General features: G+C 45.6%; 1 protein-coding gene across 1 annotated transcript; it reads right to left on the bottom strand.

Annotated features, from left to right (window-relative positions):
- Positions 1–56,259: 56,259 nt before the first annotated feature.
- FOSL2 (FOS like 2, AP-1 transcription factor subunit) lies at positions 56,260–102,876 on the bottom strand. The gene is made up of 5 exons (XM_086926123.1): positions 102,466–102,876; positions 70,334–70,588; positions 68,165–68,272; positions 60,201–63,994; positions 56,260–59,502 (listed from the first exon to the last, which is right to left on the bottom strand). Exons 1-4 carry the CDS (start codon positions 102,580–102,582, stop codon positions 63,479–63,481), a joined length of 996 nt encoding a protein of 331 aa, XP_086782249.1. The 5' UTR covers positions 102,583–102,876; the 3' UTR covers positions 56,260–59,502; positions 60,201–63,478.
- Between the last annotated feature and the right edge of the window lie 41,303 nt (positions 102,877–144,179).

Genomic DNA, 144,179 nt, shown 5'->3' with positions numbered 1-144,179 from the left:
GGACAGCACCTGGTGGCCCTCTGTCCTCGGGAGCCCATCCACCCAGACACACCACGCTCAGAACCTTGGCATAATCCTCGACTCCTCCCATTTCTGTGACCCGCCAAATCAACGCCGTCGCGTCCACCAGTTTCAACTGCCTCCGCATCCTCCGTAAGACCTTCAAATGGATCCCCCCCTCCCCCGACTGCAAAAAAAACATCACCCACGCACTCATAACTAGCAGACTAGACTATCGCAACGCCCTCTATGTTGGAATCAACAAAACCCTTCAACACAAACTCCAAACCATCCAGAACGCTGCAGCCAGGCTCGTCCTAGGGACACTGCACCAAGAGCACATGACCCAACACCTATGAAGCCTCCACTGGCTCCCCGTCGAGAAGAGGGTCACCTTCAAACTCCTCACCCACGCCTACAAATCCCTCAACAACATTGTACCCAAATACCTCAATGACCGAGTATGTTTCCACGTACCCAAGAGGAACCTCCGCTCCGCCGACCATGCCCTGGCAGGGGTCCCCTGCATCCGCAGAAACAGAACCCGCAGGAGAGCTTTCTCCTACTTCGCAGTCAAGACCTGGAACGAGCTCCCGGTCAATATCAGATGCTCCCCAACCCTTCACATGTTCAGGAAGGACCTCAAGACCTGGCTCTTTGACTGACCAGGATCTGCTCCCCCCCAGCGCCTTGAGACCCTCACGGGTGAGTAGCGCGCTCTATAAACCACTGATTGATTGTCACAATAGACCTCATGTACTCTACAATAGACCTCATGTACTCTACATGATCCCAGTGATCTTCAAATCTGAAAATGCTGATCAGTAATGCCCATCTACGTTTGGTCATGAGGAAGGTGGATGGATAATTTGAATTTGTCCACCGTAACGTGCTTCAGAGTTTTTGCTGTACATGGTGGCCCAGCTTTGCAGGAGGAATGTTTGGATACACTTCCTCCTGTTTTTGTAAAGGCCATGGTTCTGCCACAAGGACCTTGATTTTAGTGAATTTACTACTTGGGTGATTTTCTTTGTGGGGCTATTTTTAACTATTAGACAAATTTGATAATGGTAATTTTTTTTATTATCAATTTTATATTAAAGAGTATATTTTTGATATATCTTCCAAGTTGACTACATTAACATGTTTATATCTATTTATTGATACATCAAATGTTTAGGTATCTACGATAATTAAAATAATTTGACGTTTTGTTTTTTAGAACAAAATTACTAGGATGAACACACTGACCAATCTACTTCAAATGGTTTTTCGTGGTGCCCTCCATGATGGATGCACTGGGGACTATATAGCATCTCCAGATGAAGTTATCAGAGACCTATATGTTGTATGAACAGGAGGGATGTTCATTTAGTATGCAGCTCCTAACCATTAAGAAGTATAAGACCCGCCATAAGAAATTGCAATGGAGCCTGCAATGTGATATTTTAGTTATGTCTTAACTGTGCTCTCTGAGAGGCACAAGTACATTTGAGGTCAGAAAGGTCAATCTCAATTCTTTAAGAAGTGTTGAAATGTCTGAGAACCAGTACTTGAGCGTCATTTTATGGTATGTAGGTTCTGGCTGGCTATTAAAACCTCATCCACATAAATGGAATCAATTCACTCAAAACATACCTCCTTCCCTTTGAGTTCACCATTCCAGGAAATTCTGCCTCCCGCTTGAGGGAGTGCGATTCAGTGAGGAGTTGTTAGCCATTTTAGACGAGCCAGAAAGCGAAACAACACATTTTCCATCATTCCTCTGTCATGGGCATTTATACTTCTGTGAATGAGTCGAAAAGTGATCTAGTAGGCAGGCGCTTCTAAGGTTGGACCTCTGGCTTCTAACTCAAGATAAGTTGTGGCATGGGAATAGATGGAGCTATATCCTACATTTATTCACCCATATTGTGAGTTCTCTCTTCCTCTACTTTTAATTTCTGAACATTATTCCATTGAAGACTAAACAACAAACTCCTTTAATATGTCAAATACAGTGTGACTATATATCTAAACTTCAAATCAACTCTAAATATTGAATAATATTTGAAATCCAATATTTCGCAGCCTTGCACTACCTACTAGTTGGAGATTTAGTATCTTCCCACTTAAATTGAGGAAGAAATGGGCCGGGATTATGTTACTGGAGAGAAAAACATATTTTGTACTTGTGTCTTTGAGATACTGATGCAATGATCACTTTCAAAAAGCTGACATTGAAAGTCAGAAGGTAAGCTTTAAGGTAAAAATTGTTACTACCATATAATAAAACTACTGACGCTGTTGCAAATTATTTAATATTTGTGTTCAGTTTGTATGATCTTAAGTTCTACACTGTCTTATTTGAGAGTATGAGTTGCAAACAAAACACAACTCAATGGGTAGAATAGCTTAGTTGGATGCCAACACAACTGAAACAGGACTAGTGTTAGTTGTCACAGACATGGGCTACATCAGTGCCAACACAACTAAACTCAAGCTATTGTTGGTTTTTACAAACAAGCATATGTATATTATTGTTAGCCAAAGCTTGACCTCTACAAATTGACGCACCATATGATAAGTAGTATTTATGGATGAAATGTAGTTATGGTTGGCATAATGCATAAGCTACTTCAATATACTTATTAGCACTCTTTTAATTTCTTATTACAAGCACATTCTGACATTAAAATTTGCTTATAATAAGACAAACCACCTGTAATAACTTGTGACTGTTGTGATGACAATGCTCACCCCTGAGAAGTGCAGGTCTGACTCACAGTTGTGCCCTGATTAGTCTCTCACTAACTGTGAGATGACACAAAAGCACTTTGATATGGAATAAATGTAGATAGAAATTAAGCTAACACTCAAAGACTGCTCTGAATTGGCTCTCTTGTGCTTTCACCGTCAAAAAAACCCACATTTGTCAGATGCCCTGTTTTTCTCATTCAAAAAAATATTTGGTGAGTAAAGGTGCCAGTATAAAACAACAGGGCATACCTAATTTCAAAGGCCAAGACAAATGTTTACTAGCTGAAAACTTTACCATTTGAATATTTTGATAGTTAGAAGCACATTTGGCAAATTTTTCGAATGAATATTTTTACATTTCCAATAATTTTATATGTAGAACTGAAGAAATTAATTTTAATTTTTTTGTTAAGCTTATCATTTCACTTAAACTCTGAGCAAATTTGAGGAACTTCTCAGATTGCATTAAACAGTCGGACACATGAAGGGTTTGGTTATTTAATTTTTATATAACTTTATCTCTACAATATAAGTGAACATGTATTAGTAGGGGAAAAAAAGGCCCTCAAACTAAACATAATTAATCTTTTGCAAGCCACGTCAGAGGCATTCTGCATGCTGTGGCACTCCTCAGTGACATACAAGACCCTGATTAGGTACACAAGGGGGGGTGTATTTGTGTGTGTGTGTGTATATATAAATTCACTGAAAAAACCACAGGTTTTACAGACGTTATTGTTAGGAATTAGCATTTAAAAAACCTTAGAAATTCACACACAAAAACATAGGTTTCAGGGACGTTATAGTTAGTTGAACATTTGACTCATATAAAACCAGAGAAATTCGCATGTTGTAGTTAGTTGAGCTAACTAACTCGTGCGCCCGCAATGCACTGTTGATGATGTCACATATTGCATCACTCATGACATGGTCAGTGACATCACTGATGACATCTCAAATGACATCACTCATGACATCACTCATGACATCGTACGGTGAATGTGTGTTTCTGTAAAGTTTAAATATGTTTTATATATATATATATATATATATATATATATATATATATGCCAAGGTGTATTGAAGAATGAATGCATTTACAAGTGCCTAAAGGGATTATTTTGTAGGTATGTGACTGACTGTATAAATGAGTGATTGAACGTGTCTTACTGAATGGATGGGTTAGTGACTAAACCGTGTGAAAGTCTGTAATTATCTTTCTGTTGGTGTGCAAGCAACTGCATGGGTTGGTGAATAGCTACATGAGTGTCTATATAGGTTATTGATTTTTTGTCTGAGTATCTGTATGGGTCCCTGAGTGTCTGTGTGGGTGGGTGCGTGGGCGAGTGTATGAGTCTGTGCATTGATGTCTGAGTGGGTGATTCAGTGGATGTATGGATTAAAAATTGCATCTGAGAAAGACTGTAAGGGTGAGTTAGTGTGGGTATGGGTGTGTTGGTGAGTGAATGAATGTCTCAGTGGTATATCTGTGACTAACTACATATGTTTTAAGGCACTATATATGAGTGTTGGAGTATATAAATGAGTATATGGGAGACTAAGTTATTTGAAGATTGTGTGCATAAATAAGTGTCTGCTTTTATCAGTAATTGTATAAGACAGTAAATATGTGTTAGTATCTGTACAAATAAGTGATGTGGTATGTCTAAAAACAACGAAGTTGGTGTGTATAACTCTATATATGAGTAAATGGGTATGTGATTGATTCTTTGCTTTACTGACTAGGTGTGTGATTAACTCTATGGATGAGTGGCAGAGTGTGGCTGCATGTATAGATGTATGAGTGCATATTACAGTTAAGCATGGGCTGACGCTCACGGAATTTGCGGATATTCCGCGATTTCGCGATCCGCGAATCTCGTGAAATCGCGGTAAAATCCGCGAATCAGCGGGGACACATTTTCAGCCAAGCACTTACAGGGTTACAGCAGCAGGTGCAAAAGTTGAAGTAAATTTTTTGTAACCTTTTACAAAAGGGTTACAGAGAAATTAACTTCAACTTGGGCCCCTGCTGCTGTAAACCTGTAAGTGCCTCCTGGCGCCTCGTTGCCTACTTGCAACTATTCTCTGACCCTGCTCTGACCCTTGAAGCAGGGTCAGAGAATAGTTACAAGTAGGCAATGAGGCGCCTGTCACGAAAATTAAACCTCAACAGGAAGCACTGACAGATATAAAAACAAGTATTTGCAATGCAATAGGTCTCGCATTAGGAAAGTTTGAGCTATTGGTCTTGTAAATGACAATTTCTTTTTATTTATGTGTTGGTTTTGAAAATAGCTAAATTAATAGCTTTGTCATTTACAATGCCAATAGTTATAACTTTCGCAAATGTGACACCTATAGCATTTGTAATGCAACATGTTTTGTATTTATGTGACTTAGATGTATTGATATTACAAATTACAATGGCTTTTAATTTTAAAAAAAAATTATACTTAAATAAAAGTGATTTTAATTTATAATGGCAATAGCTTAAACTTTTGTAAATAACTTTTGTGAAGATTATGGTCAGTGTATTTTATTGTGACGAAAATCCAAGAGCAGAAGTGAAATATTAACATCTTTTTGTGACATTTGTAATAAAGCTTGAAACATTGAGAGAACATATTTGAACCAGTTGTTGTTGAATGGTTGCGCAGATTGATGCTGAAGTGGCGCTGAGTGGTGCTGTGGTGGTGTTGAGTGGTGCTGTGGTGATGCTGAGTGGTGCTGTGGTGGTGCTGAGTGATACTGGGATGGTGCTGAGTGATGCTGGGGTGGTGCTGAGTCTTGCTGTGGTGGTGCTGAGTGATGCTGTGGTGGTGCTGAGTGAGGCTGTGGTGGTGCTGAGTGGTGCTGTGGTGGTGCTGAGTGTAAATGTGGTGGCGCTGAGTGATGATGAGTGATGCTGTGGTGGTGCTGAGTGGTGCTGTGGTAGTGCTGAGTTATAATGTGGTGGCGCTGAGTGATGCTGTGGTGGCGTTAAGTGATGCTGTGGTGGCTCTGAGTGGTGCTGTGGTGGTGCTGAGTGGTGCTGTGGTGGTGCTGAGTGATGCTGTGGTGGTGCTGAGTGGTGCTGGTGTGGTGCTGAGTGATACTGTGGTGGTGCTGAGTGATACTGTGGTGGTGCTGAGTGATGCTGTGGTGGTGCTGAGGGATGCTGTGGTGGTGCTGAGTGATAAGGTGGTGGTGCTGAGTGATAATGTGGTGGTGCTGAGTGATGCTGTGGTGGTGCTGAGTGATAATGTGGTGGTGCTGAGTGATAATGTGGTGGTGCTGAGTGATGCTGGGGTAGCGCTGAGTGATGATGTGGTGATGTAGAGGGCAGAAAGGCACAAAAAACAGTCTAACAAAGGGCAGAAGGGCAGAAAAACCAGGGAAAAACGAGTCTAACAGAGGGCAGAAGGGCACAAAAAAACAGTCTAAAAGAGGACAGAAGGGCAGAAAAACAAGGGAAAAACGAGTCTAACAGAGGGCAGAAGGGCACAAAAAATGAGTCTAACAGAGGGCAGAAGGGCAGAAAAACAAGGGAATAACAGAGGGCAGAAGGGCACAAAAAACGAGTCTAACAGAGGGCAGAAGGGCAGAAAAACAAGGGAAATATGAGTCTAACAGAGGGCAGAAGGGCACAAAAATCTATTCTAACAGGGAGCAGAAGGGCAGAAAAACAAGGGAAAAACAAGTCTAACAGAGGTCAGAAGGGCACAAAAACGAGTCTAACAGGGGGCAGAAAGGCAGAAAAACTAGTCTATCAGAGGGCAGAAGGGCACAAAGAACGAGTTTAACAGAGGGCAGAAGGGCAGAAAAACAAGGGAATAACAGAGGGCAGAAGGGCACAAAAAAAGAGTCTAACAGAGGGCAGAAGGGCAGAAAAATAAGGGAAAAATGAGTCTAACAGAGGGCAGAAGGGCACAAAAAACGAGTCTAACAGGGGGCAGAAAGGCAGAAAAACAAGGAAAAAACAAGTCTAGCAGAGGGCAGAAGGGCAGAAAAACAAGGGAAAAACGAGTCTAACAGAGGGCAGAAGGGCGCAAAAATCGAGTCTAACAGGGGGCAGAATGAATCCCGCCCTGCGTGTTTGTCCACGAAGAGGCCACCATTTTGTGCAATAAATCTACTCAACTGGAGTACTTTCTACTGTCTAATCAGTAAGTGCTCCCTCGTTGGCTAAATGTATAGGGGCAGATTTACAATAACTGGCGCATCCCCAGGGATGCGCCAGTTATTGTGCGCCGCAGCTCCGCCACCCATGGTCCGCAGCATTGACAATGTGGCGCACCATGTGGCAAAAACGGCACATATGCGACAGGCATCTGTGCCGTAAAAGCAGCGCATTGCTTGCGTCGCAGCTCCAGGGGGGCCCTATATCCCCAATGCTGCGTCAAGCCTTGCGCCTGCTTCAAGCAGGCGCAGGGTTTTGACACGGCATTGGCCTAAAAGTGACTGAGTGAAATCTTGTAGATTTCACTCAGCCACTTTTAGGAGGCGTTCCTGCGCAGGAACGCCCTCCCCTGCGCCGGAACGCCTCCTGATGGCGTAGGGCTTTACAACATGACGCATCTCTCAGATGCGTCACGTTGTTAATACCCAGCACCATGTCGCATCTTTTGTGCTGCCGCTGCATCACAAAAGTGACGCAACTGCGGCGCAAAAGAGGTGCAAGCGGCTTGTAAATCTGCCCCATAGTGCTTTTACTACACTGTACTGCGTAAAGGGCCAGAAGATGTGTCTCCAGTGTTACAGGCGCACATGGTCACTGAGGACACATCTTCTGGCCCTTTACACAGCTGCAGTGTAGTAAAAGCACTATACATTTACCCAATGAGGGAGCACTTACTGGATTAGCCAGTAGAAAGTACTCCAGGGCAATTCGCAGATTTTTTTGCGAAGTTTCAGGGAAATCCGCGAGGTCGCAGAACGCGAATACGCAAATTTCACCCATGCTTAATTACAGTCCTGTAATGAAGACTAACTACAAGTATAAATGACTGGATGTGTGTGTAGACCTAGGAAATAGTGAGTGGTTTGTAGTATATGGCATTCCTGTGTGTATGGTTTCAAAAATAGTAGTCTGCATTTAAGAATGGGTGTATCAAAGTTTATATTAGAGCATCAATATGTGCATCAGATTATCACATGGATGATGTCTAGAGTGATGTCATGAGTGATGTCATTTGAGATGTCATGAGTGATGTCATCACTGACCATGTTTTTTTTAGTGAATTTCTAAGGTTTTTTAAATGCTAATTCCTAACTATAACGTCTGTAAAGCGTATGGTTTTTTCAGTGAATTTCAAAGGTTTTTTAAATTTATATTTCATATTTTAATGTTTATAATGTCTATTCTTTTTTAATACTTTGGGAGTCTATTATACTTCTTTTTTTTTACTTTAAAAATTATGTAATGGTGTATATCTTCCCCCAAAAATATGTATATATATATAACAATCCCTGCTGTGTCCTTGGATCACTGAGTACTGGGTGGTCTTTTCATCATTAATTCTGCATGCAGCCAGAAGAACGCGGTACTAGGACCCGCCCCTCCAAAGTGCCCTGGGAGCTGTCTGGCACCAAACTCTGCTTCATCAAGGTATTGAATACCCAGGACCTCCATGAGACCGGGACAATCAGGGTGTTTCTGCCGGGTGCGGACCGTGAACTACACGGGGGAGAAGACTGAACACAGACCTCTCCATGGCACGACGTGTCCTGCAATCGTGGATGGGGCGTGTGGGGACTTGAGGGAACCCGGACATTGTAATTTTGGAAAGCTGCCTGCCGCTCTTTGGCCCCCCTTGACACTGTATTCACAGCGCACATTGTGGAACCCTGCTTCTGTAATCGTCAGGATACTGCATTCTGGGAGCTGTGGTCTCGGACCTGACTACAGCTGTATCCAATCAAGCAGGGTCAGCTGTGCTTCCTACATAGGGAGCACCGTAGAACTTTCAAGTAGGTAGAAGGCACCTTACCTGTTGTGAGCGGCGTCTGAGGAAGGCGGAAACGCCGAAATGCATCATGCTGCGCAACCTTCAGTGAATAAAAGGCTCCCTCAACAATCCCTGCTGTGTCCTTGGATCACTGAGTACTGGGTGGTCTTTTCGTCATATATATATATATATATATATATATATATATATATATATATATATATATATATATATATATATATATATACATATATATATATATATATATATATATATATTTCAATGAAAATCCTCTGACTTCCACACCAACGGCGCAGCGAAAGAAGGAGACAGACCCCAAGGCTTCAGGCAAGATGTTGCTTTTATTTGAGACCTTCCTGGCGACGCGTTTCGAGTAGCTAGTACTCTTGATCACACAACATTAAATGAGTCAGCCTGTCATTTTTGAATGCTTGTTTTCCCTGACCCCTCCTATGGGCCACACCTCCTAAAGTGCATCACATGGTTTGTTAAAACATAGGCATAGCAAGGGTACATATATCAAAATGGAGTAAAAAACAGACTGTTATGGACTTTTCCTTTTAGTGAAAAAAGTAAATTTTGCCTGAAACAATACCGTATAACAAATTAATTCTGTTTATACATGTTAAATTATTTTGCATGATTTTATAATGCTAAAATATCGCATATAAAAACCTTTATTGCTTCCATTAGTAATTATTGCACATTTCCCATGGCTGTGTATAACCGTTTATCATAACTGCATGAATGCAGAAGCGCCTCGCGGCTGATAAAGTGACTGGTGCTGTATCCTTGCTGCGTGAATGCAAAATAACCAGTGACGGATAATATTTGAACAACCATCGGATTCGTGAATATTGATTCCGCCTACAGTTGAAACACTCATGTGATATTGAAATCTAAGTGAATTGGAACTAAACCATGAAACCCCCAGCTCATGTAATGAATATTTATTAAACATTCAAAATACTTGAATTTATCATAAATATTGATACTATATACACTGTACATACTCAAAAAAAATTCTTTTAAAGTAACAGTGCTATTTATCTACATGTGCTTGATTGTGAACGAGGAAAAAACTGTGAGAAAAACCCTGAAATTAACCAAAAATAACAAAAAATGGAATGCTGATATGAAAATATAATACAGCCTAAGTACAAAGTATACACGAAGAGAGATAAAAATTGTTTTGACACCAAACTGTCAAAGTCTAGTGTGTTAAATTCATGATAAACACTTAGAAAGTATTTGTGTCTAGCCGAACTCCTTACCACAGATGTGGAAATAACCTTGAAGGGCCTCAAATGGACAGAAAAGGGGGAAAGCCGGAATTTACAGAAAGTTGTGAAGATCTTCTGTAGCGTTAAGCCTTCCTTGTAGTGGCACTGCATCTATGATATAGTAGCTCAAACACGACAGATCCCTGTCATGTACTGAATTAAAATGTCGTGCCACCGGGTAGGCTGGGTCATGGTTTACAATTGCCCGGAGATGCTGCAATATTCTGACGTGCACTTGCGACCTCGTACTTCCCACATAGCACAAGCCGCAAGTGCACGCCAGAACATACACAGCAAACTCCGTGCGGCAATTGAAATTGCCTCTAATTGAGATCTTGGCGCCGGAGAAAGGATTGACATAGTGGGTCATATTTTGTCCAAACTTGCACGCACGGCAAGAACTACATTTGTAGAAGCCCTTTCTGTTACACCAGTCACTGCCTGCGGCTAGTTCTGGACTTGGCTTCACTAGTCTGCAGTGCATGCTGTAAGCTCTTTTGAAAGTGATGATGGGTTTGTCAGGGACTCGAGCATAATGCACCGTCAGTTTTAAGAATTGACCAGTGCTTGTTGATGATGGTTTTTATCTGTTTGTGTTGCTGACTATAGGTGATAATTAGTCTGGGGGGCTGGTCCTGACTGTCAACCTTAGCAGGCCTGGGCATCAATAATGATTCCTGTGATCTTTCTTTGGTTTTGAGCAGCGCCTTAGACAGCGTTGACTCACTGTACCCTCTGGCTCTCAAGCGGTTCATCATCAAACTGGCTTCCTGATCAAATTTTTCAGTATTGCTGCAGATTCTTTGTAACCGCAAAAGTTCCCCCAAAGGTATACTTTCAAATACGTGACGGGGATGTCCACTGCTGGCATGTAATATACTATTGCCAGCAGTGATGTTATGATATTGGTTCCTTCAATATCAATCTGGACATCCAGAAATTGGGCCGATTGTTTGCTAACACTGGACGTGAAGAATAAATTGCTGCTGTTGTTGTTGAGGGTTTGGACAAACTGATGTGCGCTTGAAATATCGCCTATATATTTTTTTTTTAACTGCACTCCCATACCAGTAGCGTACCAAGCTCCATCACCATGCAAATCCGATCCACCATATCGCTAATCTCGTAAATGATGCACATTTCGTACCCAAAGAGTTTGTGGTACCGCATCCCGCATAACATCATATAAGCATGAAGTCACCCCAGCTGCTACTTTGGTATCCGACGGGTACACAGTACCAAGCCACGCGTTACGTCATGTATGTATGGGGTCACACCCACTGCGCGTTGCATATGCGACGAGTACACGCTGCCAGGCCCTGTTTTACTTGACACACATATAGTGTTGCGCGGGTACGCCATTCCCTCATTTTTTTTGGTCTCAAAAGTATATTTCAATAACTTTAAACAGTATATGAGAGCAAGCGATCATCTAAAATATTTTAAACATTTATATATTTCTAACCGTAATAAACTTATATTATGATAAATATATGTTGTCAAAATCGCGTCGGGTGCGGCCTCCTTGCGCGCTCGGTGCGCGATTGCCTTGTGACCTTAAAAAAAACATTTGATTGCTTTATAACATTTCCCATTGTAACAGTTGGAGGGCCCCACCCATTTTAGTCATTCTCTCGACAGAGTTTGATGAGAGACTCCTCTTCTGCCTAGAGAGCTTTTTTGAAAACTTTTTTCCTGCATACACATATCTTATACTACACACAACATGCAACAATCATTTTGATCAATATTCATTGTCTGTACATTAGCCTTCCACGTGTGATGGCCATGCATCTCAAACGTTACATCAAAAAACAAATGTGTGTTACACGATGCCCCTGGTGTGTGTGTGCACATTATTGTGCTCCCTTTCGGCCTGGGTATTGCTGGCTCTAAGAACTATCAGAAACCACGGGCAGAGTGCACATCCTAGATCACATGTGACAAAAGGTAAACAGCAATGTGTAGATTTCCTTTACTATACGCTCTGTTGTCAGGCTTTACCAGTATAGTAGTGTGTCATATATGAGACTTTCAGATTCACGTTTGGCATGCATTGCTTGACCGTAATGAGCGTTATCACTATGTATGACGTAGCCTCACTGCTTATCCTCCCTCCATCCGAGAACATTCACATGTGTACGCTTCGCGATACCAACACTTTCAATAATACCACACACCATTGATATGCATGTCTGCACATATCCACAAACTTGACAATGACATGTGATGTTCACCATTCAATCTTTTCGAACAGCATCTCATTAGCAATAGTTGCCGCCTTCCCGATACATGCTACATTAATGTAAATTGCGCATTCTGCGACGTCAAAACTACAAAAGAAACACACATAAGTACACTTCCTGGCCAAGCAGGAACTGAACAATGCCCAGCTCCCTGGAATAATTATTCACACCCCTACGCTGGCCTGGCGTACGCAAGCCCAGCCCACTTTGCGTACGTATAAATAGGATAACGATGACGCCACATGTCCCAGTTCTTCCACACTGCCTCAGGTGATATGGTCGCATCCACCTCGCATATCACAATGTGCAATAAAAAAAAGGGATCCATGACGTGTACACCATCCTGCAATCAACACTCCTTCTGAAGTGTGAGCACTGCTGACCGTAGTGTTTGCACACACAACAATGACAGCAGGTGAGCAGTGGGGCCGGTGTGCGGGAGGGGTGGAGTGCATCAGCCTGGCTGCGCAGGTGCGAACAAGCGATTTTCTATGCGTAATGATATGATCTCTGACCTGATTCAGTCTCATCTCTGTCTCATTTTAAAGACTTGCTGCACCGTACTGTAAGCCTGAGCCAACGGGCAGCGCTGCCCTACAGAAACGTGTTGAGCGCGGTGCTGCAGGAGGGGTGGGTGCATCAGCCTGCGTGCACACGTGCGAATAAGCGATGTTCCTGTGCGTAATGATGTGAGTTCTGACCTCATTCAGTCACATCTCTGTCTCATTTTAAGGACCTGCTGGACCGTACTGTAGGCCTGAGCCAGCAGACAGTGCTGCCCTACAGACACGTGTTGAGCGCAGTGCTGCGAAAGGGGTGGGGTGGGATGCATCAGCCTGGGTCCGCAGGAGCGAACAAGTGATGTTGCCGTGCGTAATGATGTGATCTCTGACCTCATTCTGTGACATCTCTGTTTCATTTTAAGAACTTGCTGGACCGTACTGTAGGCCAGAGGCAGCAGGCAGCGCTGCCCTACAGACACGTGTTGAGCGCAGTGCTGCGAGAGGGGTGGGGTGCATCAGCCTGGGTGCGCAGGTGCGAACAACCGATGTTGCCGTGCGTAATGATGTGATCTCTGACCACATTCAGTCTCATCTCTGCCTCATTTTAAAGACCTGCTGGACCGTACTGTAGGCCAGAGCCAGCGGGCACTGTTGCCCTACAGACATGTGACGTTGGCTTTTAGGGCACCATAGAGAGCTCATTACTGAGTGTACATGCACACAGCCTTCCGCCACTGCATTACAGGCGAACATTATGCTTCTACCATGCGCTCTGTTCCTTTCTATGTGAACCTTCGTATAGCATATTATCATTTAACCTTGTGTATTCTCGTGCACTCCAACTCCTCTTTGAACCACGATTACTACTAACAGTTGGTAGATAGTACTTCAAAAACAAAGGATGCACTCAACTGCTGTTTTCTATGAAGCTTGAAATAAACCTTCATTTACCTCCAGACGTTTCAACCATTAAAATATTTCTCCCTTTTCAGACACTGAATTGATGGACCCAAAATGGGAGGAGCTGGAGCTCAACCCGCGATGATGCCCTGGGCATTCTGACGCCTTCCATTGTGGTATCAAGACACCGTCCCCGACCGGAGACCTGCTCTCCTACCCTACAATCGTACCCCGGACTCGGAGCTTGCACCAAGAAGTCGTTGGACACACCGATGGTGGCAGGTGAGCAGTGAAGCCTCGGTGAGCAGGACCTACAATTGAGCACAGTGCAGGGGAAGGGGCTGGGGTGCACAGGTGCAGGCAAGCGATTTTCCCATAGCTAATAAAGTAATCTCTGGCCTCATTCATATGTTTCATTTTAAGGACTTGCTGGACCACACTCTTTCCCGCGGACCCCAGCATCCTAGACAAACGGGTGACAGGAGGGTAAACACTGAGGGCTTTGTACAGGAGGCAAACGCTCTGTCTCCTCCTCCCTCTGTTCTTTTGACTCTCCCTCCCCTTGTCCCTTCCACCCACTCCCTCTCCCTCCCATTCTCACTATCGTCCTTTCATTCGGACTACCTTTCTTTACCTCTTCCACATGGCACACATACTTATGTTTAATTTTTGTCTTGCAGGTTTTGAACGTTGCTTCCACAGGAGTCCAACCCAAGTATTTTATTTTACAGTGTTGTTTCTTCTAATAAACTTACGTTCCCATTTTTTTGTGTTTTAATAATGGTTATTTTAGTATATAGGTCTTCTTTTTCTGACAACACTTGTCTATAGTTTACTGTGAAAAGCGTCTTTTTATAGATTATGAGGGAAAACATTTGTAATTTAGCGGTGCACCTACCAAACATAATCCAACTGACTATCACACAAATGAAGCCTGAGTTATTCTATAACTGCAAGGGTTCTATGAGTGTATACCTTCATAACACCATGAGTACTGCCCGTGTGATTACAGAACTAATAAGGCACTGCCTAGGACCACCGAGGCTTCAGGGACTGCAGAGGCCCACCCTGCATATTTAAATAAAGTCCCGGAGGGTGGCGATCCCCGGACTTCAGTTGGCCAGGAACTCCCCCAAACAACTAGTAAACAATGCCCGAGAAGGTGACGGTCCGATAGGCTGCCAAACGTCTGCCCTCCTGTGCCTAATTTACAAGTAACATTAAGATCACCAGTCCTACAGAGAGCCCGCAATATAATAATAGGATTGGCCACAAAACATTACCCACCAGGGGCCTAATTTAAATGAACGGGTGAGACTCCGCTTTTTTTTCCTCTTCTCTCCCATTTTTACCATCCAGATCAGCTCTATTAAAGCGATACAAGGTTTTCCTCCTCTCGCTTCAACTAGTCAAACAAGGATTTGCTGTCACAGGGTGGTAGCCATGCACCCGCCCTCTAATAGCAAACACACATGTCCCGCGGATGCACACCCCGAGACATTGGGTAGAATATAAAACAACAAATATGAACATTGCCAGCGCCATCTTGCTTAGTGAGGGCCTTTACGTGCGCGTAAGCAGCAACCATTTTAGACATCGCGGCCATTTCATACTCTGCTGGTCACCTGTGAATCACCCCGACCTCGCCATCATCCCCCGCGCTCTGACCAAGCCTGAACACATGTACCAGGGTCATAAAACCTTGTCAGCATGACAATGTCCCGGAGTCACTTCCCTGCACCTGGCCACTAAATCCGGTTCCAGGCACTAACCAACCCCTGTGGACATAGTTTATTACCCGCACACGGCAGGGCTTGTTTCAACAACAAAGGGGCCTGATCTAATCAAAGACACAAACCCTTAGATCTGACCGATCCCACTTACTTTTAGATCCTGTCAGAATGTCCAGCTGCAAGATAGCGATCATCTGTTAGATCTGGGTGGAGGGACGATTGCTGGTGGGTTTGTGTGGGAACTAGCTTGAGGCGGGGATTCCAAGGATGTTTGACTATGCAATAAACTGATGCCAGGAATGTTTGACCATGTAATAAACTGACAAAAAAGCATATAAAAGGCCATGTCACAGAGATGCAGATAGAGCACCTCCTGACGATAGCCCCGGTGTCTGATGCGATGTACTCTCCTCTAGAGAAATAAATCTGTTCTTCGCCTTTCAGTTTCCAGCGCCTGCCTCGTTATTTTGATCACTAAATCTTAAGGTGAATTAGAGGTGGTTTGCACCAAGCGGCATCGAAAGTCTTGGGAGTCAAGCTGCTTTTCATCAATTGGCGCACCAACGTCGGGCCCATCAGCTACATGTGGGTCCGGTGAGAGAGGTCCTAACGATGGAGTGAACTTTACAGGAACGCCGCAATTTTTGGAGTGAGAGGACAAACGGGCGCTGGAAGGGGACGACGAAGAAACTGCCCATAACGGTCCGGGTAAGGACGTGATATACGACAAAACTGATTGTCTGATTGTATTGAAATTGTTTGCTCGAATACTAGTATTCCACTCTTTGAAGTTATTGGTAGTAATTGAGATATTCCCTGCTTGCAAACAACGTAGAATAGGAATATTCCCACTTTGCAGGCAGCGAAGGACAGGTAGTGCGGACCTTTGTCCACGACCTATTGAGATATTTATATTGACCGCTTGTACGTCATGCCTGTCTTCTCAAAATTGTTTGATTGTTTTGGACCGGACCGTTTGTTAGAGGTCAGTCATCCAGCACCGCCGGAAGGCACCCCTAACAAGGACATGTATGTTAAATACGGAGTAGCCATCTTTGCTTATAGCAAACTATGGCACAAATACACTGGAAAGGACCGGGTAAATCAGTAGCCACTGACGGGATCTTTTGATCTCGCTAAAATAAAAAATCTTAGAAATAGCGCTCCACAAAAAGAAAGCTACGCCAGCCATGCTTGACAACTTTGGTCTGTGGCAGAAAGAAGCAACCCAACGAAAGAGAAGAAACAAAGCTAGACTATATAAAGAGATGTGAAAAGCAGCTCACCAAGCTTGTAAAAAGTTAGAGGAAGATATAAAAGAAAGAGAGACTGATAGAAATGAACAAGAATCGAAAACATCAGGCCAGTGCCCTGTTAGAACGCCTTCATCTCTTTACCCTGAGTTACTGGCTAAACAGAGAATAAATGATGACCTCTTGTTGGGTCCCCCAATCATCTAAATGCCACCTCCTTATGCACCTACTCATCCCGTAGTACAGCACCAAGAACAGCAAGGTACCAACGGAGATGCCACAGCCGTTTCCGCTCCAGTCGAGCCACTTGCACCAAGTGCCTCATCAACGAACGCATTCGTAGAAATAGGATCAATAGAAAAAGGGTTGCACAGGGTTTCACGATTAAGTACGCACGAGCGGGCAAACATTGACAAGATAGTCAAAACCCTCATGAAGAGAAGAGAAACGGAAGAGTATGTGACTGACATATGCAATTCTTTTGTCGAGAGCCACAAACGATTCTTCATTGTGCGCTTCTGCCACTACACACTTACTGCCTATGAAGAGAAATAACAGGATGTAGGACTCGGGAGGCTAATGGCTCTTTATAGAAAAGTCGACATAGGAGACGAAAAAAACAACGATGTAGCAGAACTCTTTTTGTCCACGTTACAAGTATTCCGCCACCTCGTAGAACAGAGCATCGAAGCCAGTAACACCCCCAATAGAGAAGCTAGACAACATGATGCCGATAAAGGAAGCCGCTCCGTATTGGGTCCCCCCTAGGGGACAAGGGACTCATGATGACATCAACCATCAGGACGCTAAAGGAAGGGTGGTCTACAAATGGGTGTATCAACCATGGGACAGACAGGACATCCTGACGTTCCGTAAATCTCTTCCAGATTTGCAAAAGAATCCCACCGCCTTTTACACAGAACTAGGTACTGGTCTGGGGTCCACAATAATGACACTGGCCGACATTGACTTGTTCTTTGGGTTATGTTTGCCAGCTGATGTGTGGAAGCAGATTAGGAGGATAGACCACACGGTATAGCTATTTTGGACCTCCCTGATAAAATAGTGCAGAAGGTAAAAACACTGATACCGGAGAAAAAGATAGATTGGTCCATAGTAACAGCGTGCCGCCAGAAACCACAAGAGGATGTCTCTGAGTATTTCTCGAGATTCGAAACTGTGTTCTCTGATTACAGTGGACAGGACATGTCCACTGCGACCGGACACCACTTATTCATGCAAAATTACGTCAAAGGACTGCTGCCGGAGGTATCACAGAAATTACAAACTAGCGAAAGTAGCTGGGCAGCCTCTAAGCCAGCGGCTATTCTCCAAATGGCCCAGTATTATGAACATCAGAAAAACGAGAATGACAGAGCCACAGAAAAGAAAAAGAAGGACTTGAAGGAAAGAGTAATGATAGCCCAACTCCATGGGGTGAATACAGGACGGGAACAATATAAAGGAGGATACCAACAGAATGTCCCTAGAGAACAGCCTCCTAGAAATGACTCATTGACACCATATTTACGACGCCAGGACTTAGGACAGGATCAATGCCCATTTTGCAAGGAATACGGACACTGGAAATCCCAATGCCCAGCTTCATCCTGATGTGGTAGGGGCAGAGGGATAAGGGAAATAACAAATGAGCATGGAGGAAGAGGACGTGGGTCAGGGTACGCAAGTGAAGCTAGCGAAGGAAGGCCAGGAAGAGTGAACACATTTGACCGCCCTAGACAGAACCAGTGTCAACAGACAGATTACAACAACATGTATGACTTTGCATAGGACAGCAGGGGCAAGGGAGGGATCCAGTCAAGCTCTATGTTGACCAACAAGGCCCTTATGTTACCGCAAAAGTCCTGGGCACAGAGTCGCCATTTTTGGTGGACACAGGAGCAACACGTAGTGCGCTATCCGAATGACTGATTCCAAGGGCACCCTTGTCTGGCTCACATATAACCTCAATAGGATTTGACGGTACGCCCTCCACCAACCCTTTGTTCAGACCGATCCCCTTCAAACTTGAAAACAATGTTATCAACACGACGTTCCTTCTCTCCTCCAACACTCCAGACGCCATTATGGGTCTCGATCTACTGAAGCATTTCCTGGCGACTATCAGCTGTTCGCCAGACGGAGTACGAGTCATCTTATATGACAATCACCAACACCCGAGAGATAATCAATCCCAACACATGTATCTCATTTCTGAGATAGACACATCCCTACTAGACACTTTACCCTCGCATCTATGGGCTAGGGCTGATTCAGAGGTAGGACGAATGATGATTGACCCAGTACACGTGACAATATGACAAGACGCAACCTTACCGAAAATACCCCAGTACAAGATATCGCCAGAGGACGAGAAAGTCTTGACCGAGATCATACAGTCACTAGAAGAGGCAGGAGTGGTAGAAGAGGTAGTGAGCAATGTTTGCAATAGTCCTATTTTACCGATCATAAAGAGACAGGGAAAGGGAGATGGAAAAGCCTACCGCTTCATCATCGACCTGCGGGAGATAAACATAATAGTAGTACCACAGTACCCAGTAGTTTCTGACATCACCACCATCCTGACCCTAATTCCGTCAACTGCTACCACTTTCACCGTTATCGATCTCAAGAATGCTTCTTCTCCATACCCATTCACCAAGACAGTTGCTATCTTTTCGGATTCACTCTAAGATCCCGCTCATATAGCTTTTGTCGAGCATCCCAGGGGTACACCGAGAGCCCGAGCATCTATAGCCAGGCGCTCAAAAGACAGTTAGATGCCGTTCAATTACCACACGGGGTGATGTTGATACAGTATGTAGACGATATCCTTCTAGCAGCAGACACCACTCCACTAGCATTCACAGCCACCATCCAACTCCTACACTTCCTTGCAGAAAATGGCCACAAAGTTTCTCGAAAGAAATTGCAGTTCTGCAAACCACAGGTAACATATTTAGGTCACCTCTTATCGAAATAAGGGAGGAAACTCACACCAGACAGAATCCAGGCAATTCTAGACACTCCCGTTCCAAAGAATCAGAAGCAAGTTCGCTCTCTGATAGGCCACACCTCATTCTGCCGACAGTGGTTACCGAACTTTAGCCTCATTGTCAAACCCCTTCTATCCCTCCTAGCCAAAGACACCCCCTCACCTTTCCCCTGGACACCCGAATGCCAGTCAGCATTCAAAGAATTGTGAGATGCCCTTTGTTCGGCACCTGTTCTAGGAACCCCAGACTACTCCAAACCATTCTTCCTCTACACACATGAAAGGGAGGGATGTGCATTGTCCGTCTTAGCACAATCAATTGGTCACAAACATCCCCCTTGTGCATATTTCTCTGCCACCCTCGACCCAGTAGCCAGAGCGTTGCCAGCGTGTTTGCGCGCTATGGCAGCTGCAGCAATATCCATACGCCAGAGCGAAGGAATAGTGCTCTCCAATCCAATCACTGTGTTAGTACCCCATGTAGTCGACACGCTACTGAATCAGACCAAAACCCAACACTTGACCTGCGCACGACTGACAGGTTACGAGTTGACCCTGCTAGCACCACACATCACCCTGAAGCGATGCACCACTCTCAATCCAGCCACATTGTTGCCTCTACCCGAAACTGACCCTGGTGTGACTCCCCTGCATGACTGTGTGACCCTCACTGACGAACAAAAAAAGAGTAGAGTGGATCTCAGAGACACTGCCTTTTCAGAACCAGATGGGGAACTTTGGGTAGACAGCTCGTGCATCAAACTCCCCGATGGCACCACCACAGCCGCATATGCTGTCACCACAGCCCGAACCATCCTAGAGACAGCTCGCATTGCCCAATGATCCGCCCAAGCAGCAGAGCTCATTGCCCTCACACAAGCATGTATTTTAGCATCTGGTACGACAGTAAACATATATACTGATAGCTAGTACGCCTTTGCGGTGGTTCACCATTTTGGGCTCCTGTGGAGAGAAAGAGGGTTCCTGACTTCGCACGGCACACCCATCCAACATGGAGATCTAGTCTCTGCATTGACAGAAGCAGTCCTCCTCCCCTAGCAGCTAGCAGTGATTCAATGCCAGGCACATAAGAAAGTGACCAAACTCATTGGACAGGGAAACGCATTAGCCGACATTACTGCCCGAACCACAGCCCATGACAGAACCACAACACGAATGTATGTGACTAGGTCACAAGCAGAACAATAGACTGACGCTAGAACAACTGTAAGGGACATACAAATGACAGGCACACAGGACGAACTGACTGAATGGGCTCAGGTGGGACTGAAAGACGAGGAAGGCTGCTGGAGGACAAAAGACGGAAACAAATGGCTGCTACCTAATGCCAATCTGATCCCCATATTGACCATGGCACATTTACCAGCACACATAGGATCTGCCCCCATGACCGAACTGATCACCAGAGTATGGCATTACAGCAAGATAGCAGAATCAGCAAAACGCCTAGTACAGCAATGCATAGTATGCCTGCAACCAGTACAACCCGGGGAAAGGGACCGTAGTACCACGGGGAGGGTTTGGAGTCCCTGATCACCCCTTCCAAGTCCTCCAGATGGATTACATCCAGCTAGAGAGGTGCCATGGTCTAAAATACGTGCTAGTAATCGTGTGCGCCTTTTGCAAATGGGTGGAGGCATACCCCACCCGTGACAACACCGCCTTAGCTACTGCGAAGGTATTACTGAAAGAGTTCTTCCCCCTATATGGCCTTTGTAGAATTTTATGGAGCGGCAATGGCCCCCACTTCGTAGCAGAAGTTATACAAAACATACTGAAAGGGTTGGGGGTAAAGCAAAAGTTCCATACCGTTTTCCACCCCCAATCAGCGGGCCTGGTAGAGAGACCCAACGCCACGCTAAAACTGAAGCTAGCAAAAATAGTCGCCACAACTGGGTTGAAATGGCCCGACGCCCTCCCACTGGCACTCCACCCCAACCAAACACCGACTGACCCCTTACGAAGTAGTCTTCGGCAGGCCTATGAACATTTGGGTGGCACCAAAGCCAACCTCCATTAATGATGTCCCGGACATACTAATGTCCGACTATTTGTACAAATTAACAAACGAACTAACACTTATCCACCAACAGGTGCAGCAAGCCATACCAGACGTGTCCAGGGGCCCAGGACACAATATCAAGCCTGGGGACTTCGTGCTGACGCAAATTTTCAGAGGTCGAAGAGTCTGGAACCCAGTTGGATGGGCCCCTGGCAAGTCTTGATCACCACCCGAGCTGCCCTGCGAGAGAAAGGAAAAAGAAAATGGCTTCATGCGCACCACTGTAAGAAGATATCTCCAACACTGACGGTCCCAGGAGAAGTGAACAGCTAAGAAGAGCTCCTGACAAAAGACCGACCAGCCCTGAATTGCTACCCACAGACAGAGACACTTGAACTGGCAGAGTTTTCCGACCCCACGGTACCATCCAAGAAAGGGTATAATATTAGATCGACGAAAGGAGAGTGCTCCGACAAGCAGGCCACTAACTGAGTCAAAAGTCTCAGAATGGTAGCTAACACTACAAATGCTACCAGGAGACACGCTAGATAAAAGTATGTGGTCCTGCCAGTCGTCGAGCCTCTTGAAGGTGATGGAAGAACCCGGACGACCGAAGAACCACCGCGACGACTCCAAACTTGCCAAATTGCACAGTACAAAGACAATTACCCTTGTGGCAGCATCTCTCACCAGCCTCTTGCTGATGGTCACAGTCTGGATCATTGAAGAGAGTGCTCCCGCTTACAGAACAATGTTACCCACCATGCAACCCACCACCAAGAAAGAACACTATCTGGTGTCACTGTCACCACGCCTCCGAGAACAACGCAAAGAATTCTGGAATAATTCTTTCGTACAATTATTGTACCAGCACAATCTTGCCGCAAATGCAACAAACTGTTGGATCTGTGGGTTGCTACCTCATGCCACTGAACATTCCATTCCGTTCATCCCTTCACCCTTTTCTGTTCATGGATCTTGCCTCACCTGGTTAATGCTCCTGCAAGAGAGCTACAAAGACAATGCCACATCTGATGGGACAAGCAAACAATTTTACAACAAGTTCTGGCTGAACAAAACGGGTAGAACATCCGCTCCCTTCTGCCCTCTGACTTCGAATGCAACCTTTCCAATGAACATTCCCGCCAAAGAACAAGTTGAAATGCAAGTGTACAACAACCCAGCCAGACCTACCTTTTCCTATCTAAAGAAACAAACTGCTGCAACTCTGACAGTGGCCCTCTCTGTGGTGAACGTCTCAGGCCTTGTCTGCATCGAAGGCCATGGGACTAAGATCGTGGGTCACAGCTCTTGCCAAATAACGAAGACTCTGAACACTGCTGACCCCCCTTCATTTGTTGCATCACCCAACATGTACTTCATCTGTGGCACCAAAGCCTACACCTGGCTCCCAAATGGCTGGGCGGGAACGTGCTACATCGCTTTTGTTCTGCCTCCAACCTACACAGCACCTGCAGACCATCACAGAGAAAGGCGTTCCAAAGACACAGAACAAGCAGACTCTGCCACATCACAGTTCCTCGACGCGGCAAAGGGACTCGTCCCGCTATGGGGTCCGATGGCAAACAGCCAAGCCATCCGACACCTAACTCAAGCAGTTGAAACAGCCTTGAACGTCACTGCTGGCATCCTCACCAACAACACAGCTGAGCTTCAGGCAGTCCGCCTGGTGGCTTTACAGAACTGCATTGTTCTAGATGTGGTACTAGTGGATCGTGGAGGAGCATGCCACATCATCGGAGCCAGTTGCTGTACTTACGTCCCTGACAACTCACCCTCTGTTTTCAAGGCAATTGAACACCTCCACAGGCTGGCATCAGAAATCCCTCAGGAGTCAGAAACTTGGACACTTGGAAGCTGGTTTTAGGGCATTTTGAAAGAATGGGGCTGGAAAATAATGATTATCCTCTTGGTTCCAATATTAATAATATGTGGTTGTTGTTTGGGGATACATTGTATACCACTTTTGTGTTCTATTTGCCTGAACTCCTTGCACCCTAAGACTATGGACACTGAGCTCACGAAGATGAGAGTAATAAACGATAGAGAGATACAGGACATTATGGACATTGAGATAGACTAGCAAGCTGGCTGGACTATGTTCAAAGGGAGGACTGTAGAAAATAAAACGACAAATATGAACATTGCCTGCGCCATCTTGCTTAGTGAGGGCCTTTACGTGCGCGTAAGCAGAAACCATTTTAGACATCGCGTCCATTTCATACTCTGCTGGTCACCTGTGAATCACCCCGACCTCGCTATCATGCCCCCGCGCGCTGACCAAGCCTGAACACATGTATCACGGTCGTAAAACCTTGTCAGCATGACAATGGCCCAGAGTCACTTCCCTGCACCAGGCCACTCAATCCAGTCCCAGGCACTAACCAACCCCTGTGGAAATAGTTTATTACCCGCGCAGGGCTTGTTTCACCAACAAAGGGGCCTGATCTAATCAAAGACACAAACCCTTAGATCTGACCGATCCCACATACTTTTAGATCCTGTCGGAATGTCCAGCTGCAAGATAGCGATCATCTGTTAGATCTGGGTGGAGGGATGATTGCTGCTGGGTTTGTGTGGGAACTAGCTTGAGGCAGGGATTCCAAGGATGTTTGACTATGCAATAAACCGATGCCAGGAATGTTTGACCATGTAATAAACTGACGTAAAAAGCATATAAAAGGCAATGCCACAGAGATGCAGTTAGAGCACCTCCTGACAATAGCCCCGTTGTCTGATGTGATGTACTCTCCTCTAGAGAAATAAACCTGTTCTTCGCCTTCCAGTTTCCGGCGCCTGCCTCATTATTTCGATCACTAAATCTTAAGGTGAATTGGAGGTGGTTTGCACCAAGCGGCATCGAAAGTCTTGGGAGTCACGCTGCTTTTCATCAATTGTATAAGCTGCGCCTGGGAAGTCGCGCTCCCTAGGACCATGATGCATTGGTTAGTATAAATGCATACTAACACTACTTATACACGTAGAGTACAGCGACCAGAGTGTAGTGAAGAGGCAGAGGAAGCGCAAAATCTAAAAATATAAATCCTACCAGAGATCGGATGACATAGTTCAATGAGCCGACGACCCTCAGCTGAGTAGAAACAGCTACACGAAGAAAACACGTCTTCAGCACAAGGCAAGTAATTTTGAAATATTTGTGAGAGCTGCCTTCTTTATACCTTCTACCGCTCGTCGGCAAATTCATGTAGTGAAGAGGCAGACAGCAGTGTATCCGATAAGTAGATTTATTACAGGAAAACAAGACACCTTAAACAGCCACCAACAGGAGCAGACAGCAAGGCAACCGTCTTCTCCAGCACCGTGTACAAACTCCCCAATGTTCCCCTCATGACATCCCTACATTCTAACATTACATACTTACATTCTAGTAGAATTACATACTAACATTTTACTATGACTTACATTGCAATACACAGAGCACATGACTTTACAGCAATGAGCTCATGGTTTCATCCACGACTCTTGAGACCGGTAGGGGTGAGTAGTTTGCTTTCCCCTCCCTGTATTGTATAAACGCAAACTAACACTACTTCCACAGGTATGCTACAGCCCCCAGAGCACGTCACTTTACACCAATGAGTTCACGATTTAGGCTTAAGGTTTAATCCCTGAGTCTTCAGACCAGTAGGGGTGACTACTTCGCTTCCCATTCCCTATGTACTATAAACGCATACTAACACTACTTACACAGTTATACTAGAGTGGCTAGTATCCTACAGCGCCCAGAGCCCACCACTTTACAAAAATCAGCTCAGTTTCATCCCCGACTCTTCACACTGGTAGGCGCGAGTAATTCACTTCCCGCTTCCGGTATACTATAAACACACGGTAGCGGTCAGTAGTTCGCTTCTCACTCCCTGTATGGTATAAATGCCTACTAACACTACTTGCACACATATATTACAGCGCCCAGAGTCCATCCCCTTTACAGCAATCACCTCAGTTTCATCCCCAAGTCTTCACACTGGTAGGCGTGAGTACTTCGCTTCCCACTTCCGGTATAGTATAAACACACAAAAGCGGTCAGTAGTTCGCATCCCACTCCCTGTATGGTATGAACACCTACTAACGCTACCACATCCCTTTACAGCAATGAGCTCACAGTTTAGGCTCTCGGCTTCATACCCGAGTGTAGCACCATATCATATCAGCACCATGTCACTCTGAGCAACACTGCACTTTCAGACCGGTAGGAGTGACTACTTCGCTTTGCACTCCCCCACAGAGATCACAGTGGTCCTATCCACCGTTCCTACTTTTTTTGCTCTTTTTTCCCCCTACTCCCTTCAACGGAATCACAAAATGGCGGCCAACACTACCCAGTTGCAACCGCTCGCAGTGCACGCAACCAATAAGCAGCAAGCTCATGCTCGTAATGCCTCAGCCAATCAGATGCCAAACAGAACACAGTGGCTAGCCTGGAAGTTTTGATTTCAACTTGGGGCTCACACAGCCCTTAAGTACTGTGTGACAACGCATAATAGGCACGGGCCCTGCAACATCACAGTGTGCTGTCTTCAGCACACGTTACCATGTCACCTCAGTGTTGGCAGTGTCCCTGGACATGTAGCTATGCATGCTAAGCAAATGGCGTTGTCACACAGTACTTAAGGGCTGCGTGAGCCCCAAGTTGAAATCAAAACTTCCAGGCTAGCCACTGTGTTCTGTTTGGCAATTGTTGAGGTCCAGGCTGGCCTGTTTGGTTGGACCCAAAGCCTCTTTGTATACACGTCAGCCAATCAGATGGCAGAATTCCCAAATTTCGATATCTGTAAATTTCGATATTTCTCCAAAACTACTGAACGGATTTACACCAAATAAACAAAAGTGTGCTTTCTAGATCAAGACCCTTCTCCCTGCCAAATTTGGGGTATTTCCGTTCACCCGTTCAACCTGTAGCTTTGTCTAAAGTTTACTATGGAAATAAACATGGACGAATTACCCCCAAACTTTCAACATAGGTGCTGATATGAACAGAGAATTTGTTTTGAAAAGATTCATCAAACGGTGCCAAACTTATAAGCAAAACAAAAAATGTTTTTCCTATGGGAACTAGGTCCTAAATATAACTAATATAAAATATATACTGGCGACCGTCAGTAGGTAATAAAAAAATTAAATGTAAAAATAGTTTAAGGTTTATAAAAAAAGAAAGTTTGACAAAAAAATATTATTAATATTTTTGGTTGTTTTCCTAACTGCTGTTCTTATTACTGTTATTTGCTGGTATCCACCATGGTGTTAAATTTTTTAGCACTTATCCTGGGAAACTGGTGATCTCTGCAGTTTGCACCTACTTCTGAATACTGTGTTAGATGTATCTCAACTTTACTTGCATTAAAGTACTGAAATGCAGAGGAGCTGCGCCCGTGCAAAAAGACACAAGGTTCACCTTTGCGATTTATTCTAAATACTAATCTCCTATATTGAATTCCACTGAGGTAGTGGCTGCACTTACCGTGTACACACAAAATCAATGAAGAAATCTCATTGTATTTATATTGATTAGGAATAGTGCGTCAGGTGCTGAATCTTGACGGGATACACTGCCCAGTTCGTATATTGTTCTAAACACGAAAAAATGACATCACAACTGCAATGTGAAATTAATTCCGCCAATAACCCACGTTACCACCAGGAATTTTACACCTGCTTTCTGCTGGTGTTAAACAGGATGACTACTTGCACCATGAAAGGAAACACAGCCAAGAGCCACACCAGAACACCCACAGGTGCCATAGAGTCAATGACCACGATACAGGGATACCTATGAGGGCCACAACACTCATCTCAACAACCCCAGGACCACCAATGCCCCCCAAACTCGCATCTGAGTAAGTGTGTCCGTGTGGTCATTCTGTTAGCATAATAGGCACGGGCCCTGCAACATCACAGTGTGCTGTCTTCAGCACACGTTACCATGTCACCTCAGTGTTGGCAGTGACCCTGGACATGTAGCTATGCATGCACCCTCCTGCAAGCACAACACACGTGTACTGGTCCGGCGTACACAGGTCAGCGCAGGGGTGTGCCTATCCGGCAAGGGAAACGGGGTGTCTCGGACATGTCCGTGTGCAGGAAGTGCGGTAAGTGTGTCTCTGTGTTCTGGTGTGGCCTGCCACAAGGGAGACGATGTTGTAAAGTGGCATACACCACCACAAAACGGCACTCTCATGGTGTACTTCAAATGCCGCAGGACATGGCGGAATAGGCATTACAATGCTATGCCGTATGAGTGCATGGGATACAACAGTGCATCGTACAAAAGTGTGGGGACTCGTGGAAGGGAGGAGCAATTGTTTGGCAATGTAACACACAGTGAACCCGCCCATATGCCACGTGCTGGGCATCTCATCCATGATGACCACGGTCCCACACAGCCACGGCCCATGAAGGGAGTTGCTGTGGGGCAGAAAGGCGGGGCGGGGGAGGGCCAGGGTGGGGGGTGCCAAAAACTGGAATATGGATAATTGGAGGTAAGTAAACAATTTAATTAACAAAACAAATTTCGTAGCATGGGCTGCATCGCATTTTGCAAATTCTTTTTAGAGCCACTCTATAACTTACAACTTAGGCCTGCTATTTTAGGGCCAGGTAACAGCAACTCCCGAACCCTCGCCAAAATGTATTCTCCACACAGCTGTGGCGCAGCGGCCACACCATCTCACTTTGCAGCACAGACCTCTTGCTTTGATCACCGACTCTACTCACCCATAGGGGTGAGTAGTTTGCGCTTTACAAATACTGTATCGATTTACCTTCGTACTCCCTATACAACACCACCTAAGCACCATATACAAGTTGGACAGGTGTGGCACAGCGCCCAGAGTCCCGCAGCAGCTCAATTTAGCAGCACTCTAGGCAATACCTCACTTAATTTCCGTACCCAGCACTTTCAGACCGGTAGGGGTTAGTAGTTCAGCGACTTTACTCCAAGTCCGTCAGCAGTTCAACTTATGCCCCCAGCGCCATCAGACCCATAGGAGTGAGTAGTTTGCACTTCACTAATACCGACTTGATTTGATGTGCGGAAATTTTATCTTCACACTCCTTGTATAACACCCCCTAAGCACCATACACAAGTTACAATATTCGAAACAAAAGTTCCTTCGAGTAGGTAAACTACATGCTCACACTACTTCAACAGATGTGGCACAGCGGCCAGTGCACATGACTACACAGCAAATGACACACAGTTTGGGCTCACGCTTTCATCCTCGAGTCCGCCAGCAGCTCAGCTTAGCACCATGAGACTAGACAGTACCTCACATATTTTCCGTACCCCAGGACTTTCTGACCAGTACGGGTCAGTAGTTCACCCTAATAGGTATAAACACATGCTGAGACATTACTTCCACAGGTGTAGTGCAGCGGCCACGGCACATGACTTCACAGCATAAGACACACAATTTGGGCTCACGCTTTAATCTCCGAGTCCCGCACCAGCTCACCTTAGCAGCATCAGACTCTAGGCAATACCTCACTTAATTTATGAAACAAAGCACTTTCAGACCGGTATGTATGAGTAGTTCGCTTTGCACCCCCAGTATAACACACCCTAAACACCCCACAGAGGTGCTCCTACCCTCCTCTTTCCCACTTTTTTCGCCCTTTTTTCCCCTTACTCGCAGTCAACAGAATCACAAAATGGCGGCCAATACTTCCTAGTTGCAACCGCTCGCAGCCAATCAGCAGCAAGCTCGTGCTCGTAAAGCCTCAGCCAATCAGATCGCAGAATTCCCAAATATCAATATCTGTAAATTTCGATATTTCTCAAAAACTACTGAACGGATTTTCACCATATAAATAAAAGCATGCTTTCTAGACCAAAACCCTTCCTCCTGCCAAATTTGGGGTAATTCCGTTCGACCTGTAGTCTTGTCTAAAGTTTCCTATGGGAATTAACATGGAGAAAACACTTTTTGGGAGCCCCCTTTTTTCTCGGCCCCCCTTGACGAATCACCCACAACTTTCAACATAGGAGCTGATCAAACAACGCCAAAGTTATAAGCAAAACAAAAAATACTCTTCCTATGGAAACTAGGTCCTAACTATAACTACCTACTGGCGACCGCCAGTAGGTAATATATTTTTGGGTCATGTGAACAAGGCTCCTTGGAGCCGAAACGTCATGCGATGTGCTTGCACTAATTAAATAAATTGCACGAACTTGGACCGTGTCTGCGTCATTCTATGGAGTGTGGGGGACGCCTTACCCTATGGAGTCGGAACGCTGATTCTTGGATATATATATATAGATAGATGTTCCTGCGCCGACCTGACCCCTGGTCTGACTCGGAAGTGGTGTGTGGAGTTTTGTGCATAGATAGATATATATATATATACACACACACACACACACACACACATTTTAAATGTACGATTTATTGTAATAAGATTTATGAGGCCTGTATTCAAATAAACATTGAATGATTTTGTTATATCGGTACTGTTTGTCTAGTTCCCTCATCACCCCTGTGGATGCTTTAGGGTTATAGCGGTCACCCTTCATTATTCAGACCAACACACTACACCTGCTGCCTGCTTGGACTTCCAATTCATAGCAGTTGAATGGATTACAAGTTGTGTCCCACATTTTATTGCATTACTCACACCGTATATCTGAGTACCGCTAAAAAGTCCTTGCACTTCTACACATGGAGCGTGCAAAGGGGCTCGCGAGCTCCTCTTCTAAATTCAGGAGCTTGAGGTACCAATTTTCCTTCATTGAGGGAGGGCATGCAAAAACGATAAATAACCCCAAAGTGTTTATTTAAAGAGAAAAAGCGCACACAAAAAAAAGGATCGATTGGGGACCGGACATGATCGCGGCAGATCCGCGAGCTCGGCCGTTGTGGTGCCCTCTTTTACTTCCTGCCACTTATTACTGTCTGTGCCACTTTACAGGGAAATTCTTCAGTTTCTGGATATCCTGCTCGCCCTAAAATGCTTATATGTTTGGGTGGAGCACCCCCTGGTAATTTCCAAGACAGATTTTAATCTTTTGGAAAGGCTGATTTTTTCAGGGCGAGGCTGTCATTTTGTGCATCCTTCTTTGCTCAAATAAGTTTTCTAAAAACGTTTTCACTATACCATACTCTGTGGAGTGATATAGTTATAGAACAATATAGGGACTTTTTCCTCATTAGGTTACCCCATTTTCTTTCCTTTAGATATAATATTTGGCAATTGTATTTTATCCACATAATGTCTACTTCTGAGACAGGTGTGCTTTACCTCCTCTCAGAAGATAAGGGTCTTACGTAAGACATGGTAATGTAGTGATGGCTCATCTTTTATGACATTTAATATTTCCTGGCAAGCTCTTGTTTTTGCTCATCTAATGCCTAATCAGAAGCAACAATATTTTTCTGCTTTTGCATTTGTTTGTTGTTTAGGCAGAGCAAAATCTCATTTGCGTGCATCTGGCAATAAAAGTGCAACTAAGACAGTGGCTGATGATATGGTTATTGGTTCTGAAGCGATTTCCTCAGGTGTGACACCCAAAAGAACCAAAATCATCCTCCACATATAGCTTCTTCTACAAACCCAATTTTGGATACAATTTTAAATGCAGTAGAAGCCATTGCGACCAACCTTTTATGAACACTACCAATGAAAAGCTCTAACAAACTGAGAATTGATGGATCATAATGAAAATGGGTTTCTTGGCATGAGGCAATGCATAAGCATGGTCGAAGATCTTACTGTGAAAATGTGTATAATTGTACTGGAAATCTCGAAACTAAAACTCTATACAGCAGATTTGGAAACACAAATTCTAAAGATAATCCATATTTTTATGGATTACGAGAAGATGTTGAAGGGCCTAATCTTTGTGGCATGTTGAAGGAATTCTTTCTGGAGCTCCTAAACATTCCCAACTCACCTCATATTACCTTACAACATGCCCACTGCCTGGGAAACCATAATTCCCCATGTTTGTAGATGAAAAATAGCTCATGAGCGCGCCACTAAATCTTTTGATGATCTTGTTAAATTAAGAGTACTGTTTGAGAGTATTTCCCCTCTTAGGGCAGAGACTGGTTCATCTAAAATGTGACAATCTTTTATGGTTATATTAATATTTTATAAAGTAGCTTTATCATTATGTTTTGTGTGTTTTTTAGCTCTTCTGCCTAGCTTGTCATGGCATTGACAAGCTATATCTATTTTCTATATATCTTTTCAGATCTGGGTTCAATCCCTTAATCTTCCATTTTTCTTATCTTTATGTATGTTGATTAATTCCTTCTTTCTTTCCTTCACTTATCTCTTTTGAGTTTAGATTAGATATATGGTACTTTGTCTTCCTAATATTTCTTCTTTCTATAGCATAGGTATTGGTGTTATTGTATATTTTTTCCCCAATCTTATAAAGATTGTTACCTTTAATACTGCATTTGTTTCCACCTACGCCAATTACATCTATCTTTGTTTTGTGGAATGTTCATGGATTTTGACATCCTGTAAAACAACAACAAGTTCTTATTTATCTGGATGTGATATAAAATTGTCTTCTTAAAAGTGACTCAATGTGGTGAATCTGTATCCATAAAATTGAAACGACAATGGGTGAACCATGTTTTATTTTCCTCTTGCAAATGATTGTAGGGGTGGGGTAGCTATGTTATGACATTAGTCTTCAAAGTTCCATCATCAGAATGTAAAATTATTGGCAGAGGGGAATTTGTGAATGTTATTCTTGAAAATAAGCATATTACTGTATTTAATGTTTATTGTCCTGCTAAATCAGACCTTGAGCTCTGAATGCTATCAAAACTAAACTAGCTATTATTCCTATTACAGTGTTACTAAGGCTGACAATTTCAATCAGGTTTAGATCCTTTTTAGATGGAAAACCCAATAATAAATTTAAATCTAATAAGTCTTTTAATTGTGTAATTTTCACTGGAAATTTATCTGACATATGGAGAACTTTTTTCTCTAATGTACATATTACACGTTAAATGATTGATTATATTTTGGTTACTAAATCATTACCATGCCTATAATCTGCAGAGACAGGTTCTATTTTTCTATTTGACCATGCTCTTACTTTTGATTCTTTGGATATCACCACAAATTATTTAAAATCTGGAGATTTAATAACTATCTCTAATCAGACAATATTTTTGTTTTGGAAGCCACAACTTTTATCAAGGACTTTTTTCATTTTAACAATCCATTAGACACATCTATTATCAATAACTAGAACACCTTTCAATGATTTGTTCAGAGCTTTCACTACTTCCATTGCAGCTAGAAAGTCTAAATGGTCAATATGAACTACTTTCTAAAAAATAAACACACTTGAACATAATTATGTTCTATCTAGATTGTCTCATGGTACGTGATTTGATCAAAAAAACCAGATTGGAACTAACTAACATTGCTACTGTTGATGCTTGTAATGCTTTGTTGATGGTGAAATCTAAATTTTATGGTGGTCAAAACAAAGCAGGAAAGATGCTTACAAATTACTCTAAATCAAAACAGAGCACAAAGTAATTGGCTTTATCACCACTGAAATAGTTAACACTACTTCAGTTGGTAAGGCTGAAATTTTAAAGTCATTGCAAATGTTTTATAAATATTTAAATTCTACACATCCATCTGAAATATGGCACTGATAAATTGTTTATGGCATTTGCGAGAAAATGAAGAAATATTAACGCCCATTAAACCTTTGAAGAAAGACAACGACCAAGGTCCTGATGGCTTTTCATTTAACTTCTCAATATTTTCTTGTTGCATCTAAATTGTTAGAACTGTATAATAGCTGTATGTGTAACAGCAACATCAGTTGCACCTTTTTTGATGCTTGATTTATTCTTAATCCCAAATATTACAAAGACCTTGATATTGCAATAATGATAGCACAATATCTATTTAATTATGATAATTAAATATAAGCATATATCCTAGCATCCCCATTATAGTCTTCTGTACCTTTCATGTTAAATCTGACCAGACTGGGTAGCCAGCAACATGGCCGGTTAGGACGTGCTCCGAGCGAGCTCCTGACGAGCTGCCCTTGATCCGCCGTAATACAGGTGCTCTGCAGCCCCGTTCGGGGGTGAAACAGTACCGTGACAGACCCAGCATTTTGGGGGTCCGAACCTGTAAGTCACCAGTTCCGAGTGCACGGCGGAGCCGACACGGAAGGAGAGCCGCACCCGAAGGCCTAACAAAAGATAGCGGCCGGGCCCTGAATGACGGACCTGGGCCCAGAAGGGAATCTGCGGAGGCGCCCAACACACGCAGGACAGAGGAGGCGGTAGAGTTCCGGGACCCAGAGCTGCGGCGGTGAGGAGCTCTCTTGATCGGGGGACAACCACGGGCCTGCCCCGCGGTAGACGCTAACCCGCTGACTCCCGGGGGGCGTGCCGCGGAGCGAAAGGCAGTGGGAGCCCGATCTAGCCTGGCACTGAGGAAGCTTCGGAGATGCCCCGGAGCTGTGACTGCAGAGTGGGGCGCGAGATAAGTGGCGGCATCGGGTGTGGCACTCGGGGCTCCCACAGCGGGACACCGTCGGGTGTGAGGTCGGGACGCCTGACCAGATCTCCCCCTCAACCCCGCAAGGACATGGTTAGCGGAGGTGGCGGCGGGAAGGCCCGGGCCGATACCAGCTGGGCGGACCGGGGGGCAGACGCAGGGCACGGGGACACCGCCCTGGGAACTGCCTCAGAGACGCCCTAGAGGCCTGCAGGAAGAGTGGGGCGGAGACCGGAGACGGAGCCCGGAGCTCTGGTAGGAGCCCGCGCAGAGAGGCACCGGTGAGTGAGCGAACGGGGCGGGCGCTCCAGCCCCCCCCCTGAGAGGACACAGATTGGTGAGGGCACAGATAAGCGAGCCCTGGCATGTAACCTGCAGCAGAGAACTGGCAAAAAACTACGCTGGGGTGGCTCAGCTCAGGGGACCTGCTTGCCTGATCCACACGGGTGGGCCCTAGGGTGGCCCTCCCCACTGCCACCGGTGGGCGGCCTGAGACTGGATGGCTGCTCTGAAGATCCGGGGTTTTGCTGCCAGAGGGGCTGAAGGTGCGAACCGGAGCCCGGAACCGTGAGGCCGAAGGAGGTCGCGTCCGGCCACTGAGTCCTATAAGTGCAGTGAGTTGGGGGATCTACACGTGCAACTCCGCATTCTGGGGACTACTGACCGTGGCCCTACGGGCCACGAGGGGAGAAGAAGACAGCTGGATCCCATTGAGAGCCCTGGAAGGCGCGGTGGACTGCTCTGAGCCGGGGGGCTAGGCCTCAGAGCCCGTTGAGTAAGAGACCTACAGTGGTTGGCAGCGGTCCGCAGCTGGGCACGGGCAGAAGGGCCAAGTACTGTCCTGACTAGACCGGGACTAGAGCCCCCTGACTGGCGTTGATAGAACGGTGCGCCAAGAAGCTATTCGACTGCGGCCGCACAGGGACGAGATGGCTTTGCTAGCTGAGCAGTTGTCTGGAGACCCGGAAAGGTCCGGAAAGAACAGAGGGAGGCTCACTACGGAGACCAGCTGAAAGGCCGACCGACTACACGAGTGGCCCCCCAGTGGCAGCCGCGATGGGGAAGAGGGACGCGACCGCCAGGACACCTAGGCAGGAGACCATGGACCGATACGCCACAGCTCCACCTCAGACGGACGCTGGGGCCTCCGGCTCCCGCTCAGACACAGATTTGCTGATGGGGGCGATCCAAGCGTCCCGGGCAGCGCTGGAAGGTGGGCTCGGAGGGGACGCTCCTGCGGTAGGATTTCCGTAACTTGACGGAGAGGGTGACCACAGCAGAGACAAGGATCAGCGAAGCGGAAGACTCACTCACTACACTCTGGAAGGATATGGCAGACCTCCAGGCCTCTCACTGCCAACTGCTGTGGAAAGTCGATGATGCGGAAAACAGGGCCCGACGCAACAACCTCCGCTTTGTGGGCTTTAGGGAAGGTATTGAAGGGGCCGACATGGTGACTTTCCTGTCCAACTGGCTGAAGGAGACCTTCCCAAGGGCTCGGTTCTCCAACTGTTTTGTGATCGAGCGCGCACACAGGGCGCTGTTGGTGAAACCGCAAGAAGGGGCAAGACCGAGGCCAGTCATAGCCTGGTTCCGTAATTTTGCGGACTGAGATCTGATCTTGCGAGAGGCTAGAAAGCTGGGAGAGATCCAACTAGAAAATACGCATATCATGATTTTGTCCTGACTTCACCCAGAAAATGCAGAAGCAGCGGCGCTCCTTTGATATGGTGAAGGGGAAAATGAGGGACCTCCATATCCAGTATATGCTGCTTTTCCCAGCAAAACTAAGAGTGATATATAAGGACCAGACACATGGTTCTTTACCCATCCAGACGATTTGTGGCAATGGTTAGAAGAACGGCTCCCAACTGGATGTCCAGATCCCGGGAACACCGAGGTGGCCGCTCGGAAGGCGGCGACCGGAACTCAATGGGGCTGGCCGAGGTCCCGGAGATCGAGGAGACCACGGAGCAGGAGACGGGTGCAGACGACGCCATATCCAGGCCCCTCCGCAGCGAGCTGCCGGAGAGGGCGCTCGGCGTCACCGGACGGAGGGGATGCTGCGGGGTCCAGGTTTCACTGTTTCAGAAGGAATGCCCGCTCGGAAGGGGAAGGAGATACTGGGGGCCGCTCATCCGGAGGGAAGGGAGATGAGGCACGATCTGTGCATCCCCTGGTGGCAGCCATCCGGGAAATGGAACATGATGCATCCGGCCTAGCGGAGGATCCAAGAACTTATACCCAGGACTCTCACTCATGAATGGTGGCTGACCTGGACATTTGAACTTCCAGCTCAACGCCATGGGGCACGCAAGTTAATCCACCCCCCTTATACCTATTGTGTATTGTTTTTCTTGTTAAGTATTACAGTGTTGATTTGTTGAGCTGTTTTGGCAGGGAGGTGTTGCATGTTCCCTGCGTAGATTGAGAGCCTAGGTTGAGGGGGGTTTTACTGGAGGGAGACAGACCTTCTCTGCAGAAGGTCCTATTTCAGTGGCGGATGGGACCAGAGGGAGGGAGAGGTGGGGAGGGGTGCGAGGAGGGCGTTGCGACTGTTCTGTTTTGGGATGTAGATGGGGTGGGGGTAGGGATGAGAGAGGGTGGTAGTTGGGGGGAGGAGGGGATGGGACATGTCATGGGGGTCACTTGCACCGCACTACAGAACACTCCACATACGAAGCGCCAGTCCACACATATTGACAGTCCATGGCGGGATGTCGGACAGACGAGTAACTACACATCAGGGCCTAGAGAACTTCTCCATACTAACATGGAACGTGAATGGTCTGGGCAGTAAGCTTAAACGGGGTCTAGTGAATGCCCACATGAAAAGATTGGGCCCCGACATCATTCTGTTACAAGAAACGCACCTCATGGGCACCAACTGTGGCTTTCTGGCGAGGGGAAGGTACAAAGTGTTAGCGCATGCAGGCTTAACAAAGGGCTCGAGAGGGGTTGACATCCTAATACAAAAGAACCAACCATTTAAGGTATCCCGTACCTGGACAGACCCACAGGGGACCTATGTGGGGGTGAGAGGCACTTGGAGGAGGAAGGAGTATACAATAATACCGGTATATGCCCCTCCTAAGTTGCAGGCGAACACACTGAAAGGGGTCACGGAGGTCCTACTCGATACCTCTGATACTATACAGGTATTGGGCGGAGATTTTAATGACGTAATGGCCCCGTCCCTGGATAGAACAGGAGACAGACCTAGAGACCAGGCCCAACCTCTTTGGCTACTACGATAAATGCTATAGGGTTGACGGATGTCTGGCGGTGGCTCCACCCGGATGACAGGACATATTCCTTCTTCTCTGGAGCACACAAGGTTTACTCCAGGCTGGACTATATATTTCTAACCCGTCACGTAGTGTCGAGGAGCGATACAGCGGAATACACAGCTAGAGGGATATCGGACCACTCTCCGCTTCTGGTTAAGGTGAAGGGGCAGAGGCTACAGAGAGGGATCGTGGAGTTTGGCGGCTAGGGACCTACAGAACCCGGCCATACTGAAGGGCCTCAGAGCCGATGTTAAAGTCTACTTGGCCGAGAACGTGGGTTCTATTTCCTCCAAAGTGGTTCTATGGGAGGCTTTTAAGACCGTAATGAGGGATAGAGCACAGAATAGGTTGGCAGAAAGGAACCGAGAGGCCCGGAGAGAGCTTGAAACGCTGGAAGCACAGATACTGGAGCTAGAAAGGAAATACCAGGGTAACAAGGACTTACAGACTCTCCGTAAATTGACGGATATTCAGAGTCAGTATAGAGACTTGGTGACGGGAGAGGCTAAAACACAGGCGCTGGCGACACTACATTGTCTGTACGACGTAGGTGACAAATCAGGCAAACTGCTGGTGTGGTTGAGTAGGAAAGAGAGAGATGCCCGATGGGTAGAACAAGTCAGGGACATAAAAGGGAACCTTGCAGTGTCGGACACTCAGATCGCAGAAGCTTTCGCTACGCATTACAGGCTATTTTATGAGGCGAGAGACCTGGGGACGCAGGAAGATGCCATGCACTATATGGAGTGCCTTGAGCTTCCGGTACTGGCAGACACGGACCTAGCGGATCTAGAGACTCCTATAACACTAGAGGAAGTTAAAGGGGCCATAGCCAAACTACGTGCAGGAAAGTCACCGGGCCAGAATGGGTTCCCGGCAGAGTTCTTTAAGAAAATGACGGATCTCCTGGCTCGCCACCTCCTGGGTCTTTTTGAGGGGGCGGTGCAAGATGGGGAACTCCTCATGGATCTCCGAATGGCCACGATCGTCCCTATATTTAAGGACGGTAAACCGCCGGAGGATTGCTCCTCCTATCGTCCTATATCGCTTTTGAATATAGAGGTGAAGCTACTGGTGACGGTCCTTGCGCTCAGGTTGCGGAAGGTAATCCCTGAATTGGTTCACCTGGATCAGACGGGATTCCTCCCGGGTAGGGCCACTAGATTCAATCTTCGCCGGACTCACAACTGGTTGCAGGAAGTGGGTAAGAGGCGGGACCCCCACTGGTTTCTCTCACTCGATGCTGAAAAAGCGTTTGACGCGGTGCACTGGCCCTTCTTGGAGGGAGTACTGGTGCGGTGCGGCTTTGGCCCAATCTATAGACAATGGATTTGGCTTCTGTATACGGACCCTAGAACCAGGGTTAAGGTGACTGGAACACTGTCCTCCGACTTCCAAGTGAGGCAGGGAACTAGGCAGGGATACCCCCCGTCACCCTTGCTTTTCGCTCTGACGATTGAGGTTTTTGCCGCGACGGTCCAACATCACTCAGACATTAGAGGTTTTCGATTAGAGCCGCTGGATGTCGCAGAGGAGAAAATATCCTTGTATGCGGATGATGTCCTGCTGTACATTACGCACCCTGAAACAACAATACCATCGCTCTTTGCAGAGCTGGAACGGTACGGGGATCATGCGAGTTATAAGATTAACTAGCACAAGTCAGTCTTATATGACCCGAGCAGCCAAGAGTTATGGATAAACCTCCTGAATCGGCTGCAGACGACTGTTGAGGGATTCATGTATCTGGGAGTGTTTGTGACACAGGACCAGAAATGCTCGTTTTCTAGGAATGTCGAATGGGTGGTGCGTACCTTTGTAGAGGACTCGGCTGGATGGAGGCTTCTGCCCCTCATGCTGATGGGCCGGGTGGCCATGTTCAAAATGGTGACGTTGCCTAAACTTCTCTACGCGTTCCAAAACTAATACTACCCGCTCCCCCGGAGGGTGTTCAGGGAACTGAACTCGGAAGTTCGTGCCTTTCTGTGGCTAGGTAAACAGTCTAGAGTAGCACTGTCGACTTTGCAGAGACAGCGGTACAGTGGGGGGGGGGGATTTCTCTTCCTAATGTCGAGGCTTACTATTGGGCGGAACATTTGGTAATTATTAATGAATGGTTCCATGCCCCGATCATGCACCCCCACGTATGCCTTAGAAAGACACGCAATGGGAGCCCTCCCGTACAATTATTATCTATATGGGGGCAAAGGGAGGGGGCGGCTATTGCCTGCCACCAGACTGACGATGATCTAGTATAGAGAGACCAGAGCTATCGGCTGGGAGAAGAAGCCCACTAGACAAACTCCTCTGTGGCACTGTACTTGGTTGCGAGAACTGAATAAGCTAAAGGGTTTCAGGCATTGGGATGATATAGGAATTTCGACAATAGGGGATGTGAGCACGAATGGGGAGTTGAAATCGTTCCCTGCCCTAAGTCGGAATTTGGCCTACTACCCACGCAATACTTGAAGTATGCTCAGCTGCGGCACGCGTGGCGAGCAGAGTGGGCGCTGGAGATCACACTCCCGGAATATGCACCCTTAGAGGGTCGATTATTGCAAGAGAAAATACCTGAGAAGGCAGTTTCACTCACGTACAGGACCCTCATGAACAACATGCCGGACGGACTGGCCAACCTTAGGAAGAAATGCGAGGAAGATGTGGGGGAGATGGACTCAATAGATTGGGACACGGTCCTCATGCACCCACGGGAGGTGGCTATTAAGTCGCGACTAAGGCTAATACAATTTAATGTCCTACACAGGGCCTATTTTGATAGGGTACGACTACATAAAATAGGGAAGATAGGAGATACAAATTGCCTGTGGTGTGGCCGGGAGGGGGGGAGCTTCTGTCATTCAGTCTGATCCTGCCCAATGATTCAGGTTTACTGGGGGGAGATTATGAGAGAGCTGGGGGCGGTGTTGGAGGTCCCTCTGCCGGTAGAGCCCAAACTTGTCCTATTGGGGATGACTAATGATATAGATCTCAAACGTCCGCTTTTGATCTTTCTGGGCCTGGTCCTAGTGGTAGCAAAAAGGGATGTAGCAAAATACTGGGGGCGGCCGAGACACCACTAATAGAGGAATGGAGGAGAGGTCTAGACCTGTATATGGCAGCTGAGAGGGTCACATGCAAGGCACGGGGCTGCCCCAAAGAGTTTGGGAGAATATGGAACAAATGGAGGAAATATCATGGCCTTGATGGGGGACTATGAGATGAGGAGCCGAGGCAGGGCTCGAGCAGGGCTGGAAGGGCCCCAAGCCTGCGGTGATACAACACTGCCGAATGGGATGTGGATAGGGCCAGTGAACTGTCAGGAACCACAGGCGTTTGTTTTTTATATACTGAGGTGGCTGGGGGGGGGGGGAGGGCTGGAGGGCGGGGTATGGTGACCAATGATTAAGTGATTCTTTTGTTTTTTTTCAAAAATGCAAATAAAAATATTTATTTAAAAAAAAATCTGACCAGACTGGTTTTATCAAAGGTAGACTTGATACTAATAATGTAGTCCTTTTTCATATATTAGTCAAGCAAACAGATTAAGCATTCCTATCCCTGCATTATCACTTGGGGAGGCGTGGCAACCGCACGGTGCAAGATGGCTGCCTGCTAAGGGAGCTCCGGAGGCCTGGGCCAGTCACACAGCAAATACCATCCTTGATTCTTCCTAGAAGCTCGCACAACCCAGGGCACTGATTGCGGGCGACAACTGGAGTTGGCGGGTGCGGTCCCCGTCCCCTGAAAACAAGACTTTCGGCCGGAATACAGACTAGAGTGGTGCGGAGGGTGCGGAGAGAAAATGGCCGCTTGCACTAGTGGTGCAGCAAAATATGCCAGGGTTGCCGATTCTGCTGAGCGGCCGAGAGAGATCTATGCTGCCGTCTGCCTGGAAGTGGCGTTCCTGTGTACTGGCTGCGCTGGACGAATGGCGCCACTGAGGGCAGCTGCAGGTCCTGCCGAATCGTGGAAAAGAGGAGTGACGTCTTCTGGGCCTTTGAAGAGCTCCCGGACCGGTAACTGCAGGGCGCCATCGCATAAGGAGTGAGAACTGCTGCTGCGGCAGACATCCCCCCAGAGCAGAAGGAGGCCAGAACGTTACAAAGGTGAGAGTGGTGGGGCCGGGACGCTCCGGTGCTGGGAATTACTCCGCTGCATGGCCCAGGCCTCTCCTTTGGCGTTTAGGCCCTACAGGGCCTGGATCTTGTGTTGCGGTTTGTTTTGTGGCCTAGCTGGGGGCTCTGTGCCTACCCGGCGCCCTCCCCCGAGGGGACCTGAGCTTGTAATGTGTGCACGGAGCGGAGTGTGATGGGGAGGGTTCCTTGACTCCCCATTAGTACATAGCGCTTTGGGGCTGTTGTGGTGCCGTCTGTGTCCTCTGTGTGTCCCTCCTACTGTGTACCACGAGTCAGCCGGATCCCTTTGCCATCCAAACATTGGGCCTGTTCCGAGCCGGGGTACTAGCCGAGATCTGCGGTGATGAATGCAGACGGCGCCCTGCGGGTATCAGACCATCACATTTGGGCTACATATCAAATAAAGCTGCCTGCTGGTCACTACTGAAGTGCGGATGAGCACGGAGCATTCATCCGACTGCTTCTTTCTGACTAAATAGTGTGGGGGCTTGCTGATCCCTGGCATTGTATCGCCCAGGGACCTGGCGCTGAGCGCTCCTTGCTGACCCCTGGATATTGCAACTTGCCTGGACATAGTGTCATTAAGCTACAAACTTGGTCAGCCCACTTGTGGTCCGGATTACTGTATCACACAGCACCATACCTCACGACACCACTGGGCTCGCTGTTGATTGTTGATCATGGGCAAAACTGATCCAAAGCAGCCTAAGCTCCTGTTCGAGAGCAAACGCCACACACGCACAGTAGACCCACTCAACCAGATGGATGCCGCCCAGGGCCAGGCGGACCACGCGGACGACCTGGATGAGGATTTGAAATCAATACTGCTGGAGAAGCGCACAGGATTAAAAACTATTGATAGTAAGATTGATGCTCTGAGCTCTGTCTTTTGTGAATTTTTCTTTTGTAAACTGTGCAAAAAATTGAAAAAAATTGAAAACATAAAGTGTTTTTTGTAAACTAACAAATTGTGGTTTACTTGCACGTGAATGAGTGTGCACTTGAAGTAGTTTGGAGGCATAGGCAAACATTTCTATTTCATATTGTGTAGCCCTGCCTACCCTCCTTCCCCTTGGGCCCAGCCGCCCTTGTGCTTTTGATGATTGTTGAAAGGGCGCACCACTCACTAGGCCCTCGACCAGCGCTGGGCACCCCTCCATGCCCAATCATAGCGCGTTTACTTAATTATACGGACAGGTACGCTATCCTCCGAGAGGCGAGGGCCAAGAGCCCTATTACTCATCAGGGTAACAATCTTTCCTTTTACCAGGACTATACACCCGCAGAGGCGAGAAGGGAGTTCCCCTGCAAAGAGACTACTACAATCTGCCTCCATTCCCTATGCAATAATGTACCCAGCCAAATTAACAATTACTCATGATGGTCAGGCTCATTGTTTCACAGACTTAAGTCGGCACTGAAATTTACAAAACACATCTGTCCCCATAAAATGACTAAAGCCACCTCCAAGAGAGTACCAACGTCACCGTCTCAAAGTGATGTAGATTAAAGAGGTGCTTTAATAGTTGGATAATGTTTGGTTTTATTCCAATTGTGGCTCGGCAATATTGCATATGATCGTTGGAGACATTAGAGATAGTTTGGGGACTGGGCCGCGGCTCTACACCATAGGTGCAATGTTACAAATGTTAATGTTATTTGTCAGAAATGCCATGTTCCAGCATGGATCGTGCTACGGAAATTGCAGAGCTAGGAGGTTTCATTATAACTTATACCTGGCCACCCTACCGACTGGTAGGTGTTTGTTGCTGTTCCTCCCCCCCCCCCCCCCCCCCCCCCCCCCCCAGAGGGTGATCCCCTAGTTGTGGTTGTATCTCTCTAGTACTTGGGGTAGTTTTTGGATGGGAGGGGGTGTTTATTCTCGACCTAATTGGGAGGTTGTAGTGGGAGGAGGGTGGGAAGGGGGATTTCATGCATCTGCTGCTAGCCACTGTGAGAATTATTGTGTTGAGATGTCTGACCAATGTGATTATATGGACACCAGGATTATGGAATGTGTTTATGGGCTGGTGTGTTCTGTCTGGTGGGATTACCGCTGGGCTCCTTCAGTTGTACATTGTTATGCCAGTGGGGGTAATGGGTGACGATTACAGATTTGTCACATGGAATATTCGAGGGCTAAACACTCCCAAGAAAATTAGACATGTATTTGCATATCTTAATCGACATGGCGCCCAAATTGTATTCCTGGAGGAAACGCACCTGACCAAAGTTTCTGAAGCTAAGATAGCGCTCAAATGGGCGGGTGTTAGATTAGCTTCTTCCTACTCATCCTATGCCAGGGGGGTCCTCATATTGATCAAAAAGGGTATTCCATTTACACCACTTAGGTCTCATATTGACGATGTGGGCCGCAGTGCGATGGTGCAAGGTAAACTGGGAAACACGTTAATTACGCTTATATACATGTACGGCCGCATAGCGGATGAACCGAGGTGTTTTAGCAGGTGTATGGCATTTTGCAGCAATGGCCTGAAATGGTCACATTGTGGGGCGCAGATTTTAATACATATCTGGATCCCCGCCTTAGATAAATCTAACCCACCGAGCACACGAACACCTAATGTAGGACGAAGTATTAACCAAGCCAAGTTGGAGTTCAGATTAGTGGACATTTGGTGACTGCGTAACAGCACAGTTAAAGAGGGAACACATGCCACACCCGCGCATAATAGCTGGTCTAGGCTGGATTATTGGCTCCTCAGTGAGGGCGTGTCGGAATGGGTGACCAAAGTAGCCAATTACCCGTGCACGCAATCAGATCACAATCCGGTCGCATTGAAACTACATATTCCTACTGCAACGCATCAACCATTTATGTGGCGCTTCCGATCAGAGGAGTTACTAGATCCACTGTATAATGATACAATACGCACGGCAATAGAATTACTTCTCTGAAAACAAGGGCACCGTGGACAGCACCGGTACTCTTTGGGAGGCATTTAAGGTGATGATCAGGGGAGTATGTATAGGCACCAAGGCCGGTATCATGAAAGATCTTAGAACACAGCTCACCAGAATAGAGACTGAACTACAAACCCTGGAGAGGGAGTATGTCAGCGGTCCCACCCCAGATATACTGTCACGTATTCATACATTACTCCAGGACTATGACATGGCCGCCGAGACTGAACTGCGATATATTTCAAGGAGACGTGCAGCTCGGAGATTCGGAGAGGGGGGCAGGCCGAGTCATAGCTTGGTTGAGAAAATGAGGACAAGAGAAGACTTTCCCCATATTGACAAAATAACAGATTCGGCCGATACGGAGCATTAAACCTCCTTATACATAGTGGAGAAATTCAGAGGTTTCTATGCTGGCATATATGCGTCGAGCGGGGCGGGCTTGGACACCGTGTTCGAGGAGTACCTAAAGGACATTGCCTGTGCATAGCTCTCAGCTGGGCAACGGGAATACCTGAGTCAACCCATTGATGAGACTGACTTAAAAGCTGCGATTAGTGCCCTCCCCAATGCTAAAGCGCCAGGTCTGGACGGGATAACAGTAGAATTTTATAAAGCGTATGCAGATCTCATTGCTCCATTTCTTTTGGAGGTGTATGCTGAGGCACACGAGGAGGGCGCTCTGCCTCCGTCCCTTAGACAGGCACTAATAATCACCCTCCTAAAGAAAGACAAGACCCCAGACGAGTGCGATTCTTACAGACCGCTATCGCGGATTAATATCGACGCAAAAATACTCGCTAAGATTTTGGCCACAAGGCTCCAGCCTCTGATGCTGAATCTGGTTCTGCCAGACTAGTCAGGTTTCATCCCAGAGCGATCTACATCTCACAACTTACGTACCATCTTTGCAATGATGCATGCTCTTGACCCCCATTTACATGCTGCAGCGGTTATGTTGGATGCAGCCAAAGCGTTTGACTCCATCGAGTGGAGTTACATGTTTAATATTCTGAAGAGCAAGGGATTTCAACTGATCTTTCTTGCGTGGGTGCGGACGCTGTATGCTGATCCATCGGCCAGAGTTCGAGTGGGTGGACTGACGTCTGAGGCATTCCCTATTAGGCGTGGCACGCGGCAGGGATGCCCTTTATCGCCTCTGCTGTTCGCCATACCATTGAGCTCCTGGCGTGCATGATACATCAAAGACATAGAGAGACAGCTTTACATTTTAATCACCGTCCGGTTGGTATTTCGCTATAAGCAGACGATATGGTGCTCTTCGTACGTGAACCTGCTTGTTGTCTTTCACAGGTACTGAGGGAGTACATCAGATATGGGCACGTCTCCGATCTAAATATTAATTGGGATATGTCGATCGTAGTTCCTCTGACAGCAATTACTACTGCGCCACCCCTTGAATATCCGATAGTATGGTCAACAGACCCTGTTAAGTATCTGAGAGTATTGGCTCACCGTGATCCGGAGGTGGTCGTGCGCGAAAACTATGGGCGAACCTATGTGAAGCTTGACGGACAGGTGGACACCTGGATAGCACTACCACTATCACTTGCAGACCGCATTGCTCTTGTAAAAATGGTTGTGCTGCCTTGTATCCCCATAAAGCTAATGCAGTTGTTTTTTTTACCGCGTTGCAGTCTTCACTGATAAAACTAATCTGGGGGTCAAGCAGGCACGGGTCTCGTGGTCGACCATTACTTTAGATTATGACAGAGGGGGTTTTGGTGCACCGGATCTGTATGTATATTATCTGAGCGCTCAGGCACAATACGCATAATATTGGTTTCATGGACATGATTTCATACCACACATAGCGGTTGAGGATGGTGACGCCTCTCCGGTCCCTCTGCGTGCCATTATTGCTCACACGAGGCGAAATACTCCTAGATCAGAAATAAACACGATAGACACTACCATAGCGGCATGGCAGGCGATAGGCAAACTTGCTAATAAACTACCTCTTTATGCACCAGCCCTGCCACTGTAACAACACTCAGCGCTATAAGTAACTCAAGAAGCTAAATCTATGCGCCTACTCAGAGAGGCAGGGCTGGGCACAATGCAGGATGTCTACCCTGGTGGCACATTCCTCACGTCAGAGGATCTGCAGTATGTTGATAATCCCACACTGCTATTCAGTTTCGCTATACACAGACTCCGACATGCTATTAAAGCACACTATCATACATACCCAACTGAGCCCCGAGCCTCCAATCTCTACAACTATTGTTCATGACTCCCACGCAGAAAAAATGAATCACAAGATTATACAGGGCTATAAGAACTGATGTGACGAGTGCACCGGACATAAGCTTGAACCGGTGGAACGCTGTGCTTGCCCTCCCTATGACGCTGAAGGAGTGGGAGCATGTGTGCGGTCCGATGGGTAAACTCACCCCTAATGGAAATCTCCACATCATTCACTTCAAGTACCTACACCAGATCCATAATAGTAGATGCAAACCGTGTGGTCAAACAGATGCTGATTTCATGCATCTCGCATGAGAGTGGGAGGGAGTGGTTCATTATTGGGGCAAGTGGTGCGGAATATCCAGGTTATGTTGGGAATAGGGGTGGGCGGAAAATCCGTTCCGCTCGCGGATTTTCGGGAAATCCGCAATCCGCGAGATTCGCGAATCTCCCGCAAAATCCGCAAATCCGCGAGCAGCGGATTTTGCTCGCACTGCTCGCACTGTTCGCGTGAGTTCGCGCCCCGCGAATAAGTGCAAAATTGCAGAAATACGATCTTAGCAAAACTGAAAGTAACTACTTACCAGGTTCAAAAGTTCAGGCTCATCATTAGTAGCCATTTCCTGTAGTGCTTCCTGAGGGGCCCCTCCAGAGTTCAGTTGCCAGTTGAAACTATTATGTGACCCTGCTCTGAACCTCAGAATAGTTACACATATGCCACAAAGGTCCTGAATTACAGCTAAGGGAGACAAGCAGGAGCCAGGCTGGAAGTTAAAATCCATTAATCAGCCCCTAATTCATTATTGTCAGTTGGGGCAGGGCAGGTGTTGTAACTAATTTTGCAACAATGAAAGCACTTAGCAAGTGCAAAAGATCACTAATCAGGGCGCACTAAGGAAGCAGGTGCCAGCTAAAAAAATATTCTGTGACACATTAATCAGCCCCAAATTAATTCAGGTCACTTGAGGCAGGGAAGGTGTGCTTTGCTTTGCCGAAAATAATGTACACTGGACAACCAGAGGGTGTGGTGATGAAACAGAGGGTGGCATGGGTGGGCCAGAGGGTGGCATGAGTAGTCAGAGAGTGGCAGTGGTGACAGAGAGTGGCAGTGATGAAGAAGAGTGTCCCAAACAGGCTGGACACGTAGAAACAACAAGTTCGCAAAACTTGCGACCCGACAGGTAAGTTCGCAAATTGCGAAATTCGCGAACTGGCAGAAACACGGGCGAACACAAAAAAAAAAAAAATTCGCGGGAATTCGCGGATTTTGCGGATTGCGAATCCGCAAATCCGCAAAATTCGCGAACGCGAGATCCGCAAAATTCGCTCATGCTTAGTTGGGAACAGAGCTTCAGGTCACACCACAGGTCTGTCTGCTATGTTATGTTCCTCAAGCTAGTGGGGTTCTGGGGAAGTTCATACGTATTGCATTACTTGTAGCTAAACATAGAGTTGCTATAATGTGGGAAGCCACACGGAAGCCGAAAGTGATGCACTGGATTAAAGACATGGTCTCTATTGTAAGGAAAAGCTTGAATTATATTCGGAGGAATTGCCAATATCATCAAAGCCCAGAGACATTTGGGAACCACTGCGACAGTTCCTGCAGAGACAGGACCCATCTGAACCGCAGGACTAAAGACGTTCAAACTCTATACCAGAGGCAGCCCTGCCTCCCGGCGGATTATGTTATCCCCACATGATTACCGTGTTATGTAACTGATCCAATGGTGTTTACTGATCACAATTTTCCAGTGGCTAAATGATGCAGAACGCAGACTGTGTATTGATTTTATTGTTTCTTATTTTTGTTTGTTTCAAAATGCAATAAACAGATTTTTTTTTAAACTGCACTATCACTTGATGCTGTGAAACATTTCAACTAAATTAACTGTCGATATATGTTTAAAACTCTTAAATAGTTTGAAATTGGCCCAAAATATATTTTGTTTATGAAATTATTATACTCCAACCTAGGGCATGTTTTTATTAATGGTGGTTTTTTCGCTTACAGAATAACAATGGGAGAGATAGGGAAGTACAAGAACACTCTCTTAATCCCCAATTATATGCCAATAAACAAAAGAAGAGAGGTTGAAGTTTCTTATAAGCCACTTAGATGGAGCCAAACGATTCGTAGAGTTCGCACCCTATTTGGGTTTGAAAAGAAAGCCCTCACACACCGACCTGGTCAGTGTCATGCTTCATCATCGGGCCCCACCGAAGAGACCTAATGCCTCTTCGGTGTGCTGCGACGCCAGGAGACTGCGGAGCTGGTTGTGTGAAATGGGTGTGTTGTAAGGTTAGTTTAAAATTAAAAGTGTCTAAAGGGTATCTAAAAAAAGTTTATTAATGATCCCTAGGACACAAGTAAAAGGTTCTATGTGTCTGAATTTTAGTGCCAAAGGTAATGGATGGTTTAATTCAGATTTAATTTAGTCAACATGTTTCAGCCTTAGGGGTGGTTTTAATTTACCTAGGCATTCGTCAGGACAAAGATAAACCCCGGCGGTATGGACTCTCTAATCGTCCACCCTAACCTGGGGGCGTGAAAGTGAAAAATTAATGAAAAAAGTGATAAAGTGCATAAAAATGGAAGAGCGAAATGCTCATTCCGAAAAATCACTCCTAGTTGTGGAGTATATCAGCACCTGTGGAACAAAAATACAAACAGACACATAAGACAAACAAACAATTAGTTGTAGAGCTGTGCCATAACGTTTTTTTGTTCATGGTGCTCCAAATTAGTGGCAGCAAATGTGTTCCCAAACTAGCTACTAGAATTTAACACCATCCGCAAACCCTCTGGGGATGATAACTCTAGCTCTGGGAAGTGAAGTGACAAGTAGTGATTAAAAAAGCCATATGTGGCTCAATAGGGGTTAAAAACACACAGTGTAGGTGCTTCAGGGGATCAATGGACAAAGAGTCAGTGACCCCCAACAATAAGTTTCATATAAAATTGCATATCTCACTTTAAAGTATGGCGCTATCTGCACCATGGGTCTCAGGAGGGGGGTTGGAGTGTCCCTGGCACATCCTAGAGATAAAGAAAATAGGCTAGAAAGACTCAGAATCGGATTCGACTTAGCTCAATTGCGTGGTTTCTGTCCGATCGCCATTGCAGTATTACTCACGCCCTCAGCACTCTCAGCCCACTTGTACACCTAGTACTTCCTCAAACCGGACCCCGACGATGGAGAGCGGGGCCAGTGAGTCCGTTTAAAAGCTTGTGTAACGTTGTCAGCGCTCTTCCGGGTGGGCGTGGCTACACCGTAGCGAGGCCAGGGTGCTCTTCCCCGTGGGCGGGGTTGTGCGGAAACGAGGCTTGAATGCGCTACTTTCTATTGAGAGCCTCACGATATGTCTCCAGGTGGAGGCTTGGATCTATTGACCAATCGGTAAATTGAATTGGCAAATGTAAACACAAGTCGGAAACATAATCGATTGCTCCTTAGTTAATTGAAATACACGGAATTTTCATCACGAGTGTAAATAGGTTTTGCTATGCGTCCCTATTTGTTGAAATCTGCATATAAAAACGCAAAAAAGGAGCGCAATATATCTTTATAGGAAGGCTTTAGATGTTATGACAATTTTAAAGGCTAAATTCCCACAAGTTAACATAAGTTAAAAAACAACAGCATATGCTTCGTTTGTCAGTTTAAAACTGATGCTGTGACAGCATAGATGTATTTTTAATGGTGAAAAATACAATTATGATAGCATCAGTGACTATGATAGCATTAGTGTAAGTGGGTTCATAAATGGTGAAATAACATCGTTACTATGCCTGTCCATTTGTTAAATATGCATATTGAGATGCTAATGGGGGTGTCATATTCCATTAACTATAGGGAACACAAGAATGTTAGTTCCTTGTGTAGAAAATAGATTGTGCGCTACTCATCAGAAGGATCTTACAGGTGATAGCTTTTACTGGATTTCTCATTTAGCTTTACGGGGACTGTAGTAAACTAGCATATATTAGTACAGGTGGTAGGGTGTCAGTTTAGGACTGTATTCCACGGGATATCATCATTGAGCCCAATGATGTTGGTACCTAAACGGTACACCCACCGCTGTTCTTTCTCAAAAAGTCTGCTAGAGATGTTCGAGGTACCAGTGATTTTCTCAATTATTGTCCATTTCATATCGTTGGGGGTATGATTGTATTCCAAATAATGTCGGCTCAGTTTTGTCGTTGCTTTCTTGCATCGTATATTACTCCGGTGCTCACCAATGCGCTGTTTCACTTTTCTTGTGGTCATGCCGATGTAGCGTAAGGAGCAGGGACACGTTATTAAATACACCACATTGTTCGAATTGCAGTTTGTATGTGCAGTTTGTGTCCAGATTTTTCCTTGTTCCAGTGAGAGTGATTTCGAGGCCTCTGTTAAATGGCATATGCTACAGTCTGAGCACGGATAGTGCCCTGTGATCGGAGGAAGGCCCCATGCTGTTGTGACTGAAGATGTCTGAGGGTCAGTCTTCTGTTTCAGACGAGTGTGAACCAGAGCATCTCTTAGACTCCGACCTTTTTTAAAGGAAAACAAAGGTTTTTCCCAATCTTTCTTTGCTGATGTTATGATACTCCAATGTTTGTTTATAGTTTTTTTCATATAGTTTGACAGCCCATTAAATGTTGTTACACAGGTGAGTGGTACCAGTTCTTGGTTGTTGGTTTTTTCTTCCAACAGAACTTCTCTCGGCTGATTTCTAGCTCTCTTGAAACCTTTGCTAAGGATAGAGGGAGGATATCCCCTGTCTTTTAGTTTTTCAGTTAGGCTAGAGGCTTGTTCCTTAAAGTCAGTTATAGTACTGCAATTACGCCTTAACCTCAGGTATTGCCCATAAGGAAGAGAACCTTCCTTATAGCCTAACTAAAAAACTAAAAGACAGGGGATATCCTCCCTCTATCCTTAGCAAGAAGAAAAAACCAACAACCAAGAACTGGTACTACTCACCTGTGTAACAACATTTAATGGGCTGTCAAACTATATGAAAAAAACTCTAAACAAACATTGGAGTATCATAACATCAGCAAAGAAAGATTGGGAAAAACCTTTGTTTTCCTTTAAAAAAGGTCGGAGTCTAAGAGATGCTCTGGTTCACACTCGTCCGAAACAGAAGACTGACCCTAAGACATCCTCAGTCACAACAGCATGGGGCCTTCCTCCGATCACAGGGCACTATCCGTGCTCAGACTGTAGCGTATGCCATTTAACAGAGGCCTCGAAATCACTCTCACTGGAACAAGGAAAAATCTGGACACAAACTGCACATACAAACTGCAATTCGAACAATGTGGTGTATTTAATAACGTGTCCCTGCTCCTTACGCTACATCGGCATGACCACAAGAAAAGTAAAACAGCGCATTGGTGAGCACCGGAGTAATATACGATGCAAGAAAGCAACGACAAAACTGAGCCGACATTATTTGGAATACAATCATACCCCCAACGATATGAAATGGACAATAATTGAGAAAATCACTGGTACCTCGAACATCTCTAGCAGACTTTTTGAGAAAGAACAGCGGTGGGTGTACCGTTTAGGTACCAACATCATTGGGCTCAATGATGATATCCCGTGGAATACAGTCCTAAACTGACACCCTACCACCTGTACTAATATATGCTAGTTCACTACAGTCCCCGTAAAGCTAAATGAGAAATCCAGTAAAAGCTATCACCTGTAAGATCCTTCTGATGAGTAGCGCACAATCTATTTTCTACACAAGGAACTAACATTCTTGTGTTCCCTATAGTTAATGGAATATGACACCCCCATTAGCATCTCAATATGCATATTTAACAAATGGACAGGCATAGTAACAATGTTATTTCACCATTTATGAACCCACTTACACTAATGCTATCATAGTCACTGATGCTATCATAATTGTATTTTTCACCATTAAAAATACATCTATGCTGTCACAGCATCAGTTTTAAACTGACAAACGAAGCATATGCTGTTGTTTTTTAACTTATGTTAACTTGTGGGAATTTAGCCTTTAAAATTGTCATAACATCTAAAGCCTTCCTATAAAGATATATTGCGCTCCTTTTTTGCGTTTTTTTATGCAGATTTCAACAAATAGGGAAGCATAGCAAAACCTACTTACACTCATGATGAAAATTCAGTGTATTTCAATTAGCGTTTTTATATGCAGATTTCAACAAATAGGGAAGCATAGCAAAACCTATTTACACTCATGATGAAAATTCAGTGTATTTCAATTAACTAAGGAGCAATCGATTATGTTTCCGACTTGTGTTTACATTTGCCAATTCAATTTACCGATTGGTCAATAGATCCAAGCCTCCATCTGGAGACATATCGTGAGGCTCTCAATAGAAAGTAGCGCATTCAAGCCTCGTTTCCGCAAACCCCACCCACGGGGAAGAGCACCCTGGCCTCGCTACGGTGTAGCCACGCCCACCCGGAAGAGCGCTGACAACGTTACATGAGCTTTTAAACGGACTCACCGGCCCCGCTCTCCATCGTCGGGGTCCGGTTTGAGGAAGTACTAGGTGTACAAGTGGGCTGAGAGTGCTGAGGGCGTGAGTAATACTGCAATGGCGATCGGACAGAAACCATGCAATTGAGCTAAGTCGAATCCGATTCTGAGTCTTTCTAGCCTATTTTCTTTATCTCTAGGATGTGCCAGGGACACTCCAACCCCCCTCCTGAGACCCATGGTGCAGATAGCGCCATACTTTAAAGTGAGATATGCAATTTTATATGAAACTTATTGTTGGGGGTCACTGACTCTTTGTCCATTGATCCCCTGAAGCACCTACACTGTGTGTTTTTAACCCCTATTGAGCCACATATGGCTTTTTTAATCACTTCTTGTCACTTCACTTCCCAGAGCTAGAGTTATCATCCCCAGAGGGTTTGCGGATGGTGTTAAATTCTAGTAGCTAGTTTGGGAACACATTTGCTGCCACTAATTTGGAGCACCATGAACAAAAAAACGTTATGGCACAGCTCTACAACTAATTGTTTGTTTGTCTTATGTGTCTGTTTGTATTTTTGTTCCACAGGTGCTGATATACTCCACAACTAGGAGTGATTTTTCAGAATGAGCATTTCGCTCTTCCATTTTTATGCACTTTATCACTTTTTTCATTAATTTTTCACTTTCACGCCCCCAGGTTAGGGTGGACGATTAGAGAGTCCATACCGCCGGGGTTTATCTTTGTCCTGACGAATGCCTAGGTAAATTAAAACCACGCCTAAGGCTGAAACATGTTGACTAAATTAAATCTGAATTAAACCATCCATTACCTTTGGCACTAAAATTCAGACACATAGAACCTTTTACTTGTGTCCTAGGGATCATTAATAAACTTTTTTTAGATACCCTTTAGACACTTTTAATTTTAAACTAACCTTACAACACACCCATTTCACACAACCAGCTCCGCAGTCTCCTGGTGTCGCAGCACACCGAAGAGGCATTAGGTCTCTTCGGTGGGGCCCGATGATGAAGCATGACACTGACCAGGTCGGTGTGTGAGGGCTTTCTTTTCAAACCCAAATAGGGTGCGAACTCTTCGAATCGTTTGGCTCCATCTAAGTGGCTTATAAGAAACTTCAACCTCTCTTCTTTTGTTTATTGGTTTTTTTCGCTTTTTCTGATTTAAAGATACCAGTCTAGGTTGTCCTCTTTCTCCTTTACTATTTGTATTATGTTCAGTACCTTCCCAGAAAGAATTAGTATAACAAGGGCATGTCTGGTTATTAACATGGTGCAGAAGACATTAAACTCTTTGCATATGTGGGTGGCCTCGTAATATACTAGTCAAATCCCTCACATCTCTAAATCCTTTTCCAAACAAAATGTGATTATACTCCAAGGTATCAGGATATAAACAGAACCAAAACAGAAATACTCCTGTTGAATTCTCGTTTTTGCTATATGTTTAACAACTAATTTTGTATGGTTTTCCTCAAAGATCAAACATCTTGGTATTTCATCCTCCCCAAATATTAGGAAAAACCATTGACTATAAGTTTTTTGATAGAGAATTCTAAAATACAGCATTTGATTTCTGTTTGGTCTCCCTTATTCTTATCATGGTGGGGGAGCCTCGATACAAATAAAATGTTGTCTCGATTCTCACTTTTAAAATTCTGAACTATCACTTTAAACAGCTGAACACCATTGGTTCCAGACTTCACTGGAATAAGAAGATTCCTCACATTACTAGATCTAAATTTAAAAGAGCAAAAAATGTAAGTGGTGCAAGATTCAGATTTAAAATAACATAATTCTTCTTTTATAATTAGGCAAACTTGTGCTTCAGTGCATAATTTAAATGACAACCCTGTTCCTCCCTGGACTATTTTTGAATAATCTCTATTTAATGATTTTATTTTTGAAGATATCGTTCATATGCCAACTGTTATATTTCTAAGTACCCTGTTGTAATATATTCCTATTTGGTGTTGAATAGTGTGTTTTTAGTCAATTCTATCCTCTAAAGGGTTTAATGAACTCTCTAATGTGGAAAAATATGTTTGTAAAAAATACACAATAAGTCATTTTATTTAAATGATGGAAAGAAAAAAGTTTTTTTATACAATTGTCAATTTAAGCGAGAATGCTATTGCAACCTTTCACTTTCTACAGGAGAAATATGTTACATGTCTTGTCAATTATATATTTCCAAGTCTCCTGTGACGCCTTACACTACTTGTCCTCAGCTAAGTGTAGCTGTTAATGATATTTGGAATGGACACCTTCATAGAGCTACCCTTATGTATAAGAATTTATTACAATCTGTTTCGATACTAGCTATAAGTGTCATCTGATTTTTATAGGAAGATTATTTCAATGTTTCATATCCAGTTGAGTTTTGGATTATGGTTGAAACTATTTAAAGGATCCAGAGCAGCGTATGTTATCTGATGGGTGTTTTTCCATTTATAATAGAGCTTTACTTACTCCAGGTCATACTAATACATTTGATCATTCTGGTTCTTCTCTTTGTTGGTCTTGCACTAATGACAGTGGCTCTATGATCCATATGTTATTTAATTGTATCAATTCTAGTAATGTGCCTAATTTATTGGATCTCCTTATTGCGATTGCATTGAAGGTGACACCATCATGTTGGATATTTTTTCAAATTATCGTTAGCTGGTGGGATCTACTTTCTGATGATCACAGAATTGATACTGGTTTTTTATTTGTCTTCAACAAACAATTAAATCTGAGCTATTTTTGTTACCTCTTACAAATTTCTTCTCTTCTCACTCAATTTCGAACTCTATATCTTCATCTTAGACCTGTCCTTTTTATTTTTTCTTGGTCCTTTCTTAATTCTTTCTTTTTCCTATAACATAATGTATTCTTATCTCAATGTGATATGAAATGTTATAGTTGAGAACTACGTATAATTGTAACTTTCATTATATATTTTGTTTTTGTAATCTAATATAAAATTGATTAAACTAAAGACAAAAACATAAAAGGATTGTTTTTTTGAAAAAATTTTCATTCTCCAAGCCATTGTTATAAAAAGGAAACATTTAATAACTGAACAATAACAGAAAGGAAACATTGTGGAAATCTGAATACACACAAAACAGCCCAGTGTCTATATCTGAATTGGACAACAGGTGTCAAATTTATTTACACACCACCATGATTCAAAATTGTGCACAGTTCTAGAACCATCCCAAAAATAACTATATGAAGGACTTGAATTGAAGGAAATAAAAAAGTGCATTTTTATCTGAATTAATTTTATTTATTCTACAAAATTGGAATCAAATAAAAGTGTAGAAGCAAAAATGTATGCTCTTTCTTTCATAGCAGCAAGCTTTCACTAACAAGCTTTTTAGTGCAAATACTGTAGGCCTGTATTTCTGTAAAAACAGAAAACACAAAAGATTACTCAATCCTGATCTCAGAAACATGGTTGGGCCAAAGATAACCAATAAAAAGAAAGTTTGTGTTGCTTTGCATGGTCATTATTCCGAAAATAATCCTAAAGGGTTATTTATTGGCCACAAGAAGGCGATATTGCTGTACAAAAGGCAATCCCTTAAAACAAAATGGATACCCTTTTAAATAGTAGCCCAGAGATTGTTCTAACATGTATACATCTCTAAGCAGCCTATCCAGACTAGAACAACATACAAAACAATTGGGCAAAGGGGAGTGTTCCCACTCAAGAAATATCTTGACAGGAATTATTCTACACAATTGTAAGAAAAAAAGAACAGTGCTCTGAAACAAAGTTAAATATTTGACACCAGAAAATACTTTAAGTCTCTGACAAAGGCAATGCTGATGATCATTATTACTCCCAAAGTATTCACGCACATATCGCTAAAAATTGTATCTGAACAAATACATCACTATATACACAAACAATGCATTACTTTACCAATGAAATAATGGATACCTCGGATCTGCACATTTGCCACATTTTATTTAAATATCAAGTATATTTTTAAATCAACTTATGTAACCAAACGCTGAAAGGCAGCAGATTTCGTTGGTCTGATTTTGTTTGCTGGATCGTGTGTCCGTTAGACTGGACAATTAATTGCAAGGCAGTGATCCAGTCTCTCTTTCAAGAATAACTTTCAGCAATTTAAAGACAGACTTGCAAAATAATGTAGACTAACAGGGTTTGGAATGTGTAATGCTTTTGTTTTCAATTTAAGTCATGACAAAAAATAGTACACACAGATGTAAACATTTTAAATAAATAAGATAGTCTGTAGAACATATAAGAAAACTTTCGGAAACTGCTATCCAATATCCACATGGAATGATTCTTTCTGCTGTGACAGTTTTGAGATACAGCCATACATTAGTAAATTTAGTTTTTACTAGAGACAGGTGCTTTATTAACATAAAGGAGGTGGATCTAAAACCGATGAGAAGGACCCAAAAGTGGAAAGCAGCAAAATGAACATTTGATAAAGCCTCTGACCCTGGATATATTGGCACCACCCCAGGAATGTCCAGTTGGTCCACAAGGGACAAAGCCTTCCAGATTTCCAGGATATTGCAGAAGAAACATACAATCAATCAAAAGGAGAATAATTTGTCAGTGGTTATCTTTCAAATCTAGCATGGCTTTGACCCTCGAAGAAGAAAGTTGGACACCCAACACTTATCCAAGCACAGATATCCTGACTACACAGGTCTCTGCCTGGTTCCTTTATGTATCTAGTCTACAGATTTCATCCCCAAAAGACTATATACAAATCAAATAATTAGGAAATCTGAGAGGTTGACATTTTGTCTAAATGTTCTCATAATGTATCCAGCAAACCTTACTATAAATGAAGTTCTGTCCTTGTTTACATTACATACCAGGAACCAGAGTGCAAATGTGACCAACAGCTGTGACTTGAGTCATAGCTAGCACACAGACCGCAGTCGGCAATGCTCAATTTCAAAATGGCTGTCACAGCCCCGGTAAGGCACAAAGTTGTTTGAGGGGGACCCGTGGAGGAGACAATGAAAATTCAATGTAATTGTAGGGGTAAGTGAACCACAGCTTAAGAGACTGCAACATGAGAGCTGGTGACATGCAGCACATCTCTGTACAATTGTAGAGATAGGGTGATGCCACAATTTATGTCAATATCAACCACAGAAGCTTGAGGCAAAGACTAATCAGTCACTATATTATATGGGGCAAGAGTTGTTGAGGACTTTTTTTTAGGTTTTTATGTGGAATACAATGTATGGCCTCAACACAAGTAGGTCACTAACTAGCCATGTTGAGCTATAATTTACCACTAAACTTTTCTAACTCATTCTGCCCTGCCACAGCCGTTCAGAACTAAAAATGCTTGGGGCAAATGGTAATTATACGAGTGGGAAGTTGTGGATCACCAACCAGCAGTTTCTGCATATTTTTGCTAGTTTGGGGAGTCTAAGTGCCTGGGTGAAAAATGCCAGACCTGCAGTGTTCGCCGGGGGCTTGTAATCCAGATGAGCCTGTTAATCCCTGGTGCCTGCCCTATCGGGATTGATATCCCACTGGTAATGGGCCCCTTAACACATTCCGCATCTAACCAGTGTGATAGAGAGGCAAATAGGATTGGCACATGGGTTAGGATGTCTCGCAATGTGATGTATTTGGGCAGCTCTGCACCTCATCCGTACAAATGGAGTCAAGTATAGAACAGGTTACTGGAAAGAGTGGGCTAGTCTTGGCCTCACGATACAGTGGTGAGGGCCCACAATTGCTGGTGGAACACGCCTCACAATGGCTGCACCCAAGAGCCACTCGGAACGCTATAGCTAGGGTTGTGGGTGGAGGTCTGTGCCTTCCTATTAGATGTTGTTACGATAATAATTTCCAAGACTCATGTTCTTTTGTTGACAGATTGTGTCTTTTTTGTCTTAGAGACTACTTCACTCTTCATTTAACGGATTAAAGACCAGACTTTGAACGTTCTGCCTTGAGAAAGCCCTCAGCCAACTGGCCACCGGGCGAAACACGTGTTGGCTGTTTTCCGGATATGATATCACACTTGGAATAAATCATTCAAAAAGGACAGGATCGGTCAACTAAAGAACATGAGTCTTGGAAATTATTATTGTAACAACATCTAATAGGAAGGCACAGACCTCCACCCAAAACCCTAAGTATAGAACAGATTGGGGTGGAAAATTTTTCAAACCACTTTGTTAACCTACACCACATGGAACACCACTTCTCGCCCCCAACCACACCACAAACGAGATCTGCAATACTAAAACTGGAGTCAAATAGGATGCCTTTTATCCATGGACAAGCAGGCGAGTAAAGTTACTGGCCTGTGTCTCACCATAGCCAAATGGTTGAGGAAAATCCTGTGGATGTTGCCTGTGTCAACACAAAAGACCGTAGTCAATGCCCTTATCACATCAAGGCTTGACTACGGCAACATCCTATGTCTAGGCGCAAATAAATCCGTCATTGGACGACTGCAAGTAGCGCAAAACGCTGCGGTCAGACTCCTTTGTAAGGTCCCTAAGAACGCTGGAGTCTCGAACTATCGTCGGGATCTTCACTGGCTCAGGATAGAGAGCAGAGTGCGTTTCAAGGCCTTGAACTATATGTTCAAAATAAAAACAGGAGTAGCACCAAAATACCTCCAATCCCTTGCCTGCCTCTACACGCCAAAGAGAAACCTTCGGTCTCAGACAGCAGCTTGCTTCTGTATTCCAAGGTTTAAACGGGCAAGATCAGGGGGCAGATCTTTTGCCTATCTCGGACCCTCCCTGTGGAACACGCTTCCCCCAGGCATCCGGAAGGAAGAAAACTATTGTAGATTCAGAAAGCTTGTGAAGACCTGGCTGTACGAACAATAACCACCTCAAATAGTTACCTCCTTTCCGTCCTTTATTTCTAGCTGTGTCTAGGCGCCGGGAAACCCTTCTTGGGTAGCTGTTGCGCCCTATAAATTGATAAAATAATAATAATATAATAATGCCTCAGTCACCCGTAGGACTTTGCAGTAAACTAATTAGTAATAAGAGTTCACTGAATGCTCCCAGTAGACAAAGAAGGCCAAGTTCATGTATGGTGCTTAAATGCACCTTTACCTGCTCTTAATGTTTAAATGTATGAGGAGAGGCACTGGGAGAGAAAAGGATAAACCCAAGATCACAAAGAGTATGATTCACAAAAGAGATGTGGAAACGTACAGACATAGTATTGCATCTACTTTTGCAGTACATTTCTAACTTTTCAAGAACCCTCAAAGAATTTCAGGTGTGATCCTAGAAACCAGTGACTGTCACTCTCTGTGCACATTTATACATAAGGAAATGGATTTTTGCACATTTAAGGCATTTGGAAAAGTCATTTAAAGCTCTCCCATATACCCCCACCAGCTGCAATGGTGGTTCCCCCTCTTTCCCACTGATTTACTCCCACCTTTGGCAGCAGTCAGTCTGTACGGTTTTCAGGGTGGGATCATTCCCAGATAAAGTTTGGTAATTCTCCACACAGATCCCCAGCTTTTCTAGAAGGATCCATTCTGGAAGGCACACAACCTAAATGTAGGCAGGCTTGCTCACTCAGCAATCCTGCCATTCGTAAAACTAATAACGAGTTCAAATAAGTAATCTTGGTGGATTCGGGATAAAAATTGGCACTTAAATGAAAGCATGTGTGCACCTAATTAAGGACAAGGGCGCACATCCTTAAAGAATTGGGGGATCACAGCCTATTTGAATTAGAATGTTCACGTCATTGTCCCCAAGCTATTAAAAATCTAAACCAGTCAGAATTCTACCGTCCAAATTTTGTCATCCAGTCATTTTCTCTTAAATGTAATGTAAAAGCATACTCGATGGTACAGGGGTGACTTGCCAAACACAGGCGGGGCCTTTCAGCTGCCTTAGTCATAAGAGAAGTGATTGCATGTGCTGTGGGGCGGATTCCAGCCTGCTGTGCTTTTTGTTTCATTCTTTTGAAGTTTATCAACTTCAGGTTTCTCTGCACTTTGTCAATCAAAGTAAAAATCATGTATTCTTCTGAAACATAGGAGGTTCTCCCGGCCTTTTTGGAATGCAAATATTGTGCAGTGTAAGCGAAAGTTTTATGGCCTCGGAAAAGACCAGTCTGCCTTATTCTAGCTGTATTGATCAGAATGCACTATTTCATCAACACAGCAAGAATCACCCAGCAGGGTACTGCTTGGCCTGGGGCTCAAGTGATCTGCTGCCCAAGGGCTGTAGCTATCAATAGTGCAGCAGGTGCAGTGTCACCAGGGCCCAGCAGTGTTAGGCCACTGACCTCCAGTTATGGCAGCATTTTAGAACCTAAATAAGGGACAGGAAGGCCTCTTTTGCTTGCATGACCAGGGCCCATGGTGTCCTTGCTACACCATTGCTCCCAAAAGCAATGGTTGATGTAGTGAGGTCCAGGTAGCCATGGAGAATGAAAAGGGATAAGAGTCACAACAAGGGTTAACCATTTTCATGCTGGGATAGCAAAGTCTGAAAATATGGGATGTCAGGTGTCCTCCGAAGTGCAGTTCCAACTTCTCGAAGGAGCAGTGTCCAGAATTGTGCAAAGCGTTCTTACAGCGTGGGGAGTGATGTAATAACACTACTTTATGGACCAAAATATGGTGCCCGCTTTGTTAATCAATTTAGTATTGTAGCTGTGTGCAGACAGCTTCGAGGAAATATGGTGAAACACAGAAACCATAAGTCTCTGTACACCGGTTTGCTACAGGGCTCAACACGGAGAAGAATTGTGCCTATGCAAAGATGATGGTCTGCGCCTGGACACCAGAGGCAGCGCCTGAGTGGAAGTGTGACTCTCTGCCACCCCAAGGAAAAGGAATGAGCCAGGTTAAGGAGTAAAAAAACTGAGCAACAAAATGCATCTTGAGCAGCACTGGGGTCTACACCATTCAAATCAGCACGATTCATTCATATTTCAAGCAGACTTAACTGACCGGATCAGGGTCGCACATTGCTCTCAGTTGTCTCCAAACACGTTCAGGTACCTCTCTGCTGGAAAGTAAGACACTTATTGTGACTTTGGACTCCCCAGTGACCAGAAGAGTTCAATTATTGCTCGCACCACTGCGGACAAATATAGCAATTTCCTCATCATGATTTAGGCCACAAATTAAATATAGCAGGCAATTGGGCCGAATGGTACAACAAGGCAACAGGATTGTTGCAAACAAATGAAATCACAACCTGATTGTCAAAAGCACCCAAGAACCTGTTCTTTTAATTGTTTTTGCAGATCTTTGGAAGGGCCACTGTGTAAATGTCATAACACCAGGGATGCGTGCAGTCACACACTGATGCATCATATGAGGATATCCTCATAGCAACAGTTGAGGCTCAACATACATTAACCGCATGGCATTTCAGCCATTACCAGCCGAGCGATAACCAAAATCAGGGGGTCCACGCACACATTCAATATGAAGTTTAGCTGTCAGCATACCAGAAGAATTTTTGATTGTGCTTAGCTTGCAATTTCTATGTACTATCCATCAATAAATTCTTCTATAAAGATATTAAGGAATACATCTTTGGAACATTGAAGAAACCTGTAGTTGTTTTAAATTGTTAATACATTTTCTCCAAACCAAGTGCTGCAACCCACAAAACAGCAAACTCTTTGGAAATTACCCGAAGACCAATCACTGTTTTCTTATTTAACCACCCTCCTCCTTAAGAATTTCTTTTTGGCTATGTGTTACCTTTCCGTACCTTGAACAAATACTGAAAATTTGTCTTTGCTTATCCAAAAGCAACAAAACAGAAAACAATAAAAGGCGTTCCCTAAACCAAGCACCATACAACCATAACACCAATGAACAACAAAGAATTAGACAGCAGAGACGCAAGGTGAAATGTCAATGCAAACAATGGAAGCCTAAAGCCACCAGTCAGAGTGTTTAAGAACTAACGGCGCCAACCACAAGGTAAGAAACAACATATTGCAAGGAATGTGTGGCTGGTCTTGAGGAGTTTGTTCTCCAGCTCTAGAGTATATCAAAGTCAAGTTATTAACAGTGTTCGATTCGGATCCAGTTCTCGAAATGGCTTTTCCTCTCAAAGTGTTCTCGGTTTGTCTTTGGGATTCGATCCCTTGCACGCTTCCTATTTTCATCCAATTCCCAGCAGCCCACTCAGAGGAGCCGCACTTCGTTCTGTGCTGTACACCATTGCTTCATTGTGCTCAGAAACCATTCCTGGTTTTCCCTCCTTCCTCGAAGAGCCCTGGTGCTGGTTATAGCGCCAGAAGGGTCGGGGAGTTCAAAGAGTCCGAAGATTGGTCGCCACCTCCACCACCACTGCTGCTACTCCGGCGGTGTGCTTTGGAACACGACTCAGAGGAGGACATGGGAGAATCCTGCTCCAGTCCACTAGGGTACGTAAACACAAAGTTAGAAGTGCTGGGTGTGTCTGGTGGAGTGGAGGCCACCACAACGGGAGTGTTCAGTGGCTCTTCTCCAAAGTAACCAGCGGCGATGCTGATCGGTTTGATGACAGATCTTGGGGCCTTGTCGATAACCGAGGACAGGATGGCTTGCTCCTGAGGTTCTTCTTTGATCACCACACCGCTGCTCGCTTGGGTCCGCACCGTGTGGAGAGGTTGCGCAGGAGACCTCCGCCTCTCCTCCGGGCTGATTTTGCAAACCGGTGTGTGAGCCACAAGCATGAATTCCAGTTTCTCCTTCTCTTTCTGGAGATCTGCGATCTCCTTCTGAAGAACAGATTTCTCTTCTTCAAGCTTCTCTGTTTCCTGCAAAACAAGGAGGAACAATTTAAACAATGAAAGATCACAAACACAATGTGAAAACTTTGTTTGCCTTCAATATAAGCTTATGTATGTTTGTTACAATATATCTCTTCACACAGACTTCAGTTGCACTCCAGTGGTTACTGGAAGAAGTTCCTCTTGCCCAGCCTACACAGTTGGAGCCCTTGCCACCACCTGACAGCTCCTGCATCGTGGCGAACACACACATGCATAAAAGACACCCGTTCTCCCCTCACCCCTGTTTTTCACCAATGTGTGACCAGGAGAAGCCATGCAGTCAAAACTTTGCCAGGAAGATTAATAAAAATCTGAGAAGCTGCTCATATCCATAACTTTTTACAGAACAAAGGGGACATAAAGCAACAACTTCTCTTCGATCAATCAATTCCAATAAGAAGGCACAAGGGATAATTCACCAGTCTCTGCACTCTGCTACTACGGTTGTTATTCTTCCAGTGAACAACTACTGTGGGTCCAATGCCCTCTTCTGCATGCACAGGTAAATGATCAATTTGGAAAAATGCTTGACAGCAAGACTAGGTTCACCACAGAAGTATTTGTCATATCCCCGCAGATTTTTTGAAAAATATAAGATATTTTGCGGGACAGATGAGATAGTGGGAGGCGGGGGTGTTTTTTGGAAGTCACCACTTCCCATTGAAAATGCATTCTTTATTTTGCCTAGACTATCAATCCCCAAAAAAGAAGACCTGCATCAAATTTGGCACTCGCTTTGTGTGTGCAGCTATGGTCCACCATGCCACTTTTTTGTGAAGTTCCGTGGGGGGAAAAAGGGTATGGGAGGGATAAAAAAAAGAAACGTTTAGTTTACACCACACTTTGCATGAAAGTAGAAAGGTTTGTGGTTAGGTGTAAAGCTACTCAGTAGCTTTTTAGATACTAGCATGTGAAAAAAGTATTTGGTGGGCATGAAAGAGTTAATAACACTTTTGTAGATCTTGGTCATTTGAAATCACAATCTCTAAAATCACCATTTCTGTCAATCACATTTGAAGTGTTTGCCAAACGTGTTTAGCTGATGAAAGGGATAACAAAAAAATCCCACCATTTTGAAAATCATAATTCTGAGCAAAATTGTGATTTGCACACTGTGCGAAAAATAAATTCCACAGTAAAGGAGGTGGCACTAGGAGTCGTGACTGGCCCAAGTGCTGGGGGCATTCAGAGGCAAGGAAAATAGGGAGCAAAAACATAAATACAGAAAAATAAATAGTCTGCAAGAGTAAAATCCTGATTTCTAAGAAAAGTGCAATCATGCAGCTACTATCTTGTATCCCTTAAAAATTTATAATTTTCCTCCCAAAATGTTTTTGATTTTCAAGAAAATCATTTTTTTCTTTGAAAAGGCCATGGATGAGAAAAGAACCTGGAAGGGTGCAAAGGTTCATGACTCTCTAGCGATCACATGGCTTCCTTTCAGAGTACCTCCAATCCCAAAAAGAGCTCTACAAACCCAGCAACTTGTTAAAACAGACCCACGGGCCTTCTTTTCGATCCACAGAGGACCTGGTCATATTTATTGAGGTTGGCTTGGTTCCTGAGAATAAACTGTTGCACATTCAAAATGTTCACTTCTTTGCACAAATGATGGCACACCTTCCAATTGGAGGGCTCTGCAGCAAAGCAAACAGAATGATGCAATTTTACTGTAAATTTTTGGGGGTGGCAAACAAAGGTTTTCCTACTTCTCAGATAGCTGCTGGACAAGGAGAACAGGAAAGAAATGAACTAGAGAATGGCCAAGCAGAGACTCCCAGGTCACCACCACAGTCCATTGTATGGAGATTCTTCACCATTCCACCAGGTGAGAAAATACTCACCCAAAAAAGGGATGTAAACTTTGTGCGCTAAGACAAGTAGCAGTGGCGGAGGAAAATGCAGCTTTGGAACCACATCGAGGAACAAGCACTTTAATGAAATGAATAAACAGTCAATTGCTGACAAGAACTGCCTGAACTATTTTTGCCTTCCTTTCTCTCGCTCCATTTCTTATTTGTTCTCCCTTGTTTCAAAGGTTCTTACATCCACGGAAACTTCCTTGTTCCTTACAAGTTTATTAGTCTTAGTCAGGATTTGTTTTCTTGTTTGATGGTGTTGTATTTGTTACCGGGTCATTGTTGGTCTCTTTTCCATTGAACCTATTTTAATGTTAGTTATAACAAATTCATCCTCCAATGAGTATTATCTCTGTAAATCACACTCACACCTGCTATTCGTAGAGACAAGCTTTATAAAGAGTCAACAAAAAATACAATTTCGGGGCATGTAGTCTATTAGCTATGTCAAATTCATTCCTATGGCTATCCGATAAGTCCAAATGCTCCTTACGCCAAATCTGAATATTACGCCTGTTCCAACAGCAATATATTGATGCTATTTCTCATTGCCAATCACCAGCTTGGAAAATCAGATCAGGAGGATAACTAAACAAATATGATATTAGAAGCATGGGTACGTAGAGGTGAAATTATTTAATGAGACTATTACTTAAAACCCTCTTGAATTGTTTCCAAGCCGCTGGCTATGGAAGAAGTAAACCCATAATAAAAATGCATGGGTACCTAAGGAGGGGCAATACAGATTACATAGTTCTTAACTTGATATTTTAGGGGGGGGGGGTTCTTTTTTTGGGGGGGCGGGTTGCAAATGCTACCATGTTGCATAGCAGATCTTTCAGTAGCACTTGACGTTGCGGCACTTTACGGTATTCATCAAGTCTGTGCGAATGTTTCAGTGACTTCAAGAGGATCTATGATAAAGGCAAGCCTGATGTCCAATCTAGGAGACAATATTGTTTTTATGAACCTAGTGCTCAGCACCAAGGTTAATCACACAAGGCAGCTCAGGAATCCTTCTGAAGGATGTGTTGTGCCGTGCTGTGCTCGACCCTCATCCATGGAAACAAAACAGTATCCATAACATAACATGTCTATTTGTAAAGCGCACGTTCACCCCCAAAGAGACATCTGGACACTGAATAACAGATGTTTATTGTTACCCAACTCAATGGTACTGATTTTATCGACCTCAGAAAGGATGAGATGCGGAGTGGATCCACTGGGATTTGAACCTGTGACCATGAGGTCGAACACAGGCCCCTTCAGTGGATGCATTAGTCCACTTAGCCACCAAACCCTTTATGTGACTGATACAGGATGCCAGGGTTACGTTTTGTCCTGTCCACTGCCCTTCAGGCAGCTCTCCGTCCTTCCTCTTACCCACTCTTCCCTCCTGTAAGGAGGTCACCTCTAAGAAGAGGTGCAGCCAGAGCCAGCAAGGGTGGTGAGGGACCACGTGGTATGGGTGCATGAGTCTATATCATTACCATTTTAGATACAAAAACAATATTGCCCTTGAGAGGGTGAAGTCAGCAGGGCTTGGGAGACCTATGCGGTGAGCACTTCCTGCTCTGGATAGGCCTGGCGCCTAGTTCCCCCCCTAGGTCCTATATCTAGAGGCAGCCCTGGGATGCGTCTCACGGCCCGGCAGGATGTCCTTTACACAACCCTGGACCCGGAACAGGAGTTGTGAAGAGGTGTTTTTGAGGTCCTCGTGAGGAGATGCAGCATGTAAGGTGTCCTACACAACACAGCTTTAAGAACATATGTTTACCTTTAAAGATGTTACTAAGGAGGAATGTGAAGCAGACAGAAACCAGCAAGGGACTGGCTCCAAAACCTTTAATACAGCCAACAAAACTATTAACCATATTAAGTTAATGGCTATTAGAACAAGGGAATGTTGTGCACTCTATTGAAGACAATGTAGTGGCCCAGGGCAAATAATGGCTTATATAAGCCTTCTCGCGCCAGCATTCCGATGTTTGTCTGTTTATTTCTCATTTTTAATTTAGAACACTGTACCCTAAGTGGGTGGAAAAGCCTTATAGCCTTTCTGCCTCGGGCTGTTCCAGTTCTTAAAGGCCCCTGGCTCTCTCATAATAGGGCCTGGCCAGCAACTGGGGCCTATAACTGTGGTACAGGGCCATTAACAGTGGTTATAGCCCTCATCTGCAGGCTATAAGGCTATTGTGTTTCCCTACCAGTATTAAACGCTATGTAGTTTCAATTTTGACAAGCCTATCTTACGCCTCTTCTGCAAGGGGTCTGTCTATATGTGCACCGTACGTACTGCCTGGAGTTTATCTGTCAGTTCTCTGCGGCGATTGCGACACTTTGCTGCGGCCAGCTTGTTCCTCTCTCGTCGGACTCTGCGTTTTTCCTCCTCCTCAGGTGAGAGCTACACAAGAAAAAAAAAGAAGAAAAAAATCTGAGTCTATTGTCACTTGTGGTTTCTTTAGCAGTTGCACAGCAGAAGCGAAAGCGGTGACAGGGTGCAGAAGGAACAGGAAGCCGGATTGAGCAAGAGGAAAGTGAGCATGCAACCAGGGACAGGGAAGGACAGAGTCCTGCTCCTTGGCAGATAAAAGATTGCACAACTCGCCAGCCAGCTCAGTGGTGTGCGGTCACTGTGCAGCGCAAGCATGTGGTAAGACTTCTTTGAAAGCGAAGGAGTTTTCAACTGAAACCTTATCAGCAAACGTCATGCGGCTGTGGATAGCTTGCATTATAGTAGTTTTCCTCATGATCAATTCCAGAAAGTAGTTTTGGCATTCTTAGGAAACACAACCAAGGGTGGTGCCCCCTGCACACATCTGCTGCTTTGTTTAATTATGCCTGACCCCTGCGTGCCCTTATGATATTGCAACACTTCTTTGGGACTCTTTGCTGCTGCAGTGCATGAAGTCAATGGCTCCCTTTCAGACTTTACACTTTTTTCTCACTACCTTTCTCCTGCATTTTCTCCTCCTCTTCACCTACACTCCTCAGCTTTCTTCCATGTACTGAACTGTTCACCCGCCCACTTTTGCTTGAATCTTACACAATCAAGTACATTTTTTACACAACAATAGAAAAGAAAAAATGTTTGAGCATTTTACAGTCAGTTGAAAAACAAGCATGAGAAAAATAAAAAAAGAACTCTAGAAACATCATAAAGTGGTGTGGAGAAGTCTTCGGGTTCTATTCGACTACAAAAGGCCATTCTCCTTAAGGCAAGAGAAGTTCTAGGGGTGCATACACAAGCTTTGAAAGGTTTTTTTATTTAAGGTGGAAATTCCAAATCGCAGAATGAGGAATTTCCTGACCCTAAATGCTGCTTACGACTGCAACAAATATGCCATTGTTGAGTATCAGCGGTGCAAACATTCATATCCACAAAGGCGTGACTTAGTAATATTCGAAGTAGGTGCGCAAAGCCTCAGCCAGCCACCTATTTTCAGAGTATGAGGAGGACGTTTTTGCATCGAAAATGTAGTACATATGTAAGAGGAAAAAAACGCACACACAAACACGCTCCATCATCCTAACAGCAAACAAGCGTGTGCCAGCTCCCAATCGTCTAGTGTGGAGTAATCTACAATTTATGTAGATATCGAAGCAACACCAAGATATGGGATTTTGGCACTACAAAAGATTTTCATGAAATTCACAGGTTTACTTCAGGGCTCATGAAAGTATTCCTTTTTGTGGTCGAGACTGGGAAGACCTTCCAAGAGGAATAAAACAGTTGCCATTTCTGACTGCTAGGCAAAAAAGGACAAATGTTGCAACTATTTCAGAAAAAATCTAATATCTAGGGCCACCTGTCTGTAGCAGGCCAAATTTGTGGAATGCTCCAAGTTGAGGTATACGAGGCAGTAGCAGCTCCTCCGCAATGGCTGGGGAGCATCGCCCTACTGCGTGGCTCAGAGCCAGTTTTGATTTACATTTGCCGGTTCTTGGCCAGTGCTGTTGGGAGGGGTGGGCCGAGATATGGGAGAAGAGAGTGCTAGTTCACTCCACTCCCTAAGTGTGCATATGTGTTTTGGCCAGCCGTCTCAGGCCGACCAAAACACACATGCGCACTTAGGTTTTCTTCAGCCCCGCTGCATTGAGCAGCCGGGCTGGAGAAACCCCACAGACTCCCCGGTCTGAGCGGGGCATCTTTTCTACCTGCTCAGACCAATCCTTGCGCAGGGAGGCTGTCCCTGGGGCAGGCAGGAAGAGGAGAGGCGGCACGAGGAGGTGTGATGCTGGAGCAGCCGGCAGCAAAAGTTTTTTTTTTTTTAAATATATTCACCCCCCACGCATGATGCCCTACCACCCTTCGGTTATGGTGGCCGCCACTGGTACCAGGATGACCGAAGAGTGATTCAATAGTTTGGGTCACCCAAGTTTAGCTTAAATTATGTGGAAACCAAAAGTCAAGAGAAATTAGGGCATGAAAGGAAGCACCGGTAGTGCTAGTAGTACTCATTACCTGTTCATCTCTCCTCCGACGACCCACTGTGCTGCCGATTGTCTTGATGACGCCGGGCCGCTGGAGAGCCGCGTGCCCAGTCACAGAGGACAAGCCAGGCATGGCGTGGCTGTAAGGGTGCGAACGGGAGTAGGGGCTCGACATGGAGGTGATGACGGTGGGCTGCACCATCCACTGCAGCTCCTGGCTTGTGGTTATGGCATTGATGGTGGGAATAAAGGCACTGCTGGCTCCCGGCATGTCCGCTCGAAATTTCTACAGCGGGAGAAGGAAAAGGAAATACTTACACTATCTGATCAACCAGAACATTTCCATTCAATATATAAAAAACAATCAAAGCTCAGCTACCAAAGAGTAAACCTGGACTAGGAGCATGCTCTAACCAATCAACATTTTTTGTCAGTGATTTACTGTGGGTGAAACAAAAATGTTGGCAATTATCTTAGCCAAAGCCCAAACATTACATTTTCAGGAAAAATTACTGGGCATGCATTTTCTAACACGAAAAATAGAAATAAACAGGTCTAGATGATGATTTAAAAAATAGTAATGGAAGTTACATAATTATTGTAACTGGAAGCGACTTGTAATGAAAACACATATGTCGCACTCGTCTCTGTATCCTCTCCAACACCACCTAGTCATAAAGTGTGTTCAAAGCAGATAGACAATGCAAGAAGGTCAGCCACATGCCCTGAACCCATCAGCAGGATAGGGCAGGTGTCTCTAGGCTAGCCAGGTAAGGGGGATCGCCACGTTCTCTCACCAGTAGCCCAGGGACGCGTGTGAGGATTGTTTTCAGGGTAGGATAGAGTGAGGCTGGCTTTCAATTAGCTGATCTAACCAAGGCCCAGTGGACCACAACCACCTAAACAGACTGGCTTCACAGGTAGCTCTACTGGGACAGAATCATAAGACACCTGTAGGACAGAGCAGCCTCTCCCACAACACATGAGCATACCTGCTGACAAACCAGCTTCCACGCAAAACTGAACCAGAGAAGGGAGAGCCACTAGGATTTTTCAATCACCACACTAATTCACAAACACAACATAAATGGATTTTGTGGAACGGCTGGTAGAAAGGATGGCATCCACCACCTTGGGCGGCAGATCAAACGCAGACATTAGCAATCACTCAATCCCCTGTGCTGCAATAGAAGATCCTCCCGAATGACAGATGCTCATGCCCAGGTATTCTGGGTACCCACGCTCCTGGCCCAGTCTTGAGTAGAATGACTAGGGCCCGTTCATCCTTGATAATCGTTTTCAGAACTCAGGCAGAAGAGGCAGGGGCAGGAAGGCATACAGGAGTCCCGGGTCTCTATTCCAGTCTGCCTGCATTTCCTCACAAGTGTTTTTGCGGAAATTCCACAGAGCAAAACTTTTGACATTGCACGTTCAACTGTAGCAACAAGATCTAGTAAGGGCTCTCCTCACTGCCCTGTGCCACCTCAGGATGTGAACATATGATCTCCTAGACACCCCCTGCTTGGTTAAAATGCTCTAGGCGCTTTAACCAAGCCCAGAGGCATAAAGCATCCTACCATAACCCCACCTTACCTCTTGTTACAGTACCTAATGGTGGTGGTATTGTCCACGAGAACCCGCACCAGCTTTCCCTTGATGGATGGTAGGAAGTCGTTCAGAGCCAGACGAACGGCCTGAAATTACAACAGACTGACCACCATCATCGCACCCCATCTCCGAAACGTCATAAACATCTCGTTCGCATCAGCCGCCTTCCCCGAGAGCTGGAGGCACGCAGAAATCAACGCCCTTCTGAAGAAACCCACAGCGGACCCCAAAGACCTCAAGAACTTCCGCCCCATCTCTCTTCTTCCCTTCCCGGCCAAAGTCATTGAGAAGACCGTCAATAAACAGCTGACTGCTTTCCTTGAGGCAAACAACTCACTCGACCCATCCCAGTCTGGATTCCGAGCCAACCATAGCACCGAGACTGCCCTGATAGCATCCACCGACGACATCAGGACCCTGATGGACAACGGAGAAACAACTGCCCTGATCCTCCTGGACCTCTCGGCAGCCTTCGATACCGTATGCCATCGCACCCTAATAACCCGCCTCTACAACACTGGGATCCAAGGAAAGGCCCTGGACTGGATCAGCTCGTTCCTCTCCGACAGAACCCAGAGAGTCCGCCTCCCTCCCTTCCGCTCAGAAGCCACTGAGATCATCTGTGGCGTACCCCAAGGTTCCACGCTCAGCCCAAAACTCTTCAATATCTACATGAGCCCCCTCACCGCCATTGCACGCAAACACAACATCAACATCATCTCCTACGCCGACGACACCCAGCTGATACTCTCCCTCACCAAAGACCCAGCCATCGCCAAAACCAACCTCAGAGGTACGTGTTGCCGTGCAGAAGCACTCTTTCCAGATCCAGTCTGGTGCCTGGGGAGTATTCGTATGTGTGGGAAGGAAGGAAAGACGTTGCAGAATGGATGAAGCTCAGCCGCCTGAAGCTGAACTCAGACAAGATGGAGGTTCTCATCCTCGGACAATCCCCATCCACCTGGGATGACTCCTGGTGGCCCCCAGCTCTGGGCTCCGCGCCGACACCCTCGGACCATGCATGCAAATTGTGATTCATCATGGACTCCTCCCTCACGATGACCAAGCAAGTCAACCCCATATCGTCATCGTGTTTCAACACCCTGCGCATGCTCCGAAAGATCTTCCGGTGGATCCCCACCGAAACCAGAAAGACGGTCACTCAGGCCCTCGTCACCAGCCGACTGGACTACAGAAACGCCCTATACGCAGGAACCACCGCCAAACTACAGAAACGACTACAACGCATACAGAACGCTTCCGCACGACTCATCCTCGACATCCCTCGCCACAGCCACATATGAGCCCACCTGAGAAACCTGCACGGGCTCCCCGTCAACAAGAGGATCACATTCAGGCTCCTCACCCACGCACACAAAGCGGTCCACGACATAGGCCCCGAATACCTCAACAACCTCCTCTCGTTCTACACTCCCACCCGCCAGCTCCGCCAGCCTCGCCCTTGCCACCATTCCACAGATTCGCAGAACCACCGCCGGAGGAAGATCATTTTCCTACCTGGTAGCCAAAACATGGAACTCCCTTCCCGCACACCTACGAATGACCCAGGACCACCTCACCTTCAGGAAACACCTCAAGACCTGGCTTTTCGAGCAGTAGCAGCATCCCCCACCCCTCTCTCAGTGTCTTGAGACCTTCACGGGTGAGTAGCGCGCTCTATAAATGTTTCTGATTGATTGATTGACTGATGTGGAGCCAAGTTTCCATCCGAGACCAGCGTCCCCTGATCTCCACCTTCCCCAGATGACCGCCCAAAGATTACCTGCCTCAAGATTTGGAGGAGATCTGTTGGGTTTCCTTGACATTGGGCCCTTTGGAACATCAGAGTACTTTGCAGAGCATGCATGCAACACCTAATGTACCTGACGACGAGGATGCAGGATGCCTGGGGGCAATGAAGCCTGAGAGTTGTTCTCACAGAGCTCCAGGACTTTTGCTGAAATATCAGGATCATAGCTCAGACGTTCTGCACTTGTTGCGGTGGAGGGAAGGCCCTAAACTGCAGTCCAGAATAGCTGCTATGAATGAAAGACTCTGCAAAGGAGTCAGGTGCAACTTCAACTTTTTGACAGTGCACTCCAAAAGTGCCAGGAGGTTCACCATCATCTGGAGATGGTCTTCTACTGACTGGGGTAAGCCCGTTTTCAACAGGCAGTCATCAAGGTGGGGGAAAACTGGTATCCCCGACCCCTGAAGCTGGGCATTATCCACTGCCAACACTTGTGTGAACACCTGAGGGGTGGTGGTGATGCAGCAAACTGAAAATGCTCCTGGCCTACCTTGAACTACAAGTGACGCCTGTGAGACTACAGGACAGGCATTTAACAATGTGCGTCCTGCACAGGTCCAACAAACCCATCCAGTCCCCTGGGTCCAGGGCAGACGGGATCTAGTCTAACGTGACCATTTTGAATTTACCTTCGACAGAAAAGCATTTAAAGGTGGTCGGTCCAGAATAGGCCAGAGACCACCGTCCCCTTTCAGTACAAGGAAATAGAAAGTGGAACAACCCTCTCCTCTTTACAACTCCTGTGCCCTCTCAACAGCACCCTAGAAGAGTAACATTCACACATCTTGCAGGAGAATGGACAAGTGGTCTTCTGAAATTCGCTCTGATGCAGGGAGAACATCAGGTCTGTGATTGACATCTGCTTGGTTTGATACCTGTAGTTTTGGGCAGAGACAACGTTCCCTGACACACTGGGAGCTCCCAGTCCATGTTGGGGGAAGCAGAAAGAAAGAAACTGGCAGAGTGCCAGAGGGGTGCTCTTTTGCAGCTCAGCTTCATCACTATGGGTACCACAGAGGTACGTGTTTCCGTGCAGAAGCACTCTTTCCAGATCCAGTCTGGTGCCTGGGGAGTATTCTAATGTGTGTAATCTATGGTTAGCAGTATCCATTAAAAGACATTTCTAGAGTGCAAATGTTATGAAACCTGGTAAGGTCCAAGAATCTGCAACTCAGCATTAAGGCATGCAACCCAAGCCAACACACAGCATTTTAGCAAAGCAAATCCTATACACTCAGAAAGCTTGAGGGGACGCACATAAATGCTAGAAAAACAGAAAAATGATGCTATGCGATTTGATATACCTCTACAAAGCTTGTATTTACATTTTAAGAGTTGGGTCAAAATATAGAAAATATTGCTGAAACATAGCTTATGGAACCAATCCTAGACCTTTTCTTAAGTCGCGACAACTTTACATTAGCTATAGGGCCCTCCGTACAGGGAAACGAACTGTGCCGAAAGGAACAGGAAGCTTGTGGTAAGATATTAAGGCAGTGTGCTGAAATCTAGTTTACTTGTGAGCAGACAGACCTGATGTCAGAATTCTGTTGCAAATGTTCTGAATTTTATTTTTACCACACAATTAAGAGTTATGAGGCATTGAGAGCGCTGGCCAGCTGGGCTTTCCACTGAGATGGTTGGCTGGGGCAACGACTTAACAGCCTATGAAATCAGAGCTAAACTATTCAAATCTGGTTGCAGTCACCATTGCACATTCACTCCTTCATAGCAATAATGACGTGTCTCCAGAAAGGGACTACTTAGAGCAGTGGCCACTCAGGAAAACAAGCTTTGTCAAACCAATAGGTCTACGTTTAATGTGCTGCAGCATGCAGTATAAGCACATTAAATCGAGCCAAGAAATGAAAGACAGGCTGTGTTGAAGACTCCCTTGTCTCTGATACAGATCTGTTTTTGTTCCCATTTCAAATAAAAGGGTGGGTGGCTGGGAAGTTTTCATTATAGTCCTTCTTTAGTTTCTATGACATAGAAAGAAAGGGAGAACTGTGTGGAAGGCTTCCTTACCTGCCACCATCTTTTGAAATACAAACAAAAACAAAAAGTGTGTGGTACTGAAGGCAAGGGTCTATTTGGTAAAGCACACCAGTATTTTCAATGATATGAGGAAAAAAATCCCTGGTGCCGACAGCAATTATGAACTTCTGAGAAGCAGCAGCAGCGGGGAAGTGTAGGCACGGCGGACACTGAGGACAGAGAAGAAGAGGTGGGAAGAAACAGAAGAGGGACTGAGTAAGATAATGGCAGGGAGTCAGGAGGATTGGATAGAGGACTTTAGATGTAAAGTAGCCACTCGTGAAGTTCAATGCAAGCAATGGAGTGGAGGCGGAGGGATACATGCAGAAGAAGCATTAGTTAAGAGATGAATACTCATCTGGGCTTAGCCAACACGTGAGTGACAAATTCTAAAGCCAATAGCTGTAAGAGGAGGGTGTTGAATAAAGCCAATGGTTGACAAGGGCAGATGTGAAAGCCCACTCACTCTACGTATATTGTAAGCATCAGGTCAATTTGACAGCTACACGGTCAAGCCCCAAGCCTAAAAACGCTCAAGGGACTACCCAGAAGTCCAAACAAGCACTGGCAAAGCCAATGTTTACACTTTCTGAAGAGCACTGCAGAGAGCTACACGAGGAGAGCAGTGGTGTAACACAAACTTCAGGCGACGCCCCCTTCAAAATGTGACAAAATGCCCATAAGTCTTTTGTGTCTCACAGAAATTAATTGACCTTTGGCTGAATGGGGGCACCCTGAACATCCACCCCCCCACCCCCCACGCCTGCAGATGCCTTAATTATGCCCCCGGGGAAAGAGTCACATCAAGTGAGAGAGGCCTGTGATGCTGCAGCTAGCCTGCGGTGCAAAGGCGATGGGACACGAGAAGCAGCACCAAAGACTTGCCCAGTGTCACAAACCAAAAGTTATTTCCATTGATAGATGGCTTATCATGTGGCTGACTCGATTCAAGCAAGCCCGGCTGAAGACGGTGGAAGACTGCAGGCAGCAGGCTTTATAAAGGCTGATGCGCGCATCAGACAGACTGGAAGGCCCCCTCGACTGTTTTATCCTGAAGGATATTTAACAACGGTTCACCTTAAGGTGAGTGAAGAACTGCTGAATCACAAAGTGAATCTTATTAGCAGGGCCACTGGAAATATGCAGGAGGGGGGCAAATTATGCGGAAGGTATTCAGTAAGTTATGTAGCAAGAAAAGGCAAACTATGAGGTGTACTTCATCACATTTTATTTAGTGTTTCTTCATTATTTTGTACTTTTTACACTAATTAACACTGTCTGGGCATTGGGTGCACCTTATTAGTACCAGTTTAGTATCCAAATATGGCAATTAGGAGCAGAAAGGTGACCAGTCAAACTTTGCAAAAGGCTTTCCACTGCATGCTGACACGTGCCGATACGTTTTTTGTAACTTTTGAACTGTTGAGCTAGAATTTTTTTTATTTTTTTGGTTAAAACTTGTAGATTATGCAGCAGATGGTGGCTTATGTGGCAAATGCGGCAAATCTATAATTATGTTCAAATCACCCCAGAAAGCATAATTCCAGGTGCCCTCCTTATGATGCACCGGACACAATCTAAAGGTGCAACAGCGGCACATATTCAATTTCACCAGCATCCAATATATGTATCACAGAAACGCACAATAAACCTGCATAAGTCCCTTAAAGGTGTAGCTTAAAGGAAAGCAGGTGACTGTGGCAGATTACAAACAATCTGTTGGCCCAGGATCTCTGCTCAAACTCAGTGAAGTTTAGTGGGAGGGCACTGAAATATCCCAGGGATACATGTATTTACCCAGTATGGGAAGGGGGGTGGCTGCACTTTCAAACCTACTTCTGACCAGCACACAAGGCGAAAGAAGCTGGCTGCACCTTTTAAAGGTGGACACTGAGCACAAGAGACTTTGCACTGCGGGAAATTGCTAGTCTTAAACGTCCAGTTGCGACCCGCGCCTCACCTCAGAGCCCAATCCTCAGCATGCCTTTCTATCTGGGTTGTTCATCGGCTTCCCTGTTAGGAAATACACTAAGATGAAAAGTAGGGTTTCTTCTGGAAAGTGTGGACTTGAGCAAAAAAACTCCATGGTATAAGGGTTAAAAGGTACACAAGGCAGCATAAGGGGAGACCCAGGAAGGCTGTCACAGCATGAAAGCACTCTTGATTACTGTGAATCTATTTCACATCACTTTAATAACAGGCAGGATGCAGAGGATTAGAAACTAGCATGGACCAGGTGTGAAAACATAACAATCCTAGCAAAATCATTTGTATATCTTCCAAGGTATCCTTAACTTCTAACCAGCCCCAAGCACCAAGCACCCTGGAGACACTTTTGCAAGAGAAAGCACAATTTAACAATTTCATTTGTGAGATTTTTAAAAGATTTCGCTGCCGGAGAAGAGTGAGAAACCTGGGACCCCGGAACTAAACAGTGTCCCTGAGGAGAGCGTTACATTGGGCAGATTTCACCAAAAATCTGGCTGTACACGGAAACCCAAACACCTGCCTGAAGACCCCAGACTGCAGCAAAAGGCTGACCTGGTGGTTCCAGGCAGCACTCAAGTTCATTTATGAATTTCATAAACTTGGGTGACTTCAGAGCAGTGACCCCTCTGTTGAAAGAACACACTGGTCTCTTTGTTACCTCTAACTGCAGGATGTCCTATACTGTGAGCCCAGGTCTTACTCCAGCAGGAGGTCAGAGACCGGCACTTGTCCCAGTTTCTTTCCCAGCCCCTGACTGATCAGGAATACCCGAGAAGACTTTGGACAGCATTTTCAGCACCCCCAAAAGAATGTGTTGCTCTCTACTGAAGAAGGGCAACTATCCTGAAACACGTGGTTAGAGATTCACAGCACTGGCTGCACCACCAAGTGTGAAAAAATAAAAGACTGTTACTGAAGTATTATCATGCACTGCATGTACCATGATGCATTGGGGCGGACTGAGTGCTGGGATGTGAGGCAGTGAGCTTCCACCTCGATCTTTTCTAGTGGATTAGGGTCAGTCAGTGTGGTTTGAACCCTTTAGATCTGTTAGTGATGTCCTGTACACCAGTTCCAAATCCGACCCGGCCGACTCATATAGTGGTAGGACATAAAAGTTTCCAAATTAACTGGGAGTTTTTCCGTTTATCAAATGATTTGGAATTGGTGGCTGTGTATGTTATGTTCTCCATGTAACCTCAAATGGCCATATGAATACACAAAAGAGAATAGCCAGTGACTGCACAGAACATCTTGGAGGTATAAATCCGCAAAGGGTCTTCTCGAGTCCGAAGACCCTGGCCGTTAATATGCAAACGTCCTTGTAACCTCAAATAAGTGGTGTAGAGTACACAAGTGTAGAGTACGAGGAAAATATCGGCGGATATACTCTTTAGTGTATTCATACGGCCAGGCGTGCAACGCCCATAGGGCTCAAAGGGCTTAAGTAGCCCCCCCCACCCCCACCCCCCTCCGTTGTGTGTGTCAGCCAGAGCAGAGACAGCTTCCCGGGCACAGACAGTTTTTTTTCATTTTTTGAGCCGCTGGTCTGGCGTCCATCTTATTGCAGCCACCAATTATTTCACAGGTCTTTAAAATACCATTTTCTTGTTAACGAGGCACCCCTTCTTAGAGTCCCTGCATCTCCACTCTGCCTATTGCTGGAAGAATTAGCACCCCCCACCCCCCACGCCGAATTCGCACCTGGATCCAAATATTCTGTATAAAAAGAAGTTTTATGCCACCATCTATTTTTAGAAAATGTAGTAAACTCCCATCATCTTCAGCACTAAAAGCCATCATCCTTCAATTAAAATATCGTGCCTTAAGTGAGGCACAAAATATATTTGCTTCTACCTTTTTCGAACACGCCTCAACTTTATTTACTGAAGTACTGGAAACTGCAAGTGCCAGACCGCCTTCCCGGGAGTCGCCCATAGAGGGCAGTAGACCATAGCGATTCGCTGACGGCCAGGGCGGGAATTCGGCTGCCACTTCTGGGAAAGGTTTGTGGGTGTGGAATGTCGCGGCTGGTACGGTACGCAAACTTCACTCAAGGGAATTTTTTTTTAACCCACGGGCTTTCATTTTTTATTTCATCTCAACTAAAAAATGTAACGTGCATATCAAGTGGAAACAGGAATGCGTTCTCCTGCATAGATTTGTCTTTACAAGTTGGCAAAATAAAAAATACAACATTCCTTAGAAAAAATGAGACTTGACTCTGTTGTAAACACGTTACGAAATAATCTTGGGTTACCTAACTACAGTCACTGTCCAATCTCTCGTGCTCTCTGATTTTCTATAAGAAACAAAAACGGCTGCTGCGTTTCACAGATGTAATTGGCCGGTCAGCAGTCGCACTTCTTCACCCCCTTCCGCTCTCCGTTGGGTTGTCAAGCCCCCAGCCAGGGCTTTAAGTGGCCGGGTCCTGCCGGTGCTCAGCACCAGCAGTTCTAAAAAGCAGGTGTCCAGATGGGTCCCTATCTGGCTCTCCATTTTTGCCCTCATCCTCAGGGTGAAGCTTTTTTTTTTTTTACTCTGCACTAGTACCACACTTCACTGCATTTGATGTAGGTTCAAAGAGACTTGTTATAGTTCTTTCAAGGTCTCATAATTTCACAACTGAAGCATTTTCAATATTTTATATAAGGAAGCCATAGGTGTTGCTTATTTAGCATATGCAACTAACAGACTGGTTTATTGTAGGTGTAATGTTACCTGTTGTATTATATATCTGGGCGCACTGGCAGAAGCAGCAAAATAACAGTCAAGCGGCACACTATGCTAAGCACACATTTTTAGCTTACGTACTCTTAAACCATGGCCCTAATTACATCGGCCACGCCCCTTAGAGAGACCCCTCCGATTTTTCATCCCACTTGAAGCCCTGCCCCACTCCCTCCCACTCTGCGTTGCCGTTTTAAATCACCCTCCCATTTCAACCTCAGAATTCCCGCTTGACGCAGTGCTTAGAAGTCTCCGACAGATGTTGCATAAAGCATTCACACACCCGTTGTTGGCTGTGAGCGCCCATGCCCTTTCTGTACCACTACTAGCCCTCACACAGTCTTGTGTCGTAGGCCGAGCCTGCAGACTCTTCTATCAGCGGGCACCTACGCAGCCCGTGCACGAACCACACTATACAAGAGACGCGGGGGCTTCAGAGCCAAACTCCATGTTTTACAGACAAGACCTGCCCTGCTCTGCTAGGTGATTGTGTAAAAAAGAACAATTGATGGACAGAATGCAGAACAATGTCACATTCACCCCAGTACAGAGATCTGGGTCTAAATCCATCGTTTTTTTACTCACCCTGCCATTCCAGTTTAGACCCAGCCATATGCAAATCAGTCTTGACCCTGCGCCCAATGAGAACAGTCCCGCCCGAACTGCCAGGCCAGGTCCTCCCTGGACCGGAAAAAAGCATCCTAGGACCGGTTTCGGGCTTTCAGCCCTCATCAGCCAGGATAGCTTGACTCCAGTGGCATGGAGAGCACAGTGGTTGTGGCATAAAGGCCAGAGCTGCCCATGTTGGAACTGTGGATCCAGGTTTGAGTCTCAGCGCCCGCTCAACATCCTGTAATTGTGGACAAATCACTTAATCTCACTGTGCCTACAAACATTGATATGTGCTTGAGTAATGTAAAACTGGTACTCAAGTCAAGCTCAAATACATTCAGATAGAATTTGCGCTATTATAAAACTGCAAAAAAATAAACACATCCGCACAGTTAAATGGCTATATCTCGGTCTCAGGACACTGGAGTGAGTTGAGGTCTTGACTACCAGACAGCACACGCTGTTTGTAACAAAAAAAAAGACCTATTGTGAGTTTGCAGTGTACTTAAAGCCCGCCCATTTCTTACCAATGGTTGACTTAATTGTCACTCAGTTGCTTGCTTTCTATAAGTTAGATTGCGTAAACTGTCCTTCCTCTTCTTGGGTTGGTTGCCCTCCCTGGAGCACACCCTCATTGCTTGTATTCATCCACGGCTTACTATTCAGGCACTACTTTTTGGGTTAAGCACTGCATGAGATTGCATGTGTTTTCCAGCTGTCTCCGTCCTGTACTTCTTGCACTCCACACTCTTGACCTTGTGCTCCTCCACATACCCCTCTATGTTTTGCTCAGCCTAGTATGTTTATACACCCAGCGCTGCTCTCTTGCACCTATGTTTCTCTCCTGCCTGCATGGCTCTCGCATGCGCTTCTCTTCTTTCTGGTGGCCACACTGTTCTTGCTCGCCTATCTCATGTTTTTAAAGTCCTATCTTCAAGTCCACTGGGTTTTGATTAATAATTTGTGTAGCCATTGTTGGTTCTTATCTTTTAAATGCAACACTTTTAAAAATAACACTTGACACCCATGCCTTCTGGCTACTCCACTGACCCCAGGGCTGTACAACTGTCTGTCCGCAGGCACTCTGCCCTGAGGGGTGCAAGCGCCTCGGGCCGCATCCAGCGTGGACCAGGGGCGTCACGGGTCATAATATAAACAGTAGAATTGCCTGCCCACCCCCTGATTTCGTGGTTTAAAAAAACGATACTAACTGGGGTGACTAGGGCCCTTCACACCTTGGGCCCTCCTGGTGCCACTAGTCCTGCTGCATTGCTGATAGCAATGCCCCTGCCGAACCTGCACGCACAGTGGTGAGGTGGCCCAGGCTGGTGAAGCACCAGGGCTGTGGGGGGGCGGGAGGAGCTGTGCGATAACATGTGCATTTGAATGCGCACGTTCACCCAAGGGTGTCTTGGATCTGAATAACAGGTTTATTGGTACCCTTTCAATGGTATTCATTTTATCAACCTCAGAGGGACGAAAGGCTAAGTAGACCCGCCGGGATTTTAAGCTGTGCCCATGAGCTCGAGCACAGGCCCCTACAGTGGACACGTTACACTGAGCCACCCGCCCGCCTCCAAGTGGGTGAGTTCAGGGGTCCGGCACAGTTTGCAACATGGAACACGATCTGAGACACAGCAGCATATTAGGTAGCATACCACAAATTGTATCCATAAAACACACACACAACCTTATTCAGCATCTGAATGCCGCCTCCTACAGGAGGATGGGTGAACAGGTTAAAGGTCATTCCTGGTCTCCCTCCCGTCGTCCACACAAGCTCTCTCACCTCACTGAGGCCTTGGCGAGTGGGGCTCGGCGCTGGCCCGCACCCCCGTGCTCCTCACCGCACCGTGGACCTCGCTGATGCGGGGCAGCTCTGAACTGCCCGCGCCTCCGTTCTCACCGAGACGGAGCAGCTCCTCCCAGTGGAGGGTGGAACTCTGAGGTAATGTAGAGCCTGGAAAGGCGTTTCGGCGCTATGCGGCCTTCCACCGCACCCGACCTCGCCCACAGAGCACTAAAAGTACTGAGAGTTCAACCTCTGCAGGCAGCAGTTGTTGAATTAGGACAGTACAAAAAAACCGGGGACAGGACAATAGCCAGGAAGCAATAAATCCGTGCGGGGTCACAGACTTCGAAGGAGAAAGCCAGCTCAGAGCGGGGTCTAATCAGCACAAACCTCACTTCAAACCGCTGTGCTTTAAAACACATGCACCGAGGAAAAGTTCCATTTATTGCATACAGGACTCCCGCGTGCACACACCAACCGCAATCTGATGCGAGTCACATTTTGTGAAGGCACTTGGCACAACTCCTGCTGATTGCCTTGAACCCGCTTCCGATTCTTTCGAGGCGCTATATACAAAACACGAAAATCTATTCTAAGGGAATTCAACAAACTGAGGCAAAGCGGGTGCTTCGATTTATTCGTCTCTCAAGCGGTGTAATATACCCCTATAATTGATGGTACTTCACGTAATACACGCACATACTTTTGCGGGCTCGCTGCAGGCAAAAAAACCTTACTTGGACTTTGAAAGACCTTGCTTTGAAGCAGGGGCCTGACGTGCTGAATTAAAAAACTTCAAACGTATTAAATAAACTCTGCTCGCTGTGGCAGACAGTGTTTTTCCAGCGCTAGGGCTGGACACAGGAACACTGAAAGGCGGGGGGGGGGGTGGGGGGGGCGCACCCCAAACTTCCAACTTTCGCACCTGGCGAAGTTTCCCAGTTTAAGCCCCGTGTGACGTTATAGCAATGCGAAACATGTTTTCCCGCATTTCGAGATAATGCTCACTTTAATGAAGCCAACCCAATACTGCACCTTTTATAATACAAAAAAAGCAACGCTGCACCTTCGTGAACTTTAGCAAAGTTTCCGAAACCATGTGAAAGTCTGTAGCAGGAACTCGGAAGGGGGGCGGGGGTCAGGACACGGGGAATTAACCTCTTAATGAGCTGGGCGCCACATCCGGCGCTTATCCCAATTACCACAACGCAGGCCTGCTCCCCCCGGCCTTCCTGGAAGGGTGCCCCCCTCTCTGCCCCCGCTGCCAGGGTGCTGCAGGCGCCGAATGACCTCTCCAAAGAATGCCCATTTGGGCTATGAAAGGGGGTAACCGAGGGGGCACGCCGACGGGCAGCAGGGTCCGAGGGGGCACGCCGACTGGCGGCAGGGCCCGAGGGGGCAGGGTGTCTGGCTGTGCCCGGGCAGGCCCTCGCTCTCCTGGGTGCGTGCACTCCTGGAGTCTGGCCGAGTTCCTCGGAAGAGAGGGAGGGAGGGAGCTGCCCCCACACCCTGCAGCAGAGGCAGGGAGGGAGGGGCAGGGTCCGAGTGCTGGGAAGCGGGGATGACTCATGGCCCCTGCACGGTAAAAAGGCTCCTGGCAAGCTCCTCCTTGAAGGCCAGCTTGCTGTTGTGACAGCATCCTAAGCCCGCGCTTCCTGGGCCCTGACCCGGATGAGGAAGGTCAGAACTTGAAACGGAGGCGTCTGGCTAGATGGACTGTACAAGTATTCAGAAAATCTGGCAGCAGGCCCGGCCACGTGGACCTACAGCAGGGCAGGGTGGAGCTAACACAGCCTCGTCATCATTTGAACCATGTTACGTTACTAACTAACTATTCATTCATCCATTTATTTTTAACACCGTTTTGCATCTTGGCAAATTGCAGGCCCTCTCAACACTTTTCCTTGGAAATCTGACATTCGATTGGAGGGGCCCATGAGATGCGAGTGCCACTCGCCTCTCATGGGCACCTACAATCTCATGTCAGATTTACACGGAGAAGTACTGAGAGGGCCTGCAATTGAATATGGTCCCAGGGTCCAAGTACTGTGCCTCCCAAGGGGGTGTCCGTAGACAAGCCAGCCAATGTAAAGCGACGCATTGGGCGGTCAGCTCTTCGCCGGCCAGTCTCTATGATTTAACATCACATTAGCTCAGCCAATGAGGATTCCCAAATCTGTGAGCGCGTCGCTATCAGACATCTTGGCGCTAGGACTAAAGAAAAAAAAAATGAAGGTTATCACGAGAATGAATGGAATGTTGGGAGCCCTGTGCGAAACTCCACGATTAAGTGGGCAGGACATTCCAAAGCAGAGGAGCCGGAGTCGAGAAAGGCCTGTCCCCTGCGCACATAAAATTTAGTACAAAGAGGAGAAGTAATGGGTTACAATACCTGATGCTATATTATATATATATATATGTATGTATATATATATATATATATATATATATGATACAACAGAAAGAAGGCGCGTATTCCGAAACGCGTCCTGTGTGAATTGTTTGCTAAATAAAAATTAATTTGAATTGACACGACCACGTGAGTGCGGCCATTCCTTCCTTGGTGGGGAGGAAGTATCGAGAAGATATATCTATCTATATAAATATATATATGTATATGTGTATGTATGTATGTATGTATATATATATATATATATATATATATATGTGTGTGTGTGTATGTATATATATATATATATATATATATATATATATATATATATATTTTCTCTCTAGTTGCCCCTTAGGAGTCGGCACGCTCGGGGCTGCTCTCTCTCCACAGGTGAGTTTTGGCAGGACACTCTCCCTTTCCTTGTAGCCGACGCGTTTCGAGTGTAAAACCCTTCTTCCTGGGCATATCAGGAGAATAACGGCAATGAGGCTCTTCAGGTATAATCCCTCTTTTATTTCTTTATTTCTGCAAAGACGCCTATAGTCAATCACAAGGCATTATGGGACTTGAAGTGCACGCATACATTACAACCCAATTGGGTGACGTTGAGTTACTCCTTTAAAAAATCATAGGGGATAATAAGTCCTGCAAAGTTCACCGTGCATTCAAGATGGCTAGTCCCGTTCCACTTCAAACTGTGCAATATATATATATATATATGTGTGTGTGTACAAGGCAAACACAAGCAGACGGAGTGCACTCTTTTCCACCAATAGCAACTGCTCATCGCAATGTATGGCAGGGGTTTAAGCTACGTCACCAGAGAAGAAGGGGAGTCCATCTCACCAGGCAAGAAGGTGTAAACCTTAAAGAGCGCCCAGACTCTCAAGGCGCCCCGAGGACAGCCAAAGGGCTAGAAGTTTATATTGTTACCAGAAGTTTAACTCCTAGGGTGCTCCAATATACACACTGTGCTACCACCCCTCGAGACACCAATTCAAGAGACTGTCTTACGCTGCCACGCGAGGACAGCTGGGCAGGTTCTGGTACAGAAGGTTCAGCCTTCCGACTAGTGAGGTGGCCAGTGCTTAATTTGAGCCGGTGGTTCCCTTTTTTTTTCTTTCTTTTTTGATAAACAATATACAGATTATACTTTTGCTCCACTTCTGACAGGACCCCCCCCCCCCCCCCCCGGCACCAACTCGCAACATTAGCTTACAATCGTTCCCTCTTATGTTTACAAACAATGAACGGGAGTAAATTTAACCCCTTCCCTGCTGCCGTCGGCCAATGGCAGACGGCAGCACTACCTCCCTAGTGCTGCCATTGGCCGACGGCTCCCCACCCACGCACGAAAACGCCCGCACCGCGGCGGAATTACCGCCGCGGTTAACGGGTTAAAGGTAGTGAGTGAAAACAAAATTTAAAAAAGGGAGAAAAGCAAACATTTCCTAATGCCAAGCTACTACATAATGCTCCAAAGCAGGTAGAAGAAAAGAACATTTTTGCCAGCATGCGGCTTAATTCAGCTTTGTGTACCATCTGCCCATTTCTCTAGCTGTTCCCAGAGCGCGAGGCCCTTCTTCCTAGCCTTTTTCCCTCTTTTTGCATAAATTGCCTTTTCCAGTTTATAAGTCGCCAGTAGTCTGGCCTGCCACTGTGTGAATGAGGGCGGGTTAGGGTCTTTCCAGTGTGCTGCGATACAAATTCTGTAAATAGTCATAGCTACAAAGATAAACGGTCTCCCTGGTCTAGTGCTGCTGTCATACCCTAACAGTAATTCAGCAGGGGTGAATTGTGTCCTTTGCACTAAAACCGCCCCTACAAAGAATTGAATTTGCTGAATGAGTGGATTAAGTTTTGTACAGGTGGCAAACATATGCGTCTGATCTGCTGAATATTCTTGACATTGAGGGCATACAGTCCCCGCCCCATTTAGCTATCCTGCCCGGTGTAATGTATAAGAAAAAAGCTGTTTTATAAAACTGTGCCTGCAGTTTAGTGGAAAGTAAAAACTTTTGGGACAGATCCAGAGCATAGGTGAAAATATTTGACTCCATATTCAGTTTTGTTTGCCATTTCAGCCCAATCCTTTCTAAATCATCGGGCATTTTATAATTAAAACTGGTGTAGATAGTTCCTATCCTAGGCGGATTATTTGAGCGCAGTCTATCCAGGATATCATTTTTCTTGAATCCAGCCGGTCCACCGGTCTTGTGATCCAAGAAACTTTTAATCGCATAGTATTGAAATAATTGACTCTCTTCTATCTGAAACCGTATTTTAATGTCTTGAAAGGTCCGAAACCCTTCCTGATTAATCAGATCGCCCAATTTGATAACCCAGCGTTGTACCATTTATAAAGATATGATCCTTTAAAAATTGCAGGAAATATTGCATTATCTTTAATTGGAGTGTAGTAATTTAGTCTACCTAGCCCTACCAGTTTTCGTACTTTGGTACAAACCCGGTAAATATTTATTAAAGACTTGAACCGCACCCGCTTAAAGTAGCCGAATTCGAGTTGTCTCCAGAGTATTCCTCGAGCATTCACTCCAATTAAAGCTATGTAAGGAGATGGGAGATCTGAGACGTACTGTATGTCGTAATCGAGCAGTAACGAAGGGCTATACTGCAAAACGACAGCCCAGTAGTAGAGTTTAAGATTCAGTAGCGCCCAACCACCTCTTTCTTTTGGTAAAGATAGCCATTTGTAAGACCTTCTTATGTTAGAGTAAGACCATATGAACTGGCTGAAAATTTGCTCAAATAGCTGGAGGACAGCATCACTGAATTCCAGAGGGATAGTTCTAAGAAAGTACAGTAGTTTTGGAAAGTAAGTCATCTTTAATACATTGCTCCGGCCAACTATTGTTAGGTGTAGATTATCTATTCTTTTTAATGCTTTTTAGTATCCTTGGCAAGTGGGTTCAGGTTGTTACCCACTATTGCGTTTAGATTTGCAGTGATGCTTACCCCCAAATACTTGGCTTTTGTAACTACTAGGGGGCTGGACCAGCTTATGTTTTCATTTATAATTATCTGGGTTTTTGTTCTATTTAGTGAGTAGCCAGATATCTCTCCAAATTCCTGTGTCTCATATTCCAGGGCCCTGATGGACTTCTCAGGATCGGGTGTAATTATTGCCAGGTCGTCCGCACATGCCATGATTTTAGTTTCTACCCCTTGCCTGACATCCGGCCTAATCTCTGGGTTTGCTAAAAATTTTGTGATAAGTGGGTTTATGTACAGTGCAAACAGCAAAGGGGAACATGGACAGCCCTGCCGGGTGCCCCGAGTTATGGTAATTGGATTGCTCAAATTTCCATTGATCATGATTTGGGCCCTGGGTGTTTGGTATAATGCCTGAATTGCCTGTAGCATATTCGGGTCAAAGCCTGACCTTTTTAGTATCTCCCACAAAAATAACCAGGAGACCCGATCGAATGCTTTCTCAGCATCTAATAGTATTAAAGCAATCGGGTCCCCTGTTACCTTTGCTACATCCATTAACATAATTGCCCTCCTGACATGTTCTGTGGTACCTTTGTTGGGGATAAACCCATGCTGCCAGTTAGAGACTAATTTCTGGATGTTTTGTGAGATCCTGTTGGTTAATGGTGGTGACGTGCCTCCGAATATTGACCCTACTACTAAAGAGAATATCTCCTTACACTGACTTTCAAAGATTTTATAGAATTCAGCAGGGATAGAGTCAAGGCCGGCCGCCTTTCCGTCTGGAAGACTATTGATCGCTTTATGTATCTCCTCCCAGGTAGGAGGGAATTCTAGCTGCTCTTGTTCAATTGAATTTAATTTAGGTGTATCTATAGAGTCTAAATAGCCTGCAGCATTCAAACTCCGATCACCTATGGGCCTGACATCCTCCTCTTTGTACAGTTTACTATAGTACTCTTTGAAAGCATTAAGTATTTCGGTGGGATCCTTAGTCAGCCCCCCGCGATTGTCTTAATTTCTGCTATTTTGTTTAAAGTCGTTTGTTGTCTAATTGTTAGTGCCAATGGATGTCCGACATGTTCCCTACATTCATACAGTTTCCCTTTGGTTGCTACCCATTTGGACGCAATTCTTTCAACAAAAATTGAGGCAATCTCGGCTTTTATAACAGCGACTGCATGTTGGATTTCTTTGACATTCCCTCCTGCTTTTATTGCCTGCACTAGCCTGGTTTCTTCTACCCCTAGTTTCTCCTGTAATTCCTGAACCTGTATCCTCTCAACTTTGTTTCTCCTGACAGAAAAACTCAATGTCTCCCCCCTGACCCCGGACTTGAAAGCGTCCCAATCCACCATCAAAGGAGCGGAGTCTAAGTTTATCTCCAAGAACTCCTCTATCCACTTCTTCATGTGTGTCTGATATTTGATATCGTATAGCAGTGCTTTCTCAAAGGACCAGGTTGTACTCTTGTTTTCAATTTTTAGGCCATCCAGATGCAATATTAGTGGATTGTGGTCTGACATAAATCTGGGTACCATGTCTATACTAGAAGAGCTAACCAGTGAAGAAGAGATAAAGAAGTAATCTATTCTTATGAGTTTTTTTACGTGAGGAGCTGAGAAAAAGGTAAACCCCTCCTGTTTAGGTCTTAGCTCAGCCCAGACATCCCGTAAGCCATGAGTCTCTAGTAAATTCAGTAGAGATTGAAACACCCTTGGCTTCCTCCCCGAATATCTCCAGTCCTTGTTCGAGCTCCAGCCCACGGGTAGATTTAAGTTCAGATCGCCGCCCAATATTATGGGCGTTTGACAGTGGGCTAGCTCCCCTGATACCCAATCTTGGACCCCTGGCTCATCTAAGTTACTACCATATATTGAGCATAGTGTAAACTTGCAGTTTAAGTCAAGAGTGCATCCTACAATAGCCCATCTACCAAAAGGGTCTGTCTTTACTCTACCCACCTGCACTTTGAGTCTGTGACTAGCAAGTATTGCTACTCCTTTTACTTGACCCCCACATGTTTCTGTGTTCCCAACACATGCGTTTCATGAAGGCATATCAGATCCGGACCAAGTGAGCGTAAACTGTGTGCCACCTTCTGCCTTTTAGCCTGATCATTTAAGCACATATATTGCTAGACAAAATTTTAATTTTGCATAACTGCGTCATCCTATCTTAGTATTTGTTTCAATCCCTATAAGATCCTGCCAATTCCTGATCCCTTTCTCTGCCCTTTGCTTGCGTAAGACTTTCCTGAAGTGTATTTTATAGCATGCCGCCCCGTGTTTTTATATCCTCCGTGCCTTTTGTGCCATTAGTGCTCTTAGTGTCCCTGTTTCTTTCCCTTATGTTTCTCTTAGGTACCCCTCGCCCCACCCTTGAGCAGTCGAGATGACTCGTTTTGATAGTGATCACGAGTGAGGCCCAGCCACCCAGCCATATCTGCAAAAACAAAGTAATGAAATGTGTAATCCCTGGTTATTCTTACAAAAACCCATTAGAAACGTCCCATGTGCCAATGTCTTAGTGGCTTAGCTACCGGTGTATCCTAACCAAACAGTCTTAGAGTTTCAATTCAATTCTTCCGTCTTCTATCTTTAACTCTTTTAGAAATTCTTCGGCCTTGATTTCAGATAGAAAGACCCTTGTTTTTCCTTCAATAATTATTTTTAATCTGGCAGGGTTCATTAAATAGACCTGGGCGCTTAATTGTTGGAACGGGGTTATCAGTTGCCGTAGTCTCCATCTGTGCTCCACCGTTGCATGGCAGAAATCCGGTTTAGCGAAAACTTTGACCCCATTAGCTTCTTTCGGTGCATTGGGTTTCGCTTTATCATAGACCAATTGTCTCAAAAGAAAGTTTAAAGAAGAATACCAGGAAGACCCTAGGTTTGTCATTGAGGTTGCCATCGCACCTTTTATGCTTCAAGTTGAAGGGGAACCTGTGCGCTCGCTTGAGCCAGTGGTTTCCAGTGCTCAGCACCAGCACTTAATTGTCAACATTGGGACTTATAACAGTCTGCTTCATGGTGGCGCTGTCTATCTAATGTAGAGAGGACCACAACAACAGTTGTTTATTTGTTCAATATACAGTAAAAATTACTAATGCTTGTGGCCCAAGGCGTTCTTATAGCATTGGAGGCCTACAATAGTCTGAATTGTCACAGTTGCAGGAGTGTGGTGGTTAGTAGGTGCGTTGTTACCATCATTGGCAGCATGGCAGGGGCAAAGGATGGTACAAGCTGCAGTGGCCTCCTGACGAGGGCCCTAGCACTTACCTTTTTTTTTTTTTTTACAAATTAAGCACTGCCAAGGCCCAAGGTTCCGGTGACCCTAGAATGAATCTTTACCAGACGAGTTGCAAGAAGTGAATAAGACTTCAGGTTTTGCGACAACGTGTGGTGAATGCGATGCAGGAGCCAGCACTGTATCCTCAGATCAGTGGCCCAAGAACACTGCATGACAGAACCACAAGCTCTGTCCAAGGGCACTCTCCGAGCTACTGGGAGCTCCATCCTCAATGGATCCCCAGGTGGTGTCGTCTGTGTGACATCACTTCCGGTGAATGCCATAATAACGCATCCGCATCAGACTGCGCTGGAGGCGGGAACTGCGCAGAGGAGTCACGCACAAGAGCCCGTGTTTCACCAGAGCTTGCGACATGCACCAGCGCGCCTCCGCGATAAAAAGCGTGATGTAGTCTCAACGCAAACATCACACAATACTACACAAACCCGTTCGAGAATGCACCACTTACAACACCAAGTGCAGCTGTGTGCCTTTCCAGAAGGGCCCGGGGTGAGTGGCTAAGACCACTTTCATACAGAGATTAACAAACAAGAGAGAAAGGCTGGGGCCTACTTTACAAGTAATAAGGTGGGGTATTACCACATGCGGTAAGTACGTGTGGTTACCTGCTGATCCAAGCTTTCAACTTGAAAATGAGGCATAGCATACAGAATCAGTTTTAAACACACCAAATGATGCATGTTTTGCCCTTTCCAGGCCTTTTCACAAGATTAATTTCAGCAGGATTGACCTGCCGAATCTATCAGGGAAACCTCGGAGGGTCTGATAATTAATGGCGCCCAATAAATTTCGAACCGAGTTGCATTAGATTGTATGGGGTCCATACCTTCCGAACTTAGTTGCATTAGGATTTAGGGGGTGCGGATACAAGGTGTGACTGTCTGGGCCACTAGTACAGGAATGCCACAGTGGAATGTCATATATTGAATGTCATTGTACCATCTTTCGCGCCACATATACACAGTAACGCATACCCACGCACTGCGCTGCTGCAGAGGGCCGGGAGTCAGGGCTCTGCGTGCACAGGAGCAGCCCGGGGGCCGATCGCTGACCCCGGGTCCATCATCCAGCAGAGATAGCCGGGGCGGGTCTGCCCATCCCCTGTCAGCGGGGGGCCGGAGCCGCCACTGATTTCATGTGCATTAAAAAAAGCAGCAGCCGGGGCAGGGAGCCCCATCCCAGGAGGACCGAGAGATGAGGGTTATTACAACCGGGCACCCGCGGGGGGAGGGGCGGCTGGTTCCGTGGGCGGGGCAGGCTCTGCCTGGACCCCACAGGCAGTGTGACCCTACCTCCCAGGAGACAGCTCCAGACTTCCTGTCACCATGGCGCGTGGCCTTCACTACAAGGAAGCGCGGCTAATCCGGCATCCTTAGCAGGGAGGGAATTTGCATAAAGCGCTGCCTGCCATAAAACGTCTCGGAGCGGGAAGGAAGCAAGCTGCATAAACTGTGCCTCGCGTGTGACGGGAAGGGGTTATACATGCCTGGCTGGGGAAGGTGGCTGCACATAAAATGTCCCTGGTGTGTGCGTGACAAGCAGGTCTGACGGTTCTTGCATGTTCCAGGTGTGCATAAAAAAACCCGCTAGACATGTACTTGAAAGTGTGGGTTTCTTCAGGCTGCGCCTCGAGGAGGACAGGTGGATATCCCATGTTCCAGGTGTGTAGCTAAGAAGGGACATTACATGTTACACAGGTGTACGGCAGGGAGGGTGACCAGCAGGGCCACTGGAATTATGCGGCAGGAGAGGGCCACATTATGCTCACATTTGAGTAAATTATGGGGCTAGCAAAGCCGAATTATGCAGCATAATGTGACAAATTGTGTACTAGTATTACTTCATTATTATGGTATGTTTCAACTTGGTAACACTCTCTGGGCATTGGTTGCACCTCATTAGTAGCAGATTAACACGCAAATATAGTAATAGGAAACAGAAAGGTGACCAGTCCAGCAGGGCATAGAGCCTTCCAGTGCGAGCCAACACGTATCATCGCATTTTAGTCATTTTCGAACCGTTTGAGCTAGAGACACATTTTCTAGTTACAAGTATGCGACAAATTATGGACTGTGTGGCAAATCTATAATTATGCTAAAATCGCCGCGGCCGCACAATCGCATAATTCAAGCGGCCCAGGTGAGCGGACACTGGACATTACCAGGGAATCCGTTTGACAAACTGTTCCGGGTGTACAGCATGGAATGATCTGTGCACGGGGGCAGGGGGAGCACGCGGCGGGCAGTGCGTGTTGGAGACACCGAGGCCGGCTGCAGGGAGCGTGCACCGCCCTTCAGCCTGCCTCACGTGCGGCTGCTGAAGTCCATCGGTGCCCCCTGGGAGGGGGCAAGTCTGCTGCACTGCCCTTACAAACCTCGCTTTTGTCCCAGCAGGGTGCCCTCCACTCGCAGTAGGTGCAGGCTTGTTCAAGTGGTGCCCACTTCACTGGAACATCTGGGCCACGGCCAGCTGTTGGGAGATAGAGGTCCTAAATCTGGCAAACGTGCTTCGATGCGGAGCGTCAGCGCTAACTGGCTCCACACTGTTCTGCACCGTAAAGGGTGCCTGGGGGGCTGCTAGCGAGGCATGGGGGCCCAGCACACTGCCCCTCGGGGCCCACCAGCGGGCCCCATTTAGCATTTTAAGGTCCACATTACCCCTCAGAGTGGCAGGCTCCTGCGATTGGGCTGAGCGCTGGAGTTAAGGCTTCAACCCGCTACGCTACAGCAATCAAGCAGCCGGTGGTTCGGCGACTACGGGGTTAAAACAAACTGCAGTAAACCGGGCAAGACCCAAGGGGGCCTGGACTGCCGACGCCTTTGCACTGTCTGCAGGGCCCAGCACTGGGGCCACCAGAGCACATCAGCAGAGGTTCACATCTCTCACGAGTGGGGTCACGCTTACCAAGACTGGGGGTCACACCACCCACGAGTGGGGTCACACCTCCCACGAGTGGAGTCATCAGTGTATCGTATAGTTGGGAAGCAATTGGCCCATCAGAGTACCCGACACAGCTGCAAAGTATAAGGAAAAATATACTTTCGAACCCTTGAGAAGCAGGTCCCTAAACATAGGGGCGCAGGAAAACAGATGGTGTTTAGTGACTATGACTGTACAGGTCCAGGAAAAAAGCAAAGCGTGAGTTCCAAGTCATGTGGAAGATGAAGTCTAAACTGAATAGTCTTTAAGCGCCTTGGTTGCGTTGAACTGTGTTAAAGCGTTACAGAACTGTATATTTAGATTCAAGGTGTGAGCCGGAAAGACGACCACCGACCGCCAGTGGAACACATTTACAAACGCGCAGAACCGCCTTTAAGCGCCTCGGTTGCGCTGAATTTGATTTAAGCGCTCTACTGCTGTATATTTAATTTCAAGGTGTGAACCGGAATAGACGAGCATGGACAACCACGTGGGGCGTATTTACAAACGCACAGAGGCCGGGCCTCGGTGTAGGGGGTGCTGCTCCCGGAAGTGAGAGCGAGGGGGTCTCTCTGCCAAGCGTGCCTGCAGCCGGCCGGCACTGGGTTCCACCTCCGCACAGCACACCCCCGACCCTGAAACAAGCAGTGGTGGCTGGTGACACTTGGAATTGGTAGGGCGTAAAAGTTAGGAATACGTTTTAAGTAGCAAGCAACCACTACATTTTCGTTTTCTTTCGCCTTGTCATAATTTTAAAAACGGTGCACTCCCTTGATAGGGGTACCATCGCACCTATTGGCATAAAATCACAATTACAATTGAAATATGTGACCACTGTCCTGTGCGCTCTGCAGAGTGGCCAATGATTGGATGCCCATGTATTCTGAACACATTTTGGACCCACTGACAAACCCAGTGGGAAACTCTCAGTGCCTAGAACCACTGCTCCAGAGCTCTCAATCGTGTAAACAAGTGGTGCCATTCAGTTCAAAGTATGCACTGTGCAAGCATAATGTGCTACATGAAAAAGTACAGAAACAAATTCCTGGAAGTAGCTAATATCATTTATATATTATTCTGCATATTAAATTGGCACCCATACAAAACTGATAGCCTACCCAATCGACAAAGTTATTTGGAGACTGCTGATGCCAAAGTCAAGCTGTGGCCCAAAGTCACCCTCAGAGGCTCATGAAGATCGACATGGCCAAGTGGCCACATGGCCAAAATATTAAACTTGCCTGTCAGCCTATCACTCCAAAATCACGGTGCAAAATAATAAACTTGCCTGTCACTCCAATATCACGGTGCAAAATAATAAACTTGCCTATCACTCTAAAATCACGGTGCAAAATAATAAACTTGCCTGTTAGCCTATCACTCCAAAATCACGGTGCAAAATAATAAACTTGCCTGTCAGCCTATCACTCCAAGATCACAGTGGAAATAATAAACTTGCCGGTGCAGCACCTGTGACTAAGTATGTGGGCTCTCAGTCGGGGCTCTCGAGGAGGGGGGGGGGCCCAGGGGGGATGGTCTCAGGGCACAGCTATTCTACGCCCGCAGAACGCCCAGCAGGGCTCCTAAAGGGCATGCGCAAACGGGTCAAAACACTAGTGCGCATGAGTGGGCACGGTGCGAAAATTCGCCCTCCGTCTCCACTCATGCGCACTTGTGTTGTGCTGCTGCCTGTTGCCCCCACTGTCTGACAATCATGTCAGTCAACCTGAAGCCAGACCGGGTGGGCGGTCCGACGTCATGCTGACTGACATGATTGTCAGGTTTCCCTCGGGTCAAAGACGCCGAGGGAGCTGCACGGGCGGGGGGGGGGCTACGCCCCCACGCCCCAATGGACGCACTGCGCCTGGAAACAAGGCCATGTATCCGTGGGCAAGAAAGGCCAACTTAGGTGATGTAAGCTTGGGTCCTGTGGCTCTCTGCTGGTGAGAGGTGGCCAGTTGCACATTATTTCACGATGATTCCTGTCACTTCCACCCACATGAAACGGCTACCAGACACATTCACCATGGACAGCGCAGGCACGCGAGGCCCGGTGCATATGCATGTAGATGGCGCAGCACGAGGGGTGGTAGTGTTCTGGGGACAAGTGCAAGGGTGGAGGCGAGGGGCACCCGCTCTGAGGTCCGTTCACCAGGACCTGGTGTGCTACCCGTGTCTAAGAAGCGGACAGATGCACTGCAGACATCCTGGTCTAAGCCAAGGCCCCCAGCAGGCCATGCCATCTGCAGCGGGTGCACAGGGATGGAAGGCTGTCCCGTGCCAGGCAGTCCTGGCTATAGGGGCATCAGCACAACACTCCTAGTGGCAGAGGACAAGTCCAGTCACAGGGGACACCCTGCTGCCACCCCTGAGTAGCCGATATAATCGATGTACAGTTAACAGCACAGATTCCATTTCCGCAGAGCCTGGACGACCTAAACGGGTTTTGAACCTGCGCCCACGGACGTCACACAGGTGCCCAAAGTAGGTGCATCACTCCACCAATCACCATCAACTTCAGAATTATGCGAAATGCCACCTTACCCGGTCTTTGGAGAGTGAGAGAAGACCAAGACAGAGGCGCGAGGGATCACATAAAGTGTATTTGTAAAGCGCATGTTCACCCATGGGCATCTTTGCGCTGAATGACAGATGTATATTCTTACCCAACTCAATGGTACTCAGTTTATTGGTATATTATGTATATTGTTAAACACAATATGATGATGGACGGAGTACTGGGACTTTTCAGACACCCCCAGTATTTGATCTGGGTTGAATCCATCATCGTTCTTTAGCTCACTTCGCCACCCCAGTTTAGACCCAGCCATCTGCCAATCCGTTTTGACCCTGTTCCTCAGGAGAAGATGCCAGGGCTTCCCTGGACTGGAAACAAGCATCCTGGGACTGGATCATCATCAGCCAGGCTAGTTTGAATCCAGTGGCACAGTGAGCATGGGACCCACGTCTGGGCATACCCTGACAACTGAGGGAGAATAAAGCAAACACAAGGAGATGATGGATGGAGCACTAAAACTTTTCAGACACTCACCCCCAGTCACAGATCTGGGTTGAATCCATCATTGTTCTTTAGCTCACTTCGCCCCCTCAGTTCAGACCCAGCTATATGCAAAGCAGTCTGACCCTGTGCCTCATGGGAAAAGTCCAGCCCGAACTGCCAAGCCAGCTCCTCCCTGGACCAGGAACAAGCTTCCTGGGACCAGTTTTGGGTTAACACCCCTCATCAATCAGGCTAGCTTGAAACCAGTGGCAAAGTCGAAACAGACTTGTGTTTTTGACAGATAAGTTTGGAATCTAAGTTTACTGGCCAAACAGAACGGAAAACAAGAGATTATATGCAAGACTCAGGCTGCCAGAGCCGGACCATCACCTCACAGCACCCCCTTGGGCTAACCCGGCCTCCTACCACATGGTCACTGGTGTTCTTACAGGACCCTGCTGTACAGATATCTTCTGCGAGCCTTGAAAAAGGCCCAGGCCTGGGGGCCAAACTAGGGTAGAGCACGTGTCGCCTGTGAAATTTCCAAAATTCCTGAGGCACTCAAATATGACCAGGATACAACAAAACAAAGAAAACTTCAACTATTTCTCAAACACATGCATGTTCAGCTTTTCAGTATACTGTGTCTTCACCATAACTGTAGCCATGCTCCTGTCCATTTGAGGTGATTTGCATTGGCTGGTGAGACCAACCCAGGGCCATCTTTTGCGCTGGAGGCACCCATTGAGCATGGATTTTGCCCCCCACACCCCCTCCAATGACCTCTACCTTGGATCCCTTCACTATCATCCAGTAAAAGTGCCCCCATCTCTCCATAGCCGCTCTCAAATGCTGTTTTTAATAATCTACTCAGATATTCACAAAAAAATGCAGGTCTGTTCTTTGCAGCAGGCATATTAACCCTCTGCGCTACATTATGGCGAGTCAAAACTGCCACTAGTCAAAACTCCAGTTCTCTCTCACACATGAATATTAATCAGAAGAGTTAGCTTGACATTTTTATTACTGCCTGAAAGATGGGCGCACATGGAGCTCTGCGGCAGGTGCCTTTAAATCGAAGGTTATTGGTCAACACAGTCCCCAGCGCGGCCGCACCAGTCGCACTGCCCTAAAACCGACCCTGGACCAACCCATGTAGTCATGAATCCATATACACACACACACCCATCAGTATGATCGGTTAAACATACATTGGTCTGGTCTTCTGGTGCCTTCTTGTATTTCCTCCTGCTGCTCCCAAGCTACCATGTCACCGGAACGGTGAATTTGTGCTGTTTTAAAGCGCTTTAACTGGACGTTGAGGCAGTCGTGGCACATGGTGCAGTGGGGATTCGTAGAGTGCCTGCCACGGGAGGCTGCTGGCCCCTCTGTGCCCGCTGGATGGCAGCAGAGAACTGCGGATTCATTCACCGGGGAGCGGTGATGAAACCGCCTGCAGCCAGGGGCGAGCTGGAAGTTCTGGGCCAAGTGAAGGCATCTGGGTCCCTGGGAGGCGGCAGCACGAGCAGGAGGCAGAGGAGAGCGCAGGGGAAGAGGGGGCTGCGAAGATAACAAACAGCACAGGCAGAACACCACGAGCGAGCACAGCACAGGCGGAAACGTGCACGCGCGGGCCAGCACAGGCAGGATCACATCAAATGACCCAATGTACTGTACACACCGGAACCGCAGTCTAGAGGGAGAGCAGGCAACGAGCCGACTGCTCCAGCAGGCATCCTTGGTGTTTCAGTGGTAGTGGTCGTGGACCGGCGCGGTGGCGCAGGCAGGCGCGGCCCAGGCTGCCTAGGTGTGGTGCTAGGGAGCGAGCAGGGCAGGCACGGTACAGGCTGCTGCCCCGGGCCTCCAGCAGCGAGGGGTGCCAGGGTGTGGTGCTGGATTGCAGCCAGGGTGGAGCGGAGGGCAGACACTTTGTCGGGACACAGTTTCTGCCAACTTCTCCAGATGTGCACGCAAAGCCCAGACAATGGTCACCCCGTGGAAGCCCCAGCCCAACCCACCTTCAATAGCCCCAGAATGGACACCCCGTGTCTGGTGCCTAGTAGGGTCTGTCGAGGCATCACTTACGGTCTCCTGTCGACCAAGCACCCCCAGGAGGCACAGACACGTCGGGGTAAGATCATACCAAGTAAAATACAAGCTGTACTAAAAACATCTCAAAACAGGGTGTATTCCCCCACCCAACCCCTTTCCCCACACACACACTTGTGACACACGGACAAATAAGCTATGCAGTCTTATATCAATCACTACCCATCACGTGCAAGGAATGCCTAACACATGAGCAACGCGAAACAAAAGGGGATGATGGCCGGAGCTTTTGAGCAAATCAAAAACTCACCCACAGTCAACTGATCTGGGTTTAATCCATCACCATTCTTAGCTCACTCAGCCACCCCAGTTCAGACATGGCCATATTCAAATCAGTCTGACCCTGTGCCTCATGGGAACAGTCCAGCCGAACTGCCAAGCCCGAAACCGGTCCTTGGATGCTTGTTTCCAGTCCAGGGAGGACCTGGCCTGGCAGTTCGGGCTGGACTGTTCCCATTGAGCGCAGGGTCAAGACTGATTTGCAAATGGCTGGGTTCAAACTGGAATGGCGTGGTGAGCAAAAAAACGATGGATTTAGGCCCAGATCTCTGAACTGGGATGAATGTATGACATTGTTCTGCATATTGTCCATCACCTGTTGTTTTTTGCACATGAGCAACAGCCCAAACACACAGGTGAGTGTAGAACACATGAGCGAAGGCAACACTGAATGAATGACATCAATACAAACTCACAAGTCATGCCACCAAAGCATTAATTGAGAAACACCACCAACAGAAAGGCAAGATATTTTGCCGATAGGCAACACCGTCTCATGAGTGACTCCCACTCCAAATGAGTGACACTAGCCTCCGAGCAATGAGAACCGCACAAGATACAAAATATCTAATCACACTTGTGACTTCTACATGACTGCCGTTGCAACAAGAGAGACCCACACTGGATAAGTAACACTGTGGTACACCGCCGTTAGGGTTTGTGATGCCCTGACTGCACAAGGCATGCACTATCCTGTGCGTGGAATAGACCCTGCGTGACAACATCACGTCACAGATGAGGCATGGTATCAACAGAAGTCATACAGGGCACTACTAAAGACATTTCAGTCAAATACCACTCCGAACAGGTTTACCTAAAGATTTTATTTGTTGGTGATTAATTTAAACGACGTGCTGCAACCCTACATGTATTCAATCACCCACAGATCCAAGGAACAACATTAGACAACACAAACAAACAAAATACCGGAAAACATAGCAATCTCATGAGGTGGTGCTTTTGGTGAGAGCAATGTGCACTTATTATTCACAACTGCCCTGAAAGGTAGTTTACTAACAGAAGAAAAACACTCGGAAGTTCGGTGCAGCAAGGTCAATATGATTCCTGCTAGAACAAACATGTTTGAGGCTCGCCCAGTGAGTGACAAAGGAAGCTTCACCACTGACGGGGAGGTTCCACTGGCCAGGAAGTCCTGCAGACAAGGCCTACTCGCCTACTTACTGTGTGACCCGCAGTGATCGGCTCTTTATCCAATGGGATCGATAGATATGAGAGACTGTCGCCTTTCCACCAATCAGGGAGAGGCTAAAGGTGAGCGAGCTGCTGGGCTGGTGGATGCATGAAGCTGGTAGGCGAGGTGCAGTAAACAGGGCTTGCTGGGAGAGATGTCCTGACATGCCCTTTGGTGTGTGACATGCCATAACAGATGACATGTCCATGGAGATATCCCGGACGTGCCTTGGCGCTAGATATATATTTCTAAAATCAATTAATCAATCAGGGTTTGTAAAGCACAGCCAATCACCAGCAAGGGTCTTAAGGCGCTAAGGGGCGGGGGGGGGGGGCGGTGGGAGACACTCAAATGCATTTTGAGACACCAAAAGAGACAAACTCGTTTGTCCATTGACTTATGTTAGAGAGACATGTCCTCCGAGAAGGTAAAAATAAAAATAAAAACTTTTGCAAGAAAAGACTTATCTCTCCTAAAAAGGCCGAGACGTTCCTGGTCGGTGATATGTCTTGGACATGTGCCTGGGAGGGGAAATTTGTCCCAGTACTCGGCCAATGGTTGAGCTCACCAGAAGATTAGAGATATGAATATCTGGGGGGCGGGGGTTATCAGGGCATTTCTGGGGCAGCTGATAAGCTAATGATAGTCGAGGGGTGAGATGCGTTGGGTCTGATTTAGGGAAACATGGGCCTAGACTAATGTCCTCATCTCATCTTGATTTGGGGGGCGGGGAGGTTTGAAATGTGCAAGGGCGGTGAGATGTCCCGATGTTGAAGGAAGAGCTCCGGTACAGGGCGCAGGCGATTGACATGTCCACGAGATGGGCTGCGCCTGGCATGTCCCCACGGCAGACGAGTTGTGCCCCTGTGCCCCAGAGAGAAATGATATCGACAGATCTCCAGGTGGTGGGATCTTTTCACATTTCTCTCGGGTGTAAAATGTAAACATGTTTATCTGACTCTGTGGTTGGGCTGTAGCGGCCGATTTGCGCCTGGGAGCGGAATGCACTTGGTAAAGTCAACTGTGTGTTTGGTGTATGTTAAGGCGAGGGGGGTTGATATGTCCCTCTGGGAGTCTTTGAATGTCGTCGGCATGTCTTAGGAGCATTAAGAATAGTTGCCCTACCCCGGGTGTTTAATGTAGTTGCCACGTTCCCCGGGCCTGAACTATAGTGACAGTGCAGATGAAATGTCGGCAGGAACGGGAGACTTGAGCTGAAATGTATTAGACATGTCTCTGGCTGGGGGCAAGGGGCAGATTTAATTACAATGTATTGGGGCAGTTGACATGCACTCGCGGAGATGTTGCGGTAGTTGACATATCCCGCTGGGGTAATTCCAGTTGAAAAGTCACCAGGCTGGGGGTGAAAGGCACTTCGCATGCCCCCTGGGGAGGGGTGAGGTGCAACTGACAGCCCCGGACTCACCTGCAGGAAGGAGCCGGGAATGGAGTTGCTGCTGCTGGAGTAGGACTCGGTGTGCCCGGGGGAGCCGCTGCTGCCGCGGGAGGAGCTGTCCAGGTTCCCGGGGTAGTCCTGGTACATGGTCCGCTGGGGTAGAAGCCTTCCCCACCCGGGTCCCCGCGCTCTCAACACCCGCTCAAAAGTTCCAATCCGACGCCTTCGAGCCAATCCACAGGTGTCGCCGGTGTGAAGGAGAGCGGGCGCCGGCCCGGGTCCCTGCGGAGAGGCAGAGCCCGCCCTGCCCGTGCGCGGAGCGCCTGGTCCTGGTGAGTCAGTGCACGCCGGTCGCTGCCCGCCCTGCGCTCGCTCGCTGCCGCCCTCTGCCGCCCGCTCCGCTCCCGCTCCGATGAGTCAGTGAGATGGCACGAGCTCAGCGCCTCAGTTATCAACTCGGCAGCCAAGCGCGAGCGGGCACAGTGACGTTTCGCCGGAAGCATCCAAAGCAGCAGAGGGGGAGCTAAGTGCGAGCAAAACAGCGACAAATGAACCCCTCCTCTCAGATGACGAGCACCTAATGTTTCAGTCAGCCTGGCAGGAGATTGCGCTGTTCTGCAACGCGCCAGTTCTCTCGTTTGAAGGTAGGCTCGTCTCTTACTAAAACCCCCCACCGAATACTTGGTCCGTGCCATTGACGCATGTCGCCATAAATGGTGCTGTGCGTGCAGTGACGAGCGCGTGGGTTTCCTTGGATAGAGTGACGTATGTAGGAGGGATCCCCTTCTGGACCGCTGCTCCCAGTGAGCAGGGGACGGGCGCTCAGTCTGCACAGAGCCGGGGCCGAGGACGGTCCGCAGTCGGGGCTGCAGCGAAGCTCTCAGGACAGGTGCATCGAAGGTCCAACGCCCTTTCCTTCAAAGCGCCGGGTGAATATTTTGTGCTGCATAATATTTTTGACTGCAATGAAGACACGGACTATTCAGCCTTTTATAACATTCATTCGAACTCCCAAGCGGGAGTTAGGGGAAAGGACGTTAGATTGTATGTGCCTAGTGCCTTGCATTGAAACGGTGTCTTTTAAAGCAAGGGAATAACTTTTTTTTCTTTTTCATTTTTTTACGAACTCCCCTTTCCAAATGGACCTCTGGGTATTTGTTTTGGTTCAATGGGGATCAGAGGAGGGGGTTGGGGTGCAGGTGACTCACGAAGTAACAAAACTGCTTCTTTTGCACCTTTCCACCCATCCCTGAGGCCACGACCTATCACTCCTGAGACCCCCGGTTCACAGCTGTTGAAGTGCATCATGTCGGGGGCATCCCCTTCAACAATGCTTGTTTTGAAAGCAGCCAGCATCACTGCTGTGCTTTTCTGCTGGGACTTAGCGCTTTCTTTTCCTCACCCTTCATGTGGTGATGGCGTCGGTCTGACACCCATGGAGGCACGAGACTGGACTGCTTCGAAGTGGGAGTGCTGGGTAACGGCGCCGCTGGCCTGTCCTTCCAGCATCACCAAACTGCATCGACTGTCTGCAGCACATGGCTGCTCCTGCAGTAACTGCACTGGTCCACACCCCCCTTTCTGGGGTCAGTAGTGCACGACGCACGAAGAGCACAAAGCGAGCAAAGAAAGAACAAACTCTTGTCCTACAACGATATTGGATGCGCCAAATTCAGCATTTTACGCTCACCTTTGGGATACATTGTCTAAAAAGCCATACATTGCGCTGGCAATTCCGAAGGAACACAAGCGAAGCCCTCAATTAACCCCTTCATTCTGTGTTGAGCAGGCCGAACCCGCATACGGCTAATTGCTGGATTTTTCCACTTCTGAAACAGATAGTTTCTTATCAATTAAAAACAATGTATGACACATCTACCTTCATTTATACATCTAACCTTTTATTATCAGTTTCTGCCTCCATCAAGTTGAATTTCCGTCATGTCATACACTAAGTTAGACCTGGGGTCGCCAGAGTGAAGAAATGAAACAGATTTTACGCTCTCTGGCTTTAGACAGCAGATTTAATTAACCCTCAGGTTAGACAAACTGGATCCAATTCACAAAGCCATTTGCACATCAAACTTTAACGTTCACACGCAAATGTCTTGCTTTCCATTGGTTAATTCACCTTTGAAACTTACAGATTGAGGCTCGGATCTTGTAAATATTCTGTGAAGCACTTGCTTCTAAGGAAATGATGCCATCATGACACCAAGATGGGTTTCCAACTTGGCATGAATCATTACTCAAATGTCTGCTTCCAATGCATGTAGAAAATGTAAATAATTTTGTTCTTTAACACCAGTAGATCATTTCAAGTATGCAAATGCTGTCCTTAAACAACAGCTTGCATTCCTTAGCAAATTAATTACATTTACCCCCAAACATTAACATTTTATTTAATTAACATTCACCAGTTTCGCTCTGAAAGACCATCGTTTCATTTTTTGGGAAATAAACATAATTCCCCTCAAACGCCATTCTGACATTTTCTTAAAATGCCCGTATTTTATTTACCTCCTTATAAAAAACACTCATTTTAGGTACACAAACAAGTTTTCACTAAACAAACTAGTTTCTCTGTGAAATTATATATATTTTGCTTAAAATGTCACTTTTCGGTACTGAACTAATTTTGTCCCTTAACATCTTGTTTTCATTTGATGATAAACAACTTTTATCCTTTAGTGTGAGATTTACATTTTTAGTATGTGCACTAATTTCCAAGTATCCCATTGTCATTTTTAGTATGTTATCTAATTTACTCAGTCTCGGCTGACACAAACAAAAAGTGGTGAGTCGGGTCGAGGGGGCCGGGAGGGAGCACAGGAGAGGGACCACAGGGGGTGGGAGATGCGGGAGGGGGTAATAATAATAAAACATAAACCTTACCTGAAGCTGCTGGCCGCCTCACGCCTCAGTGTTACTCTGCCTCCTGGTCCCAGTAGACACTAGGAAAGCTATTACCGAGCATGAGAGCAGCGTGGGGATTGGCCTGAGCGGGTTGGTTTAAAGCTCGCTCTGGCATAGGGAGTATGTGCTATTTCGCCAACCCAGCTGTGCAAACAGCTGGGTTGGAGAAGCCTAACTGTGCATGTCTGTTCGGCTGACCTAAGACTGACATGCACACTTAGAAGTGCACATTCCATTCCTGCGTTTCTCGGGGATGCTCTCCATATGTCAGAGTTGGTTATCGGATGCCACGAAATGCCACAGGCTACCCCCAAATGTCTGGATTCCCAACATGTATGAGGAATGAACACCAGATGTAACATATACATACCCAAAGGCAGTGAGTCCCATCAGATACCAGGCTGGCATATATGATCAGGATGCCCACCATATAGATGGCCGTTATGTCAACCGAATGTAAAGAACCTCTCTAACAGTAGTAAGAGAGGGTAAGCCTGCAGAAAGAAGAAAAATAGAACCTTGTTTGCCATGATAAACAATACAGAATCATAACACAAACTCAAGATGTGAACCAAACAGTACAAGTCTTAGGACGCTATATATCTAACAAATAATATAGAACAACAACACATTTTAATATTCAAACATACATTTAAGTTCAATTAATCACAGATGTAAAGTGCATTCAGTACATATACATTGACACAAACTTCCTAATACAATCATCAATAAAGCTGCTTAGTCTATCACTATTGAAAATAATCAGACTTGCATATTTTAAGATAGACTCTCACCAAACACATACACCGAAAAACATTAGCACACAAATATATAAATAAAAACATGGATTCTGGCTATACAATTGATTGTCAATAGTAAACAATATCTTCCTTATTCTAGTCTTGTGTCACTATAGTCAAGGAGCCAGTAACCTTACTAAAAGGGGTCGACATACGGTTCAGTGGTTAAAGTGCTTGGTAGACCATCTTCATTAGGACCACATGCATAACAATAAGTTGCAACAGATCTAGGGAGGTCCGTCTTGACTAAGGGGTTATTTAAGGTGACAAAAAGTAATATCACAGCCAAAGGCAAAGAATATTCAAAAAATAGTTATGTGCTCAGAGGGAAAAAATGAAATGTACAGCAGCCCAACATACATGACACAGAATAATAGACCAGAACCAAAGAAAAGCTGCATAGGCCCAATAAAAGAAAATTATAATAGTTAACATTAACCAGCATCATGTGACAAAACTAAACCAATCAACAAGAAAAAAAACATCTTACCATCAACAAATATAAGTGTATCTCATGACGTTCACAATAGTACACAAAGAGAGATTGAATCTAAAAGACCATTGAAGTCAGAAATCCTAAAAGAAATAACAAATACACATAAAGTGAGAAGTTACCTTTATACATCAGTCAACCCCCCAAGCTTACTGTGTAAAGCTGTGTCAGCGAGCTCAGTGTGAAAAAGGCACAGGAGCAACCTGTAGACCAAGGCTGGACAGGGATTTGGTAAATATCAAACAAGTGCCCAACTAGGGGCTCCATTAGGAAGTCCGCCCGCCATCCTCACGTTGAAAGAATTTCTGGATTGGAAAGGGACTACCCCCCATGAGGGCGGGGGTCGCGTGGGGGCAATTATGATGCGTCCGCCATAGTGGCGGGCGCATCCCGTATTTTTAACATTGCGGCGGGCGGTGCTGAAAGCACTGCCCACCGCAATGCAAGAAAGACATGTTGTGCATTTCAAAGCACAAAGTGACAGGCACCGCGCGGTGCCAGCCACGCTGTACGTTGTTCGTTGAAAGGCTATGGTACCCGCCCATGTGCACCCCCACCCCCTCTCGGAGTCCATGGGGGCCCGCATGGACCCACCAAGCAGACTCCGCATGCCATTCCGTGGCAGCATTCACAATAGCACATTCTAATATGGCTGGCGGTGTCTGAAAGTCCCCGCCCCATATAGAACCCTTTTCTGCCCGGTCGACATGCCGACCAGGCGGAAAATCGGCAGACGGTCTCTCCGTCTGCAGCGGACCCCCAGCCATTTTAATATGACGGGGGGTCATTCAGGCACGGATGGCGGGTGGATCGCCCCCGCCAGGCCTACCGCCGGTCTGGCGGGGGGGATCCACCCAGCATCCTAATGGGGCCCTAGGTATCTTTAAGATAGCCAATACAGTGATGTGGGAGCAGAACCACAAACCCCAAATGCACCCCAAAATGTAAATCACCCAAATTTATCTTAGAAGTTCCACTTCGGCACTCTTGATCCTGCCATGAAGATCACCCTTCTCAACATCAAGCCCAACATTAGTTTAGCGGAATAATAAAATAAGTAACTGGGACCACATATAATGGGGAAAGTTAGAGGGGTTGATTACAAAACCTCAATATAGGCAGTACAGAAAAATTAAAATATATTCCATGAAGGCTAAAATGCAGAGTATATTGAATTATTCTAAGTCCAATAAACAGCAAAAATCATAACCGAAACTGACAATATCCTTAGCTAATAGATGCTCAGGAAAATCTCTGGCTCCCCCCAGAATCAGGGAGTCTTAATACACATTTTATGAATGGGTAATTTGCAAAAACTGCGAATTCAGCACTGACTAGTGATTATACTTATTGGACAAATCAGAGGTTAGAGCGCCACAATAATGCACATAATACTAACCAATTTTAAAGAAATGCTCCGGCAGCTTCTGCACTGTAGCTGTCCAGAGATGCACAAAACAATATGAAACATTTTTAAAACAATAATCCATACACTAGTGTATTCTACCAGGCCCACTTTGAAACCGTGGCAGAAATGTCCATGGGTTTGCAACACTTAAAACACAAAGAAAGTTTCATTCACAATACATGCTTGTTAAGCAAAATAACTAGTTATGTCACAGTTACCTGTTTTCTGGGAAGACTGTGGGGAAAGAAGACACACAGGGAGGAAATGAATGGGATGGGGGAATGAGCAGGAGCAAGATGAACCGACCAGCTGAACCGCATCCATATTGATAAAATGGTGTGTTCCTGAAAATGTGGCACAACTAAATCACTTTAATTAACACACTTTTAAATGTCCAATTAGAATTGTTTGAAATGCAATGTTATTATGTAAGCATTTACGACAAAACTACTTTCTAAAAATTATTGGGATTCAAAATAATATACCACCCAAAATTGTGCATTAGAAAGAACTCCAAGAGTGATAAGGGATAGTTAAAAGACATGTATCATAAGAGTAATCTGCGAGAGGAAGGTAGTTATAAACAGGTGCCATATGTACCAAGTTGGTTGTTAAATTGTTTATAGAACCACTGTTGATCATAGGGCACAGGCTCTTACGAGAACACATTAAAAAGTACTTCCACATGAAAGTGATCACACACTATTAGTGATGAAAGCGTTTAAATCGGATGCAGTGAACAAAAGAATACAATGGCAGAAGGCACGATATAAAAAATGAGGGTAAGTTGTCAGAGCATGCTACGAGAATAAGTTAAAGCTACAGTCCATATGCTCTTTAAAAGAATACGTTAATTAAAAAATATTTTTAGACCTGTAAATGTCAACGGTTGTTCCGCCATTAATCAATTCGAGAGAACATCATCACGATGGAAGTAGTGGTAGAGTGCCTGGTTGGTGCTTCGCTGCATTTGGCAGGGTAAATTTTGTCTATGAGAAAACCAACTCCACTGGTTGTGGTTTAAGAGTAAGGTTAGATTCTAGGCATCTCCCTAGGAGGTATCTGACCACAGAAGATCACAGCTGGGAAAGAAAGGATGACTAGCACGTTCCAAAGCCTTGGGGCAATGGATAATAGGAGACCACATATACCTGCCATCATTTAATATAAACAGAATGGTCAGAAATTGGAGGAATAGTCCAAAGTTGGTTCTCTTCAAATAGCAAGATCAAAGAATAGTTTGATACAGGGGTAGCCGTATCTGTGAAGGAGTACTCTATTATGTCAATAATGTAATTTGCAGCTCTGGTGTCAATATGCAAAACAATTGCCATGTCCCTTGCTAGCAACGCATGCCACTAAGTAAGACAATGTACCTACCTAGACACTTTAATAAAGGTATGCTATCCTCCTCCCTATGTAACAGCAGCCTACACTCTATTTTTGGCTTCTCTAAAAGCCCAAAATAGAGTTTAAGCTGCTGTTCCTTTGTGTAGCTGCACGCCAAGATCTTTACTGGCATTACTCGCTGTGATGATTGGATGACCTTCGATAGATACGTTTTAAAGGACTGATCTTGCTACCGACTGACGATTACGCTACCATCACTAACTGTTAATTTTGGATTTGAATTCACCCTGCCTACAATATCAGTGGAAGGCTGTCTACGAATCTCCGGTACTAATAAAGCAGTCCAGGCCATGATGAAGTCTTTGGGTATTATCCAATAGACGAAACTCGTGTTGGCAAGAACGTTGGCTGTTAGTTGTATCATAGAAGGACTGAAGTGTGTTTCAAGTGGAAACAAGTCTTCTCAAGATACAAGATATGAAATAAAGACCAAGGACTAACACTTGATATTACTGTCGTATATGGACTAATGATTTGAAATTTGATCATTTGGTCAGGGAACTAATTTGTATCTATGTGAATCAGGTGAACACTCACTGTCCATCCAACACCCACTTTTGCCTCACTTGTCATCAATGAACCAGACGAAATAATAAGAGTGTACCCGGTAGAAATCAAGAGAGAAGTGGAAACTGCAATGGCAAACTAGTCACATGCAACATCAGGGAACATATGCATGGGTACAGCAAAGATAAACACCAGTGCCCAAAGAACAAGTTGAGCCCAACATACAAATTACATTAGATGAAAGTGAGTGAGGACATCAGAAGAGATGCCCATTGTACACAGTGTGGCAGATGGATTGTATTGACCCTCAACCAAAAGAAGAAGGCAAAATAAAAGTTATGATAATGATGTACGCAATGTCTTGTATAGCTGTTCATTAAAAGTTCACTTTACAAGGGCTAAACTGTATAGTTAAACATTACATAGTTGCTGAGGAGGTACGAACAGAGCTGAAAATACACTTGTCAATGAGAATTCGACAAGAGTGGGCACAAGAATAATGGGTACAGTGGGTTTTCTGCATTAGTTATTATCCACAAACTGCAGGGATGATAGAGCGATAAACCGGACTGCTAAAATCACAATTAAAGAAGTAATCTGTATGACATACATTGAGAGGATGAAGTATATACTTGAATCAGACATTGAGTTGAACAATAGGCCAGTAACTCCCCTTAATTGCGTTGACCAGCCAGACAGCTCAAAAGACCTTTACATGAGTGGTATGAATCATGCATCCAAAAGCTAGAATACCCCTAAGTGCCGCACCAAGGATTTAGCTAGACATATGTGTCCTGAGAGATTGGAATAGGGCAAGCAAAGCTAAATCCTGAGATGCAAGTTAAAATTCCACTTGGTGTATAAGATAGGATTCCCTGGGATTCAGCTTCACCGTTAAAGGGATGGAGGTGTTGTAGATCTTGCTTACAGAGGAAATATATAAAAGGTGTTCTGCACAATCAAGGACCTGCTGCTATACTGTCATAGGCACTTGACAGGGCTGAACAGCTGAATGTGTGAAGTGGCACCACAAATTGAAAAAGGCCAGAACTCCTACAAACCATTCAAAGATTGTAGCACATGGAAAAAGATAGGTATTCCCTATAATTATGTCCTAAATTATATAATTTGACAATAATATCAGGGTCCAATTATTAAAGGAAAGTAGACTGTTTTTCAAAACTTTGTTATAATAATATTAAAGTTTTAAATATAGCTAACTATAATATAGTTTTGTATTACGTTTTTTTATATTAATGTAGTATGGTTATATTTCCTTACTTATGATATTGTGAAATGTATTTTTAATTAATGTATAATGTTTTTTTGAGTTGTAGAGTTAATAAGGGGATGCGGTTGGTCGTTTTTTAAAGCTATCTATGAATTTTAGTTGATTATTTAACTTTATACATTTGTGCTTATTTATGTTAATGTTATGTTTATGTTAATTTATTGATGTTAGTTGTCTGTTACATTTTAATTTCAGTTTATGAAGATTAGTGCTTTATTGGGGGTCGGGTGGGTAGTGTTTTTAGAAATTGTTTGCTAATGTTAGTTCATTATTTTTTTATTGCTATTTATTCATTTACTTGAACTTTTTTATAATTTTGATTTGTGGGGACAATATGGTGATTGGGTGAGTAGTGTTATGTATGAGCTCTTTGAATATTTGATTAAGAAAGATTTATTTGTTTACATTTTAAAATTGTATTTATTAAAGTATAATTTCTAGTAATAGGGTTTATTGTGGGATTGGGTGAGTAGTGTGACAGTGAAATATTTTAAACATAATAAGGCTATTTCTTATTTAAATTATTTTATCTATATGTTTAAATATTATTAACATAACAAATTGTTTCTATACATGTTTTTTAAACTATTCTTTTATGTATTATTTATGTATAATGTTGTGTATTACAGTTTTGGTGAGTATTGTTATTTTTAAAGTTATATTAACTGTTGGCACTTGCTTTATATTTCTTATTTTATTTTTTGGTATGTCGGGAGAATATGTGAGTGGTATTTTTGGTTGAATTATATTTAAATTATCATAAAACATTTTATGACTATTCTTTTATGTTTGTGGGTTATGCTGTTGAGAAGCGGTTGAGGGCTACTGTTTATTTTAAATATTATTTATTAAAATTAAAAAGATTGAGCAATTTTGGTATATTTGTTATTTTTGTTTATTTGTAAACATAGTTATGATTTTTAAACTATGTATTTACTTTCTCTAAAATAACATTTTACTGTTTACTGTTAAAAAAAATAGTTTATTATTTGTTTGTATGTACTTTCCCCAGTGTTTGTTAGATAGAAATTGGAATAGTAAATATGACCCCTCAATGTGTGCACTTTTCCTAATGTTTGTTAGAGTGAAGTTAAAAAAGTAAATTGGACTCCATCACTCTATGTATTTTCTCCAGTGTTTATTAGACTACAGTGAGAATTTATAAATCTGCCACATGTTCCAATGTTTGTTAGACTAGAGCTAGAATAGTACATTTTCATCCCACAATTTACCCATTTTCCCAAATTTTGGTGCGTTTTTAGTAAGAATGTTGTATTTGAATTTTGTTTTGTTTGTTTATTTTTTTAAATAATCTTGAATTGATTTGGGTTACTGCATATTACTTTATACTGGAATTTCAATGAAGATGTGTGCATATTTAACATTAACACGTCATGTTTTTTAAAACAACTTTTTTAAAAATAAATGTTATGTGTTTACTTGTTCAAATTATGTACTATGTGGTTTGTTTTTCAGTACTTCAAAAATATTGATTTTTGTTATGTGTTTTTAAATATTATTTATAATGGCTGAATAAATGTAAAATGTTTTAGTATGCTTTTTAAATTGATAATTACATGTTATATGGTAAATTAGCTATTATATATTTGTATTCAATAATTATTTTTATGTATAATACATTTATTGTGATTTATTATTTAATATCAGCATATATTTTACAATTATAAATGGTTTTATAAAGTTACATGTAATTTAAAAAACTAAAGGTAACAAATAATGCTTATGTTTTTGTTGTATAATTTTAAATATTTCAATTTAACAAATGTGTTCTGTTTAAAATCATAATAATATTAATCCCAATGAAAAGTAGGTACTTACCATTAGTATGTCAATATTTTTGACCACAATATTTGTGTACATTACACAATAAGTATGTAAAGTCGATGTTTTTACGATAATATTTTTGTAATGCCGTCATTTTGTAGTCGATATTGTGTCATACAACCAAATGATACAGGTTTATTCTATTTTTATTGATTTATTTAATGCGATTTTATATAGCGCGAACATTACCCGAAGGTGTCAGAGCGCTTTACAAAAGAACCAGTTGCGATACATAAGGATTTAGGATTACATGAGTTACATAAAAGATACAAACAGAAAGAACTGCAAATGTGCAAGTTGTAAAGTCACACAAGGAAGAGATACAAACAGAGAAAATTGCAAATGTATAAGTTGTAAAGTCACTCAAGGAAGAGATACAAATGGATAAACTCTAACAATCATATAGGAATGGTAGTGAGTACAAGGATCTACTACATATACTAGTGGTTAGAGTTATCTCTATTTACATATATATATATACAAATAGTAGATTTGCTCAGGATTACATTTTACTAGCGATTAGGCTGGACAAGTATATATCACATATTTACAGAGTTAACGGGGAAATAAAAAAAAATCAAAAGGGGTAGAGAGCGGTAGGTGGGGGAGAAGAGTCGGATGCTGAGATTGGTGAGAGGAGAGAGGGGGACCTGAGGGGGAGAAAGAGATAAGGCAGTCCAGCAAAAGAAAAATGGCTGAAGGTCGGCAGGATAGAATCCAATGGACCAAAGGAAAGGACAAGAATCCACAAAATGGCCACCCGGGTCGCGGCATCGATGGAAACCATCTCAAAATGGGTTAGATGCATCCAGGTCAGGACCCAAAAACCTTGAGAGCAGAGTTCCATTAAGTGGGGTCGGAGGGGGGAAGCAGCAATAGGTATTAAGTACATTTGTGGTATAATCACAAGCATCAAATGTTCCTATTTTTGTACCTGCAGTGAGAGTTGCATAGTTCATATGACAAAAATGTGAAGTCAGTTGTGCTGTGAATTGATGACATCTGCAGTAATGGTCTCTGAGATTTTACAGAATACGAAAAATTAATTATGAAGTGAAATTTAAGCACGAGCAGTAAATGTAACTAAAGAAATAGAATATATATTGTAGATTTTAAATATTATGCTCTATTGATTTTTGCATACATATAGCCAGAAATATCACTCATGATGATGGAACTAAAATGAGGTGAAGTATAAATAAACAGACGACATAGAAAGTATATAAGATTGTTATGAAGTATTATTTTGAATGAGTATAATTAGTACTTAATCAAGTATCCTGAAAGGGAAAGGCCAGGGAAAGTGTATATATAGCAAAATGCATTCCTTGCTGCTGTAGTTGAAATAAATAAACTAGTCTTAATGCTCACATACGGCTCAATTCACAAAGTTAAAGACTTCATGAGTAGCTCTAATGTAGATCTACTTTTTTGAAAAAGTGTACACTTTGTTGCTATTCACCATTTCCAAGTTGATATTTACACCTAGTCATAGCCTTACAAGCCTCCAACCCTGAATTGCTGAGTGTAAAGTTACTATTAGTCATGGGTATGGTAATAGTTACCACCTGGTTGTGGAGATTTTTGCCACTGGGGTAGGGATTTCTTAGTAGGAAAATATAGGGACATTTAATAGAGTTTATTATGATTACAAATAAAATGAAACAAATTTAATGTAAAAAATACACAAATTACCTTTCTACCACAAGCTCCTTTATGCAAAAAGAGTAGGCGCTGTTAAGGGTTTTAATAAAATCTGTGCAATTTGGGGAAAGGAGGATTATTAAGTCTTGAATTATTTTAGAATTCTTTAGGTTTTATGGAGATAATCTCACAGAAAATAGGGGTAGTCTATTAAAGGAACATGTTTTTGTTTTATTTATGTATGCATATTTCATGAACAAGTTTTTTAGGAAGTATTAATAATAATAGGAATTAGGAATTTATGAGCAATGGAAATACTGCTTATAACCTAATAACTATGTACTTAAAGATCATGGGAAATGTATACAAAATGTATGATGGATTATGAACTATGAGATGCTCCAATCCTGCCTAATAATTATCAATTAATATATTGGGAATAATTTATATAAGAATTATGAAGTGGGAGAAATGAAAAGGCTGCTTATTTTCATTAACAAATTGTATTTCTGTTAAATTGTGAATTAATTTAAAGATATTAATGTTTTAATATTTTTTAACATTACATTAAAATTAAAATGAACCACTTTCACTAACAATTTTATTTTTTATTTACTGTGTGAAAATGTGGTTGCCAGTTATGTTTTATATTGATTTTAATTTGTCAAAAACATAATTTATTTTAAACATAAATGTAATATTAAATTACAAAATAATACAATTTAGCACTAATAATACTTACATTAAACAAGTCCTGGGCACACGTATATGATATACAGTTGGTACAATACCGAAATTATCTGGAGGTCGACACTGGTAGTTCCATGAAAGTTGTTTTATATAAGCAGTATTCGTAAAAGAAAAACAACACCAGCCAACACGTGTTTCGTCAACAGGTAACTACCTGTGACTCTTCAGGGCTGATGTATGCGCTATGCGTTCATTGATGAACCGGTGGGGCAGTCGAAGTATACGAAAGAAAACACGGGCGGGTGCGTACGTGTATTGACAGGGCCTGCCTGTCCTCGTCTCGCCGTGGAGAATGGGAGGCTTCTTCTATACTGTACCAACTGTATATCATATATGTGTGCCCAGGACTTGTTTTGTGATGTTAGTGTTAGGGGCTTTTGCTCATAACTCATACAGGGGTTTAGGGTCTACCCCTGTCCTGGTTGCACCATGAAGCATTTGTTCTTCGTTTTCCTAGCACACTGTACTGTTACCTGCCTGAGCGCCACCCTCCTGCGCCTTCAAAACCCTTCACAGAGACTATAATACTAACATTGTTTAGCTTTAAAAAGTCTATCTTTTTTTAAATTTCAGAATAAATGTAATTAATTGTATTTTATTTCCTATTTTGTGTTATTGTTACAGCCTCTGTTGGAGTGTGTTGCAGTACCAGTAGTTGACCATGCTTGCTGCTTGACTTACTCCATGGCTGGGCTGGAGAATATTTAAGCCCCTTGTGTCACAAATAGGGCTGTAGTTGAATTCTCAGGGCCCGATTATGACTTTGACAGTGCGGTGCCAGGTCTCCCCCACCGCTGCATCACCAAATCCATGGTCAGACCACCTGCTAGATTAGAAGTTTTCTTCTATCTGGCGGGCTGGTTTTTGGCATTCCCACTGCGGTGCCTCAAAAAATGACACTGATATGGGAACACCAAAACCGCTCCTGCACGGCATGGATTAAAAAGTCCATGACGTGCAGAAACTGGGGCACATGCACATGGCCCCCTTTGTTTCCACTCCACCATTCATGTAGGAGGAACCTCCATGACACTGCCAGCTGAGAGAAAACTCGTTATATGCTTGGCGGTCACGCAGTGGTCCCGGCAAGCATATTACAGCCTTCTGACTGCCGGGACACCGCCAGGGAATGGCAGTTCCCCGGCAGCTGTGACGGGCTGTGGCGGTCCGACCACCACTGCCGCACCCCCGAGAGTCTGGCGGTCCATGAACCGTCAGACTTGTAATCGGGGCCTGAGTGTATTTTGTGAATATCAACTGCCTTAATCTTCTGTGTGTGTGTTTCCCCTAAACCATTCCTTAAATTTCACTTCATCCCACATATTTTGTAGTGAATTAGTCCCCATTTTGTAGTAAATTAGTCCTCCTGGTCCTTCTCATACTTACTACAGAACCCTATACTTTTTTGTGCTTGGATCTCCCCACGCTGCCCAGAAAGGACAGGTGAGTCAGAGGTGACGTTCTCCTTCTGTAGGTTTGTGAATAGCATTTTGAGGATTTTAAAGATTGTGGAGTACTACTGAGTACTAATTTACATTCTCCAAGGTGCTGCTTTTTGTGAATCAGGCCCATACACTCTTCAGGAGTGAAATGTAGCATATGAAATGCTTATTAGTTAGTGTGGGAGGTTGCAGAAGATGGCATGCAAAGAGTGACTAACTGATGAGGACTTCTGTTTTCAGTGAGGAAGCAGCAGCAGCCCGGTACATATCCTTTTAGTAGGAATGAAGCAAGTGAAATTTTGAGCTTCGAGATGTTACTGTAAAGAGAGCATTCTCCCTGTACAGCTGTTTTGCCAAGCATCTTGTGATGCAAAAGGCCGCAATCTTAGCTGCCCAATCAAAAACGTGTCTGAAGGATTCAGAATGGGGTTTTCAGACACTATGTGGGGCATGAGGCCATTTTCTTTTTTATAACAAACTGATTGCAGAATCTCCACAAAAGCATTTTGTTAGATTGCATTAATGCTTGCTTTTTAAATAAATGTTTTGAATGATCTTTGTCTTGCTTTCTCACTGTATTGTAATTGCTCTCCCATGTTACCTTAAATAAAAGAACCTCTCAGGCTGGTCCTGCCTCATCCATCTAAAGGCAATCGACATTAGATGTTCAGCTTCACCATCCACTACCATTTCTTTTATTGGGAGGTCGAAAGTCAGGTAATTCCAATAATATGTCCTCTTCCACCAGCTAGCTCATCGCATAGCGTTTGTTTACCATACAACTTGCACTGGCACACAAATTGAAGACCATGGATAAACTCTCCACAGGATTATGATTAAGGCTCTCAGTTTTCCGTTTTTACTGATTTTTAAATATAGATACAGACAGAAAACTATGTGTTTCCTGTCTGTATTTATTTTTAAAAGTAGAAAATACACAAAATTGTGCTTCTTGTGACTGACTCTCCATGCTGTCCTTCATGAATTCCAGGCAGTGGCGGCTCGCAGTGGGAGTGCTGCGGGGCGGTGAGACGGGGCGGGGGAGGGGCAGGGTGAGGGGGCAGTGGAGTCGGACATACGAAGGCCAAGAGTACAGTAAGTAAATAAATAAATAAAACAATTTACCTTGCGATCGCTGCAACACCGAGTTGGCGATGCAGCGAGTGCAAGTTAAATAGTTGTATTTATTTACTTTACTTGTGGCCGTCATATGTTCGACTCCACTACCCCCCACCCTACCCCTCCCCGCCTCACCACCTTGCAGCACTCCCACTGCGAGCCACCACTGATTCCAGGCCAACAGCTGAGCAGATATACAGCATGGGGATTTAAAAAACAATTTGGGATTTCCTTGAAATAGGCGTACAATAATATATATCTGTATACAATGCTAATATTTACATGTGGGCGTTTTGATATATTATATTTGGCTGCTTAATTTGCAAAAATGCGAAAAGCATCAAAGTATGAGTGTATATTTAGCCGTTAAATACATGTGGAAATATACAATTTTAAGCCTCAATTTATTCTCAAAACACGCTAAAAATATCGATAAATGCCAATAAGATGGCACAAAAACAAATAACGATAAATACAGACGGAAATGTTTAAAAAAAATACCATAAAACTAGGAGCCCTAATTATGATTATTAATGTTGCGTCACTTGGCAGTAACTGGAAACAATACCTGCAAATGACAGAAATGTTTCAACTGATTCTATGCATGCTTGGGACCCACTCCAACCACATGGCAGACACTACTTTCATTGCTATAAGTTCCAGCTGCCTAACACGCTTCCATCATGTGATTGACATTGTCTGCTTTGGTGGTGGATAAACCTTCTTCCACTGGTCAGTGGACTAGAGCCCTTCATATTTTCACTGGATTTGTGTGTGGATATTTGTTTCAGGTGCTTATTATGAAGCTCACGAAATGCAAACTTTCACCCACTGGTGTGTGAGGATGCTCCTGCTGGGCTCTGATTCTCTTCACTGATTTCTCCAAATATATAATGTTGTTACTTCTTAATAAAAAAGATGTTGTAAAGAGAAGTATTTCGTGTACTTTAATGTATTGGGATGCTGTAAGTGCCACAGGAGCGCACAAACGTGGTCAGGCTGAACCTCAGTGATGAAGGCCACAACGTCAAAATATATCTAAGGGTGATTGTGTTCTTGTGAGCAGAGGATGTGGCCTTGCAGTGTGAGCTATAGTGTTCCTTTCAGAGCAAGAACAAGGCTGATTTAGATGTGGTTGGTACCCTCATAGACAACCTTAAACCATGGCAAGATATGCGCTCAGAGTAATTGTAGGGTGCTCAGATTATAATTTTAATTTTAATTTGTATTCTGTTTATTGAAGTTTTTCAAACAAAAACAAAAGAGAACATAGTACAGTTCAATATATTTTGCAGAAGCTCAATACAATAGTTGAAAGCAACAACATCTCAGTTGCACTCTTCTCTTACATTACTAGGGACAGGGAGAGGGAAAGAGGGAATGGAGAGCCACTCAGCCAAGGGACAACAGGTGCATATCTCCACACTGGGATCTCCACCATACGCGCCAGGATGCATGTCAGCAGTGTCCTTACATATCGAACCCACCTAGGCCCTCAAGAAGCCGGACTCACAGAGGTAGGAATCTCCAGTAGATCAGCCTCTTCTGAATCTGCAGCAGCCACGGTCTCCCCCTCTCCAGTTTGCGCAATAGATATAACTCCCAGTCGGCAGTCAGTTGTTTCTGGCAGTAGACCACGTCCCGAAGCCACCCGGCTCTACGTGGTGTCAGACTCCGTCCCTAATGCATCCCCACCTGGTACTTTGCTAACAGGCTCAGATGAGTGCTTGAATTAATCTGAGCCACCATCACTTTTTGTGCTGGGTAAGTTAGCCTGCTTTGGTAGAAGGGTATCCCAGAATTGTGCACCAAACTTGCTCTGTCGTAGGATCTCAAGCAGCACCTCGCTGATGAGGTCAAACAAGTTAAAAAAAAGCTTGAGGTCACTTGTGTTCTCATTCAGAGGGGACCTGGACTTCCAGTTCATGCTGTCCTGTTCCTATTGGTTCAGGACAAGGCTGATTTGAAGAGATAAGCCAAAAAACAATGTCATGGAAAACTCCAAGAATAATTTCCACCTGTTCAGATTATTTTAAGCATTTCCATCCATCACTTTTTACCTGGAGGAAGGGAAAGGAGTGTTGCATTTCCCAACCCTTTAGTACTCAGTCAAAATACTAACTCTGAAAAGGGGGATTCTTAGACTCGATCCCATGTATGACTACTGCATTTAAATGTGAGTGGTTCTTTCCAGGCAACCAGCAGTCCAATTAAATTCACTAGGATAAGTAGCAGATTCCAGGCCTCTTTTCAGTATACATAGACCGGCACATGGATATGCACTAGGAATATTTTAAACAACTTTATCTCAAAATCAAACTCTACTTTCTAGTGCAAATTACATGCATAGTTGTAATTATAAAAACAATATAGTAGCGGTGATTGTAATCGATAAACAAAATGACAAAAAAGAAATGCAACATGATTGAGGGTCTCATTGTGATTTTGCGATAATTTGCTAAAACCCCCGCCCTCATGGCCTTTGGCTAAATTATCAGTAGCACCCATTGAAGCATATCTGAGGATTACATGTTCTCATATTTGCCTGCATATGTTGACAAAACAGAAAGGGATTTTGTTCTGAATTCATGGAGCTTCATGTGCCACCCAAGTGAGAAGCCAGGTTGACTGGCTTCCCTACCACCTCTGGCCCTCTTCGACCCTTTGAGAGTATCAAGTGACATCTGCTCTCTAATCACTTATCATACCCTTATTTACCTTTTTATTTAGATTTGATTATTTTTGATAACTAACTCCATACATTACAATCGACCATCAGATCAGATGCTCTTTGACCTAGTTTTACTGTCAAGGCCATGCTGGATATTTTGAAGAACATCCCTGAAAATGCCCAAGGTGAACTATTGTTGAGTATTTTGAGAAACAATTGATGAAATATCAGATAATACTAGAGGCGACATCAAGACCACTGGGTACTCAATAATGGTCATTGTAAATCACATTCACTCACATATAAAGGAGCATGAATATATGAACATATGAATATGGAAGAAGTGCAATGGAGATGCACAAACAAACAAAAAACACAATGTTTAATCAGGAGCAGCAGCTCTGCCATCAGTGGTGGCAACTACCACACTCTTGTACCTGTGCCCAGCAGCTGAAAGGCACATGGCGCAAAAGAAGCAGTAAGGACCCACCACATCTGTCATTTCACAGAATTGTGCTACAGCTTAATTCACTATTCTCTTACGTTTGCCATTTCCTGAGCCCATAGCAACACCCCACCCTCTCTCAACTTTGACATTGTAATTAAACAATGCCGACACATGTGTGGGGCAGTTGGCATGAAGGTATCCTTTGACCACACCCACACGCTCCTCCGTACAACTAACCTGTCCCTGGGTCACCCTCTTCCGCCTGGGTGTTAAAGAGGCCCCCCTGTCTTCTTTGTTGTAATGATTGTATGATTTCTATTGGATTATAAGGGTTTTCCGACATGTAGGTTTGTAAATCCACAAGAAGAAGATAGGAAAAAATCTATATTACAAATTTCAAGGAGAACAAGTATTACACAATGCAAATAAATAGCACAATGGGATGTGGCAACAACTACTCTGCAAAATCTACAATTTTCAAGAATGTAAATAGGGGACTGGGACGGGGGCGGCGGGGGGGGGGGGGGGGGGGGGGGTCAGGCCAAGGGTGGCACGAGCTGCCCGAACACAAGGAGTTTCCTGCCTCCAAGGACTTTGTCAGTTTTTCTACCGATTTCTCCACCACTGATGTAATACAAAGTGTCATTTCACCAATGTCTGTTTTTGTTGGTTAAATGTTTCAGCCCCATTGCGAATAATCTATACCCCAGCATTGGCAAGGTGGCTGTTCATGTAAGGCACAGCTTACAGACATGTTTACTGCTTTTGCGGGGCCGAAATAAGCAAATGTCAGAAGAGTCGTGAGGCACTAAAAAACCTTGGAAAAATGTCCCCTCTTAGTTCCGCACTTCCTTTCTGAACTGCATGTCTATTTAGGTAAAGTTAGGGGTGTTGAGACTGAGGGGCAGATTTACAAGTCCCTTGTGACACTTTTGCGACACTGTTGCGTCACATTGTGACGCAGCAGCGGCGTAAAAAATGCAGCCTATTTACAACGTGACGCATCTAGGGAGGTGCGTCACGTTGTAAAGCCCTGCATCACATTATAGCTGTGGCAGGTATAATGTTTGCAGGGTGGGCATTCCCACGCAGGAAAGCCTCGTAAAAGTGACGCAGTGAAACCTACAAGCTTTCATTGCGTCACTTCTAGGACGCTACTGCGTCAAAACCTCACACCTGCTTGAGGCAGGAGTAAGGAGTGACACAGTGTAGTGTGAATAGGCCTGAAAATGCATTGCTGGAGTTGCGTTGTGCTTGCAACACGACTTCAGCAATGCGTGACTTTTGCCCCAACACATCTGTCAATCCTTGCGCCATGGCGCGCCGTATTGTAAATACGGTGCATCCATGGTGGCGCAAGGGTTTCTCAGGGTGGCACAGGGAAAGTAACGCATCTCTACAGAAGCGTCACTTTCTTATAAATCTGCCCCTTAATCTTTAAGTAGTTTACTCAGTGTTTTGCTGTTATATGCAACCTTTCCTCCATTAATTTTTTTAACTATATCATCAGCTTCCTTCAGGATGTCCCACTGGTCTAAGTATCAGTCAGAATCACCATTGCTGTATTGGCAGTGTTAACTGATGCAAGAGGGTGGCTATGCTATAAGGTTCTCACATCCAAGGGCGGTCAAAGTAAGGGGATGTAGTATTCAGTTGTTGCAAAAACTGTTCCTATCGTGGTGCTTTACTAGTACAATCAACCTGCCACCAAGGGTGAAAAGTCTATTCCAGAGCAGAGTCCCAGCACGGTGCACTTATAAAGAAGAAACACTAAAGCACACAATTGAGCCAGACAATTCTGATAGACACACAGTCCAATGATGTATCAAAAGTAGAGGTGAACGGACACATCAACAAAACAGCAGCCGACGTGTTTCGTCTACAAGACTTTTTCAAGGCTGCAAATGGTCTAAATAAAGCGCTCACATTACTGTGAGTTCAGATGACAACTGGGAAAACATTCGTTTTTAGAGCGAAAACTGTCTTATTTTTGGCATTACTATATTTGTGGGTGCATGTACACCTGATATTGCGGTGGCGGCAAGATTACTGTGCGTGATCTCTTTAACTGATGCACAATAGGACAAATAATTGGATTAGAACAGGTGAAATTGTTCCTTTATTGATACAGATGGCACACCCCTTTTTGTTATGTTTGGTCAAGTGCTTGACTGTTTACTATCAAGACTGGCAGATTAGCGATGTAGCACACTTGTACCCTTCCTTGATGGACTATTAGTTGTTTTTCCGCAGACTTTTGCCTTCCACTTAGGAACAAGGGGCCTCATTTATGAGAAATGAAATGACGCATCGCTGCGTGAAAGCAGTGATGTGTCACTTCTCAGTGCGCACTCCTTGCGACATGATTGAGGCGTCTTATTTATAATATGATTTATCATGTCGCAAGGAGTTACAGATACGTCAGTATTTCTGACTTATCTGTAGGCGCTAAAGTGACGCTTTGCTGGAGTGTGTCACAAAAGTGACGCAACTGCAGCAATGTGTACTTTCACATGGGCAAGTCCCATGTTGTTAGTGCCTGCGTCAGTCTTACGCCTGCCATGAAGCAGGCGTAAGATTTTGACGCATTAGTGGCCAAGAAATGGCGCAGTGAAATCTATTAGACTTCTATGACCCTTTCTTGCGTCAATACGCCCCCCCCTTGCATACATTATACCTGGTGCAGGTATAATGTGGCGCAGGGGTTTACAAAGTGACACATCTACCTAGATGCGTCACTTTGTAAATATGGCGCAACAAGGCGCATTTTTTACACCACTGGCCCGTCACAAAAAGTGACGCACCTATGGCGTAAAAGTGACACACAGCCTCATAAATGAGGCCCCCGGTACCGTAGGGACATGCGGTTTCACATTGATTTACAGGTAGTCAATCACTTCACATATTACACAAGCTGGTTTGGTGGTATCATGAGGATACACACAGGTATTCTGCTTTGTTTATCACATGTGACACATTGGCTTTTGAGCTCCTTTTATAAGTACCTTAGAGCTATATCACAGGCACTATGCGAATTAGGTTTAAGCAGGCACCTTGTTTCGATCTTCACATCTCACATTGTGGATACAGTGTGAATTTCTTGTTGTGTATTCTCTCTTTCGGACATGCCTTTGGAAGACTCCCATTTCCACTCTCTTGTCTTTCTTGGCCGCCTTTCACGGGTGTGCTATATTTCTGTGGCCTTTTGACCTTATTACTCCTCAATAGAGGATATCTTAATTTTTCCCAGTTGTCACCTGAACTCACAGTAACGTTAACCCTTTATGCATGCCAATTGCAGCCTCCAAAAAGTCTTGTAGACGAAACACCTGTCCGCTGCCGTTTCACAGATGTGTTGTAACACAATAGTAGATTTGGAGGAAAACATGAAGAATAAAAAAAACCTCTGTTCACCTCAACTTTTGATACATTGTTGGACTGAGGGCATATTAAGAATTGTGGGGACTCCTCGTGTGCTTCGATACTTCTTCTCTATGTTTTGTCAGTGTTACCTGATCTAGTGATGGCTCATTGCAGTAAACTGCCTGTGCGTTCAGAGGGCAGAAATCCCCAGGGAAGTTTAGAGATGACCACAAATGTATTTCTTTGAGGGTATCCACAAATGTTTTCAACAGCCTATTTCCAAACTACAAACTGTGAGATTTGTCAACCAAGACAAGGTGGATATCTGTTTCGAGGGTTGGAATAGGAAGGGAACACCACAAAAAATAATATTTCAGTGGAAAAATAATTAAAAAAAAAAAAGTTTCAAAGTGCATTTGCAGTTATACAAGACATTTCTCCTTCTGTAAATGTGCACTGTATGCATTTATGTAGAGGTGGCCCTCGAGCTCGAGCCAGAAGGCTGAGTCTACTCGGGGGCCTCTTGAAACTCGAGCCCAGAATGAGACGATCTTTCACAATTCTGAAGATACCTTGGGGTAAATGTACAAGAACTGCTGCTAACTAGCATTAGCGTTAGTTAGCAGCAGTTTTCTTAACGCAGCCTAGCACCAAAAACTATCGCCCTGTGTTAGACCCGGCTTCCTGGGCACCAGGGCACTCAGGGGTAACTGCGCTCCAATCGCATCAACTGGAGTGTTCCCTCACTGGTGTCCTGGGGCCTCAGTACTAAGGGACCCAAAACTGGATAACCAAGTACTTCTCTCCAGCACTAGACTCTCTCAGGGTAGCGAGACAGAGCAGTCCAAGGCTTACTCAAGGAGGTGAGGTGGGGTTAGACATTCAGAATACAGTGTAAACCGTACCACCAGCTGATAAACTCAATGTCCAGTCAGTGCTTTACTTTTTATAAAAGAAAAGTACTTTAATACACATAAGATAATTATACTACACATAAAACTAGGATAAACAATGAAAACCAGAAGTCTCTACAACCCTCTGGGACAGAGTTCTGACCCCAAACAGTATTATAGCGCCTAGACGCCAAGCACTATAAAAACACAGTTAACATGAAAACACACAGTAAGCATTGCACATTTCAGATCATGTTACACAGGGCTGTTCTCATTCACTAGAGCCTTGATACCAAACTTTGTATTGAAAGGATATAGTTTCAGCATATGATGTGAAGTCAAATGTTCTTGATCAGCCCCATAACCCCCCACCCAAAGCAACATAAGTGCCCTCCCGTTGTGAGTGAGGACACCGCTCGAGTGGTGTCAGGGATCTGATCATAGGTGCCTGATGTCTTGGCACAGTTTACTGGAGTCCCACTAGTCCAGTAGCCACTGGCTAGCTGTAGGAGGGTAGTGGCTGGGCAGAGTGCCAGTTCACCCTGATACCCTCAGAGATCACAAAAAGAAAGGTGGGGGCCTGCTTCACTGGCGTCTATTCCCTGTTACTGCTTGTACAGGCTCCCACAGCGCAAGGGAGGAGCCTAGAGGGGATTTGATCTCACCTTCAAAGAATAGAATCAAGCATCCTCCTCTCTGGCTCTCGTCATGTGCTGCAAGCTTTTTTCCACCAGCTTTTCTTGATGTGCCGCAAGCTTCTTTCCACACCTTGGGTGATGTGCCGCAAGCTTTTTTCCACACCTTGGGTGATGTGCCGCGAGCTTCCTTTCCACACCTTGGGCAGCTGTCTGTAATTTCCTTGGTCCAAAGCGCAGGCTCCGCCAAGCCTCACAAAACAGCTAGTCTTTTAATGTTGCTGATGCCTTCCTTCCAGACCGCAGTGAACAGAGTCTTATCTCCTGTCTTCACACCGCGGGGTCGCGGCTGGTTACCGTCAGAGGGCTCTCATGTGGCCTCCTCCTCAGTCATAGACCAGTCTTGAACCACAAATGACCACTCAGGCCAGACTTTTATCACCTCTGATTGATAGGCTCATCCAATCAGAGGGTTTGCATCCTGAATACACCTCCAATCACAAACCTTCGAGTGGTCAATGCATGGGTCAAGCATGTACCAGGTCCCTTCCTGTATCAGGCTGTGCAACTCCGTAGAGAGGAATTTTAATTAACTCCAGCCCAGGAGGCCCTAACCAGTGGGGGAGGGTCCTCTCCACAAAGTTAGTGCAGCTAACCACAGATAAGAGCTGAGTGTCTCCCCCAGCCCACCAGGCCTTTCCAAGGAAATAGGGAGGGGCGCGGGGGAGCTGGGATGTCCAACAGAACAGCTCGCATTCCTTACACTGGCTCAAATCCCCCTTCTTCCCCTGTACCCCCATGGGCTCTCAAACACACATCAGTCAGACAAAGGCAACAGGCCCACAGGCATGGCAAACTGCACAGACTTGGTCAGGAGGGTGCCTAGGGACTCACCCCTCCTGACTATAGATTTATTGCTGCCACCACTGTCAGTCTACCACAGCCTTAATAGAGAGGGCAGCAGCCACTCTCTGAAAAATAGGGGTGCACTAGGTATGCTCCCTCGACCTCAGAGCCAAGCTCTAGGGTCTCAATCCATGTAAACAGGGAGACCCTCAGTGGACATGTATGATTGTCATGCTCACTGAGGTAGGATCTAGAAACTATACAGTAGCTTTTGAGTGACTTGCCTGGAGATTAGCATAAGGCAGGGGAAGCACTCTCTCCAGAGACATGCAGGAGACTTCCCGTCCCAACACCCTGTTAGCGATGTATATACAATACGTCACTACATGGCGATAGTTTCAGGTAGCAATGAATACTGCTACTAACGCTAGCATGAAGATGATACACATTCTGACAGTAGCCAGCGAAAACTGACGAAGGGCCAATTTGCGGGAAAAAAACTCACATTAGTCCGCAGAACGTCAACTTTTTTTACTCTAAAGGCAAAAATAGTCAATAAGTTCACCTCCAATGAAAAAAATAAATAAAAACAATGGAATGCAGACTGGAGCAGGAAAGATCAACAACCTCCCCAAACCCTGCAACAGCCAGGATGACCAGCCAGAGTCCCAGGGCAAGAGGAAATGCAGAACCAGGGCTACATGTATGAAAAGATACGCATCGCTGGGGAAAACCTGTGGTGCATCACTTTTCATAGCGCTCTCCTTGCAACACCATGGCAGCCAAAACCCTGAAAGCGGGACAGTACCAGGGGCCTGGAGGCCTCGCTGTGCCTACATCTGGGACCCGGAGTGGGATGTGGAGGTGCTGCGGAGTTTCTGGGCAGTGGTGGTAGACATTGAAGCGTCGGCGATCGCCCTTACCTGGTGGGGAAGTCTGCCAGGTCACATGGTGACACGCTGCTGACCTGTGTGAGAAGACCGCCTGGTGTCCCCTGGAGCAGTGAACGGTAGAGGCGCTCCTGCGCACCAACGTAGGGAGGTCTGCATTGCATATCACCTGCCACCTCTACACCGGGGTGCACGGAGGAGGTTTACCAATGGCCAGACGCTGTGGAGGGTGAGGCCTTTGAGCTGCGCCGAACTTGTGTGGTGGGAGCACTGCAACTTCACTCATAAGGGGGGCCTATTGAATCACCTGCATCTGGAGGTTCCCCAGCAGTCTTGGCAGCGACTGCTGTACCCAGACTTGTGAAATCCCACCTGGCTGAGGCTCCTGCTGGTTGAGTCACAGATTTGGAGAGAGTGCAGCGGATTGCGCACTGTGTCAATGTCCAGGTGAGGAGTGGTGGCTCCTCCGCTATGGCGGAAGAGTGTCGCCCCACTGATTTCAAGCAGTGCAAGAAGAGGAAACATAACATGATGATAACTTTCTGATATTCTCATGCTATGTTTCCTTTGGGGGCAGGAGGGTGGGTGGGGCTGCTCTACTCAAGGAGCAGGGCAGGGGTGGAGTGGTATGCCCACTCAAGTATGCAATGACTGCAGGTAGATCATGCACACCCCTCCAGCCCCTGGCTGTACGCCTTGTCACGGCGCTCAAGAACAATCACAACGCCGCATTGCAGCATTGTGATTGGCTTAGGGGAGGGAGCCTGGCTGCCTGTTTCCAGTTCCTGGAAGCAGACTCAGGAGAGCATGAGTTCAAAAGACGCAGGACCCGCCCTTGAGGTATGATTAAAAAAATATATATATTATCAACCCCCGCTACCCCACCACATCCCCGCTCCCTCCAGTGTCCTTTCCCATGATTCCCGCCTCCAAGCTGTCCAGTCCCCCCGCAGCACTACTCAACTTAATGGTGGCCGATGTGCGGGCATGTGCAGTGGGCGTACCACTGATGTGCCAAAGGTAAGTCTGTGTGCGTCCGGCCGCCCCTGGACCGTGCCCAGCACCAAGGACAATTCCTCTCGGACACTCCACTGCTACGACGCCAGTACCCTCCTCACCATCAGCCCTGAACGCCACAGTGCCTGCCATCTAGCATCACTGTAGAATTCACTTGCACACGGCGCCTGTCGACACTGGTTAGAGGAGGCAGACCTGGAAGCAGAGGTCAGCCCGGGACCAGGGTTCAATTCCCAGCTCGGCGGGGTCTTGAGTCCTAAAATGTCCATGGACTCGACAATTCTCGCTCCGGTGCCTACTCGATTCACGGGTTCACACTCTGCGACTCTGGGCAATAGCTTGCTTAATCTCCACAACGGCCCCTCGCGGCGGGATGCCTGGCTTTCACCTTGCGGATACTCTGCCGGGGTTATCTCACAGGGGAATACCAGGACGGGTTCCCTAAGCAAGCGCTTAGAAACTGCTTGGTGATTTGCGATATATAAATTCATGTACATTTACATTTACATTTACATCAGCACACCAGCGCCTCCTCCCGCCCAGTCGACCAACAGCACAGCAGCCTGGCTCAACTGAATCCTCCTCCCCGTGCGGTCCCTCCACAAAGACGCAACAGAAATCTGTGACTTCCTCGACGCCAGCTCTTCAGACATCGCCTTGTTCGCGGAAACCTGGACCAACCTCTGCTCCGGACCGGACATCGCAATCCCTATCCACGACGGCTACCAACCCGAGCACCCAAGAGGAGGCATTGCCATTGCCTAAAAAACACACTCCGACAGACCATGCACTCTAATGACCTGACGGCTACCATGGAACATCTCCACTTCTATATCTGGACCAACTCCAACCCCACCCTCCGTGGCACCTTGTCTACAGGCCCCCTGGCCCATAAACCTCCATTCACCGATGCCATTGTAGACCTCATCGCACCCCAGGCTCTCCCATCCACTGACTTCATCCTACTCGGACACCTCAAGTTCCACCTGGACAACCCCAGTAACCAAAACACCACCACCGTCCTGGTGAACCTCACCAACATCGGACTCATGCAGCTAGTCACCGCACCAACTCAAATAGCCGGACACATGCTAGACCCCGTCTTCTCCGTCAGCAGGAACTTCAACTCCAGCCACATCACCAAACTCACCAAGACCACCATCATGGTATACATTACACCTTCATCACGCCCACCGTACACCACTGCCTTCATCATTCCCCAGCTGCAGCTGGATCACTGCTATCAAAGAACTTTTCGGCAACACTCTCAGCACCACCACACTGCCAATGATTACAGATGCCAACACCACAGCGTGCCAACTCCACCACTGGAGCTCCAACTGCCCCTACACGCTGGCAGCTCCTCCATGTCAGTGGACCAAGCATCTGTGGGTCACTGGCCGCCGGGGAAGGTTACAGCAGACACACTGGAGGCCAAACTAGAGCTAGTGAACCCCTATGGCTCATTATACCTGCGTCAGGTAGGATGCATGCAGGGCGGGCGTTCTCACGCAACAAAGCCTCGTAGGAGCCTGCAGTTAAATCCATGAGATTTCACTGCAACAATTCTAGGACACCACTGCATGCAGCAGAGATGCAACACCTTTCATGGATGTGGCCACTAAAATGACTTTACTACGCAACACCATGGACAGTCAGCGCTAATGTCACGCATTACTATACTCAGCTGCGATCGAGAATTCGCAAGGAGCTGGGTCAATGGAAACATTATCCGCTCACCTGGCTCGGCCAATCTTATTGTGGGGAGCATTCCTGAGCTTTTGTTTTGGCGCAGGGCAGCACAGCACTATTCTTTGGTGCGCTGTCCAGCACCAAAACCTCTAAAATGAGGCCCCAAGTGTTCGCACCAATTTTAAGACCAGCTATCTGGTCTTAAGAAACTTCCTCTAACTGAACTTAGAGGCAGTGTTTTGGGTTTTGCACCACACAAGGAATTACTTGTCAATATCGCAGAGTGGGGTTAGCTGCAGTTTTTGCACGGGAACGCCCACCTTGCGTCTAATTTTCATTAACTCTCGCTAACAGAAGTGGCGATCTTTAAAATTCACGGTTTCGTTGGAAAAGTGCAGCTACCTCCATTTAGTGGCAACTTGCAAATAAGGCGATAAAAAATAGCCGTTGTAATGTAAAAAAAATTGGCACTACGGCGGCATTAAGTCCTTGTACATATGCCCCTTTATTGTATTCTAGCATGATCTTTGATGCATGATTGACATGCCAAATATTTTCAAAACTCGGCTCGTGCACGGGTTTTAAGAGCTAAAGCTGGCCACCGGCTGAGGTGTTACAAAGGGTTTCCAATTGAGCTCCGGGTCAAGGAATATCTTTGAGATATGTGAGACTCAGGGGCCCCTCACAACATTCTGCAGGGGAGTCCCATCAGTTGGTGTTATGCCACCACTGCCTTGTACATTTGTTGTATTTATTCATTGCCCGACACTTGGAAACCTTGGTGGACCCAATGTGTTTCCTGTACTATTGCACGTTCGTTGTTCCTCATAGTTTTCCTTCGGTTCAAAGCACTAAAATGGCCAAGAAAAGCCAAGACTCAGGAAGCCTGTAAATGTTCCACAAAAGATGCCGGAAGTCCTGCTTCAAAGCGCGATGACGGAATGTTAGCTCTGCGGTTACATATTACACAGCAGTAATTACATTTGTGAGTTAATGTGTAACATACAAAATGGCCCTACCCTTTCTCCCAGGCAGGAGTAGAAGCAGCCTTCTAAAAACTCTCCTTTCCTAACTCCAGCATCCTTCAGGGACTGATTACACGACCTTCGCAAAATGCGGGGGCAAAATGCGCACTCGCTAATCCCAGCTATTGGTCAGCAGGTTTTCGATTCCCAAATGTTGATCTGCCGCTCCAGGAATTGGGGATTGCTCTAAATGTGTGCATGGTTCCAGGCTTGCACAAGTGCGTGCAATTCATAACAGTGCTTATGGCAGGGAAACTCCCACGCCACACCGGGCGCAAGTTCCATGCGGGGTGATTCCGTTTCAGGCACAAATATCTGTTCGCATCTGAAACGAATTTTGTGCAAAGTCAAGCAGAGCAGTGCAACGTTTGGTGCAAGGCTGCTGGATTGCTTTCAGGTAAGTGAGCAGCAGCTTATCCATGTGGGAATGGGAGAGTGATCTTGTATGAGTAAGCATGTCCCTGTGTATGCAGGCCTCCTGTGTATGTAAATATACAGCTGCCAGGATATGGGGAAAACACTGGCAGGGAGGACGGCTTAATGGAGGCAGTGACGTCATGCAAAATGAAGGGCACCCTTGTAGCATGTGAAGAGGGGCCCAAGTCTCTCATATTCCGAAGATATTCATTGGCTTTGCGCTGAATAGGGGCCCCCTTGATGGTTTGGGGGCCCCCTGGTGAGTTGGATTCCCCCCCACTACGCCCCTGAATGGAAACCCTATTGTACGTTGGCCTTTGGTAATTAATGGCTTAATAGTGAACCTTCTTGTGGGTATTCTTATTATTCTGGCTATCCCTGGCATATAGGCCACATTCGTCCATCAACCCCTGGAACTTGAGCAAGAGGGCATCCCATTCTCTGGTATATTGGTAACTAATCATTGGCATTTTATGGGCATTCTTTGCATTATTCGAGCTGGCCCTGGCACAATGATAGTACATTGATGACTTATTCATAATGCGGGCATTCTCTAGGGGTCATAGCATTTGTGACCACGTGATAGCGACCCCTGACATCATAGTGACCTGACCAGGTCCTTTCATCTGCATTTTTGACATCATTTTGGCTTCTTATGATGTACTAGTGCCCCATCCTAGGCAATATTCTGTCTATCCTGGGGGCAGTGATGCCAGGCAATTCTTGACATACTGTGCCATGTATGGCCTAGTTATGTCTATCCTTTGCATAGTAGCTGTCAATCTTGGACATGCTGTGGGCATTCTTGACAAACTCCTGTCTTTCCCTGCAACAGCAATGACTCATCTTTAACACATTGTGGGCATTCTTCACAGAGGTACTGCTCTGCCAGGTACAAAGGCGGTCCATTTTGCCATACCATGGGCATTCATGGCATAATCATGGTATTCCAGTAACACACTCTGTGCATTCTTGAGGAAAGAGCGGTTGTCCATGGCATATTGAGGGCCCATTCTTGGCATATCGTGAGTTATCTCATCATAATTATTGGCTGGATCTGGGCTGATCAACAGTCATGAGAGGGCAAAGTCTGCAGGCCTGATCACAAGTTGAGGCGTTATTCATCACCCCTGACAAATAGCAATATCAGAGGTACATTTTTATCAAATGCTATGAATAACACCTATTACCAGTTTATGGGGAATAATGTGGATTTTGGTGTTTAATGCACCAAAATCTGTATGATACATTAAATACCGTATATTTTCCCCTGTTCTATTTTGGCAGGATTGACCTTCCGAAATGTAACGATGGTTGAGTTACTTAACACTTCCGATATATATCTGATGCTCAGACTCGTAATTCCGACCCATGGGTAAAAGGGGCTTAACACATGAGGTGGAATATTACCAGCAACTCGTAATCAAGCCCCAGTTGTGGGCAGTGTGGGCAGTGCTTCGTTTGTTTAAAAATAACAAAGGAGAAGTCCAAAGTATTTCTCCAGGAACCAGCCACCTGCTCTGCCGATTACCAGGTGTGCATGGACTTGGTTCGACGTCAGACCTCTTTCTTCCACTAACCTGCTCTTTTTTTATCCCTGATTTCTTCCTTTGTGGCTAATTTTCTATCTTTCCCCCTCTTCTAGCTTTCTCTCTGGCCCTGAATCAAACTCTTAGTATAAAAAACAAGTTGTGGTCCCCAAAAATGAGAACCAGATCCCACTAACTGCAACCACCGGTACAAATTAAGCACCGGTGGGGGTCCCATTACAGTTCAAAAGCGTGACGTGGTACAAATCGAGATGGGCCTGTCCCGGGATGTAGGGGAGGGGGTCGGTCGAGAGGGGAGGGATGAAGAGGGAGAAGTGATGCTCCCGATGGGTTTGTTTCTGGAGGGTAAGGTCTACCTGAACAGGGCTAGTTTTAGCCTCATCTTAAAACTGGAGGTTGGATTCACAGTGAAAAGCATCACAAATTAATTGTAACATACCATTATAATATTTAATCACAATATTTATTGACGCCTTCGGATTTATTGCAATAAATAATGAACTGGTGTCAGTGTTGCCATGCACCTGGACACTTCCTTCTGTCACAGGGATGAGCAGCGTCTCACTCGTGACTGCCACCCATGACCAGTCGTCCTTACGTCACTCAACAATAAAACACATGTGCTATACACGGCTTACTGGGGCATCATCGTTTCTAAATGTATCCTAATAAGAACACACAGAGCACACCCCCCCAGAGGCAAGACAGAAGGCATTGCCAAATCAATGCACACCACCACCTGTACTCGTGCAAATTCCATCCTAGGAAGTGCTTGAAACAATGACTGGCATGGACGAAAAGTAATAATACATTTTAATTAGTGCATGAATCATATTTCTCGCATGATATCTAATTACTGTTTGCTCTTTAATTGCATGCCTGGCATACCACATCTCCTTTTGTCGGGCCGCCTCTTGTAAGTGGGAAGGTACTCTAGTTGGGCGGGTTGAGTGCTCGCTGTCTCTACCACCTCCCAGACCTCTGGTGTGTTTCACAAAGGGTTGCAACCTGGCCTGGTGGTGCTGTGTTTGCCACACTTTACAGGGTTATGCTGATGTTCCTGGAGGACGATGAACAGGTGCTTTTGGTGGTTACTTGTAGGTCTTGCGGGCCGCCATGCCCTTTCCTGGGCAACCCGCCTGTCCTGCATTCTTGATAAACCCCTCAAACCCCTCACCCCTGTGGCCACCTGGTTGACTGTGGGTGATGCCGTCTCAGCTTCCCTTGGGTTTGAACATAAAAGTCATGGTGTCTACATGGTACCCCCTAATGAATCATGTAGCAGTAGGACTTGGTACCAGTACAAGAACCTCTAGAAGTGATCTTTCTCAACTTGGCCTACTCAATGTGCCTCTATCTGACCCTGGTCCTGTTCGATGTGTATGCTTAGGGCGACCCGCTATAAAGTACCGTTGGATCTCACAAGCCAAAGGCGCATGAAGAACGCACCCAGGGCAAGATGTTCAAGGACAAATCCCTAAAATCTAGCAAATACGCAGTCCATGCAAAATAGGCAATTGACATTAACACCAAACTATTACCTATGACTTATAATGACATACTCTCACTCAGAAGGGAACAACCCATTCACTGGATTAAGGGTAGCCCTTCAACCGCTGAGCTCTTCTTTGAAACGAAATGCAATGTCTCCAAGTCTTGCTGCATATACAAGCATTAGAGCAAGGTCACTGCAGTAACTTTGCTTGCTAATTGCCCCTGGGAGAGTCCATTCTTAAAGCCTCAGGGCATGGGAGCAAGGCTTTATTGTCTGTGTGAATCCACATATTTGAACACTTCTTCTCTGTAGACCTTGGATCCAGCCAAACCTCCCTTCACAGCCTCGCTCGACTGAAGACTGGATTTAGGGATGATCTCTTCACCTCCCGGGCAGATCAGTCTTCTCACTCTGACAGTTCGGCTGCCTCCAGTTACAACTCCATGTATAGCAGAATCTCCGACTAAGGACTAACTGGGTTAATGGATGCGGGTAGGTAAAACGCGGAGCGTCCTATGGTGGCAAATGCATAAAAGGGCCCGTCCAAACTGGCTTCAGGTGAAACGAGTTTTGTAAAGGACAAAAAACACAACGTTGGACTCAACATTTTCATGCAGGTAACTATATCACTTTCCTAAATAAGATACGTATTCTAGAATTGGACAATTAGGGTGAGCACCATCAACACAAAAGAGGAGTCTCACAGCAGTAGATTAGGAGCAGCAAAGTTTGGTCCTGATGAAGTGCCTCTGATCCCAGGCAGTAACACTTAGGGAAGAAACATGTTGACCCCAAAGTGAGCTCAGGGAACATTAGTTCCCACTGGGTTCCTCCTATTATTTTTAATCTGTATCTGTTTATAAGTAAACTAATTCGGATTCCCTTAGTCAATTTTAGTTCAGTCACCATTCCTTCATGTGTACTCCCAGTTTGCCCAGAGTACTGAGGGGCATACGTTGGACACCTAGTGGTTCTCAGATGCACAGACAATAAAATAATCTCCAGCAAAGAGTCCTCTCATGTGGCACAGTTGGCATAACAGCACCCTCACTAAGAGGAGCACGGCCCGATGATGAAGCATGCCAACTTCTTGGGCGAGGGTCTGTGTATTCTAAGAAAGATGCTCTGTGGCACGTGACAAATCCCTATGGCCTGAATTGGGTCTGTTGGGAACCCTTTCCTCAGAGCCGCACCCTTGTTGATTTATCAGAATCTCTGACTAACCTTGGGTGTCGTAAGGTGACTAGCTCATCATACTCTTCGTGTTGAAGAACCCCCCGCTCCTCAGTATTCTCAAATCTCATCAAGCCAATGGGCTGGTAATCCTGGGAAATTATGACGTCATCCATTGGCAGGCCTCAGGATAGCTTGTTATATATGATATGCCGGTTAATAAAATGGCGCCCATTCTAGTAACACAGGCATATGAACCAGACATTTGTGGAATCAAAACCAAGTGGTTTCCAAAGTTTGTGTCACTTGAATGATAAGCAAAAAAAAGAAAAGCAATAGAAGGAATAGTCAAAGTATTATCAGCATCTGGGGACTGCTTGGTACCCATTCCAATCCATCGTCTTTTGCCGGCTGTCCCACTCTTGAAAAAGACAACCTATATGCAACCAGTCTTGGTGCTGATGCCAGAGGAACGGTCCAGCCGAAATTGTCAGACCGGATCCCATACAGACAAGTACATAAGCAGCCCCAGACCAAGTTCAGCTTATTTATGCCTGTAATGTATGGCTTGAGCCCCGTGGCACGGTGAGCACAGGACCTACGTCTAGGGCATACCCGTCACACTTAGAATGCCTACTACAAGAAACAACAAAGTGACGGAAGGAATGCTTGACTTTATATTTGTCACTGGAGATTGTTTGAGCCACATTTGAATCTATTATGTTTTACTCACTGTGCCACTCTAGACAATGGCCAGCCCTATGCAAATCACGCACTGTGCCACTCTAGACAGAGGCCGGCGCTATGCAAATCACCCACTGTGATACTGTAGACAGAGGCCAGCCCTATGCAAATCACCCACTGTGATACTCTAGACAGAGGCCAGCCCTGTGCAAATCACATACTGTGCCAGTCTAGACAGAGGCCAGCCCTATGCAAATCATTCATAATGCTGCCGCAATAGGAACAGGGCAGCCCAAACCTAGACCAGGTCGCCCGAGGATTGGCCCAAGTAACTCCAGACCAGTTTTGGCCTAGTTCGGCCTTGTGAATAAAACAGCATTTTAACATTCCCCGATAAAAACCGCACGTCACCCCACATACCCAGGGTATTAGGGGCAGTCCTTTGGTGGACATCAAGCAGGTGGTTTAAGGGACTCCTTTCGACATAAAGAAAAAAAGTCATCCAACCAGGAGCAGGACAACCTCCAAGCCCAGCCTCCCTCTCTTCACTGCCAAAGGATCAGTCCACTCACACATTAACACACGCACATTTCCTTATGGCATTATAGCAGATTGCCTGAACAGGACACACAAGAAAGCACAAAAATGCACCAACACACAGGACGCAATATACAAATCACAACGCACCTTCATGCAACACACAAATTACAACACACCTTCCCTTCCACAAAACACAACCATACTGATGATGCACAGTAAAGGGAAGGCTCCACCAAGGTTGGGTAACTGCGTCCGTGAGTACTAGGGAGGGACACCCAACAAAATTCACCCTCTATGGCGACTACGCTGCAGTACTCAACAGTGAGCTCACGTACACCTCAGTAACGCACATTCTACTGGACCTTTAGTCGTACCTTAGTGAAGGCTAAATACTCTGGCACCTACTATACAGTACAGGCTACTGTACTCTACTATACCTCTGCCAACCATCCAAAAAATGAGGAATAATGCAGCTACTCCTTTCCTATGAGATGTGGAGACTGATCTCTTGATATACACTGGCTGCAACACCACAGGTATCTAGGTAGGGGGCTGCGGAGGAGCTGCAAGAAGGGTGCATGGGCGAAGCATGGTGAATTTCGTCCTCACCTGATAGGTCCAGGTCCCCCAGCATTTTAAACAGGAGTGCTGCTTTTTTTTGGAAAGCGGGCAATGGCTGCACAATGTTCTTTCTTTCTCTAATGGTGCAGGTGAACACAAAACAACGGAATGTGCAAATTCACACGACTAGTAATCTAGATTAACTAAATCATTTACCTCTGTAACATTTTTGCTGCACATAACATATGGAAGTAGTGACACGTGGAGATATAGATGTATGCAGTCACACTGACATGCCACACCTCGCTCTGAAAAACACTTCACAGTCATCCTTTTGAAGACCTACAGATGACAGTCCACTTCCACTGCCTGAAAAGGAATTGGTAACATGCAAAAATATTTTAACAAGATTCATATCTGGGCTATCATTTTATACGTTTGTTTCTTTTTCCTTTCATCCTTTCGCTCTTTTATTTTGTCTTTCTTTTTTCGTCCTTTCTCTCCCTTTTCCTAAGCTTCATTTTTGTATTTCCCTTGGGTAACTGGACCACCTAGGATAGGCGCCTGCCTGCCTGTCTGCCTGTTTGCCTGTCTGCCTGCCTGCCTGTCTCTCTTTCTGCCTGCCTGCCTACCATCTATCCAGTACAATACAATGCATTTTTAGATTGTTATTGTGTCATTATCCAGATGTTAAGGGTGTGGTATCTGTGCACATGAGGTCACCACTAGAAGAAGAGTAGACATAACAAGGTGTGTCAGCCTCACACTTCAGAGGTGTGATGGACACAGCCCTTCAGTGTTCAGAGGCCCATCATTAGGCGTAATCCCAGGTATGTTAGCGTTGGGTGATTTCACACTGGAAAGCACTTCCTGGAGTTGGATGGACGGATGAAGAGGGGAGCAATTCCACTCACCCTTCGCGTGCACCGCAGCCCTGACGCTGAGCACGTCTTGTTCTGCGGGAGAACAGCTTCTTCCCTGCAGGAGAACATTGCTCCCAAGAGCCGTGGGTGCCATGAGCTCAGACTCTTGTGTCCAGGAAAATGGCTGCGCCGCTCACCAGCGCTCCAGTGAACTCGGGGGTTTCTAGGAAGAGTGCAGAGCCCGCAGCAGCTGTAAGACTGAGGCAAGGGCGAGCCATCAGGAGGCCAAGAGGACTGAAGTCACCGGGTTCATCCGCGAAAAGATACCAGAAAACAGCTTCTTAAAGCAACCTTTTTTATTAGATGCTCCTATCTGGGAATATTTTACTCTGTCGTGGAATAAAAACTTCACGCTGGCAGAGTTCAGAATCCTCTGGTTTTCTGGACGCAGAAATCAGACTTAAAGACGACCTTGCAGGATAGACCTCCCTCCTCTCCCTGCTCAGAGGGTTTTAGTTTCCTCAACAGATGTTCAAATAGGTCTCCCAGAAAGACTACTATGCCATTGGCTCCCCGCTGGATACAGTCGTCAACTCTGTCCCAATAGACAGAGTTCAGCTAAAAAACACATATCTTCACTGGAATGAACTGCTCCAACGAATCAGGAGAGAGTGCTCAGGCAGCTGACGTCACGCGGTCTGCTGGGCCATCTGATCCCTCAACAACCCGAGCATGTATCACAGAACTGGTGCAGTGTCCCGGTCTGCAGCAGGGGCACCTTTCAAAACGTGCACCTGGCTCAGACCGAGCACATTGCCCCAAAGTGGCTGCAACTTCTCCATGCCCTGGGGGCAGTGCAGTCAGTGAAATAACAATTGCCTACAAGCCGCTCTATGTTTCACAGACGCCTGCACCTTAAAGAGGGGGCACAGATGCCCGCAAATGGGTGCAGTGAGTGACTGCAGCTGCCTGCACGGAGATGTCTGAGGGTCTACGGGGTCCCCTTATATTCGTTCAGAGTGCTGTCCTCAGTGGGGGGCGCTGATAGCGGGCCACATCTTTGCAAATGAGGGAACACCCTCTCAAGATAGCGCTCGGACTACATGTGCACAATCGCTATCAGTATTACAGAAGAGGCCGCACAAGCGTCCGCAGCCCCTACTGTAATACCATAGCTCCCCATGGGCGCACGCACATGTAGCATCACCGGGGCCCTAAACATAATACAGTCCCAGGTCTCCAATCTCTAGCACTCCCTTGATTGGTTGCCGTTGGAGGCCACAACTGGGCCACTTGATTTAACGCCACCGTTCCACGCATCCACTGAACGACCAAGACATGGAACACCCGAACCTTCCACCTGCGACAGACCCAGGACCTGCTGACCTTCAGGAGACTTCTCAAGACCTGGCTGTTCGAGCAGTAGCAGCTTTCTCCCCTCTCCCCCCTTAGCGCCTTGAGACCCTCGCCGGTGAGTAGTTCGCTCTACAAATGCCTGATTGATTGCTTTAATGTTCATGTTTGCTTAAGCCCTGAGTTCTGGCAGAAGAAATGTCATTGTGTCACTAATGGGGCATTTCTTTTCCTTGTCAGGGAAAAAATAACACTTAGTCAATAAAGCGCCTCTAAACCCCCTAAAAAAGGGACCCACTCACAGTTCCTAGCTTCAATCTAGCCTCCCTGCTGCTGGCATCTAACGTTACCAAATGGTAACACGGACCCTACATGGTGTAGCCACGTTGACTGCGTGGCACAGAAAACAAGTTGTTCCTGGTGGCTCCCAGGGCCAGATATCGCTAAAGAGACAACTGGAGATGTCCAGCTCTTGGTGGACGCCTCTGCAACAAGTATGCAGCTGGTGGGGGGCAACAGATATTCTCTATTTCTGGTTCAGAAAAGCTTTCAAATCACTTTTTTTTCATTAAGAGGCCCATCTTCTTACAGTGTCAATTTCCTACCTGTTCCGGACCTAGATGTAGTTTGTTTCCGGAAATACTTACTTCAAAAGTAAATAAAATAAGCATGACCTTTCAGCCGTGTTTCCAAACTTGGACTTTGTGTGATATATTTCCCCTATAAGGTGAACCAGATGTAAGGAAGGGTCAGGCTAAGCGCTGCTTCTCTGCCCTACTTCTGGGGAATGTTCCACCGAGGGTCCCGGGGTGGATAGATACGGTGGCGACGAGGAATGCATCTTTCCTTGTAAAATCAGAGCGAGCCGTTCTCTTCCATCCCCAGCTACCAAGCCTCCCTGCTCGTTAAATGGGCACGCCCTCATAGCCTGCATACCAGACATTATTTGAATAGTTCCTGTTTGAACATTCCGCTCAATAAAAAAACAATCTGAATTTCTCATGCACTTGCAAGCTTGGTAAAGGAAGCATCTTTACTTTCAGACATTTGCTATCTAGCATTAAGGCTATCTTGTACAATATAAAAGGGAGTGTAGCAAACGCAAACCCTTTTCATTTTAAAAAGACGAGAAATAAAACCTGCAATAAGTAATTTGGTGTTGCAACTTTAGTTGCTGTAAATTGCAGACTGGAATGCGACTCCCACCTTTTTTTCTAAAAATAAAGCCAGTTCACTGATATCATTTCCTCCCTCCCCCGGACACAGCCCATCTTCGCCGCGGGGGCACCTGGGGGCCGCGTGACCATTTCACATCAGGCCATCTATTGATCCCCACGCATGCGCCCACGCCTGCATCCTGCAGGAAGCCACGTGCTGATTAGCGAGCACTGCCATAGAGTCGGTCATGTGTACAGACAAGAGGATCTTCCTCAGTTCCTTAGAACTCTTCTGAATAGCATGACAAGACAAGTGCTGGAACCAAGATGTCTGGTGGACGAGGAAGGCCATATATGGGCAAACTAGGTTTTTGGTTAGAGTGCCTTAAAATATTGTGGGGTTCCAAGTGTTTGATTAGAGTTCCATAGAATATTGTGGGGTGCCACGTTTTTAGTTGAATGAAAGAATGAATGAAGTGAGATTTGTATTGCGCAAACTTAGCCCAAAGGCATCAAGGCGCATAAGGTGGAGCAGCTGAAAGAAAAGGTCATACAGGCTGTCGTCTATAGGTAGGCTTCTGTGTAGAGCCAGGTCTTTAAGGCTTTGCGGAAAAGAGCGAGGGGCACAAGTCCCTTGAGTTCAGCAGGAAGTATGTTCCAGAGTTTCGGGGCAAAGGCAAAAAAGGCCTTCCCTCCCCATCTGGCCTTAGCCGTTCGGTGGACTGACAGGAGATTCTTGATGGCGGATCGCAGATCTCTGCCAGGGGTATAGAGGGACACAAGAGACCTAATGTCTTCTGCACCGGATCCATGAAGGGCACGGTGGGTAAGACATAGGATCTTAAAGTTTATTCTGGCCTGCATCGGAAGCCAATGGAGGCTTTTTCTGATAGAAGAGCCTGATGTTCGCCTGGGTGGCATTAACAACGAACCTAGCTGCCGCATTTGGCACAACTTGTAGGCGTTGGACCAGCTTCTTATTTATGCCTAAACAGAGAGCATTATGAGACCTTGGATGTTGGTGGCAAGGCCATGTTAGTCATGTTGGACCTGTCGGCGGCCTTTGATACCGTCCCCCATGCGGCGCTCCTCGCCAGGCTCCATGACATCGGCATTAGGGGGACGGTGTTCAAATGGTTCACATCCTTTCTTGAAGGCCGCCGCCAGACGATCTGGGTCTCCCAGAGCTCCGCCGAGATGCCGCCTTTGGGGGTTGGGGTCCCACAGGGCTCTGTGCTGAGCCCTTCGTTGTTTAACATCTTTATGTCCCCCCTGGCGGCGGCGGTGGAGGCTTACGGGGCCCAGATCGTGTCCTACGCCGACGACACGCAACTCCTCTTCACTTGCGGTAAAGATCAACCATTTGACGGAGAGAGTATTCGGGGTTGTTTGGGCATGGTATTCGACTGGTTCCAGCACAACAACCTGAAGGCCAACTCCAGTAAGTCGGAGGTCCTATTCTTCGGCTGTGTCACCGACCCTGAGTGGCGGCAATGGTGGCCATCTGAAATGAGTCCTCCCGTACAAGTCATCTGCGGTTGCCAAAAATCTCGGCGTCAAACTCGATAATAAGCTGTCACTGAGAGCGCATGTCCTTGGTCTGTCCTTGGTCTGGCCGGAACCTGCTTCGGCATTCTGAAGATGCTCCGCAAGTTTCTTCCACTGCTTTCTGCGGAGCACAGGCGGATTACCGTGCAGGCGCTTATTGGGTCCAAGCTCGATTATGCCAATGCCCTCTTTCTTGGCCTCCCGGATTACCTGGTCCAACGCCTACAGGTGGCACAAAATTCTGCTGCCCGCGCCATCTTTGGCTTGCACAGGCGTTCACGAGCTTCTGGGTTGCTGCAGAAGCTCCATTGGCTGCCTATCCGTAAGCGGATCATGTTTAAATCCCTTACGTTGATGCACAAAGCCTTGTTTGGCTCAGGGGCCGGGTATCTACGGCGTAGATTGGCCTTCTATCGCCCCGCCCGCTCACTGCGGTCCGAATCTCTTTTCACTGCCGTGGTTCCACGTGTGCGGAAGGCCCGCACTGGGGGCCGTTCCTTCAGCCTTAAGGCGCCCCAGCTGTGGAATTCTCTGCCACTGGCGCTACGCAGTACCCCTAATCTGCTTCAATTCAGGAAGAGCCTGAAGACTTGGCTTTTTAATGTTTAATTGTTTTCTTTGGTGGGCCTTTTCTTTCTTTCCTGTATTAGTTTTTTCTTGTTATGTTATTACACACTGAGCCGCCTGTGGAAAGCGCCGGGACACTCTTTTAGAGTAGCCGTGCGCTATATAAGCTTATTTTAACATAACATAACATAACATAACATTACAGTAATCCAAGCGAGAGGAGATGAGAGCAACAGCAAGTTGTTTCCGGGGCATCCAGGGAGAGATAATGTGAGAGTTTTCTCAGTATCCTTAGGACCCCACAGCAGGAAATGGTCCTATTGACTTTCCTGACAAAGGAAAGTGTGGTATCAAGAATTACACCCAAATTGCGAACTGCAGGGGAGGGTGTAGGACAGGTTCCAAGGGAAGGTGGCCACCAGTCACCCGACCAGACCTCCTGTTTACCTCCAAAGATAAGGACCTCGGTCTTTTCCCCATTTAATTTGAGGACGTTTTTGGTCATCCAGCCTGCCATTGCTTCCATGCAATTCCTAAAATTTGATGCCACAGTCTCCACAGATTGAGAGAGGGAAACTATGATCTGGGTGTCATCAGCATAGGACAGGACTTCCAATCCGAACGATCTTACTAGCCTGGAAAGTGGGGCCACATAGATGTTAAAGAGTGTGGGGCTCAAGGATGAGCCCTGAGGGACCCCACACTGCACAGGCTTTGCGGGGAAGAGGAAG

This window comes from Lissotriton vulgaris, chromosome 6, assembly GCF_964263255.1.
Source record: "Lissotriton vulgaris chromosome 6, aLisVul1.2, whole genome shotgun sequence".
Classification (NCBI taxonomy): Eukaryota; Metazoa; Chordata; class Amphibia; order Caudata; family Salamandridae; genus Lissotriton; species Lissotriton vulgaris.
The sequence above is the reverse complement of the archived record's forward strand: the minus strand, read 5'-3'. Positions and strand labels throughout refer to the sequence as shown.

What these genes read in the sequence shown, in the direction of transcription:
- FOSL2 (XM_086926123.1), bottom strand. Translation starts at nt 102,582, where the DNA reads ATGTACCAGGACTACCCCGGGAACCTGGACAGCTCCTCCCGCGGCAGC. An exon ending in TTCCCGGCTCCTTCCTGCAG is followed by an intron (nt 70,589 to 102,465) that starts GTGAGTCCGGGG and finishes CTCCCGCTGTAG; the next exon opens with AAATTTCGAGCGGACATGCC. An exon ending in TGACAGATAAACTCCAGGCA is followed by an intron (nt 63,995 to 68,164) that starts GTACGTACGGTG and finishes CTTGTTTTGCAG; the next exon opens with GAAACAGAGAAGCTTGAAGA.